Source organism: Centroberyx affinis, unplaced genomic scaffold (genome assembly GCF_046629955.1).
Source record: "Centroberyx affinis isolate AG114_WGS23_722 - 3 ecotype Tasmania unplaced genomic scaffold, CSIRO-AGI_Caff_v1 ptg000400l_1, whole genome shotgun sequence".
NCBI lineage: Eukaryota > Metazoa > Chordata > Actinopteri > Beryciformes > Berycidae > Centroberyx > Centroberyx affinis.
Window position 1 is genome coordinate 307,200 of NW_027279068.1, and position 140,889 is coordinate 448,088.

Consider the following 140,889-nt stretch of genomic DNA (forward strand, 5'->3'; position numbering starts at 1 on the left):
AATAGGATCTTATTGCAATCACTCACTTCCCTGTGTTGAACTGTTTCATTCCCTTTATTCCCTCCCTGTGCCATATAGACTTCAAGGGGCCGCACCACCCCAGCTCCCCTCTGGACCCCCTGATAGCCGGTCTGTTGTCAGTGCTCATCGTCACCACTGCCATCATCTCCGTCATCCTCTTCCTCAAGTTCCGCCAGCGGACCGACCACCCGGAGTTCCATCGACTGCAGGATCTACCTATGGTAAACTAGAGTATATATATGTATTACAATACAATAATGTAGTGGTAAATACAAAGGGAGATAATCACAAGGCAAATAACAACCAATATGATACAAATCAATGAGGCCAATTCTTTGAGGAAAACATTAACTGATTGTTTTTTTCCTTAAGAGATGTATGATGATATGATGTGAATTCACTTTGCCTATAAAATTGCATAAACTCTATTCCACAAATAGATCTCATATTCAGTGTCAGATTCACACGCATTTCAAAAAAGCAACTTATATCAAAAAGAGGAGAGGAACTTGCATACTGTGTTACAACAAATAAGTGAGACCTTTTTCTTGTTGCATTTTCTGTCACGCCTATGTATCACTCTGATTGTTTTAGTTTTGAGCCTTAGTGTTTTTCTAACAGTGTGGTTCCCTGTCCTTTTTTAGATTCAAAATATTCACCTGTAGCTGATTATTGTATGGACTTATTGTTGCTATAGTCATAATAAACAATTAAGCCACACTAAAAGCACAATCCATCTTCTTTCATCACCCCCTCTAGGATGATTTGATGGAGGACACGCCTCTCTCCAGATATTCCTACTGATGGAAGCGTCTCATCGGTCACTTCTACTCCCCAGATCAGAAGCAAAGCAGACACCAAAGGATGACCATGGTGTATCCGAGCAGAGCCTTCGCCCGGATGCAGCTGCGTCCCCCTGATATCCTCCGCTGATCAGTTTCCCCCTCTGACTGTGAAACTCGAGTCAGCGCTAGATGTTTATCAGTGGCTCCATGCGAAGGATTCTCAAAAAGACCATCAAGTCCTTTCAATTTGAGGTTCAACATTATTTTCACATTCCCTTTAAAGTTCTGGAAATCTTTAGTCCACTGAGAACAGTTGTTTTCTCTGACTGACTCTCCTAATGTATGCACAGCACTTTAATGTGGCGTGGACACCCCCTAGGGGAGATCAGAGGTAATGTGGATCAAGGTTGCATAAAGTGTCCGATGAACTTAATGCTGTCAGGTTATGTAATGAGGAATAAGATAACGAGGGACAAAGACGGGATGGGAGAGACAGTAAGTGCTTCGAGCCTTTGGAAAGTCTCCAACATGCCCAAAACAGCGTGAGAGTTATCAAGATGAAATCCCTAAGCTGACCAAATATTAGAGAAGTGCTCTTTCGAACCAAATTGCCTGGTAGCACAGGTTGTCTTAACACTGGCATCATAGGTCTTACATAAAACCTACATGCAAATCACAACGGGAAGGTGATTTTAATATTCAAAAGCCATATTCTTCTAAGAATAGACAGCTCACTCCTCTAGGAAGCCATTTATCGTTCAGTTGTACAAATTTAACACCCAAGTATAATCCAAATTCTAGGTGGGAAATATCAAATGATGCTTCAGAGTATTGTGGCCTTCACTCCAGATCAGTCATAAGTTATACAGGACTTGAACGTGTTGTATAAAATGTCATCCTGGTTTCGATGTTGGTATAAAACTCGGATTTGTTTATGCTCCTTTTGATGATGAATGTTTTATTCACCAGTGGAGACCGAGAAGAGGCCAAACATGTAAATGTGAAGTATAACTACTGTTATTGTTAAATATCATCAGAAATATGTAAGTCATATTTATAAATGATCTATTTAGTGTGTATTTCCGTCAGACGAGGCACTCCTTCAAATGTGTGAATTGGAGACGATGATTAGCAGCATTGGGATATTTTCAAGTTTAGTGCGGTTGAGATTGTTGTTGCTGTATCTATATTAACTAGAGTGTTTTGCAAATGTGCTGGAAGCTATTGGAGTTTTTACCTGGTGTGACTTGTGAGTTATCTTACTGTTAAAGTGCCAACAGTGATGTATGATATGATGCAGTTGCAAAGTGGACTGTAAGAAATGAATGTTATAAGGACTTGCTGTTTGATAATAAAATAGAAACCCCCGTATTCTGAGGCTCCAGTTGCACATGCTGATAGAGTGGGACAGGATCTTGGAGAATTCTGCATCCTTGTAACCCGAGCCATGGGCTGATGCTAAATTTTTTATCATACATGATTATGTTTCATGGGTGTGTTTGAGCCCAACAGTTGCCTATAGTTGTCTAAATGTTGTCGTTGACTGCAGAGTTATGAATCCACTTGTTTAAACAAGCAATGTGGACTTTGAACAATTACCCAGATTAGTAAGGAGTGCCACTCCCTTTACACAAACCTGTAGCGCAATGTTAACCTATACTCACATGGCATCTACACCCAGCTCAACCCCCACTGACAGAAATTACAGCGTGCTTGTTTAGAACCAGTGGATAATATTTAATATCGTGACTGTCTGGTAAAAACATTGTATCTCAGTGCATTTTGAAAGCTTTTCAGAATTTTTATTAACCCATAGAGGAGCATGTAATCCTTTACAGTGAAAATATGAAAATCACAAAGAATGGAATTAGGAGGTTTTCACATGACACCCGCAATATTTTTGCTTAACAGTTTTCCATTATTAATATGTTGACTACATTCATGAGTGTTAAGTGCTTGAGTTTGGCAGCTTAGCAAGAGTAAAAATAAGGTTAGACGCTGTTACAAAGACTATGTCCGTCAATCATGAAAAATACATTTCCCTTTTGTTCATAGAATCTCTATTTGTTTAGGGCACATTTAAGGCTTAAGTGGCCATTTCACACAAAATTTTCACTTCTGGGTGGACTGAAAAAGCTGCCAAGAAAATCACGTGGGAGTGTTGACCTGTGGACATATCGCCTACATTCATTAATCAACCTTCTAGGAGAACCGGTCAGGTCACTTGACAACATGAACGTCACATGACTAAAAATGATAAAACCGGTCAGAGGTTAGCACTCTCTCTGTATGGTAGTTAATCCAGACTGGGCCTGGTTCAAATGCGATTGTGTGAGCCCATCTTTAGGGCCTCGCCATGCTCGGCTGGGGCGGAGCGGGATGCAGCAGAAACCTCAATCGGTGGAGTAGCCAAAGGATCTCATCCGCGGCCTCGTCCAGCCCAGCAGGTGCCGGCCGAAGCTGAGAGTGGTCAGCATCATCCCAAGCAGAGCCACGTTCCCGAACGCCCCCCGCATCCTTTTCTTAGGGTCTGATTGGGTATGAATGAAACAGCAGGGTGAGTACTGGCATCCACAAGAATAAAAGACTTTCTTTTGAGCCATGCTGGACAAAACCTACAGTAAGATTTCAGTGAACATCTCCAAAGAAGCACTAAAAAAAACACTGTCTTACCTCCTGTAGAGTACCCATGTGCATACACCTCCCTGCTTATGATCCATACCGCTCCAAGTCCACTGGTAAGACGCTGTGATAGCCACACACACACACACACACACACACACCCCCACACACACACACACAGCCAGCCACACACACACACAAACAAACTGATAAGACACCATTTCACAATCCAAATGACTACTATTTCCACTTCAGTCTCTGCCAGTAAGAATCAACATTATATAATATATTGAACTCACAGGACAATGCAAGCCACCAACAGCCAGGCAGAAAAGGAAGGCGGGGTAGACCTCCAGACTGGTGAGAGGCGATAACAGCATGTTAACTTTGACCTCATTTAGCCTTACCTAGGTATGGGGAAAGGCTAATGCAACACAGCTGTAAGTGAAAGTGTGCTATTAAACGGTAGGCTAGTCACACTGTGTTTAAGCCTACTTACGTGTTTTGGTGCGCACGCTGGATGCAGTTGAAGATATTTCCAGTTTCTGGGTCCTCGCTGTACATCTGAGGATACTGTCAAATAAATAGAACAACGTCAGCAAGCTGTAGACTTGCTAGTTTGTTTTGAAGGGTGGGTCAAGATGCTGCTCCTTCTATTTCAAGTTCAACTAAAGGGGAAAGCTCCTGACTTATATTATAGGGCCTGAATGAGGAATAGTTGACTACTTCTTTCCTGATATTCATTCTAACCTCAATCACTCTACTCACAGAGACTTTGTACTTCTTGCGGGCTTTGCCAACTTTCATTGCCAAGTGTCCAATCATCACCATGCTGGCAACGCCAGTGAGCGCCACATATCCATACTCCTTAGACAGCACCACCATCCTGACACCTGGAAGAGGAAAGTGAAATACATTCTAGTTATTTTTGGTTACTTAACATCAAGAGGAAGGCATAATGAAACAGTAAAGCATATATTTTATTATTTTATCTTATTTTAAAAAGTATTAATTCTCACTTTTTTATTTTAATAACACACATCTTCCATTCCTATTAATAGTCAATGAAAAAGGAAAAGGGGAAGCTTTTTTAGGCAAGACGACCGTCGGTGGGAAAAAAAAAAAAGAAACGCTAAGATATCTATTCAAGCATATGAACACATAACACATTCTGGCCGTTGTTAAATGTGTCCTCGCAGCTTTTCAAAAATATGATTCTGCACATTTCAACAAAGAGAACATACAGGCAAAGGACCACAGGAGACCAAGGACGAGGTCAGTCGAGGATACTAGTGGAGCATGCATAGGCTTCTGTGGTTAAGATGACAAGTTAAAGAGCAAAAGCGGAAAATCCCATTAAAACAGACGCATTTACCTTAGATTTCAAAGATGAGGTGCGCTGGGTTACGGCAGGCAAGGGAAAGTACAGTAACCGACCCGATTACACTGTAGTTTCTTAATCAAAGCGTAGCTCAAGGTCCGTGTGCGTAGAGCCTGACGTAGATATAAACAGGCGGGGAGGGCGTGGCGCCCGGTAAGATCGTCTATGTTTGACTGAGGAATCACTCGGTGGTTAACTTCCAGTCCTCAAAAGTGGCCGTTAATCATCGGGCATGCCCTCTCCTTCTGCAACTTTGCCCCAGACAGACTGCACAAGCTGTTACCATAGCGACCACTCTGTCACACACCTGAAACAAAGCTGTTTGGTTTCTCTCGAAAACTACCCATCTCAAAAACGTATACTTTAGCCCCACGTTACCAGTTGGCTACTTTCAGCATGTGTAATGTGATATAAGATGTTTTCCATGCAAGATATCTGCAACAGTAGGCAATATCTCGCAACTTTTTCCTTTAATGCCAAATACGACAGCACACTCTGCTCAGCTATGTTTCCCCGCCATGCTTTCAGGTGACGTTTATCGTACCCGGAAATGTTGGCAGAGTGAGAGCTCTTGCTTCTTCCCCTTCTCAGGCTGTAGTTCACACACTTCACAGAGGATTGTTTTTACATTGTTTTGGTTCCTGCTGCTACTGTTAACAGCACATAACCTACATATAACTTGGAATAACCAAGCCCTATAGGAGGTTGTCAGCCAGTTATACCTTAGACTCCCAGTTACAGTACAACATAGCTTATGACTTTGACTAAAAATGGTCTTCCTCTTTATGTATCGCTCTGTTTGCCCAGTACAGAGCCAAGGGAGCACAAAAACAAACTAGTCTGCCTGTGATGCGGTCTGGATAACATTCTTTTTATATTGAACATTTTAGGGATTTGGGTGACACGCTTATCTGACTTACAATTAGTACAACAGTAGAATAAGCTCCAGTTCCTAGATCACCAACATTACAATCAGCCAATAGTAAGGAGTGCAAAGGTCAGGGCAATAGTGTGACAGCATTCCTGTGAGCATTGAATGATCATGTAAGAGATAAGTGCTTGCAAAAAAATAGGAATAAAGGCCAAAGAGTTAGAGGAGGTTTTTTTTTAATTAGAATCTTTTTAGGGTGAGTAGAGAAAGATATGGGAGGGGGTTAAATGGGCAGAAGTGATGTGGGGTAGGCCACTTCTTGAAGAGATTTGCTTTCAGCCCATATCTGTCCATTCATTCTGGATGCAAGACTAAGTATTTCAAATAATCTCCATACATCAGCTCTAGACATTGCCTAGTCATTATAATGGCAATGCTACTGGATGCATTGCAGCCCACCAAGAACCGGTTTTACTGCCTTTATACAGACCAATTCTACACCTACTGGAAAGATTTTTTTTAAGGCTTTACCTATTATTATTTAAGGAAACTTATTAGTTGCTACCAATACCATCAAGAATCATGTGGAAAAAAATGCATAGCCTCTAGCATCTCAGAACAGCCCAGCTGGATAACAAAATGCATGGATAGAATGAATTATATAAGAATAGACAAGTGTTGTTCTACCAAGTACTTGCCACTAGATGTCACCATAAAGTCACTGAACATCTGAATGACATAGAGACAGCTGTGTGGATTAGGACAATCCACAGGATGGCATGTGTGAAATGCATTAGGTTATACATGCCTATAGGCGTATTAGTCTATTTTCTGATACAGGGGCAGAATTACATGAACAGCTAGGCTTCGATTTGCATTGTGTGTGTATGTGTGTGTGGTCATGGAGCAGCGGGTGCTGATGATAGCTGGGGCTTGATTTGACTCTGGGTATAGTCTCTTTCACGGACTGCCAGCAGCACATCTGTCCTCCTCCTCCATCACGCAGAGTCTGATTCAGCACTTCAACACCTACACACAGAACCAGGAATAGACTCAGGACACGTACCAAGACTAGAGGGGAGAGAAATACACATGCTGCCCGAGACCACCCTGTCCCATCCCATCCCATCCCATCCCATCATGTGCTGATTGTAGCGGGGCAGAGTTGCATTAGGGGTGGCCTAAGGCTGGCATGTCAGTCATTGTAGTAAAAGCCCTGTGGTTTGTAGCGTGTGTAGACCTGAGGCAGAGAAGCTTTTTGTAAACATATATGGGAAAGACACCCATCCCTCAGTGCTATTACTGACCCTCTCTCTTGTTTCTAAAGCCTAACATGTGTGATCTGATCACATACTATCATGCGTCCCAGGTGTCAGGTGCCTCTGCGTCTTTGTGTCACACACTACCACCCCCCCACCCCCAACACCTGAGGCATACTGTATGTAATGAAGGCTGATTAGTGTATGCCTATGCAACACACACATTCACACACATATACAGACACAGGCTAATTTGCAGCCTCACATACGCATGCACACACACACAGACTACTGTGCACTACACACACGCGCGCGCACACACCTGAGGCATGAGTGAAGGTTGATTACTGCATGCCTAGCTGCAGCACTCTAAAGTAGGTCATCTTTGACACAACACATAGGTTCCACATTGGTAACCTATGCATGGATTAGTTTACACTTTGCTTGCCTCGATTTTCTTTTTTCTCTTTTTGTTCTTCCTTTACCTCCGCCACACAGAGCTTTCCACACTCACTCCAGCTCACTCCAAAGCGTGAGCTCACTCCACAACGCCCCCCATATACAGCTGAGCGCGCCCCTCTCATTTGGATTCAGTTTCGGAAAGAGAGAGGATGGCAAACACGAAGGGGAACAACCGACCGTGATCAGCGCAACGCAGCACGAGCAGACCTTGTGGCCAGTCACAATTTGTGAATAGTTATGTTGAGATAAAAGAAGAGGAGTCTGATAAATTAATGAAAATTGGAATTGAATGAAGGCTTGTGTTGTGATCGTCAAGTTCAAGATACAGGATGCGCGCTGGAGCCACAACACGGACTCTCGGAATGAACTGAGACATTACGCGCAAGAAGTGGCCACGGGCAAACGTGAGTTTTGACCTCTGTGGACACATTTCTGTGACTAACAACTTGGTAAGGATGCATCAATGAAGAATGCGACTGCATTTGACTCTCTCCAAACGGGGTTGATGAAGCCCTTAGCGGTGTCATGCGTCTTGCCCCGCAGCCAAGTGCGCAATCCTTGCGGCTCATAGCTCTGCTCATCCTCGCTACGGGGGTGACCACATCCCCGGCTCTGTCCTCGGGCTGCCCGGACCGCTGCGTGTGTGATGACCAGCTGGTGGTTCAATGTGCCGGGCAACACCTGACCACCTTCCCCGTCAACTTGCCGCTGGCCACACGGCAGCTCATCATCTCCAACAACCGGATCGTGGAGCTGCCGCCGCTGGCGCTTAACTACCTGTCCGACCTGGTGTACCTGGATTGCAGCAACAATTCCTTGACGGAGATATCCGAGTCCACCTTCGGGAATCTACGGAAGCTCGCCTACCTGGACCTCTCCTTCAACACCTTGACCCGGATCGAGGACAGGACGTTCGGCCCCTTGGCGAGCCTGGTGATGCTGAGGATGACGGACAACCCGGGGCTCTCGGAGATTCACCCGGACGCCTTTGCGGAGAACGCGGCCCTCCAGGTGCTGGACGTGAGCCGGAACAACCTGACGGTGCTCAACATCACCTCGCTGATCGCTCTGCCCACCCTGCGCTCCGTGGGGCTCAGCGGGAACCCCTGGAGCTGCGAGTGCGACAACGAGGACCTCTGCCTGTGGGTCCACCTGGAGGGCTTCAAGTTCCAAGGTGATGAGTCCGGCAAGCATAGGCTATAGTTTTATCACAGCACTTCTATTCTAGGATATGAGCTAACTTTCTATTTCTATTTCTATTTCTATTTCTATTTCTATTCGATTCGATTCGATTCTTCATACCTTGTCATCTGTCATCGTGACATAATGCTGGCATTTCCACAGTCCACATCATCATAAAATAGCCTACTGTCGCTCTTTTCCACTGTATCAAGTGCCTCAGAAAGCCCTTGATCTGATTAGACATCAGGATTGATCCACTGATCCACTCCAGTCATATATTATGGGATAATGACGTAAACCATGGGCCTTTTGCTTGTGGGTCTCCACATGCCAAACAGTTATTTTAAAGTGCCTCTGCTGCACAGAAAGGGAATACATTTTGTATTCTGGAAGGGAAAAAAAGAGAAAAACCTAGCCAAATCAGTGTGTTTGATGATGTACAGGATAATTGGCTCCTGTTAAAATGGCTGAATGAGCATCTGTTCATGTCACTGTTAAGCGCCCCACTCCTCCAGCCCCTTAAGGAATGTTTCCATGTTCACACTCTTTTTAAAGCACATGCAGAGCCCTCACTGGATTCCCTTACAACATGTCACATCTAAACTCCCAGTCACTTCTGCACTTTTGATGGCACAGGACAGGTACCTCATGCCATTATCACCTATGGGACATTATTATTGTGAGAGGTGCAAGAAGTGTTGAAAGTTTACATATTCAACATTAGGATAGTGTATTGTGTATCATGAATATATAATTTAATATATAATATAGTGTGTAATGTATACTGTATACATAACCTCAACTATATCCAGTTTATTTAAGTCTTTGAAGTTCACCCCTTTCTCAGCTTTCAGTGGGCAGAGACGCAGGTGACTGCAGTGGAGCGTAGCAGCTTTCAGAGTATCAAATAACAAAGGGGCTGAAACGAGATAGAGGGCAGGGAGCCATTTGATTTCTCTTGGCATTGGCAGCTGTATTCATTAATTCCCCTGTGCAATTTGCAGTTTGGGAGGAAAAGTAGCGAGTCTCTGCATGGGCCAACTCTTTCAACTCGAAATTACTAATCAATCTCCATTTTATTCAGCTACTGGGACACTGTGCTGCAAGTGCGATCAATGAAGCACATAGGTGCCGAATCAAATATTGATCCCCCCTTTGTTTTATTGCTGTCAAGCTGATAGATGTGTCTGATTTTCCTTTCTTTAACTTATTATGCTTATGCTTTGTGTGGATGTGTCAATATATAAAAAGGGCAGCCGCTATTTATAGTGTATCTTACTGAGCAAGGGGCCAGTCATAATTCTAACGCCATAGCTATAATACACTCGCCACACTTACTAAAAAGGCATCCCCTGCTTTTCTCTCTCTCTCTCTCTGTGTGTCTCTCAGACACACACACATACATACACACACACACACACACGCACATACTCTGCAGTTCACCATGGTCCCCCTGCAGCTTATGCAGAATCAAAAATGAGTCCTGCAAGAGCTGTCCTATTTTCCTGCTGCTCATTGCCTTTTGTCTAGCTTAATTTGGAGTGGAGTCTCTTCCAGCGACAGCTGCCAGAAAGGCACAAGCACACACACACGCATGCGCGCACACACACACACACACACACACACACTCATAGACACATTCGCTATCTCTCTTATGTATACACGTACACACTCTATCCCTCTTTCTCTTTCCCTCTCACATGTAGACAATAGCACAGACAATATCTCATTCTCTCTGCCGTTAGCATTTTCTCTCAGACCACATGCATGTACACACACAGAAACACACACGCACACATGCAAATACATAGGCATGCACCTACACACTCAACTACACAGACACACACACACACACACACACACACACACACATACGCTCACTTTCACAGATCCACACATATAAACACACACACACACACAGCCACAGATAAAGCGTACATATAGGGCTTGGGGGGGAAACAGAAGGACGGCATTTTGGAGACGTCTGTGTTTAGGCAGTGAGCTCCGTCTCCATAAGCCTTGTTATCTCTCGTCGAGTCTCACCTGGTCCACGCAACACGGCTTGCTTGTCTCCTTGGCTTAGGAAACGCATCAATAGAGAGAGAAATAAACCTTCAGGAAGGAACTAACAGATTCTCCTCTGTCTCGCCTTCCTGGCTAGATTAGCACTCTCTCTCTGCTGTTATATAAGGAGAGCGTCTAGAAATAGAGTGGAGCATGGACGGGGATGGAGAGAGGGAAAGCCCTCGCCTTTGATGCCAGTCCCTTTGGGGGTTGAAGCCAGAAGGGTTTCCTTCCTAACTGTGAGGCACACACACACATACACACACACACACACACACACACACACACACACACACACACACACACACACACACACACACACACACACACACACACACACACACACGCACATGCAGACTCTGGCAAGAAACTGTGCAGGGAAAGAAGATGAGAATGTAGCTGCTTGTTGTGTCGAGTCTCGTGGTGGGTGTGTGTGTGTGTGTGCATGCATGTGTATGAGAGCCTGCTAGTGTGTGTCTGCACGTGTGAATGCGTGTGTGCGTGTGTGTTATAATGAGAGTCTGATGGTATATTGTGGGAACACTGCACAGCAGGCACCTTTCAGGGGATCAGAGCAAGCTTCGAATTCTCTGTGGTGGATACGGCTTAGAGAAGCATACTGTCCTCGTGTTCTTCAGCTCCATGCTATTTTTCAGATCTGGGAGCCACTGAATAGCTTCTCTCGGGATAAGAAGAAACAGAGATTTAGATTTAGAGTGTATAAAAATTTCCGAAACTCGCTCTTTCTATGAAATAAACCGGTCAAGTGAATCCAAGTGAAAGCTACAGTGTGATCCCTCCCCCTCCCTGGCAAATCCACTTCACTTATAAAGGGAAGATGTACATGAAGGGGTCAAGACAGATTAAAGAGGGATTATTATGAGTTGAGACAAGTGAGACATGGGTTGTGCAAAAGGGGTACAATATTAGGAAGGTGTTGTTTTGTGCACTGAGGGTGTTTCTCTACAGTGATTGCGTAACTCAATAGGCAGTGAAGCTTTCAATACAATACATGGACTCTACCTTCATTTTACATGTGTCTAGTCTGTGATGGTCTACCATTTTCTACAGTGTCTTGAAGGGTGTGCAGAGAGTCAAAGTGTCTCCATTTTGTCTGAAATATTCACCTTTTCAGTTGGCCTATATGTATGCACAAACCAGATTCTTCATAGCACAATATGCCAGCACAATGATTGTGTGTTAAATGAAGGTTGTTGGAGAAATAGGGGCACAGGACACAGTTCCCTGTGCAGAAACTTCCAAGTCTTTTGATCTCCTCCTATGGGAATTCCCCCAAGCACGAAAAGCTGTGAAACAACAAAAGCCTATTAAAAACATGCGGCCGCAGAGATGGAGATGGCAGCACTCAGGGTATTGCATCCAGTTTCTGCTCACTGTAACAAAACATTCAGGCTTCAGGATTATTTTCCTGCCAAATGCCTTTCTTGTCATCCGCTGCAGAGTTCAACATCCATCAGCACCCATCATGTAGCGTATTTAATTTCCCTACATGCAGAATACATTCTGACTGATAGGCCTTTGAAGTTGTATCCATCTAGTTGTCAGAAAACCAACTCAACATTTTTATTAGGATTTGTGGATTGCAGCAAAGGTCTTAGGCGTAATCACACCTAGTGCCTGCTGACGAGAAACCTGACTATCTACAGTGCCGGGGAGACACAAAAGCCTGATTTACTCTCAAATCTTGTGGGGGAGAAAGGAGTTTGAATAATTCGCCCATGAATTTGTGGTAATTTAATGCTGTATCAACTCGAGACACTAGTGCACATGGAGCTTCTAATTCCTTGTGGTTTTCTGATAAGGACGACAATATTGTTATGGTGCAGTTTTCTACGTTAGTCTTTTATTTGTGTGAACCTGGGAGTCTTATGGATATCTTCTTCAGCTCTGAGTACTGCCATACACCTCTCACAAATGTTATGCAAAATGATATGTAGTAATGTGCTTGAATTATTTACCAGTCCCTTCTGTTTAATGACATGTAATATTGATATCACTTTTCCTTGCAGAGTTACCTATGCATTTTGATGAAGCCCTCACAACTTCAAAGGATTCTTTCAGTCATATGCTAATTATAAGCTAAGGTTGCATTTGTGTGCTGACTAGAATTCCTGTGGATTTAGGGAGTAAAGTTACTTCATTTGCACTGATGATCTGCAGTTAAACACATTTTTAATGTATCACATCTGTCATTGAACTACTCTGCTTTGATATAAAAACAATTTGTAGATTGAGAACTGACAAAATAGCTGCAGTTCTATTGGTTGCTGTTCATGGAAAATGGACCATGTGTACCATGTCACTGTCTTGGACTGATGTCATGAAGCCTGAAGCAATCCACACTCTGCATGTTTACTTCAGAACAAGATGACTGAAGGGTCTGAATGATGTTACTCGAGGACAGCTGACATGTTTTATGCATGTGGCCCATTGTCATAGCAGCAGCCAGGAGTTTTCCTGTGTCAGATAAAGGAAAATCTTGTCTTGCATTGCTGTCTCCTGTGTATCCCAGTGTTACAGATATACTTCCTTATCTAAAACTTTAATGTGTACCATTCTGTGTTCTATGATCAACCCATATCCTTTGTACCTTGTGTGTGTCTATGTTGCAGATGAGGGCCAGACGGTGTGTGGCACACCTGCTGACATGCAGAGCCTTCGTCTGGGCGAGGTGGGCCTCCAGCTACGGACGTTGTGCCACCAGAGCCTGGGCTCCTGGGACTACCTTTTCTTCATCGTCATCGGCTTTGTCATCTTTGCCGCTGGCACCGTGTCTGCCTGGGTGATGGGCGTCATCATGGTACTCTATGAGCGCTACATCAAGAAAAAAGACGAACAGCTCGATCCGGAAGACGAAGGGGAGGCCGGCGGGACGGCTCGTGCCACGGGGGCCGGAAGTAACCATGGCAACGGGAATTTGAAAAACTCACATACTGTTTGATCACTTGGTCCCACCCTGCCCGCAAGCATCCCCTTAGCCATAGTGCCTCTGATGAACTTCCAGAACTGTCTGTGAAGTCTGTAATGAACCTGCAATCAAACTGAGTTTGTCTGAAAGGGAAAAGAGAGGATTTAACAGAGAACTCTGCTTGGTTGTCACTGAGAGTGAGTTGAACCATTCTAGTGGGAATGTCATTCTGCTCATCACAGTTAGGGGGCTTTCAGGTGACGTATCGCACACTCTGGCTGCCATAGTGGAGATCCTCAGCTCTTGGGAAACGTTAGCCGTGAACACTAATGTATGAGTTGGTCGTCTCAACAGAATCCAATAGACATCCAATAGACATGGTTAATTTCTGTGCTGTGACTGGGAACTGATCATCCCTGCTGAAAGCAACAGCCTAGACCAGCCAAGCTGGTTATGCTGGAGGTTAGTTTATGCTGGTCATGGTCTGACCGTAAATGCTGGTTTAGCTGGTGACCAGCTCAGTATATTTTGAGCACATGCTGGTCTACCAGCATCGGTCTCATTTACCACCTTGACCAGCATACCTCTGTCCAGCTAAGACCAGCAAAAGACTAGTAATGTCTATCAGAAACCAGCTCAGACCGTCAACCAGCTTCAGGTCGGCTCGGCTGTTTTTTTCAACAGGGATTTTGCTACTGAAAAAACAGTGTGATTTTGTGTTTCAATAATGTCATCTTGTTGGCAAGAAAATTATAGTTTCTGGTCAGCTAACAATCACTGTCTTGTTGTAAACACATCTGATTTGTACTCTAGCTAACTAGTAGAAACTAGTAATGGCTAGTAGTTGCATGTTAACATCAGTTGCTTTGCTAAATTAGCCTGGCAGCTAGTTAGCTAGCTAACAAAGCCAAAAACCAGTTGTTTGTTAAGGTTCACTGAGCTGACTCTTCTCAAGTTACAACTTATTGTGCTTGGAGTAGAGATAGGACCAAAGTGGAGCTTAAGACACACTCTCCTGTGTCAAGATACTATATTTGCAAAAAAACTCCTTATCAGACAAACACTTTTACTTATAACATTACTGAATGGATCTACACCTACACTACAACTATCTTCTTCTAGCCTGGTTGTTATATATTTAGCATTATTTGCACACAGCCAATTCTCCAGTGGACCTCCATGATGGCGCCAGCCATGGCAGGAGATCTGTGACACAGAGCCTCTATATGAGAGTGAGAGTGGTGTGGTTACTCATCTGTATGAAAGGATAGGATATATTTCTGTAATTGTACGTGCATTTATGCACACATATACATGCACACAAGAGAGTGTGCAGAGTAGCTGTATGTGTGAGTGTGCTCATGCATATTTTTGAGTGTGAGTGAGCAGACGAGTGTGTTAGTCTGTGCGTTGGTGTGTGTTTTTGTATTGGGAGTTTACCTTCCCTCGTCTATTAGCCCAGAAAAACGATCTCCAGTGGAGGTTTTTCTGCTGAGGATATGAGTGTGAGGTTGTGAGCTGGCCCAGCCTGCTGCTGAGGTCTATTTTGGCAGTGGGCTCTGCTGGATGGCAGGTAAACAGGAGAATGTGATAATTAATTTCCTCTCCATCTTCTCTCTGTTGGGTAACTGGTTCGGATGCAGTGTCCTCTCCTCTCTGATTCTGCATGCACTGTTGATGCACCGAAAAGCCTTACTAGGTGTGTATCAGATTTGGGGCCAAATGACAAAATAAATTCATTAAGATCAGAAAGGGGATTTTCTGCAAGATAAAAAAAAGATTAAAAGAAATGCCACAGAGCTCCTAAATGTAATCATTTGAGAGTAATTTGAGAGTAATTCATGCTCCATCATTAGTAAGTTAATTAGAGACTTTTATTTACATTTTGAATTGATTGAATTGAAAAGGATTTTACCCCAACCCAATGAATTTACAGCTGTTGGAAGTTGTACAGCAATAACACAGCTAATGCTCTGAGGAAGCACAGTAGGAAATTCATTTCAGCCAAGACTGACAAATATCACTGAACCCTGATATCAACATCTGCTTTGTCTGAGGACTGATACCCCTCATTTTACAGCCATCACAAAGTTGAATGGAATACAGTATAAATCAACACTGACATATTTTTCGCCTACAGTCTTCTGGCTGCAGCACCCCACTGGCCCTGACAGTGACTGTTATAAACTTAGGTGAGGTGATTCTCCCTTCATCCCTACAACAGCTGCAGTAAGGGAAAAGTCCTTAGATTTTCACCCGAACCAGCTCACAATATCACTGTAATTCAATTTTACTTCTTGAGTTTGCACACAGCTAGTGTAAAATCCAGAGGGACATCTACATTGTGGCTAAAAGTGGCTGCTGGAGGTTCTGGATGCCATCATGACATCTGCTGAAAAGCTCCAATTTGTTTGTGCAAGATTTCTAAAACACAAACGTGGCGCAAGCTTGCGGCACATACAGCATGTGCAATTCACATTTAAACACAAGAGTGATACTCGAATAAATATTCATTACTGCTCATGTTTAACTACCACAGTAGGCTTCATCACACCACTGTTATTCAACTGCATACATCTTAAGGGTGTTTGGGATTGTCACAATTGAGCCACTTTTTGCCATTTCATTGCAGGTTTTACGCTGTGTTCAGATTCAAGATGTAGGCAAGTACAAATTAATAACAGTGACAACTTGACGTTGTACCAGCAAGGTATAATTATGTTGCTTCTAAGTTGCTTTCACTTGATAAACTAGCAATTTATGCACTTGTACTGTGCATATTAGGTTGTGAGGAGTGAGATAGTGGTGGTACTGCCAGAATTTGTGTGCAGTTGGATTTATTAGAGTGGCAGATCCGTTCATCTGTTGTCTATATCTGCAAAATTAACTCAATATCTGCAAAACTGCTGGAAAACATTTCCTCACACATTTACTGGCACTGATGTGCATATTTGTTGGGATTGGTCCAAACTGAACTAAATGCACAATGTTATTGGTGTAACTAATGAACCAACAGTATGAACATGCTGTTTCTGAATAGTTGAGCGGCATTGTCGGGTGCTAAGTTCATTTCCTGCTTGACCTTTATTGTGTAGTTCTTCCTGTTGCAGCTACATGTGGCATTGGATCTAAACAAGAAGACAGGCCTTTGGTATGAGTGTAATACATCTGTATTACACCACTGAAATAAGACACTCAGGAATGAATCGTGTGTGTCTGTGTATGTGTGTCTGTGTGTGCGTCCTCATGTAAGGGGGTGTAAGACAGTGATCTTGTCTCATAGCATTATGCATAACTATGCTTGTAATGACCCAAACATACTTAATGGCATGGCATTACTGTATGCCACAAGTATGAATCAAAGTCAGTGACCCATGTACTGTAACTGTAAGTTGCCTACTAAAGCAGTATGCTCAAATGCCTCAGAACATTTCAGCTATAGGTTGCTGGTTGCTTTCATGGCTGTGGGTGATGTCATATTTGCATGGGTTCCTCCAGTATATCCAAAATGCTTTGCATAATGTGCATGTCTATTGAGGTCTGTGTAATGAACTTGCATCTATATCTACATATAATACATAATACATGCATATCCCGGATAGTCTCAGCTGTAAGGGTACATTACGTTCCACTAAGCATAGCGATGAGGCAACGGGATGCCACAGGCACGAGGTGGGGCAAGAGGGGAAGGGTGCGGCCGAGGAATAGGATAGCTGGGTGCCCCTAACTCATGTCGCCACAGTGACCCAGATGGAATGACGAGGAACGCCCACATATCTCCCAGTCTTGATAAACACATAGGATGCTGTTCCCACCCTCCCGTCTTCCCACCACACAGTCTCAAGGAAAAAACCCTGTTAGTATTCACAATTTTTCCTCTATATGGACCTGGAGGTATAGCAGCTAAATGTGCAGAATTTCAATACTACTAAGTTGAGGTGGTGAATTTCAACATCTTGCACTTCTCACACCCCCATACCGCAAACTCATCCCAGACTTATGTGTGCGTGTGTGTACACATGCACACACACACACACATACACACACAGAAATGTGTCGGTTCTGCCTCCCTTACTGACCAACAAGAATCACCCCTAGGATTGCAGAATGTATAAGAGTTTATAAGAAGCTTGGTCCTGACTTGTATAGCGCTCTCAATATAAATACACTACTTTCACTAAACCTCTTACTCACACTTAACAGAATAGCTGCATTCGACACAGTCAAAGCCCCGAAATCCAGTATTGAACTTGACATATAGTGGTACTGTTGTCAATTTACACATTGTCTAATTTGAATGGAGGTGTGTTTGAGGCACTGCAGCTGTGTGTCTCGTCAGTGGGCAGCCAGGGTCAGGTAGTGGGCAGTATGTGCTTCAGGACTGGGCCGGCCTCATTTAGCCACGGTCATGTCAACAGCACGTCCTGTAAGAGACGCCGGCTGGTCTCTTACAGCTCAGTGAGTCACACAGGCGAGGGTGTTACGGTACATTATAGGCCACGTACACCTATGGGATCCAGAAGGTCCCAGAGCCCCGTTTACTGCCTGTGGTTGTTTAGCTTGTATTTTTTTTGCACCATTTTGTATGGCATGTCAGTTAAATCAAACACCTACTGGGCTGAAGGCAAAAAAAGCCACTGTAAAATGCCTGAAGATGTGAGCTGTGACATCAAGTAAAAGCAACTCTAACCAACCCTATAATTGCCCTCTGACACACATCTACTCCCACATACACACACACACACACAAACAGAATAGGAAGGAAATCCTTTGGTCACAGAGCATTGGAATGAGTTACACCAAAGTTAGAGATGAGAAATATATTTCCAGTGGCTGGCGCTTGGTAACTGGGTGTCCGTGTTTCAATTATTTCAACAATATTTCATCATTAATCACTGCCACATATGCATGGCAGAACCAATTTACTGTCAACCGCACCGCTGAATCAAACCAACCACACTGCTGTGCTAAGCTGGAACTGGACATATAGTATATATACTGCTGCAACTTATATTAAGTTAATTACATTTCTTATGCTTACAATTGTAAACATATAAATAGTATGAGTATATTATGAGTGTTCCTTGTTTTGTACTTTTCCCTCTTTTACTTTGTTTTTTGTCACTTAGCTTATATATTCTGACAGTATGAAGGCACAGGGAGAGGAATAAGTGGTGCAGACCTACTACACAGGTGAATGAGTGATCGATGTGAAGACACTTGGTTTTCATTACAGGACAAAGCGGGCTGCCCAGGGCTTTCTCCATTTTCATTTCTCTCAGTTTCCCCATAGCATCTCTGTCATTGTTGTCACATCCAGCTGGGCTCTATCGTTTCAAATGAATGAAATCAAGCGTGTTCAATCCCACGTTATAAATGTTTTCTATCGGCCCTGGTATCGACAAGCTCGACTTCGGCCTCCTCTGGAAGAGTGGCTATTGATTGACGATGAAGAGGAAGCCAGTTGCCCCAGCTGCCTCCACTTGGCAGAGAGGTTGGTCTCTTACTGCTGTTATATATCTGCACACAGGCTCAGGGGCCTGCCAACTCTGTATCCTTCCCCAGCAATAAAAGGTCATTTGAGAGGAGATGGTGTGTCCTTTTGTGCGTCACAGTTGTGCCTGGAGAAGTGTTTTTTTTTTGTTTTTTTTTTGCTTTGTCTTGTTGTTTGACCTCTCTTCCTGCTCTTTTAATCTACTTTTTTCCCTCTTTTGCTCTGTGGGTATTTAGAAGGTCAGCGGGTGTTTAATTAGCGGCCGAGTCAAAAACCCATATGCTGACCTTATGGTGTACACTGGGGTCTAGTTAGCTCAGAGACACACACCGACGCACAAACACATATATATGTATGCGCTGCAAAAGCCGGCACACACAGGACGCACATATGCAACACGCATACACACACACTGCTGAGCTAGAGATGCGCTGTATTGTACATTAGTGTAATCTGGGGGCCCAGACTGGTTCACAATTATGTTAAGCCGATGGAGCTGGCTGCACAAGTGAGATAACGAGATGCTTACTCACACTAAGCTCCGACCGAAACGCCGCACAATGATATTTCAGACTGAGACAGGGAATCTGCAAATTGGTCTGTGGTATATTTTTTGCGCAAATAATTGTGGAGCGTGAAAAAGGGCCTTTAATTTCCGTCGCCCCACTCTGTTCCCCTTATCTCCGACATGTCTGTCTTTATCACTCCCTTTCTTTATTTGTCTCTCTTTTTAAGATATTTCGGGCCCCAAGCTCTGGTTTTGCACCTGTCACTTTCCCTCTTATGTGCATCTCTATTTCCATCTCTTTTGTCTCTCTCCTACCCCTCCGACTCAGTCTCTGCCCCATCGCCTCCACCATCTGCCCATTCCCTTGCTCACTATCCTTCTTTACCTCCTCATTCTCCCCTCCCTTGTTTCTTCCTCTCCCCAACATCTCTTTCTGATAGCATTTCTGTCTCTGTCTCATGTATCACTTGAATATTGATAGGGTCTTTGCGACACAGAGAGAAACTTAAGACCTGATAAGCACAAGGCACACGACTATTAGCCTTAGTCTTCTCTGTTCACCTTACTTCCTTGCACGCGATCCATCTACATTAAGTTTTCCATGTGCATAACCGACACCGGGAATAAATCACCAGACACGCCACGGAATAACTTATTTCCCTTGGACAGCAGTGGCGTTTTCCCACACTTCTCATGACTTGAACTTCTCACAGTAACAGCACACCAAGTTCACTTGACCCCCGATCCCACGAGACCACCACACCGAGTTTCATGTTCAGGGGTTGGAGTCGCTGTTAAACACTGTCTGTGGGTCAGTTTACTGCAGCTCCTTTTTTTTTAATGTGTACCACTGACAAGGAAATGATAAATCGCTCAGCATCTACAGTCAACATTACCCTACTCAGGACTTACTATGGCTTCTGTCTAACTGAATCACAAGCACCGAAAGTCATATTCCATTTAGCAGATCCTTTTAAAATGCTTCAGGGAATTTGAAAATGTGAATTGAGGGGATTTGACACTTAAAAGTTGAACACGACGGTGCAGCTCAAATATTCATGTGAGCTTGTTAATCCACTTTTCAAAAGGAATTATTAATAGGCCAACTTAGAATAGACTCTGTAGATGCCTACAAGCAGTTCCGTCTCCCCAGCTGTGTTACATAAAGTATAATGAATTCAGCATCTAGGATACGTGAGAGAGAGAGAGAGAGAGAGAGAGAGAGAGAGAGAGAGAGAGAGAGAGATAACTTACTTTGATTTGGAGCATGACTGCTTTATAATTAGACCCTCAGTACAGACAGAAAAACACAGCCAATTCAGGGTGTTTTGTGAACTTGCCACTGGACGTGTATGATCTTGAATCTATACTCTTAATGATTGCATATTATATATATGTACAATATATCTATGTGCTCAACATATCTTGAGGACAGAACAGCCCTGGAGCTGCAGTGCTAAAGCGCCCTCTGGTGACAGTCTCAGGCTCTCTGCATGATTCAGCCACGCAAGCTTTGGTCACCAACTTTTATTTGGAACACTCAAATAAGCTCATGAGTTTTGAAACTAAGCAGTCATTTCTCCACAAGATAGTGCAAATATTAATTAAAACAATTTGGACTTTCAAACAGATTTCATGCTGCATCATCATTTTCTCCAGAATTGAGATGTAGATTATGACAAATAACTTTCTAACCCAGCCAAAGAGTTCAAACTGACTGCACAACCAGTGATCATCAAAAACTCATTTATACTTCATATGACTTCATATATCTATATTAAAGACTTTCATAATACATAATTCATCACAATAAATATTTATTCCAAGATTGATTGACGTGAACTTTTTTTTAACCTATTTATATATCAGTATTACATATCTGCAACCTCATATCTCTAGCAAGTTCTGGGCTTAAAAGACATAACATGAAATCCATTCATCATCCTCTCACTTCCGTCATGAACTCTGGGGTCCCGTCTTGTTGCTGAAGGGCCCCGAGTGACTCTGCCGTTCCTCTACCATACACAGGATGGCCTCTGATAGTTTTCTGATGTCGCTGTGTGTGTCGGGATGTGCGGCCAAGGCCTTCAGAAGATCAATGACACCCTCCTTCTGGAGCATACTGCTGTAATGTGTGGCTAGAGGATAGAAGGAGAGAGAGAGAAAGAGAGATGGGGTTGGAAATAATAAGAACAAGAGAAAGAAAAGAAGCCCAGATGAAAGGCCTTAAAGTGATCGACTCCACTACTACTTCACTTGGTAATGCACCAGACAAGTTTGTATTAATCCACTTAAGGTGTAATATTTTGTGGACAACTAAATTGATTAAAGACAAAATTAGTTAACTTTGAAATTTGGTTTCCCAATCAGCTCCATTTCACATCTAAATGGGTATCACAATACACATACTGCATGTCAAACAGACAACCATCACATAATACAATCTGATTTAAATATAGTGACCCACAGGAGTTCACCCCACATTCTCCAGAGTCACACTTCCAGAGAAAGTAACACCACAGTAATCTGTTTGTGTGTCTTACTGTTCTGACTGCAGACCAGATGTACGGCCCAGGCTGCCCACAGCTGCACTCCTGAGGGCTGGGAAGTCTGGAGCAGAGGGCAAAAAGGACGGAACGACCTGCAGTATGGGTGGAAGAGTGGGTGGGAGAGCACACTGAGATAAGAAGGGTGAAATTGTATTTGCAAGTAATTCTGAGCATTGGTTTAATCCTGCTTGAAGTACCAGACAGGCGGGGGGGTTTTTGCATCATAGTGTCAGGTAAGCTGTCAATCACAGAAAAGCATTCTAAATTGACTTTTTAATACTTTTCTAGGATTGCCTATTTTTCTCTGGCACTAATGGTCTGTGTGGCAAATCCCACATATATGCCACCTAAGCAAAAAGCAAACTAAAAGAAACCATTAAAGGAATTTGCGAATAATATTTGAAGCAGGTCAGATATACATTTTTATATACATTAAATCGATGCAGACAAAGACCTGTTGAGACAGTGTGTAACAGCATTGCAGAGAGACTGCAAGAATGTGTTGACAATGATGGGAAACAATATGAACACTTGCAAGTGAGGACAGAAGTCTTACTAACGTGTTATTTCCTGGTATTAACATTCTAGAAGTATCATTTTTAGCATTAATAAATGTTGTAACAATTGAATGTTGAATTATTTTGTTATTTTGTTAGAATGAATAAATAAGTTAAATGTCATGATGATACACCTTTGTTTTCATTATTATTATTAAAAATTGTATACCCACTTTTGGAACACAGTATGACATCAAATGCTTGGAATGATGGGAAAACAGGCTGTAGTGCTTCTGCATAGACTGCTGTTTAGTTCAGTTAGTTTTTCTCTCACCTGTAAGAGACCATTTCTCTCTCTGGTTGGGTCCATGTCATTATGGAAGAGTGCTGCAAATAGGGAGAGACAGGTTAGATGAGCCAAAGATGCATATACTGTACGTTAGAAGAAAACCAGCATGCAAAACTTTCTCTCTGACACACACACACACACCAGCTGCTCCAGGATGGTATTGCGGAGCTTGTCGTCCAGCGTCCAGGCCTCCGGTCTGGAGGCGAGCTGCGCCAGGATCCCCCCGGCAAAGTAGCGGACCCCCACCTCCACCTGGGAGTCCTGCAGCAGAGTGAGGATGTGCTCCAACAGGTCCTCCTCCATCATGTCGCCCTGCAGCTCCTCCACCTCCGCTATGTTGTTCTGCAGCACAGGTAGTATGGTAGTAGTAGTCTTGATAGTAATAATAACACAGTAACACAGGATGTAGCATTGGCACAGAGGCATTAGGTGGCAGAGAGCACATCCACAGTATTATCGCAGCCTAACTTTCTATTTGCACTGGAAAAACTCACAGGCTTATTTTGCATGCACAACAAACTATTCAATTTCTCATGTTTATTCCTGCTGGACAATTAATTTGAAATGGTTTGGGAAAATATGAAGCTAGTTGACAGGACTGTCAAATTCAGATGCTCCTTGTTGTCACAATAGGCCCTGCGGGTGGGAATGGTTGCAAAACACAAACAAGGAAATGATGTAAACACTGGAGATGGATTTTGAGTGGATCGAGCCCGATGGCAAAATTCATGTTTAAAGTAAGAATAGTTTCCCTTTTAGAACGCATTCTCATGTTGCAGCTACAGCAAAATCATGTCTAAACAAACTAAAATCATTGAAATATGGATTTTGATGTTAGAATACGCAGTATTGTTCCACACATGATAAATATTTAAAACTATAAACAACAACAACAAACATCACATACACACACACTGAACCCACCAGAAGGCCCAGAACTTTCTGCTGAATGGAAGATTCAGTGTAGTAGGACTGCAATGCAAGAGAGGGGCAGCATGAGGGGATGAATGATCTTTGTATACTGCATATCTCTTCAAAATGCAATGGGATGTTTCCATGCCTGCAAATGTATGTGGTAGCTCATGCAGAATTGGTTCTTTCTGTGTGTTTGTCTGAGCAGTATATGAACCATATGCTTTCTCTGTTTGCAGGGAGAGTATGTAAGAATGTATTACTTAGTGTATTTTGCATTCATTTGTGTGGGTAAGGTAGAATGTGTGGTAACGCTTTATTTTACAGCCCGCTAATTACGGTGTAACTAGTTTGTAATTATGGGGTACTAATGAAATAACAATGCTGTAGTTACAGGGTAACAAAACAAGAAGTCAGGGAATTAAAGGGTAACAATTTTGTAATTATGAGAGAATTATAAGCTAGTTATGGTGTAACTGTTTTTGTAATTACTGCATACTTAAAAAATAATAACAGGGTACAAACAGAACAGGGGGGACTAAACAAATGTTATTGGTTCATGCACTGGAAAAAGAGCATTGTAATGCATGGGTTGATGCACAGGTTGTTCTGAAAAAAAAAAAGAAATTCTACACCTGAAAAGGTGAATTGGAGATGAATAACTTTTCTTTTTATTTTCCTAAAGTATCCCCGCAGATATGATAGTAGATAGTAGTAATAGGCAATAGCAACATATAGTAGTAACAAAAGTAGGTAGTAGTAAGATTAGAGTGAGCTAACTTGTGGCTTAAAACAGTGAAAGTGCAATTAGGAATTAGCAATTAAATAGATGTTTTCTCCATAAAAAATACGGTATCTTAATACAAATTCCAAATATTCAGTTATGTGTTTTTTAAGCATGTGTATTTTATAAACCATGTACAAAGTGAGACATCTCTGTCATCAAAGTGACTGGAGCCTGAGCTTCATCTGATGAATCATAATGCAGCTGGACACAATGCAGCAGAGTTCATAGAATTTAGAATGTCAGTGTCATAAAGACAGACTGACCTGAAGACAGACTCAGACTCACAGTTTCATCTCTGATCGGTGTTCACCTGCACATTGAGACAGAAAACTCACGTTGCTTTCATTTGGAGAAACATCAACAATATCTGCCTTTTAGAAAGGAAACCATGGAGAGTGATTTCCATCCTGGTGAGCCACATGTATTTATAATTGTATTATTTACCAGGAAAAGATTAGTACAGAGGATTTTGCTGAACAGACAAACAAGAGACAGACAGTCAGGACAGACTAGTTGTTTGTGTTGAAGGATTTGCATTTGTGTCCAGTTCTTCCTTAGTTTGATTTACATTGTAAATTCACAGTTAGATTTGTTGCTGAAACAAAACTATGATGAAAAGCATAAGAATCTGAGGAAGCAACAAGCGAAATGCGTTGTTCGCTCCTAAAGCCTATTTTTGCAAATGTTATAAGAAAAATAAAGATGTGAGTAAACTGGCAACAAAGTCTAACAGTGTGCGGCTGGATAATTCCTTTATATGGACTATGATGAAGTGTGTTGACCTTGAATGAAGCTACATCAAGTGGCCTCATGGTTATTTGATTATTAAGATGTTGCCATTGCATTTCTTTCAGCATCCATGCAAATGGTCACTCGACTCAACGCCCTTAATGACGATCACCATGAAAACTGCATGTTTGCGAAAGTCCTGAACAAGGAGCAATACCTTTATGCTGAAGCCTTTAGTTTCTCTGGAGTGACTGCTGAGCTCGACTGTGACCTTTCACCTCAGTCTGCTGTTGGTCTCGGCTCCAAACCTGCTTGTGGATTTGTGAGCCTCAATATATGGGAACCAATAGCCAGCACAGCTTCATCAGCATACAAACTTCTCTTGGATATGGATGAAGGACACCTTCCTCCCACAGAGAAAGAGTCTCCTCTCATGACCGAGGACACAGTGTTAGGTAATGCTGGAGCATCCATCCACCCAGCTCAGCATGTTGAGGCTCAATCCAACCTGCTCTGCCTTGTTGAGGCTCCATCCCATGAGGCTCAAACTGATGACTTCAAAATCATTGAGAGATTGAGGCTGCTTCAGCACTCCCCCTTTGGTTTTGACGATGACATCCACCTGGAAAAAGTTGGAAAGAGATACCTCTATGCTCCCCCATGTGACACATCTGGATTTGTGGCTGACTGCTGCTCACCCTGTGGATCCACTCTGGGCTGCCTGGATGAGTGGGAGCCACTGGTCAAATCCCACTTTGACTTGGAGAAGGAGGGATTTGGTGAGGAGCTCCTCTATGCTTCATCACATCTCTCTAGATTTGTAGTTGACTGCTCCCCACAGCATGGGCCGACTCTGGACCAGCTTGACAAATGGGAACCTGTTGTCAGCAGCACTGACTCTCACCTGATGCAGTTCCTCTCAGTCCTCCCGGAGGAGGAGGAACTTCATCAAAAGCACATGAATGCTTCCTCAACAGTGAGTTCTACATGTATGGCTGCCTGTGCTGCACACCATGCCGCTACTCAAGATCATCTTGATGAATGGGAGCCAATCGTCAAAGCTGATTCTAAACTGATGCTGTTCCTCCAGGACTTGGAGAAGGAGGAAGAACAATGTCCTTTTATCATCAAGAGTGAAACGGTCAACCCTTGTGCACAGATTGAGGCCTCTGCTGAAAGCTCTGTCACCGTCCTGCATCAACCTGAATGTTGTGAGGGAACAGAAGTCTCTGTCCTCTCTGCTGGACCTGACAATAACTCCACCTCAGAGGAGGCTCTCCCCGTCTCTCCTGCTGAATACACCCTGATTCACCTGCTTCAGGAAGGATCAACCAACCTGCTTCAGGAGTCCGAGGCTCCAGCCATCCAGGTTGAGGTCAAAGCTCCACCAAGCCTTGTGGTTGAAACTGTAAAGGACACCAAGGATCTGTCCTGTCTGACCCTGGAAAAAACACTTCCACCCATCCAGCTTGTCGAACCTACAGGACCTCAGAGTTCCAGTGCCAAAGACAGCCTGTTGACAAAACCAAAGAAGAAGAAGTGCGGCTTCTTTTCTTGGCTATCCCGCATATTCCGGAGGAAGAACAAGAAATCTGCTGGCAACATGGCTGCAACAGCAGAGACGCCACTCCAACAGACCTGCCAGACAGAAGCAGATGAGCCAAAGCCCTGCTTGACTGCCCTCTCACCTGCAGTCCACTTCTGAACTGTCATCTTCCTTCCACTTTACACTATTGAACAACTGAATCATTTTATTTGAATACATTTATTTGCACACCAGCTGTTACAGTGTCTTTTATGCATTTCTTCAAAACACACCTTTATTCCTGCAGTTATGGGCAACCTGTAGCCTAAAGCAGTGAAAGTGTAATGGAATTAGTAAATACATGTAGGCCATTAACATTTTCAATACCTCTATTACTAACCATACAAGCGCGAATTCGCAATAGCTGCAACGACGTATGCGCATGCACACACGCGTGGGGACATTTTTATGGACCAACCAACCAACCAAATGACCGACCGACAGAGCGAGCTATAGAGCTCCTGGTCGCAGCTAATAATCAATATTTATTCTGAATGTGGCTGTTTTTTCACTGAGAGTTCATTTTGCTTTTAATATACCACTTGTTTTCTGTAAAAAAAAAAACTAAAAAACAAAAACATAAAATTGTTATCATTATGGTAACGCTACAGGGAACAAGCACCGATAACATTTGTTTTGTCCTGTCTAATTACGTTATTGTACCCTGTAATTATTTTACACCATAACTACCTTATAAATCTCTCATAATTACAAAATTGTTACCCCTTAATTTCTTGTTTTGTTAGCCTGTAACTACAGCATTGTTACTTTATTAGTACCCCATAATTACAAACTAGTCACACGTAATTACGGGCTGTAAAATAAAGCGTTACCAAATGTATCTGTATGCATGTCTATATAGCAGTGTGTACTCGTGTTTTAGTGTGTGTATCAGTGTTTTCTGGGATCCTCTACCTCCAAAACCTCTTCGTACAGCTCCAGGCCCTGGCACTGGATGAAGTTGCGGGCTGCGGTGGGCGTCTCGTCCGTCAGGTTCCACAGAGCGCTCAGGGCGAACTTCAGAGTGGTGTCCACCACTCCCACCATGGCCTTCTGCTGCACAATACCCAGCAGCTGCTGTTAAGACGCAGAGACAAGGAGAGAGCATGAGACAGAGGGGATTGATGAGGGGGGGTGAGAAAGATATTTTTGTCCATTTTGTTGCCATTTGCAGGAATATAGGAAACATCCACTGGAAGTTTAGGTGTACAGTCTTGAATACAATGTATTTGGGATGCCAGACATATGATAAATGAAAGGGACTGAAGCAGAGAGAGAGGTGGGCTTGATTACATGGAGAGAGAAAGAGAGGAGAAATAGAGAAGTATTGAGTAACGGAGTAATAGTAAACAGAGAAGGATTGAGTGCATGGAGGAATGGAGTGACAGAGGCTGAATGAGTATAGGTAATGGAAAACACAGCAAGAGAGAAAGACAGACAGAGAGACAGGGAGAGATACAAAGAACTGGAATTACACATATCTAGCACTAAGCCAAGGACGCTGTGTGCGTTTGAAACTAAATACACTGAGCGGGTAAGCGTACCTTCATAATAAAGATATCCGTGCCTAGCTGTGTGGTCTCCTCTGTGGATAACTGTAAATAAAACAGACAGATCAGTGGTTTGAGTCCCAGCCAATCTCCTGAGTGTCCAGCAGAAACCATAAAGCTCGCTGAACACTTAGGTCGTCCCTGGATGGAATTTGAGATGGCGCTTGCTCAAGTTTCAAGGTAACCCTTGTCGGATATTCTCTTAATATATTTTATTACATCCTGTCACTGCTTTTAATGCATAATTTACCAGTCTACAGGAAGGGCTTTCTTAGATTTCACAGGGAAATTAGCCCCATAAATCCTAAACTGGACTAAATGAAAGCTTAAAACTGGTTGCTGAGGCAACGTCATCTTTAAGGCGTGGAGCTCCCAACAGGTGGGAGTAACAAGTGCCACACTATTCTCCTGTGGCAGAGTAATGTGCAGTAAGTGAGCAGCGTCTTGACCTTAGCCACCAGAATGGAGATGACAGCCACGGCCATCCTCTGCAGGGTCGCATCCTCATGGCTGCTCAGCCAGTTCATCACCAGTTTGGCTGCTAAATACCTGAACCATGGACACAGCATGGATATCACACACAAAGACAGAGCACAGTATGAAATTTACCAATAATGCACAAACAAAGCTCCTGCCCAAGTCTCTATTCTTTTTCTGCAGCCTACTGTTACATCTGGCAAAACTATACATTTTTTGACATAGTTACATTTTAAGACAAAGTTGATTGTTTATAGTTTAATCAGAATTTGTTGGTAGAAAAAATATAATGCAACTCTATGAGAACATGGGTATTCTTGGCTACTGTAATAAGCATGGACTGATAGAACAAACTGTAACTGATACAAAGTAAACTAACTTGTCAAAAGGGACGTCCTGAAGGATGTAGTCACTGCAGAGAGCCAGCAGACAGTTCTTTTGCACCTGGAGGGATGGAAATAGTTTAGGCAATGAACAGACATATGGGGGAAAGATCTGCTGTATTAGAATGTATATTTCATTGTATATTGTTGTAGAAAATGATATGTCTTGGTATGTGTGAGAGAGAGAGAGAGAGAGAGAGAGAGAGAGAGAGAGAGAGAGAGAGTGAGAGAGAGAGAACAATTATAATATATAATATACAAAATATAAGGGTGTATGTGGGTGTATGAGTTCTACAGAAACTACAAATATAGTGCAAAGCTGGGAGAGTGGGAGCTATAATCAAATCCAACAATCGGTCAATGTCTGGTAACAACAGACCCATCTGAGCCACATTTTGTTATATTTTGCTGTTCTGTAACTACATGAAGTCAACATGGAGCTGTAATCTGAATCACTGACCGCGTCTCCTTACCTGCTGGTGGCTGGGGAAGTTCTTCATGGCGTACAGCAGCTGGGTGACAGTGGAGCTGAGCAGGTGGACGGGCATGGCCTCCGCCAGGTCCTGAGTGGTCAGGCTGAACACACATGCCGTGGCCACCAGCTGGACGTGCAGGGAGGCGGGGTGGCTCTGCATCCCGCTCAACACCAGCTAAGGGAAAACAGGAGGTCTGAGTCAAAGTCGGATACGCATCAGAATCGGTGTGTTCAATTATAAGGACCCAGATGTCCTGTGTGAGGTGAGGAGAGCAGAACGGACGGGACTGTGGTACCTTGAGGATATCTGGTCGGGGTTTGTTTATGTCCATGGTCAGATTGTAGAGATGGACAAGAGCCTCTCGTATGAAGCACTCCCTCTCACGGTACCTTCTCAGGGCCTCACACACCTGGCTCTCATTAGCCTCTCCAGTCACCTGGACATACACAGCAGAGAGAGAGCCAAGAGACAGGAAATGCATGTTCAATAAATATACAAAATAGTGCAACAAGGACAATATGTGAAGCTTATGCAAGAGTGAAGCTCATGTTTATAACCATAACACTCTCGGATGTCCTCACATCTCTAGAAGCAAATGTCTTATTGTTGGAATGAGATACATATGAGAGAAATGTCTCAACTTTATGCTTGATGCTAGTGCTAGACCCTCAGAAATAATGCCACAGATCCTCAGAAATAAAGAGTTACTGGAATGAAACAGAGCCTTGGTTACTTTTAAGTTTTTCCGCGAAGAGAGGACATCACAGGAGCTAACTCCAGTGGCCACCAGGCCCAAGAAGACCAGCCCTCTCCTGGCCTCCACAAATGCTCTGACTGCCGCCTCTGTGATTCTCTTCCGTCCCGACACATCTAGAGAAACAAGGGCAGGGAGGACCTGGGGACTCCCTTCCAGGAGCTGCCGTACCGTCTCATCCCCCTCCCTCCCTTCGCTGTCATCCGCGGACATCGCTGCAAAGTGGTCGTCTGAAAAGTCCAGATGCCTGAGAGCGTGAAGTTGGCTGAGGACAAAGAGCAGCCTGGCAGGCGACATATCCAGCTGACGCAGCCTGTGGGCGATCAAAGACCTCAGGGTGTTCCTGCACTCCAGGAGCGCCGTGAGCTCCGAGACGGCGCTGCAGGAGATATCCAGGCTCTCCAGCTGAGGGAGAGAGCAGATGTCCTCCAGGACGGCGTCGGTCAGGTCCGTGTCGGCCAGGTTGAGCGTCCTCAGGCCCCGTAGGGAGCTGAAGCCGACGCGGCCCCCTCCGTCCTCCCCGAGAGACTCCCGGTCCAGATGCAGCCCGTTCACAGACAGCCTCTGCAGGCTGGATCGGCACTCCGGGTTGGAGGCCAGGCCCGAGACGATGTCGGCCCCGGTGAGGCCCCCGGGGGCCCAGGAGGCGTCCAGTTCCTGGAGCCGGTGAGGGCAGAGGGCCAGGCGGAAAGCGTCCGCGGACACCGGAGCGCAGCGGATGGAGGCTCGGCGCAGACGGAGCTCTTTGCAGTTTCGGAAAATCCCAATGGTTCTGTCATTCAGTAGACCTTATAGGAAGAAAACAGAGGGATGTTGTAGGAACAAGCAGCTTAACCTCAGTTTAACCACCTTTATATACGTGGAATAGACTTTCCCTACCTTTTCAGCTTGACAAATTCATAGTACACAGCATGCTAGGTAGTAAACTGATCTAAGTGATATCATGATGGGATAAATTAATGCTTTTCTGAGCATATAATTGATTGTTGTTTATGTGGTTGTTTGCCTTAAGATGATCACTGACTGGACTGACTGGTAATAGTTAACCCATCATTTCATTCACCACTACATCACTGGGAACAAGACAGACTGCAAAACGGTTTGACTTTGACTCTGTCCTTTCCTCCAACTTGACACAGAACTACCGTGGCACTACTTGGTAGCCACAGTCGCCCTCAGTCTTTCTGTCCGATGCTGTTGGAGTCTCGTCCGTCCTCCTGGCTTACCCTCAGCTGCCATCTTACGCAGTAGCTGGTCGGCCATCTCCTGCGGGAGGAGCGGGGCCCGGCTGAGGCGCAGGGAGCCGTCTGCTCGCCGGCTGCACAGAGCGCCCAGGCTGCGGCACACCTGAGCCAGGCAGAGGTCACACAGGGCCTGGGGGCCGTCGGCATCCTGCAACACATCAACAGGCAGGCAGAAGTCATGCTACCGGATTATTACGTAAAACAGTGTAGGTGTAAGGATAAGTGCAGTGGACTTAACTAGGCATAAAAACTACTGATGAACTACTTATAAGGCTATGGGTAATAGGGTTATATCTGTCTATATGACCTCTAAGGGTGTCATTCATTAGACTGTGCACTGCAAAAAATATCAGTCTCAGCAAGTCATTTAGTCTATTATTGAGTCCTAAAATCGTAATTTTCTTAAAATAAGTAAAAAAATCTGCCAATGGCGTTAGATAATTTCACTTGTTTCCAATGCAAATCAACTTGTTTCAAGAACTGTGTAGAATTAAGTGTCATTTTATTGATAGCAGTGCAGTGATCTGCGTTATTCTGACTTGTTTAGATAGATAGTGACACTCATTTCTAGAAAATTGTTAAAGTGCATTGGAAACAAGTGGAGTTATCTCACCTCATTGGCAGAATTTTTCTCTTGGTTTAAGAAAATTAAGATTTGAAGGCTATATGAGACTAAATGACTGGTTAAGATGGATGTTTTTTTGCAGTGTGTGCAGCAACGTCCTTAAGATGTAAACAGTTTTTTTTCTTTTCACATTAAAGATGTGAAAAACCCATATATGACCACACAGTTATTTCTCTTTGCGCCATAGGCTTTCCTCCCCAAGGCATAGCAGACCCACAGTGACATAGGATCTGTGAACGCCGCAGGAGTCTAATTTTATCCGCAACAGATGAGACACTGCACACAAGTAAAGCCCGTTTAAATCACCTAATCCAACTGATCTCTGTAGGGCAAAGTGGACAAAAGCAAGGCCCTTCAGCAAAGGTATATACTGTATGAACATTTGTCATTGGCAGACGGGGCGAGAGCACGAAAATAACATAGGCAATTTTTAGAAGGGGAGGGGGGGACGTGTGTGTCACTCACCATGTTTGGAAAGTAAACAATCAAAAGAAGAAGAAAAAAAAACAAGAAGGCTCAAATAGAGATAATTAGACTCTCAGGAACATTTTCAATCAAGCGACAGCATTATTATGGACTATAATTGCCTCGTGAGAGGCCACTTCATTAAGTGATATATATTCATAAAGTTATGAAGTATTATCCAGTTCTGGTTACAGTCGCTGCTGCTGCTGATCGTCGAGCGTGTAACTGTCACAGCCAGGTCGCCTCCTATTGGCCAGTTCCTCTGACGTCATCAACTGGAGGGTTGCGCTTTGACAGTTCGTTGGCTTCTTTATTCAATCGTTCATTCCTCTATTCACTCATTTATTTGTTTATGCACTTATATATCTCTAGCCTATATGTATGTGTATGTATATAGACATATCTATCTATCTATCTATCTATCTACTTATTTATCTACTTATTTATCTACTTATTTATCAAATTTACTACTTATCTACTTATATTTACTTATTTACATATTTACTTATTTCCATGTCACTACTCAAAGTATCCATAGATTTCATTAAAGCCCTCTAAATGTACTCTGCAATAATTTAAGAAAAGGAAAAGGAGGGTAGGTAACTCATTTAGCCACAAGGAGGGGCTCACGGAGAGAGCTGGAGACTGGATCATGGCCTGCAGTGAGTCTTTGAACCCCTTGCAGATTAATAAAACTTGAAAAGTCTGACTGATCGTTTTATTTATGGTGTGAAGTGAATGTTTAATAGTGAACAATTGTCTGTCATTATCCCCATCAGTCTTCTCTTGGTTATCTATTGCCCTTTATACAATATGAAACATGGAGTAAATCCACATGGAACTCGGTCATACAGCTGGATTCATCTGTTGCTTCCATAACGAACTACAAAGAATATTAACAGGGCCGTAAAACAATTTTATTTGTCATAATTCCCTAGCCTCCACTCATTTTCCTTCAAGAACTGGAATACAATAAGACAAGAGAGAGAAACAGAAAATTAATTTCCAAGCATGAATGGAATTAGCATGTAATGTCTTCTCTCCGCTTCTTTCAGGAACCTTCTCCTCCCAACACATGTTCTCCTATATATCATTTATTTAGATAGGACGACCTCTACCATATACAGACGACCACCTTGGAGACACACACACCCACTCACACACACGCACAAACATATGTTCCGGACACACACACACTTAAACACACGCGCGCGCACACACTCACTGGCATACACCCACATCTATGAATGTCCTGCCTCTAAGCGAATCTGTCCTCCCACATGCTAAAGTATTCCCCCGCAGAGAATCCCCATGCATCAAAGCCTGTACTTCCTCCTTAATCCAAAACATTTAGCCGAAAGGCGTTCTCGTTGCCTGCGAAGACCTCTGCATATTGTCCTCATAAGCAAATAAACACAGCTGCCAATAGCTCTTGGACGGCCACAAGAGACACACACGCACACATCCTTGTGGAACAAACACAGGGGAAACGCTCCCCTCCAAAACAGACCTCCTATTATTATGATGAAGCTACTGGATCACTCAGTCATTAGATTAGAGTTGATAGAAAACAGCTTTGTGACGGGGGAATAAGACTGAGAGAAATGGGCCGCCGTGGTTGTATGAATGAGGATGAGTGTGTGTGTGTGTGTGTGTGAGAGAGAGAGAGAGAGAGAGAGAGAGAGAGTTTAAGTGTGTGTCATCAACTTCTCAGATAGATGGAACGCTTTGTATCTACAAGGCTGACAGACAGATTGCGTGCATGGGAGACAAACTAAGCCCATGAACAAGACCTTATGAGATTTAAACCTTGACAGCTAGACTGAAATTGTGTGTCTGTGCCGTGTGTGTGTGTGTGTGTGTGTGTGTGTGTGTGTATGTGTGTGTGTGTGTGTGATCTAAAGCAGTGTCAGTGTCATCACCACTCGCTGACTCCAGGCCAATCACATTTTTTCACCTCATTTCTCAACTACTTTTTTTTCTTCTTTTCTTTTTTTTTTTTTTTTTGCAGTGCAACCTTATATTAGGAGGAGCCCTGCTTTTCTTCCTAAACTGTACATGACATCAGAGGAGGGAGGCAGGCCCAGCTCTCCTCAAACTTCACTGAAAATCACACCATCAGCCTCCCCCAACCCCCCACCCCCACCCCCCTTGTTTGCCCAATCTGTATGGACCACCCTCTACTATTCTCTTAGTGGACTGTGTTTGCTTGTGCCATAGCTGTATGCAGGCCTTCATTCTCAATGAGACCAAAGGCAGAGGGAGACAGAGAGTGAGGCGAGGAGAATGGAGAGCATGAGTCTCCATAGGAAACACAACTGAGAGACCAACCTGGGTCCAACCTGCACCTCCTGGACCAGACTGTACTGACCCCCTGACACAGGTAAGACTTTTTTACACTTCTGTTATGAGGCAGTTTAGTGACTGATATGAAATTAGTATTTTTTTCTTTCTGGGAAAGTATTCCAACTGCTGAAATTTTAAAATCGTCCCGATCATCATTGTAAATAACTAACTGGAATTTATTGAGCTGTCTGGCAAAATAAAGATCAAATGCAAAAATTCAGTTTCTGAAGTTCTAATGATTTACAGTTGTCAATTTAGAATGTCGATTTCCAATTTTTCAGGGAAATTGTAGACTTTCATAATTTCTGTAGAATTGTGGATTGACTGTAAATCACTCTGATTTATTTCAGCAATACAAAAGCTTTTTTAAAGTCATTAATTTCTGTTAACATCTGTCCATTCCTTTTTTTCACTGCATGTGTATTTCTAATCTAAACTGCTTGGTAATCTGCACATGTACAAAGATTTTGGATCATGTCGTCCATTCAGTAGACAGAGCTAATCAGTGGCTCCATCAGAATAGCTTGTGGGCTAATTGGCATTGTTCTAGTCTGCTGCTGGCCCAGAGCAGCAGCCGCCACAAAGTTTGACTGGATATAGGAGACATTCTAGATTCGCATCTGGTTTATATGTTGAAATAAAGTTGTGAAAAGAGTGGGAACACAAACGTTGTTATCCAGCATTTCCCAGGGGAGAGGTCTTTAATTCAAAAAGAAAATCCTTTAATTGAGGAGCTCACCAATAGACAATTAGAGTAGTAGTGCCACTTACAGCTAGTGGGCCGATTGGCAGTGTCCTCATGTTCCTCCCGGCTGGGAAAGCCAGCCACCACAAAGTTTGACCTGTCTGGTTGCTAACGCCTCCATTAATATAAATGAGGTGGCTGGTCTGGTCAGGTCTGGCTCTGAGGAGGGAGAGGGGGAAAATACCCTTTTAATAAGTCCGCAAAAAAAATGTCTGCTGCGGCTGACTTGATGAAGACCAGCAGGGTGTTAACGACAGACCGAGTCCCAGCGGTAATAACTGCGGATGAGATTCGCAGCCCCGGCTGAGACACACACTGAGCCTCTGTGTAAACACTGTCACTCGTGTCAGGCCGGGGGCTGTGAGATTCATATTGTGTGGAAGTGGAGCCACGCAGGCGAGCCAATCGCTGAGGCCGAGTTATGGAGGGTGATGACCTGTGATTAAGGAGAGAAAGGAAAAACTGCTCTCTGGGTAATAATAACTGGCTGACAGTGCCAAGGTGTTTTTGAGCTGTGACACATGGCCCGATTTCTTTAAAATCCCTTTTCCTTGACTGTCAGCAACTCAAATGGTTTATAATCTAAGGCAAAACATGCTGCAGCTTTGCTGTTCCCCAAAATTTTGTTCCATATGTTACGTCTAAAATACTGGCTTTGGATGAGTTTTAAAAATTGTGTGCTGCAGAACTTTTAAGCCAAACGAAGTAGTTAAGGAAAGTTAATCTTGGCTCAGGCACTTTTCTTTCTGTCAATAATTCATTGTGCTTTATGAAAACACAAAAACTTGATATCATCTATTTTCTTTGAGGCAAGCATGTTTTTCTCTTTTGACAATGATAAAAGGGTACAATTATGCTACAGCAGCAGTTTGGGCTTAGGTAATGCTTTGGGATCTGTCCCATTAACTGTGGTCGGGACTCTTCAGTGCAACTAAACATCAAGAAGAGACCGCAGAAATGATTCAAAGCCCCTGCTGTCTCTGTCTTACACTCATTTAGTTCTGCTTCCTTGGCATCTGTTAAAATCCTCAGAGGATTTATTTGATGAGCATTGATGTGAAGTGGGTCATATTGTGCGGCTGTCAAAAGTGTTAGATGAAGGTTATTTAACCTCCTTGGCCATATCCTCCACAGACTGCCTTCTGGTTGGGACTGGCCCGAGTGCCAGAATCAGTCTTTAGTTGGCCCGCCATTAGCTCCACTTCCAGAGCCAAGCCCAGCTATTGAATATGGAAGGAGGGATCTTTCACTTAGCATGCATTTTTGAACGTCACCCACCCCTGCTCCATTCGTTGTGCTGTCAAAACCAATAAGATCAAAACACAAGCTTCCCTTCCAAAAATAGACTCCAGAAAACATTACTCATAAACCAGGGACTCCTGCTCCTCCTGCTGCTTCTCACACACATCAGACTCTTTCATTCCCCAAATTTTTATCTATTTGATCTATCAGATTTATCTATTTGTACCAGCCAGGCAAAAATGGCACAAGTGAAAATGAGTGAGCGAGGCCAAGTGATAACCTGCTGCTGACTTCTGCCATTGTGCTCAAGATTTATATTGTCCTACACCTCATGAATCTGTCAGAGACCGGCAATGGATGTTTATGCCATTAGAGGAACAGATTCAGTTTTGTCCGAGGCCGTGGCCAAATAAATTCCACTTTCTACAAAATATTTTCATTGTCAGTCTCATCTTTTGAGAGACTTGATGGTTTTTGATATCAGTTCTCCACTCAGACCAATGTGGGTATGCTAAAAGACTGCAGGAGAGATTCACGGAAGCTGCAGGGGGATCTACACTAATATGAAAAACAGATCCTGGCACTTGCACACACCCGGACACCTGATACAGATGTGGTATGGGCCATAATAAGAGAGAAGCCATGAGGGAATGTATTGAGAATATGAGTTGTGATAACAGATTTGAGCTGGGCGGCACTGCTCTACGCTGAACCACAAAGGAACCATAAGGCACAGCTTGCCAAGGCCTGCATACTGATGTGTGAGGGTCATGCCTGCTCCGCCTGTCATAGTCTGCTCGTTTTCACATTTTAACATTCATTCGCTTCATAATTAAGCAGGACCCTTGTGTTGAGTCTAGACTGAACGCCAGCTCCTCTGTCATTTCAACACTTGCTCTTTGAGTGTTTAAGCTTTGCAGGTCCCATGATTATATTGGATTCTATTGGATTAAAAGAGAAAAGAAAACATCTGCATTAAAGTGCAGACTACCAGTGATGTGTCCAATAGGAAACTGAACAAAATGTACAGAGTGAGTTATATAGCAAAAAAGAAGAAAAAATATAACCTCATAGTTGGATCAAATAAAGTATAATGGCCCAATTGTCTGTCTTTATTCTAGATCTTTAGCTTTTTTGGTGGTAAAGAGAGGAAGAATGGGATCTGGAGTGTGGAGCCTATTTATCCTGTTTGGTCTGTCCCTCTGGAGCAGCAGCGAGGGCCTCGCCAAGAACCCCATCCTCTCCCGGATACGAAGGGCTCCAGAGAACAATGGAGAGCCTAAGAAGTGCTCCTACACCTTCCTGGTCCCTGAGCAGAAGATCACAGGCCCCATCTGCGCCGCCCGGGGCTACTCCACCGACAAGGACCGGGTGACGCGCCTGGATGTGGCCTCGGTGCGCGACCTGCTGTCGAAGCAGCGTCGGGAGATGGAGACGCTGAAGCTGGTGGTGGACGTGGACGGCAACATGGTGAACGAGATGAAGCTGCTGAGGAAAGAGAGCAGGAACATGAACTCCAGGGTGACGCAGCTCTACATGCAGCTGCTGCACGAGATCATCAGGAAGAGGGACAACTCCCTGGAGCTGGCGCAGCTGGAGACGCGCATCCTCAACGCCACCGCCGAGTCGCTGCGCTTGGCCTCCCGGTACCGGGAGCTGGAGGCCCGATACGCGGTCCTGTCTGCGGTGGTGAACAACCAGTCGGTGCTGATCGGAGCCCTGGAGGAGCGTTGTCTGCAGGTGTACGGCCGCAGACACGAGCAGCCGCCCTTGGGGCCCCCGCTGGTGCAGGTGGTGCCTGAGAACATTCCCGTCAACGTGCCGCGTTTCACCAATGAGATCCAGAGGGACAACACCCGAGCGTTTGCCCGGGAGAGGGGCTCTCGCTCTGGGCCGTCTCCCACAGGCAGCACCCTGGAAGCCCAGAAACCTCCTCCAGGAAACTTCAGTGCTGAAGGTGAGAGAGGGCGGCAGCCAGTGAGTGAGTGAATGAGTGAGTGAATGAGTAAGTGCCTATTAGCTGAGTATGTTGAAGGCTGGGTGAGAAATTTGGACTGGGCTATATTCAATATTATTGTGTATCTTTCAATGGAATCATATCGTGATGATATGGTGATTTTGGGATATACATGACACACAATTCTGCTGTCTAAACTGATGATAACAAGCATATTTTATTTAAAAACTGACAAAATTAGGTATGGTGTGAATATCATTTGAAAATTTCAGTTTTACATCACACCTAACATTACCATTTGGTTCAATGGGATGAAGATTAATTTTATTATTTAATGTGATTTTGTATAAGTGAGCCATATCATGATATCAATATTGAAAAAAAGAATCATTGATAATCAATGATTATCATTTCAACCATATTGCCCAGCCCTAGTTGAAGTTGAATCATTCATTCATTCATTCATTCATTTATTCATTTGCTCATCCATTCATTCATCCATTCCTAATACAAAACAGGTGTGGTAAAATTTAAACCAGTCATGAGTCAGGCTACCAGTTCTAACAAAACAATCCCTGACTTTGAGTGAGGCTGCAGGTGGGCCTATGGCCTCATTTTCAAAGGTTAAAGATTTGCATATTCAGCTGGAACTAGGTGCCCTGCTCACCAGAAACAACACAGACCACGATGGAAATGAAAATGCTGTAATGTCTAAATTAAGGTGGGGGACGTAAAGCAAAGAAAGGTAAAAAAGAAAAAAAGACCTAACCAGTGCGATTTTACTCATCAGCTGAAATTCCTGACACATTTAGATTGTCCCTGCCCAAGAATAATAAAGTGTGTAGGATTTCAGTGCAGCTGTGTATGAAAATGAATCCTTTGCAAGACTTTTCCATTGCATGTGAGACATAGACAAAACCCAGGCTGGCATGATATGTTCCTGCAAACCACAAAGTAGAGCCACTCTCTGGTTTACTTCATAACCGAAAGGTGGGTGGACTACTTCTATACTGTAAGCCGGGTGGGGATTATTCCCCCACTAAATAAACTCACTGCCACACATCTGCTTGTAATTCAAAATCTTTTAATAAGGATTACCTTAAAAGAAGGCACACATACACCATTTAAACAGTGCGTGAACGAGATATCTAATTTGGCTTGTTTGTTTAACCACAAATAGATGCAAATCATTCCTTAATGAATTGACTTAATTATTCCCATGGCTCCTCTGGTGTTTGTTACTGGGAGGACACAGTAAACAAGTGTGTCTTTGTAGACCTGCTGCAGTGTGGTTTTATTACTGTCTGCTTGTTTGATTTTCCTGTCTGCCTCTCTGTTTGTGTGCCATGTTGTTATCTTCAACCCTCTGGCACCAAAATAGGCTGAAACAAAGTATTTACAAAAGTATTTTACCCAGGTCTGATGTATTTATCTTCATATCTGTCTCACTGCCTGTCTCCCTCTCTGACCATTGTTTCCTTCAGGTCCGTACCGAGACTGTCTCCAGGCTCAGGAAGCTGGCCACAGCACCAGCGGCATGTACCTGATCAAGCCAGACGAAGCGGAGAGGCCCGTGCAGGTCTGGTGCGAACAGGGCATGGACAACGGAGGCTGGACCGTCATCCAGAGCAGGCGAGACGGATCAGTTAACTTCTTCAGGAACTGGGACAGCTACAAGGTGATGACAATAACACTTCCACTGCTCGCTCTCGCTCCCCATCAATCTTATTTCTCTCCCTCCTCTCCTAAACGACCCGTAGAACGCGTGGTTCATCCAGACACAACATTGGTGCCGTTATATGACCTTTCCAGAGGAACCATCTGGGGTCCTGGGGAATATTTCCTAGGGCCAGAATCCTTGTGTTTTCACTTACTGTAAAATATAACGTCTTGTCAGCAGCATTATTCGTCCGAGGCCATTTGGTTTGAGATTCCCATTATGAAACATTAGATGGCCCAGTAGGAAGGTATGTTCCACAGCTCAATCTGTAGGCATTTCTCTCCAAAACCGCTACTACTATGCTGCCTTCCTGGATGGATTGCTGGGTAGTTGACTGGTTGGCTTGCTCCAGCATACCATATAGGCCCACTCATCAAGGGGCTTTTTCTGTGAGGACGAGATGGAGTGTATCAGCATTGGCAGCCTTGGTGATTCAGTGTTCCATTCAGCCTGGCCAGGCTTGTGCATGTTTAACGGCAAGTTAAATTGCTCTCTTCAACATTGATTTGCCTCTCCGCTCTCCCACAAAGCCACCACATGTACACACACAGCACCAGAGAGGAGGCCCCTGACTGAAACCCTACATCATTCATCATCTGCTGGCTCAACCAGTTAATCCACAATCACAAACCACAACCTTCCCTACAATGTGAAGTGTTCTGGAGGCACGCGGCCAGACATAGATTGGTCGTGGTTATTCAACACAAGCGCACAGGCCAGTATCGCCATTAGCCATGATCCAAGAGATCTGTAGGGGTTTGAGAGATGAACCAGTGGAGCCTAGCCTGAAGATTGATTCTCATTTTCCAGCATAAAATCTGCAACATGTCTGTCTGAAGAATTTCAAAGACAGAACGGCATTTCCTTGCCACAGTGCTTGCGTCTCTGTTTCAACATCGGCTTTGTAATTTGTCTTAACTACCATGGTCAAAAGTCATCAAAAAGACAATTATCATTTGCACTGATACAATCCCACAGCCCCTTCCAAGCGGAGGTTTTATGTTCCTAAACAACTCTCATGTTTCTAAACTCCACAGAATACCACAGCACAAACAACTCGCATTATTTTCTGTAATCTTCCTGTAACCTTCCTTGTAATCTTTCTGTGACTCAGAGTGGCTTTGGCAACATAGACGGAGAGTACTGGCTTGGTCTGGAAGGTATCTACAACCTGGGGAGGCAGGGCGACTACAAGCTGCTGGTGGAGCTGGAGGACTGGATGGGCAAGAAGGTCTATGCTCAGTACAGCAGCTTCCACCTGGAGCCAGAGAGTGAGGGCTACCGCCTGAGGCTGGGCACCTACCAGGGCAACGCCGGGGACTCGCTCAGCAGCCACAACGGCAAACAGTTCACAACGCTGGACCGCGACAAGGATACCTTCTCAGGTAGATGATGCTGAGGTCCTGTGCAGTGTTTTAGCCTCCTTTAAACTGCACAGTGTGTCTGTTTTCAAGTGTCTCTGTTTTCAAGTGTCTCTGTTTTTTGTTCGAGTCCAGATGCATGTGTTTCCTGAAGACCACAATTATTTGTCTGCGGTTCCGTGAATCATTCCTTGTATGAAAGCCATACTGTAGTAGTACTTGTTGTACTTCACAGAGTTGACCATCACTCTTCCTCTACCCCCAACACAGGCAACTGTGCCCACTTCCACAAAGGAGGCTGGTGGTACAACGCCTGTGGGCAGGCCAATCTGAACGGTGTCTGGTACAACGGAGGGGTCTACCGCAGCAAGTTCCAGGACGGGATCTTCTGGGCCGACTACGGCGGAGGCTTCTACTCCATGAAGTCCGTCCGCATTATGATCAGGCCCATAGACTGAGGAGATGCTGTAAGCCAGGCTGGTGCAGGGGCAGCAATGGAGGAGAGGGCATACCTGGACCTCATGCTAAATTGTAATTGCAGTATATGTCAATAGTAATTGGTTGAATAGAGGGCTCCATGATCCCAGGAAAAAGGTGGACATAAGTCGATGGAGATTACCAACCTAGTGACTGGAACTGCCTCCTGTAGACATGGACTCTGTATGAACATTATGTTCTTTATATCATAATAGATAAAGAGGTAGACAGAGTTAGGAGACATGACTATTTAAAAGCCATATAGCTCCTTTAACCACCATGTGTGAATATCTATGATGGTCAGGGGGAATTAAGAATAACTGCCTGTGCAGTTTACCAAAGGTTTAAGGTGTGTTGCACAGCAAAATAATGTAAGCTATCTGCCTGATTAAGAAACAGCAGTGTTTTCCTCATTACCAGGAACCCAACCCATGTAGAGGAGGTGCCACCTCCTGAAAGAATTCCATTGGTATTGATTTCATTCATAAGCTTTAGTGTCACAGGGTCTAAATGCGGGTCTTTCTACCTCGCCAAGAAAAACATCTGGGGGAAACACTCATACACGGTCTTTAAGCTGTGCTATAGTTGCTGGGAGCTGGAAAAGAGATTTTGCTGGTATGTATGTAGAGTTATACGACTGTATCCATTACCATTCACTAATAAGACCTAAAATTATCAGACCAACCACTTAATGAGTTGGAGAAATGAAGGTGATCTACATGTTTTATGTACAACACTGTTCATTTGATTGTGCAAAAACAGTACCGGTTTTATGTCTTCTCCCTATATTTACAATGACCTATTTTACTGTATTTTGAACTACTTTTTCCTGATGCAGATTGCCAGAAATGTTGGATAATTTATGTGTATAATTAGCTATCATAACAGTTGAAACGGACCAGGCGTCCTGAGGAAACAGTAAATGATCCTATAGAAAAGAGAGAGAGCTCATTTTCTCTGTATTTATGACAATCATTCTCAAAGTGTGCTTGCACGGCTGATAAGGTATGGAAATTGCTGTTATATGTTTTTCTCATTTTGCTGATGATTAAATTTCAATATGAGCCTGGGAAAAACAAGCATTGTCGAGGGGAAAAAAAAAGATGGAATTACGTTTTGTTTTGAGTGGTTTTGGAGCACGAAAAATATGCCGACCAAGCGGGTTGAGAGTTATAGGCATTGGGACAGACAACGAGAAACACATTGCTGAAAGCCAGACAGGATGGAGAAAAAGAGGGAGAGAGAAAGAGAGAGGGGGAGAAACAGAGAGAGAGGGGGGGGGAAAGGAAAGGAAAAGAGCGGAGAGGGGAGGGGACGAACTGGGATGGAACCTGTCCAAATTTCCAAAGTTATTTTTTTCCTCCCTCTTCCTTTTAAATACAGAGAAATTTACATTCTTTCCACACAAAAGTGCTTGAACTGTATTTTTTTTTTTTTTTTTTTAAATATCTTTCATTGAAAAAGTCACGGCTCCCTGCAGTCTGTAATCACCGGTAGGGAGGGAAGGCTCCATCCCAGGGGGGAAACCATCCCAGAGGAGAGAGGAACTGGTAGGTCTGCTCTCGACAACAGCACTGAATCCACAGCACACATGAAAAGCCAAACATCCTTTGGTCTCATAGCTGAAAATAGACTCTCATTGCACTGTTTTTCTTATTGACCGCAATGGCCATCACACCCAAACTTTTACAAAGCAAGAAAACAGAGCAAGGATAGTGGTCAACCCCAGTTGGACACTCTGAACACTTATAAAGAGAACATGTTTATGGACATGTAAAAAACATGAAAACAGTCCCTAATAAAAAGCGACATTACGATGTCAAAATTAAACAGCAATAAAGGCTGAAACAGATGACTCAGAAAACCAGGCGTTCGTATTGCAAAACAGTATTACACAACTGAGCAGTCAATAACTGGAGAAATGTAGGGTCACTTGAGGGGACATTCTTTCACAAGAGCTCCTTTCATCTGGCATGGTGATTTATGCTGTTATCCAAGGCACAATTAGTGCATCGCAGTCATTGTTGAGATTAGATGCACTGCAAATTCAAATCTTTACTCGTGTGTGTGTGAGTCATATACCGAAGCCTTGTTCACTCTCCCATAGCGGATTCAAACAGTTCATGTGAGTCTTTATGAAAGCAAGGGGTGAAAGCGGGTTCTGAGGCACACTCTTCTTACAGTATCTCTCTCATATTTGCATTGGATGGTAAGGTCTATCCCGATTGTATGCGTGGCTGTGTTTGTCAGTGAGTGTTTGAGTGAAGACATCTGGTGGTGAGAGAACACAATGAACACAAGACATCTTACTACAAGTGGTAACACTTTTCTGTGGATGAGTAGACAGGGGCGAGCCAGCAGTACAAATCTGGCTCACAACCTGAGTCACATCTCTCTCTCTCTCTCTCTCTCTCTCTCTCTCTCTCTCTCTTCCACCATCCAATAAAGCAGAAATGATGACAATAACCTTTAACCTGTCACATCATAGTCATCAAACTCCAGCTTTCTGAAGCTTATACCATCATTAATATAGCTTTGTGTGTGTCTACATGCATGTCTGTGTCTGTGATTTAACATTTTTAGTAGTCCAATGATGCAAGTGTACATATATGAGAATGGTTAACCATGCCCCATCAACCCACATAATCCCTTTTATTAGGGCGTGCACAGCTCAAATGGTCAGGTCTCTAGACAGTCCCACCCAACAGGGATCATTTTTTAATTTTAAATTTATTTTTATTTGTCCAGAGAAAGTCAACTGAGCACACTTGCTCTTTTCAGCAACACCTGTTTTGCATTCACTCAGATCCACACATTTCCTCCTGGGATGCGCCCAGTACATCCAGTCCTCTACTGTTGGCAACTGAGCAGCTCCACTGACAGTTGGGGGTTGAGTGTCACCTTCAGTACCCAAATTTTCCCCAGCCGGGCCAGGGCTTCGACCCGCCTACGATCCGGTCACAAGCCTGCTTCTCTAACCTCTAGGCCAACCGTCCCAGCTACTGCCCGCCTGTCTGGGATCGGCCGTCATTCGCACCGCAGGAGCTATAACTGAAGTCTTCCGATAACTCTACCCCTCCACACACTGAACCCTCACACTTTACACAGCCTCCTGGAGGTATGGAAATGCAAGATTACCCCACAGGGCCAAAACCCGAGGTTGGAACAGAGAAGGTGACATCCTTGGCTCGGGTGGAGGGACCACACTCAGGCCGTACCACCTCGGATACCTGGCCAGCCGGCAGAGGATGGCTGAACCCTGCTGCGGTGTGGTCCTTGGGGGACTGTTGGAGGACTCAGAGGTGAAAGCCGTCTTTGTCACAGAGTGAACCATCAGTGTCTGTGCATTTCACCACCAAAATGGCACCGGGCTCGGAAGATTTCTGGAAGACCAGTGAGCTCCGCGGCTCACTGGCGTTTGCTAAAAGGCATCTGCTGTTGGGAACGTCCGTGAGAGTGACTCATTAGCCCACAAAAGCGCAGTTAGTGTCAAGCAGCAAATCAGCGCAAGGGACGTGGAGCTGTTTTCTTTAAAAATAAGCACCATGACTAATTCCTGTCTTCACTGAGACAGTCAAATAACTCCCTGACGCACTCGCACTCCTAACCGCCTCTCAGACTCAGAGCTTAACTGACACTCGTTTGAGATGGATGATGATTTCGGGGGATCTGGGAAGGCTCACTCTGACACTGCTTAAGTTTCCCCTTCTCCCTTATAACTCTAAAAGCGTAGGACGATATTTCATGTAGACCTGAACCACAAAAGCTAGTGCCGAGGATTAATGCAATTTATTTTAATTGCGCAAAGAAGTAAATCTAAGCACAGAACGTGCTCCAGAGATAACAAATAGAGGAAAACTTGAGCCTGGAGAAGTGTGCTACTCTTCCTCCGGCCAAGTCTCAGCTGCCAGTTAACAGATATTTAGTCTGTTAAAAACGTCCATTAGTGCTCATTCGGGGACCGTGGGGATCAGCTTTCAACAGCAGACTTTCATTGTTCATGCGGCTTGGCATGAAATGTTTCTTGATTCTAGAGTCAAACCTTGAAACTTCTGATATGATAAACTGGTATCCTTTCAGTGTGAAACATCACTGTGGATTCAAAGTTAGTCAGCAGACAGGAGACGCTCACTAATGGTCTACAAGACGGTTTACTGTATGTGTGCTGTGTGCAATGGATATATGATTCCAATTACTCTGATGAATGGCATGAGTCACGGAGGTCTGTTTGAGGCCACAGGCCACGTGACTGTCTGTCGTGTCTGTCTCTCTGATTGGGGAGACGGAGCCAGAGGACCTATTGCCCGAACTACTCAGCTGTTTTTGCGCCCTAGATAAAACAGTGAAAAACAAAAGGGCCTCACAGCCTCACCCCGCTGAGGAGAAGCATGAGCCAATGAGCCACGGACGACAGAAAAAGGAACCATAGAAAACTTTGACACTTTTTTTTTAACTTTTTTTTTTCTGTCCCATGAGAGAGAAAAAGGTCTATATTTGTTTCTATAGCGCGAAGACTCGTCTTTTCATTCATCTGTCAGCAACGATGATGGGAATTTTTAATAATTCTAATGAAAAAGGAAGAAAATCATCACTTGTGATGGGGGAAATGGCCTCTTGCATCAGTTTTACAGTTATACACCTCTCAACGATCACTATACCTCCACTTCTAATAGATATAAAACACTATTTGTTTGAACTGATGATATCACTTTCGGACCCACAGTCTGTAGCCTACAGTTTTTATTGCACTTATCCAAGAGCAGAAAATACAAAGCGCTTCATAAGAAGTCATTACAACAAGGAATAGTAGAATATATTTTAGACAGATTTTTTTAGTAGTTTAAGTAATTTTAGTAGATATATTTTAAGAGGAATAGTAAAATATATCAAAGAATAGATAAAAATGGAGAAACATAATCAAAAGAAAGAGTGCTTAAGAACAAAACATCATAGGAAACAACACAAGCTAAATTGCGGGCAATAACAAATCATTATAGCAAGTCCACAAAAATGTATTGAAAGGACTTGATGTTGTGACTTGAGGCAAAAGCACAACCGCTTGATTCTTGACTCACACTGAGGGACAGTCAGGAGGCTCTGACTCACAGGGAACTAACAGGTCTGCAATGCAGCTGAGGGCCACACCTGGCTGAGCTTTACTGCTAACCACTGTAAAGATGCTTAAACTCCGAATACACGCTCTCTTCATTCAGCACCAGTTCAAATTCTAGTTGAGAGTGGCTTTTGACCGAGGCAGGAACAGAGAGTCCTAATGAGACGGGATAAAAGATTGATGGCTTTCTCTAAATCTATTTTAAAAATTATTCATTAGTTTCTGGCCACTGGCTTTGTATTGGAAGCAGAGAACCAAGATCGTTACAACTAAAAAACTTCTGGAGTTAGGAGGGCAAAATTAAACTCTTTCAGATTTGCTTTTATTGAGCTATAAAACACAATTTTCAAGTGTTGGTAGCTAGGGTCACATTCTTGGCACTGATCAGACCTACACACAGCTACACCACACCTATACTGCGCCTACTCTTAAGCTTGAGCCCATAACACCACAACAGGTCATTCTGAAACTAAACATGGTCAGTCTCAACAATAATGGGCAACAGAGCAAGGGATCCTGCTGCTCTGAAAACACATGCCCAGTTTCAGAAACCACATTACACCAACAATAAAAAGCTACTGGCAGAGCTAACTGTGCTGGCTTGGTGCAGCACACAGCAGTTCAGAGACATTAATAGCTGTTTGTTGTGCATTTCCCCCCCTCAGTTAGACATGGAAAAGATTAAAAAGTTAAGAGTTCAGTGTGCAAAATAATGGGTTTCCTTTTTCACTTATCTTTAGGGAATTTAGTGAATCTAGAACTCCTAATGTGGTAGTAGTTAGAGCTGTAGAAGAATCAAACAGGGGCTTATTATGGAAAAGTTATTAATATCAATATCACAAATAAGCATGTCATTAGGATACATAAATTATTCTAAAATGCAATACATTTTCAGGAGAAATGCACCTGAAGGTTGTTGCTGCAATTTGTTTAAATGTGTTGATTTAAATCATGTTGTTAGTGTCGCTGTCATGGTTTTCATATTGTGGATATCTAATTGCAAATGCATTGGGATGATTCTTTTTTCACTTGCATGATAAAGCTCAGCTGTTCCAAGATGTCTACATGGACTGGACTTTGGAGAACTTACTCCATACTCTAATACCATCTAGTGGTGGAATCCTTTCACTACCTTACCATTAACTGTATCTGTGGGCTCCACAGTGTGGAAGATGACAGGGTGGATGAAGTCCTTCATTACGATGAGTATATGGACTATATGAGAAACATGGACTATTATAAAAGTCCATCAATAGACTTTTTTTCCCACACTGGACCACAGAGCCCCATTTGATAAGATTTTGTCCTTTGTTGTTAGATATGATATATGGTACAGAATTAATACAGCTGCTTGTGATAAACATAGTGTCTATGGTGATCAAAACAGTGATCTTTATTCATTTTCTCATTGTGCTAACTTAAAGTGAGTTCAATAACAGTCAAATTAAACTAATTTGTGTACGCTGGGGCCTTCTTGAAACCCACCAAGTACCCCTGGTGGTCCCAGGACCCCATTTTGGGAAGAACTTCATGCGTGATGCAGTACACGGTATACAACAATAGGTGGTGCTGCTGCACGCAGCTTTCTTTAGAAGAAGAAACACGGGGTCGTCGCTGAATGATGACGTCTTGGTAAACCTTTATGAATCGTTATGGCAGCCCATGCTAGCGAGCTTGAGATTGCAAAGAAAAATTTAACTGATGCTATCGGCGATAATGTCAAGCAGTAAGTATACAGCTGTTTGTGTTTATTTTCCATTCATGCCATCGAGTTTGTGACTTAATTTCTTGGTTTGCTGCTGGAGTGGAGCGCTGTTTAACCTAGCAGCTTGCTAGCACTTGCTAACGTCTGCAGCATCTCTCCTCAGTTTTAATGCTGTGTACTCTCTCACACATATCTAATGATAACATGAATTATTTCATCACATGTTGAACATTACCAATTACATCCACCTTGACGTTATTGCAGTGTAACGTTGGCTAGCGTTACATAGCTTTCAACGACATGTAAAAAGAGTGTTAATACGTTTGTTTTTTTTAAGCAAAAATGACTCGAGAGACAACGACATGAGTAGGCTACGGTGTATAACTTCGGTGTGAAATGACAATTGGGAATTCCGTACGTCAGATGAAAACCAGCTATAATTTAACATGCACATATTGCTTCAACTTCAGGTGAAATGTATGTTTTGTATTGATGCTTTCTTTCTGTTGTTGCTCCACGCAGTTACTGGGCAAACCTGAAGCTATGGTTCAAACAAAAGATCAGTAAGGAGGAGTTTGACGTTGAGGCTCGTCGTCTCTTGGCACAGGATAATGGTCAGTAGGCAGGGAAACTGCCTTTTTTGTGAGAAGACTGATGTTATCTGGAAAAAAAAAAGTATTGTTGCTTATTCAGTATTCCCCATTTTCTTCTTTCCCCAGTACATGTTCACAATGATTTCCTCCTGGCCATTCTCACACGCTGTCAGATCATCGTCTCCACGCCAGGTAGGCTGTGTTTTCAAGATCAGATGTTGAATTTTACTCCATTCTCTGAATCTGCAGTTTTCTTGTGGCATTTTATTACAGTTTTCAGTATGCTTCTCTGTTATCTGTTGTGACATGGTCAGCCGTCAACATCCTTCACCAGACAGTTAAAAGTATATCTTACATCTGTCCCAGTGCTTTAATTAAAATATATTTGAGAAATGTAATTTTCAGACACCTGGTAATAAAGCCAAAGTTGTCAAGTTAGTCAGTTACTGAATGGTGCGACAGATGGTATGAATCACTGCTCAGAAACCTGTGTGAGCGTATAAATACTGATGATTAGAAATACTTTACTAAAGAGACCTACTCCTTTTTTACAGCATCTCTTTTTGTTCATCTGTGTCTTCAATGTCTTTTTTTGTCCTCCAGAGGGCGCCGGGTCATTACAGTGGACAGGTGGCTCTGCTTCAAAGCCTGGCAAACCCAAAGGAAAGAAGAAATTCTCTTCCAGACAAAAATTTGATGTAAGTTCTGCCTCTCAGAGTTAACACTGTGAAGGCTGTGTAACCCTAACCTCAAGGGTGGAAGTAACTACTTCCATTTACTTCCATTACTGTATTTAAGCAGCTTTTTTGTGTACTTTTTTCAAGTCAATAATTTAACTTTTACTAAAGTACGTTTTACTGAAATGTTGTATTTAGCTATATTTTAAATCACATCTATTACAGAGTACACATTTTGTAGGCTCTCCATAAACAACAGAAACTGGCCAGTGTAAATTGGCCAATTGTGCAGCCATTCATAGTGAACAGTCAGCAAAGAAGATAAGAGTATTCTGGCTTTTTTTGTGCACTTTATTGTGTAATTTCTAATTTTTCCCATTAGAATTTTTAGAATTGCATGGGAAAGATCACATGTAACAATATTTTCTTTTCTAAAAAGCAGCTGAATAACTTTTACATTTTAAATGAGCTTCTCTTTATTTACTCTGGTAATTTTACTTTTACTTAAGTCAGATTTCAGCAACATTAGCTAGAGTTAGGCTGTTTTAGTACTTCCCCTTCCTAAATTAAAAGCAGCCCTGTCCATGCCCAAGTAAGCTAAATGACCAAAGATAGCCGATAATAACATTACATGTCTGTATTTTCAGTGTTGGTCACCTCTCATCAATCTCAGGTAACTGAACAAATGGCAGCCTCTCTCATTTGGATGTTTATATTTTCTCTTTGCGCCTTCAGCATCGCTTCCAGCCTCAGAACCCCCTGAGCGCTGCCCAGCCTTTCAGCCCGCGGGAGGTGGGGGGCGAGGAGGAGGAGCTGCGTCTCAGTGCCCACACCCTGCTTTTGCCCACACGGGGCCAGCTGGAGGCCCGCATGATGGTGACGGCCTTTGAGCTGGGCCTGGATAATGTCACGGAGGACGCCGTCAACACCATTATCTACGCTGTGGAGGTGTGTAGTGGGGGTGATGGAATATGAGTCTGTGTGTGTGGGAGTGTGAAGAGAGGTGGGCGTGTGTGCTTATGTGCTGTGCAAATGCAGTGTGGCCGTATGTGTGAGTGCACTCTTGCGTATCTGTAGGCGTGTCTAAGCAGATGTGGATGTGTGTTTTCTGTGTGCGTTGGTGTGTGTCTATGCATTGCAAGTTCAGGTCCTTTGCTATTAGCTCAGTTAATCTCTAGCAGAGGTTCACTTACAGGGCACTGTAACATGTTGGCAGACGAAGCATTACAGCGGATTATAGATTTGCATCCCATATGAAAGCAAACACACAGAAGCCTAAATGAGTGTCTGTTTTAGACATTTGTTTATCTTGCTCTGACTACTTATCAAGTATGACTGACAACTGTCAGGGGATTGAGCAAAGCCTTATTTTGTGCTCTGTTTTATTTCAGCACCACTTAAAAGATGTCCTGACCGCCGTCGTCACCCGGAGAAAGGCATACCGATTACGCGATGGTCATTTCCCCTATGCCTTTGGGAGTGATGTCACACCACAGCCTTATCTGAAAAACAGCCTTGCTGCTTACCACAGTGTTACTGACTGGTAGGAACAGCGCTGCAGCGCTCCTCAGCTATTGAGTCTCGTGTGCAAGCGTCATCTAAAAGAGAGAGAAATTACTGTAGAACTAAAGATATGTTTCTCTTGCTACTCTGTGAGGTAGCACTTCGGTATTCTACTTTCTACTTGCTCTCCATACAGTAATACAGTTAATTGGTTTATTTTGGTGTCAGTAAATGCTACTGATGACACTGATCATATGTGTCAGCCTATAGTGATTTCTGTGTCTTCTCTCTTCCAGCCCCCCTCCAAGCGCTTCTCTTCCTGCTGGCCCACCACCTCAAGTGTCACCTGATGAGGCGGAGCAACAAGCCGTTCACTTATTGGCTTGTTCTGCTGACAGTCTCCCCGCACCCCTCCCTCCAATCAGCATGTTTGATCTCCTGGAGGCTTTACAGGTTAGAGAAACAATAGTGGTTGCCAACATTGTTGTTGTTCTTGTTGTTATTAATTCTGGTCTGCCATCATTTATCTATCAGAGGTTCATTTGGGTTAATATCCTTTTGAAACTCGACACCTCATTTGTTCTGATGCAGGTTCACCGTGGTGTGATGCCCTCCCACACTATGTACGCCCTGAACATGGAGCGCATCCTGTCGCGGCTCTGGCACCCCAGCCACGAAGAGCTGGAGCAGGACCATGTGCACCGGCAGCGCCTCGCCGGGAAAGAGGGCGTGCTCGTCAGCTGAGGCACACTGACACGGACAAAGGTGGACTACGGATGTGATCAGGAACAACAAAAGAAAAACTGTCATCTCCAAATTGAGATGGATGGATGGAGAAAAGGGTGTCCGCAAAACTGAAAACCTGAAAATAACCTGTAACATCACATCCTCGGTGCGCAGAAGGATAGAACATGAGTAGAGCAAGATGACCCTAAACAGCTGGACACAGGGTGAGCAGTTAACACTAGCCACCAGCCAGATGCTGGCAAATTATAGCTGTGGCCAATGTGTTTGTCTATTCCACCAGCCACTTTGGCAAGCAACCAACCATCATTTGGAAGTCCTATTCTATGGTGAAAATTGAATTGCCAGGTGACCAGTGAACAAAAAAGTAAGGTTCCTGCCCAGGTTGCACAGTGTTGGTTTTGAGGTGTGTGTGTATAAGACGGTATATGTGCTATTTAAAAGCCTTACTTAACAGACTGAGGCAGAGATGAGTTGCCCACAGCGTGTTGCATCACAGGTGTACCAGACCTGTGCTGTAATACAGAGGCTTAGACTACGATCAAATACTGACCGCTGGCTCATGGTCCTTCATTATATCAGATATGCACCACAGCTGATAATGAGGCCCCTGTGGCGATTAAGAAAGATACTGGACATCTTGTAGAGTCATGTAGCATAGTGTACCTAAGCATGGATAACACCTGAAATCTGAAATGTGAGGTTACAACGTACAGTAAGTAAAAAAAAAAAGATTTAAACCGTGTCTTAAAAACTGCCACACACAGCAGCCTCCTGTGTTATACTCCTCATTAACACACGTATGTTCAAATTGTCTCACAAGTATTGCTAAAAACGTTGAATGGTCTCTGGTTTAAGGCCAGTGAGGTTCCATCATCGATATTGTTGGTCCATAATGGGTGTAGTGAGTTTTTATGTCTCAGTGCACTTGGATAACTGTTTGTGTGTTCATGTAAACCATATAAATGTATATAAGTTAGTAAATTTTTCTACAAGTTTTGTTTGAAATTTATATTAAGGGCAATGGCCAAGAAAATGAAATAAAATGTATTACATCTTGTTTTATCTACTGTTTATACAAATTGTCTTGTGTAATGGCTAACAGATTAAGACTATGAAAATATTCTATGGAACAAAATCTTTATATTTTACCTCAGGTTATTTTCTGACGCGTGTAAACAGAGCTGACTGCTTTATAGGCCGCCTCCAGGAATCACCGGTCGTAGTGGGAGACGGTGATTCAGACGCACGCCCACCCGTCCCAGTGCGCACGGAGCGCCTCTTGCCATATTTGGCTCGCCTGCAGCTCGCTTCCGACACCTTGCTGTCCAATGGGCGGTCGAGCAGAGTCCCCAACCATTACAAGAGCTTCGCTACACTGGAGTGACTCAATATCCTGTCCGTCCCAGTTCCTCCAACAACAAACACCTAATGTACTGTGTAGCCTATACAGGCTGTATTCGGTTCTCTAATTATCATAAACCTGCCTGCCACTAACACGGTATTCAATGAACAAGCACTCAAACATCAAGCATGTGTCCAACATTTTATTTTGTCATATGTACAGTTCTGAAGTGCTCAAAAGACGGCGTAAAAATAGTATTACAAAGTATTATTTCAGGTCTAACAGACGTTACACCTATATCACAAAGTCGTATCAATGTAAAGGTTAAGAAAGTAAGGCAGTTTGTTGTCAGTAAACCCTACACACCTATGAGTCAGTGTCCTTGTAAAGGTGTGAAACAATGCTTTTTTTTTATTATTGTGTTACTCTGTACATATCGTCGCTGGTGAGAAAACTCAGTGCTAGACTCAAGTCTATATGCATAAACTGCTACTGGACATAGTGGGAGACTCGCTGGGCAAGGCCTGCTTCACTTTGTGTTTCTGGCCATGGCAACTTGATCCCACACAGGCTCTGTCGTCATTCTGTCAGGGCGCAGGACCGCATGGGCGTCAGTTGGCCATGGCGAGGTATTGGCACTTGCCACAGCTACCTTAGCTTGACTGAGTCCAATTTAATCTTCTAGTTTTTCCACTATAACGAAGAGCAAAGATCAAGCCAAAATTCCCAGAAAGTTAATTGGAAGCCATATCGGAAAAAGTCACATCAGAGGAGCAAATTAGGACCAATGTTCCCCCTGAGCGTCTGTGCAAGATAGTTTGATGACCTCCGCGTAATAATTTATCACACTGACCAGATAAAAAATATCTTATCAGTCATGTCAGTCATTGCTCCACTTTGTCCGCAGAAATTTAGTGGATATAGCCTAGGCGGGTTTGGATATTTTGGTGGCAAATGATATTGAATGCAGGGACTCCTAGGGTTTAGTGAATTGACGCCCCTGCAAGACTGTATCAGGCCACTTGGAGCTGCATTTGGTCCCCAACACAAAGAAATGTCCCTCGGTCCCTTCCCTTGGCAGTCTAGTAAGCCTGGAGCTGTTGCGTCAGTATGAGCTGGCAGCCACTGTTAACATGGTCCATGACCTTTTGCTTGAGCAGGGCCAGCTCGTCCCGGAGGACGTTGGCAGAGGAAACCAACTCCGTGTGTTGGTTCTTCAGGCTTTTGACCCTATCCTCCAGCCGGGAGATCCTCTCCAGCTTCCTTTTCCGGCATTTGGACGCGGCCACCCTGTTCCTCATGCGCTTCCTCTCCGCTTTGATGCGCTCCTGGGACTCCATGTCGATGGGGGAGAGCGGCGGGGTGTCGCCGGACATCTCGGGCACCGTCTGCGGCTCCTCTTTGAAGGCGTGTAGCCGCGAGTGCTCGATGTGGTTCTGGGACGGGACAGCCGGGTAACTAGATGGGTGCCTCTCGCCAGCAGGTGCAGAAGCGACAGCCCGACTGAAACTGCCCAAATTGGTGTATTCCGGCGGCTCCGCGCGCACCGTGCAGCTGTAGGGAATACCGCTCTCGGACACGGCGGAGCCAGATGCCATGTCGCTGGCGGCGCCGGTCTGTGCGTCAGGGTTGACACCGGGTATCTGCTGCTGGTAGTGGAGCTCGGCCAATGCCCTCACGAAGCCTTCGGCGAACCCCTCCTGCTCGTCGGTGATGTTCTTGGGACAGACGAACTGGGTCGGGGTGGGAGTCGTCAGCCCGGTGCAGGACTGGATGATTAATCTCTCCAGTTCAGGCGAGGCCAGCTTCAGTAACCCGACATCGGGAGACGTCAGGATGTCGATGGCCTTAGAGCGCAGCTGGGGTTTGAAGTTCTTCGGATCGTTTAGGTTGAGGGTCATGGTCTGTTTGAGGGTTTTCGGGTTGAACCCATACACTCCCGTCCCGTCGTGCTGTGAATTGGAGGCATTCACAGATTCGTCGTAGAATGTCGCTTCCATTTTGGCGGACATAAAGTTTTTATTACCTTGAGGGAGGATTTTGTCCGTTCAAAAGTCCAAGCATTAACTGTCCCCAAAAAGATCGAGTAGTTACATATGTCTAATTGCGACTCGGTATCTCTCTCAACTGCCTTGGGACAGAGTCCGCCTATTGTTGAAGTTCAACTCACTTGACAACTTTGTGTCCTGTGAAAACTTTTCTCTTGCGAGCCGTGTGACCATCAACAACAAAAACGTGTTCACCAATCGGCGACAGTGTTTTCACAACCGAGGTATCCTCTTTGATGTAGTCTTTTTCTTCTCATAAAGTAGACACAGTGCCTGAATAGGGATAATACTTTCTATCACTTCCAACGTGGAGACGAACTTTATCCACCTCTAAGCTGCAGCTCTACTGAAAATAACAATGATGTCATTTCTACAGCCTCTGATTGGCTGGAGATGATTTGGAGGGCGGGGTATGTCTAATGACATGCAGGTTGCTCTGACAACTAGCCATATCCCCGCCCCCCGCGATGGCTTATGGGATTAGGTAATGCAGAAAGCGGAGCAATGTACTCTGGGATTACGTAGTGTTTTTGAATATTTAGTTACCCGCTCAATTATTAGTTAGCCATTCTTAACTAGGCTGGTCCAAATGGTGTGTTGAGTTTAGCCTTGATTAAGGTATAATAGCAATTTAATTACTTAATTAGCATAACTTTATCAGAAACAATATGGCCATAACCACATATAAAATGTAAACATTTTAAAGACCAACAAACAAGAGTACATTCAAACTATACTGAGATGATTATTGATCTTAACCAGTATTGGCTTACAGGGTTTTCATGTTTAATAATTCTGACAGATCCAAAACTACTGTCTAGTGTCTTTACTAAATGCTTGACTAGCATAATTCTCCCATGCAGGATCAATTCCCCTCTGGGCAAATTAAATTCCATTCTATAAACCTGCATGTTGTATTGTTCAGCCACATAGGGCCCTTAGTGGTAAATGTGCAGCTGTACTAATGCCACAGTCCAGTCTGTCTGGCCTCCCCCTTTGTATTATTCAACACATTCTCTTCAAGCCAACTATAAATAAGTTAACAGAGCTCAGCCCCAGACAGACTGGGGGAGCGATGGCTGCCTGAGGTCAACACTCTTGAGATGACAAGCTTGTCCTCACAACACGGCAGACTAACACCCATTTGGAAGTATTTGACACCCTGAAGTAGAAATCCAGCTCCGGCAGTGGAATGCTTTGGAAACTTTTGTGTCTTATACCACAGACAGCAGTAATGAAAGTAAGCAACAAAGCACTAACAACAGTGCAGTAATATAACAGCAGCAATTCTTTCTTTGTTTTTGCTTGTTTGCTTTTCTCATTTTAAAATAACGGTTTATTAAATGAACATCAAAAGTCTAGCTTGGTAGCTTGGTAGCTTGTTAGCTAGTTAGCGTGAGAGACTAGCTAGCTAGACTGTCTCATTCTGCACACATACATGTAGGCTACACTTTTTTTTTTACTTGTACATAGCAAAAATGGTATAAAGCGGGGGAAAGATATACAGTATATTGTGCAAATACCACAGTAACGAAAGCAAGCAACAAGGCCTCAACAACAATAGTCCAGCAGCCAACTATACTCTTTCTTTCTTTCTCTTTCTTTCTTTCTTTCTTTCTTGTTAATCTGCTAGTGTGAGAGACTAGCTAGCTAGCATGAGTGTCTCTCACTCTACACAAACACACACACACACACACACACACACAGGCTACAGCTGCCATTCATTGTACCCAACAATCAAATTATTTCAGGCTGTATGTGATTTCTGATAATAAACCCACATTTCTTCACTAATGCATACTGTTTGATCTTTTCTCCTCTTTTCTCTTCACATAGCAGTGAAATAGAAAGGCCTCTCCCACACCACTTTCTATCCGCCACCACTTTCTCTCTCTCTCTCTCTCTCTCTCTCTCTCTCTCTCTCTCTCTCTCTCTCTGCACACCTGTGTTTAGACCCACCAGGAGTATTTTCCCATCACACTACCGCTGCCCTCCCCCTCTCCCTGGCCGTGCTTCCTGTTTCTCTGTCAGCTTTTCCCCTCGGCTGGCCCGACGGGGTCACCTTTAGATAACACCGCTTCCCTCCACCCTGCCCCGGCCAGCTGTTTCCACTGCATGCAGTTTTCTAATCAGGAGTTGGCCCTGCCTGCCCCGCAACAGGCCTGCTTTTGTTGTACAGAGGTGGGACCGGTCCAGGGCCCATGGAAACACACCCTTCCATGAGACCAAAACACACTGAGAGGGCCATATTGCATGTGTTGATCTATCAACAGAGTGAAGTTTAGATTACCTTCAAGGGTGGACCAGCCAGGGAACACACACACACACACACACACACACACACACACACACAGACTACAAGCAGTGAGAGAGACAGATGAGATTTCAAACATTGTCCTCGCAGTGTTTGTTAAGGACCATCTGTTTCTTCCTGTCCCGCTGCTTGGTTTTTCTCCGCACTCCGTCTCCACTGTTCATCCCCGGCCCAAACACCCTCATCACAGCCAGCACTGTTTCCTTTAGACAGCTGTTTATCTCCTCCAAGAAAAGAACACAATGGAGTAGAGTAGAAAGTTGGACAGATTCATTGTTTTTGATGGCAGCTTGGTTTACATCTGACTTTTTATTTTGGCAATAAGGCCTATTCTGTATTGCCCTATACCAGTGCACAAATGTAATGATAGATCTGGGTATTGCCTGTATTAATTCCACTCATAATCTAATAATTATACTAGACACATTCGTTATCAGCAGATCTAAGATCCTGCAAAAGTGGGTGCCATCTCACAAAACCTGACTTAGATGTGTGTCTGGATATGTGTGTGTAACAAAAAAAATGTAATATTCCTGTAATATTCCTATAGGGACTTTTGGTGTGTCTGTGGTACTCAGTAGTGAGGTTATAGAGACCTGATTGCACTTTATTGTTATTTTTATCTCCTATACTATCACTATAATGGTCCTATAAAATATACTGTATTTGTAGTCTATAATTTTGCTGTGATTTTTCCATTGCGTCCTTGCAGTAATACTAACTGCTACTGAGAGAGATTGAGACAGAGATAATCCTTTGCCTCGCATAAGTAATCAAATCAGGAAATCGACGTAGGAACCCATATGGCTGGAATGGGTTCGCCAGAAACATGCGACCAGGCCCTTTTTGGCCGCTTTCGCGTTCCGTTCTCACATACCGAGTCCCGGTTCAAAGTACGCTGGTCAGGCACTCAAAAGTGATGTTTTCTGCGTTAAAATAACATTTTGGCTAGCGGGTAAGTTCACAAGTGTTGTACTGGCTGATGTACAAAGGTTCACAGTGGTTGATTGTTTCTGTTGTGCGTACTCGAGCTGTAATTCTGTCCACATTCCCGGAGAAAATTCCTAATTTTCAGTGCTGCGGCAGCACCGTACCACCCTCAATGCCCAGCGAGAACTTAAGGATACATACAAATGCTATGAATGGTGTGCCAAGATGTAGCAAAATAACACTTTTGAAAGACAAATGGGCGAAATAAATAGGTTGATGTCTCTGTTGACTTGCATCTTCTGCAAAACATCCTGTTATTTGTTGACACTGTAATCTTGTTAATGATCAGCTTACAACCGGTCTCTCCCTCCCTCTCTGCTTCCTCTCCTTTCCTCTCCTTTCCTCACGTCAGGTCTTTCCACATGGCAGAGCCTGCACTGGCAGACTGTTATTATGTTGGGGTGGATGTGGGCACTGCCAGTGTGAGGGCTGCACTGGTGACCCGGGATGGGCGGCTGAAGAGCACCGCAGAGGAGCCCATCAGCATCTGGGAGCCCCAGTCTGACCACTATGTCCAGTCCTCCACTGAGATCTGGGACAAATGCTGCAGTGTTATCCAGGTAGAAGGACTGTTTGTGTCGATGTCGCAGAAATACTGTAATTTGACCCAATCTTTAGTGAGAAGACAAATTAAAGTTTTTTCTAGGTAGGTTACATCAGATGTGAGGGGGCTGCTGCATGCCTAGTGTTGGTTACTTGTGCAGAAAACCATTAAAAAACGAATAATAATTAGTTTAAGCCAGTCACTAAAACCCACATGGCTTACTCTGAATGATACAGTAGTGCTAAAGTAATATATTCTTTCATGCATGACCACTTATAATCACTCCGTAGACATTGTATTGTTGACCTGGAATGACCTAATCTAATTTTCAAAACTATACTGTATTTCTCTTCCAGAGAATTACCCAGAGTGTGAAGAGGAGCCATGTTCGAGGGATCGGCTTTGACGCCACCTGCTCTCTGGTGGTTTTGGACCAGAACTTCCAGCCTGTGCCAGTCAATCAGGACTGTGAGTGACACACTGCTGTACCCTGCCCTGCCCCGGCCTTGACTCCTCACACATCACTCTCAGCACTCAGGTCCTCTCTGTCCCCATTATAAGCCAATGGCATGAAGATCTTTCTGCTCAGAGGAGGCTTTAGGGAAACTGTACAAAGAGTTTCCATCCAAAACTACACCTACTTTGACAAAATGAGTGCTGCAATGAAAGTAAAGCACATTGTCGGTTACTATCAAAGTTATGAATCATCTTATGACGTTTGTAATACTTACAAAATGGTTGTATTTTTGAGGATAGAATTATCTATGCCTGTGAAATGAAAGAAACCAGATACTCGGGATGAAGGACTGTATCGCTACTCAGTATGCCACCATTCTGCCCAAATATTAGCTATCCATTATGCTGAGATATACACTGAATTGTATGTTTGTTGGTTTGCTTTCTCACTTGTCTCCTAGAAGAACAATCTAACCTTGGACTAGGACTTGTGGAATTCAGTCAAACCAGTCCTAGGTGTTTTTTTTTGTTATTTTTGCTTTCTCTAAAACCCAGCCTTTCCTCCAGGTGAGAGACAGAGGAATGTGGTGATGTGGATGGACCATCGTGCCGCGGAACAAGCCGCTCGTATAACCGGCGGCGGCCACAGGGTGCTGCGCAGGGTGGGAGGGGTCATGTCACCAGAGATGCAGCCCCCTAAGCTGCTCTGGCTCAAAGAGGTGAGAGGTGAGAGAGGTCACCACCGCTCACTCACTGTGTTTTATTGTTGCACTCTGTACCGACCGGTCAGCATGTGCACATGCTGTTTATTGCCTGTTGTCGTCTTGGACGTTTTCAGCCTTAACCTCCCAACCTCTTCTTTGGAGGCATCTGATGGACGGATGCTTCTCAACCTTTTAAGCTCGTCCTACACGTCGGCGATGTGTTTTATTGTCGCGCTCTGACCGATCAGCTCATGCGTGTGCTGTTTATTGCTCGGTGCTCAGGAGTTTATTGCCACCCCTCCCTCCCTCTTGTCTCTTCACCAGAACCTGAGGGAAAGCTGCTGGAAGGAAGCCGCTCACTTTTTTGACCTTCCAGACTTCCTGTCTTGGAAGGCAACAGGCTCTTTGACAAGGTGAGATTCAGGGCATCATGATGATGATGATTGTTAAAACCTGAAGCTGTGATGACTGAATTATTCCTGTGTGTAATATGAATGTGTAAATGTTATAATAGATACACAGGCAAAAAGACATAATGACTTACAGTTTGTTATTATTGAGTAAAATGGATGCAGCTATAATAGGTTCTTGTTTGTTAGTGGGCCACTGTATTATCCTGTCAGTACATTATCCTTGTATCAAATGCCTATTGAAAAGAATGTGGTTGCCCTTGATAACAAGGCTATCTCTAAGAAATATTTAATTTATGATGGACAAACTATTTTTGACATTCTGGCCTTCATCAGACCCCATTCTTCATAGGAGACATTTAATAAGGAGCTCACCTCAATGAGTATCTTGTGAGGCATGTCACAGTGCTATTCTGCAATGTCCCACAGGTCTTTATGTACTCTGGTGTGTAAGTGGACCTATTGCCCTCCAGATGGATGGGATGCCAGTTTTTGGACTGCTATTGGACTGGAGGACCTCTTGGAAAATAACTGTTCCAAAATAGGTCAGAGAAATGGTTGAGTTTATTACTCCAAAACATCCTTCTTGTTTTTTATTAAGCATCATAACATAGGGAACTTGTAATTAGTTGTATATTGCATGTAATAAGAATATAAGAAAATATTACAATGATAGATCCCATTTTATTGAATGTTGTTGTTATGATCCTTCCAAATATACTATTTGTACTAGAGTTGTTGTTTTTTGAAGCTGTTGTGTTTGTGTCTATCCAGGCAGTCTGTCCTGTTCTCCCGGGACCCCAATGGGACAGGGCCTCACCCAGCAGGCAGCAGCTGATTTGGGTTTGGACCCGGGAACTGCAGTTGGTTCTTCCCTCATTGACGCTCATGCTGGAGGCCTAGGTATCACCTATAGGACCTGTTTCACAAGCGTAGATAAGCGTTATCTTAGACTAATCCTTGGTGAAATTCTGTTTAACCAACAGAGATCTTTTAACAAAAAACAAACATTTTTGAAGAACCACACTTAATCTAAACTGGTAAATCAAATTCTTCTGTGGTCGAGAGGAAACTGTTCCAAAAATGTGAACCTTGATACCCAGAAATCATTTAACATGATGTCAGTAAACTACACAGCACACTCATGTTTACCAACCTCGCCGGTTTGTGATGCTTTATACCAAAGCAAACCAAAGAGACGAGATAGGAAGAGATCTAACGTTGGTGAGTTTCCAGCTTTCTCTGGATGGAGCGCTGCTCACTGTTCAGGAGACAGTTTGTATTTCACTAAGTTTCAATTCGCCACTTCCTACGAGCAGAGAAGTGTTCATACCTGATAGCAGAATTCCATCTGGGCAAAGTAGGAGAATCTATGGCGTCTCAGTTAGTGGGGATGGGACGCTCTTCTCTACTGCAGCCTCATTTTGTGATTTAGGCTGAGAAGACAGGTGTAGTTTTACATAAAAATCTTGCCTAGAGCAGCTTTAACATTCTTGGTGAAAATGTTTGGAAGGCACCTGATTATTGCTGCTGTTGTATATCAGTGAGCAGCAGCAGACCTTTCCTCTGGTCCAGAAATCAGACCTTGGCCATCTGGTTTTGTTTGGGAGTTAAACTGCTCATGAACTCCGCCCTCCGACCCCTAGCTGTGACCTCTGCCGATCACACATTGTTGTATCAGTCAGAGGTTAAAACACTCTGCACTTTTAGTTGTTGTACATGTCGCGGTGATGTACACCCCCGGCCCGTGCTCCTACATGTACCTCCCACCTTAAACTCAAACCAGCTTGGCAAACATTATTCCAGCAGTTAGTGTCACTGCTGAATTCCATGTGAAGGTCGGGGAACTACTTCAAAGGTCCGTGAGTCAGACTGATTTGTCCCCAATGGAGCTCTTACTGGAGGTTTGTAAACATTGTGTTAGGTCTTCCAAAATTAACAACACAAAAAATTCCCCAAAAAATCCCAACATGCTTTTATTCAGCAGAAAAAGCCTTCAGATATTCAGGACTTGAAAAGAATGTCAACAACATGAGTATTTATTTCAGTAATTTTGCTCCTTCCAGGTGTGATAGGTGCAGATGTGAAAGGCTTCCACCTGCCTTGTGAGGACCAGCCCATCAGCTCACGCATGGCGATGATCTGTGGGACATCTACCTGTCACATGGCAGTGAGTGGTTCAGAGCTGCATGTCTCCTGTTATCAAAAATGTTGTTTCCAAGCAATGAAATTACAACAACAGTAATTTCTATTTTCAGGGTAATTTATGTTAGGAAACCTCATGACATTACGTAATGCTTTTAATAACATGGATATGGTTGTAAGCTCCAGGATACAATTCTGTAAAGGAAAAAAAAATCCCCTGTTTTGTTTCTGATAAGCAGTCTAGAAGTGTTTTGCTCTGATGCTTACACACAATACTCTTCTGAGAAGATGATAATAATAATAATTAATAATTAATAATAATTGTCATTACATTACAAGCCCATCCAATAACTGATCATATACTCAACACATTGTTTATGAAATTAGGCCCTATGTCCTCTTGAATGTGACTTTGCTCCTCTGAGCTGATGCACACTAATCCTGTCACACAGATATGTAATCTGTCAAGATAAATAACATAAGTCTTCTTCCCCATGCATAGTGAGGACCGAGCCATGCTGAATTAATTCATATCTTAGAACTTGCGTGTTATGTGCGGGAGAAAGATGTATTAGATCACACTACTTTCACTGCAATTTTATCTTATATAGACTTTAAGTACAGCCAATCAGCAGTCGCTGCATGAGTAATGAAGCTGAGAAAAACATCATAGTTTCCTGTCCTGAAAAAGGCATTGTTGGCACACAATGTACGGATAGTAGTTACTACGTGTTTTTGTAGAGCAGTGCACATGTGTTTTGTATGTATAATCACTGGTTATATGTCTATGTATTTGTATTAATATGTAATCTTAACAGAAGCATTGTGTGTTTACCTGCTTCAGATCAGCCAGCAGCCTCTGTTTGTCCCGGGGGTGTGGGGACCCTGCCTGTCTGCCATGGTGCCTGACATGTGGCTCAATGAGGGAGGCCAGAGTGCTACAGGGAGGCTGGTCAGTCCACCGGCCTCTGGGCTCTGTAAAGCTTTATGGATGGGTGACATAAATGCATGGTGCTACTGACCCCCTTCAGCCTGGCATTAACAGCAGATTGTATTAGGATAGAGCAAAAATGCATAAAATCTAAGTGTAAATGCACACATTAACAACAAAGTGTCTCCACATATAGACACTATGTAATTAGAAGTAAGCTTTCACATACAGATCCAACGAGGAAATGCACACATATCAAACAGGGGGCAGGCAGCTCAGATATAGGAATGGGCGATATGGTTGAAATCAGTATCATGATAATCATAAGGACTTTGTTCGATATTGGTATATATCATGATATGGCTCACGTATGCAAAATCTTGTTTTAAATAAACAAATTAAAGTTCATCCCATTGAACCGAATGGTAATGTTAAGTGTGATGTCCAACAAAAATGACATTTTCAAATAATATTCCTTAAAATGTTTCATGCCTCATTTTGTCTGAGTATTTAAACAGAATTTTCTTATTATCATCAATTCAGGCATCACCATATCATCACGATATGATTCCATTGAAAAACAATAAATGATAATATTGAATTATCGCCCAGCTCTAGTTACATACTTGTCCAAAATTGATTGTCATGATACTCGCGGATGGGGAATAAACAAAATGAGGCATTTACTGTCAGTTTTAGGGAAATTATGAGAGGAAGTGCCGAGCAGTCTGTTTTGCGAGGGAAAGAGAAATCAGATTACACTGTGTATACTGGAGTCACCGTTTATTTACAGGTTTAAATGTAATCCAGATAAATCATATCGAGACACAATCCAGATACAAGATGCATGTTAATGCCAGATGTAAACAGGGCCATTCTTACACACAATCATTTGGTCAGTGATTTCAGCTTTTTAAATAGTACAGACCTGATTTGGATGGCTCACAAAGTTTGATCTTTTTTTGTTCTGTGCAACTTTCCCTTGATCTCTGTTGGTTGCTCATAGATTTTGCTAGAGAAACCAAGGAAAAGCTATAAGGTAGACTTTTAAGTCATAGAACAGCCATAGAATCACCATTAACAGATGCATCAAGCCTCCATAAGTGATATGCTAAGTTGCACGTAAACTGTGTCATTTCCGATCCTTCCTATGACTTTTCTGTTCTGACTCGGTGTCCCTCCTCCCTCAGATTGACCACCTGGTGAAGGGCCACGCAGCCTACTCCCAGCTCCAGGAACAGACGCAACTGCGGTCAGCTAATGCAGCTAGGGCTGGGCTTCCCAAAAACCTTTTAGCACCACAGTCATCTTGTCCAGCTGACTTTTGATAAAGCTTAGGAAGCTTTAGGAAGCTTAGAAACTTAGTAAGGGTGTGTACCGTGCGTCTCCAAATTCTCGTAGCTGATTATTCTGTTGCTGCTGACGTATTTAGCATGAATATGAGTGTTATTACATCAGCACAACATAAACAAGAGTCTGTGTTCACAAATAACAGTCACATATATGGGCCTTGTTATTGAGGTACCCTGTTCTGACTAGTGTGACTTGATATCTAGTCTCCAGAATGTGTCCCTATATGCTGCTGTCCTTTTAGTACGTGCCTATGCAGCTCTAATTCCTCCTATGTGGATCATAGTAGCCTGGAATTTCTCACACAATTAGTCTGAAATTACTCATGCACTGACCTAACTGAAGACGTGTCATCATTTCCTGTGTGTAACGACTGTAGTAAAGAAGATACACCGTGCTAAAGGAGAAGTGCTGCTTTAAATGACCGTAGGATCCATGAAAGATGAGACATCACACTCTCTCCGTTAAAAAAAGTCATCTTTATTATGATAGTTGCAACTTTTTGGTCGCTAGGACCCTCATCAGTGTGTAATGATGTGATTGGTGATGTGAAAAAGGTATTGCTTGTTGCCGTTTTTCCTACTTTTCTCATTATACATTACCAATCAATAGTTTGGACACACGTGATTGAATATACTATGTTTTTCATTATCTTAAAGCCATTTGGATCTAAAGGCTTATGCTTAAATGCTTGTAATTTGTTTTTTAGACAAATATAGGGGCGGCTACTTTAAAAAATCTAAAATATAAGATAGTTTTGTTTAACTCTTTTTTGGTCACTGCATAATTCCAGTTGTGTTATTTCATAGTTTTGATGTCTTTACTTATTCTAAAATGTGAAAAATAGTAAAAATAAAGAAATGTGCTGTGTCCAAACTTTTGACTGGGAGTGCATCTGCTCCCTGTCTGTTATTAGCAGTATTTCTTAAACAAATCATCAGCATCCAAAATGGGTGTTTTTTCTGAACAGGACTGAATTTCTCATTGTCCATCCATACTCTTGACAATTCATAATGTTGACTACTGTCTGTTGATCCAGATTTCCCTTAACCGGTGAGAACATCTACACCTACCTGAACACCCACCTGTGTACCATGGCTAAGGCCCAGTCTCCTGTTGACCTGCTGGGCTCCGGTCTTCACCTGTGGCCGGACTTCCATGGCAACAGGTCTCCACTGGCCGACCCCACCTTGAAGGGCATGGTGAGGGGACGGGGCTCAGGGCTTGGGACCCGCTGACAATATTATGATGCAGTGCAGGGGTCTTCAACCTTTTTTACCCCATGGAACCCCCTAAATTACTTTTATGTTTGCATGAATCTGAATTCATGGCAGGGCTGAAGATTGAAAACACTGCATGTTGAGTAACTTGTGTTTTGCAGGTGATCGGACTGTCGCTGTCCCAAACCCTAGATGACCTGGCTCTGCTCTATTTGGCCACTGTGCAAGCTCTCGCTGTGAGTTCGCTGTGTTTTCGTGTGTCACATTGCATGTTCCTCTGCGCCTCTGGCTTACATCATATACCTTTAACCACAATGAAAGGTTGTATTCGGTTTCTTGTTGTAATCCTCTTCCACCCCTGTGTCTTCTTCTCTGGTTTCAGCTTGGTACGTGTCATATTCTGGAGGCCATGAAGGAGGCAGGACATGACATCACAACCCTCTTCCTGTGCGGAGGGCTGAGCAAAAATCCCCTCTTTGTACAGATTCATGCCAATGCTACAGGTATGAAATGATAATAAGGGAGGGGGGATTACAGGAGTTTAATATGTGTTTAATATTGTGAATGACAGATAAAGAGACATTTCACCCAAAATACGTACATCAACTTAAATTTATCCCAGCCTTCACGGTTGCTACAAGAATTACTATTATAAGAATTTCTACTATTATAAGAATGCTATCTTGAAAACTAACTTTTTTCCTATTTCAACATTTCACTGGGCTATATTTAACTTCAGTGATTATGATGCAAGGGGAAGTGAGAGAGAGAGATACTAAATATACATTTACATGGAAATTCTTGTGTTTTGTTAACTTTCTGGCTTGTTTTGCATGTTCAGGACTGCCTGTGGTGCTGCCTGACCAGACGGAGGCTGTGTTGATCGGAGCAGCAGTCCTGGGTGCATGTGCGTCGCGGGACTGCAGCAGTATACAGGTGGAGTGTGACACAGACACATGTTAACTGGGGTCAGGAATTAACAGGGGCTTGGGGCAAAAATACCCTTGAAAGTTCATAAAATGTTTGTGAAATTAAAAATGAGGGGCCAAAGAATTCCCCCTGAACTAGATGTAGCCTTTTTTTGCATTTCAGCCCATTCACATTTTTTCATTGAGATTTTATTGTCTCCTGTGGGCCACCGTAGCTGATTCATGTGAGCCTATGACCAGCACTTTTGGTTTTTGATCAGACAATAGAGCATGCAGCCTGAATCGGTAGAAAATATCTCTGATTGTTAGGTGATAGTATATTACGATTCAAATTAAAGCAAATCTTAATGGTACAAATTTAGTGTTTATTTGCCAATATGCAATGCAAATGTATTCAATATAGTTGGCCCCAAAATACCCCTAAAAATGAGACCACACACACACACACACACACACATAACACCGAAACCTTGTATTTGGCACAGCAGCACAGATCGGATAATTATTGACTCTGTGCTTCCATCTGCTGGAAGTAGAAAGGGTAAAGTGCCGTCTCTGCTTGCCTCTGTCTCGGAGGAGAGCCAGACTTGTGCACAGTGGGCGTAAGATATAAAGGAGACAATTAATCTGTGGATAGGTCAAGCTTTCGCCCGGCGGCATCTCTCTAGCAGAGCTCGCGGCACAAGGGAACGCCGAGCCCTTAAGCCAGATATGCTAAAAATAAGACGTTATTGTTTGGACTAGGCTGCACCTGTCAACCCATTTTCAGTCATAACTATCCAGGCAGTTGTTGTTGTCTGATCCGCGGAGCTGGACGCACTGAACCGCCTGGCTTATGGAGGTTTAGACAGGAGAGAGGCCCCACACTGCATAAGTCATAAAGTCACAGCCACAACCGCTAGAGTTGGCTCGTGTTCTTGCTGGAACTGGGTCATGCCTGGCCTAAAAACTGAATGTGCATGAAATGATTTATTGAGTGATGTTTTTCTGTACAATGCATGTTTTAGGAGGCAATGGAGAAAATGGCTAAAGTAGGAAGAGTTGTTCGGCCTGACCAGGAACTCCAGAGGTGAGATAGTTGTGGGTTTCTTTTAAAAAGCATCGGGTGAAAGTTATATACTATAAAGGTTATATTTGTACTTGATTTAACAAGCCACAGGATAACAAATGTATTCATTTATACTAATGAAATGCATCACTCACGAAATATGCCGTTCTACTCAATTAGAATGCCCTAACTTCCACAATTTTGGTGTCATCGGACACTAACATCATGTAATATATTGTACATTAGAGAGAGACATCTTTAAGTGCAAGCTCAAGACCTATATTTTTAGCCTTGTTTCTTCATAGGAACTGCTATATTGTTTTTTATCTTTTATTTTTCCCTCTTATTCTGTCTATTCCGTTTATGTTGTTATACTCCCCTTTTATTTTTATTATTCCGTTTCTGTTTTTATTTTGTCTCCTGTTACCTCTGCCAAGGAGGTAATGTTTTTGTCTGCGTCTGTCCGTCCGTCCGTCTGTTAGCAGGACATCTCAAAAAGTCGGTCACGGATTTGCACAAAACCTATGAAGGTTGGTTATGGGCCAAGGAAGAACTGATTAACTTTTCATGTCGACTGGCCAAAAGGGGGTGTGGTTTTGGGCAAAAGGTGGTTGTCACACATGACGGAGGTCTGTGCTCTACTATGCACATTTTCTAGTTTTTATTGTTACTTTCCTTTTTATTTGTCTTTTTTATGCATTTTATTGTTTTTTTATGCACCTTTTATTTTAGTGTGACGCACATTGCAGTGCATTCAATGGTATGAAATGTGCTATATGAATAGAGATTGATTGACTGAGTTACAGAAACTACTAATTATGTGAGAAATAGGGAGACTGAGCACTATTTGTGAATTAATTTGTCTCAAGGTGTAACCAAAATCTACAATCTAACTAGTAAACATCAAGTCAAAGCCAGGTTAATGAAAGACCTATTGGGTGCAATTGAAGTATGTAAGATGCCTGCATGTTTTGTTACCACGCAAAAACAAAACATATAGTGCTAATTATATAAAATTTGTATAACTATGCTATGTTTGATGCCAGAAATTTTACATTCTGTTTTTTTGCAGCTTCTATGAGAGAAAGTACAAGGTGTTCCTGCGCCTCTTCGCCCACCAGAGGGAGTACCAGGCCCTCATGGACCACCGGTGACACCCTGTAGGTGGGGGGAGGCCTCGCTGGATCTGAGTCTCCGTGACATAACAGTGATGATGAGTCAAGGGAACGGGGACAGAAGACAAGTGGAAAGTGTACACTATGCCGCAATCCTTCATATCAATAACAATCCAGTTTTTTACATTTTCTCAATAATCTGGAGGAAAATATCTCCTAGATTGCCTTGGGTTGGATGTCTGTCGGGGGGGTTAGCAGATTCTGAATGTCTGATTTCATAGCAGATTTCAGACTTCAGACATGCAGCATTCCAGACATTACAGGAACCGAATGGCAGACGACAAGAGAAAAGACCCCTACGAAGGAAGTGGTGACATCCTCTGTCTGTCTTTTAGATCCACCGCTGCTGTGTGGCCTGAAGGCGGTGAGGAACGAATGCAGTGATAGCTCCACAGATTTTATACTGTTTGACTGGCTTGTTCTAAGGCCAAACCATAACTGTGACACAGTGTTATTTAATAGCAGCCGCTGAGGTCCACTGAAAATCAAGTACTGTCATCTTAAAATGTATTTCTAATAAATGATTTAGATTACGGAATTGTGTCACATGCTTTTTACAGTCACCCCAAGATAATGTGTTGTGATGTATAATTTACAGTGCGTTTTAACTCAGTAGTGACACTCATTCTTTTCTAAACACCCTGTCCATTGCTCTGTATCTCTCTTCATTGCACGCTCATTTTATCAGTTTGATCCCCATGTATTTCCCCCCTTTCCTGCTTCCTTTTCCTCTATCTAACACCTCCGCTGTCCTTAAACCCTCCTGTCCGTTGGTCCCAGTGACATGCCTCCTGCCAGCGGTGCCCAGGGTCAAAGATGATAATCTCTTCACCGATGTAGCCGCCCCGGTGAGAGGAACGCCAAATCCCACACAGCTGAGTTAACAGCCGGCATCAAACAGGACTAGCTACCCAGATGAACAGATGAAGGAGAAGGGGGGGGGGGGGGGAAGAGGGAGAGCGCTGCAGGCCAAAGCTAACAAACCCATACAAGTGTCGCTGGCTTATGGTGGCCACACGTCACTCTCTGGTCTAATATAAGTGGGGGAAAAAATGAACAGCCTTAGTGCTGTGCTGAGGTTTTTTATTTGTTCTTTTCGCTTGAACATAAGGCACCGCATTGGGGCAATTCAGACTTCATACACTCAACCATTAGAGTACAGATACAACACAGTCCGTAAGACTTTCATTGAAATGAAGTAGTTTTGGCCATCAGTGAATCACTGGACAAAATATCAGGGACATTTTCCTGATATTGAGTTGCACAATCCACGTCTCAGTTTGTCTCAAGGCTTAAAAATCCTTCTGTAACTCGTCTGCTTCTCTTTATCTGCCTCTCCTGCTTTGTGACTGGCATAGATTTAATAAGGGAAATCAACCTGCAGTGTCCCTGATATTTGGTACATTCAGTGTATTCCCCAACGGCACCCCAAGTGATAAATAATCTGTGTTGAAAACAGGCTACAAAATGAATGTCACACTTTGGTAAGGCAAAGACTGAAAGGGGGATGAATAGTAATTACATACTAGCTAACCTAGTTCAACCCTATAGATCTATAGAAGGAGGTGAGAGCCCAGTCAGGACATGCCTCTATCCCTGAGTCAATAGCATCAGCTTGCTGTAATTCGGTAAAGCTCTGTATGAACAGCACCACAATGGAGAAGGCAACCCCCCTCTTTACCTCTTCCTTTAGTCCTCTAAGAGATGTGTCTGGGAAAATGTATATATTTGAAAATGCTTTCAATGCTATTCTTTATATATTAAAAATATATTATCCCACCCTACCCCTCCCAAAAGGAATTCACCCTCAGAAAAATAGGTAGAACTTTGCACCTTTTGTTACTGGGGCTGTACCATTTTTTCAGCTGTTTTAAGCATTAGTAAATTAGACTACGTTTCTTAAGGTCTCAGCCCATGTGATAAAAGGTGCCTTTTAGTGAGTGTTGAATATCAGCGGTGCCTCTGCCGGTCTCATGGCTGAGGTGTGTAGCGCAGGTACTTCTTCCCAGACGGCAGGTCTTTGGTGTAGACGCCGGCCGGGAACAAAGAGGCTGCCTCCTCCTCTGACATGCTGGGAGGGACCATCACACTGTCTCCAGGCTGTGGGGAGAGAAAAGAGAGAGAAAAAAAAAATGATGAGTTCATTATGGCAGCAAGGCCACTGAAATTCCTATTGTCATCATCTCTCTTTCTCAGACACGCAGAGTCAGCAACAAGAATCTTGATGCGTTTTGCCTCATATACAGAATAAATGATTTAAAAGAAATATAAGAAAATGTAAAAAATATATCAGTGAAGGCTGATGTTAGGATTTTTAACCTTGGCAACACTACACTACCAGTCAAAAGTTTGGACACACATTTTTCTTTATTTTTACTATTTGTTAGCACAAATGGAATTATGCAGTGATCAAAACAGTGTTAAATCAAAACTATTTTAGCTTCTTTAAAGAAGCCGCCCTTTGCCTTGATGGAAAGGCAAAGGCTTTGGAAAGAAATTCATACATAGGATCAACTTCACTATTTATATTTGTCTAAGAAACACATTTCAAGCAATTAAGTATAAGCCTTTAGATCAAAATGGATTTAAGAGAATGAAAAACATAGAACATTCAATCAGGTGTGTCCAAACTTTTGACTGGTAGTGTACGTGTTAAGACATGTACTGTACTGTAATCATCTACAGAAGTAACATGAAAGCTTGGTGCCAGCTGAGCTCAGCTTCAAAGGCGTGTCCTATATACCTGCCAGTCGGCGGGCGTGGCCACCCGCCTCTCTGCTGTGAGCTGGAGAGAATCCACCACCCGCAAAATCTCATCAAAGTTGCGTCCCGTGGTGGCCGGGTAGAGCAGCGACAGCCTCAGCCTCTTGTCCGGGCCGATGATAAACACCTGCACAGAAACACAGATGGAAGGTGAGGGCATGATAGTAAGTAGATATGGGAGTAGGCTAGGCCAGTCTAGGAAAATTAGATTTGTCTGTGGGCCATACATGGTCATCATCAAGCTTGTGTGTGAGAGAGAGAGAGAGAGAGAGAGAGAGAGAGAGAGAGCCTCACACAGCGGGCAGTGAGCGGCAGGCCGTCCTTGTCCCTCTCGTCTGGGTCCAGCATGCCCAGGGCCACTGCCAGCTCCCGTTTACTGTCCGCTATGATGGGGAAGGGCAGTGAGCAGCAGCCAGGCTCCTCGCTGTTGTATGCCAGGATGTCCTAGTTAGTGCAGAGACACACACCAGCTCTCGGTTAGCAATTACAACCAGCCAGTGCTACACAGAGCTGTGCTTTGGTTACGTAAGTGTCTGGCCTTCTGGTAGGGAATTATATTTAGAGAGAAAAAGAGCTCTGCAAAATGAAACATGCATTTGTAGTGCAGCACATATAGTAAAGTGAAATTAGCCATATAAATGTTTTGAAACTGGTTTGGTCATTTGGTGTAGCTCAGATCACAAAAAAGGATGTAATTTTCAACACATCAGCATGTCTAACTTGTCTAATAATGACACATTTGTGACTTTTCAATACAGCACATCATGAGCTTAGAATTAAAAGATTCCATTTGACTTTTTTAAATCAAAAGTTTGGTATACACATATTCCTAATCTGTGAATATTAGTCTATGCTTGTGTGGTGTTAATAACTTTTTTAAAAAAGAGAGATCGCTTATTGTGATATTAACATGATTTTTGTTTACAAAAGACCTGAAATATAGTAGAAGCAATTTTACTGGACTCTTTCAAATATAAAATACTATATCAAAATTGATTTAATTTGATGCATTCTTGTCTTAATTCCATTGGAAACTGAACTAAATCCAGTTTGACCTTCTGTCAGTTTGAATCTCTGTTTTGGCCTTCTTAAAAAAAAAAAAAAAATACTAAAATGTTTATATTTTGCATTCAGATTACCATGGGTGTGCAGGCTTTACAAATAGTTTTGCCACCTGGATTGTCAAAACTTTGAATCTGTATACTGTATCTCAGAACTGCCCTCTACCCAGACAGAAAACTCACACTAACAACCTCATATGCCTTGCCTATATGTGTTGCTAATATATGATGTGTTGCTCCAAACTCGACACACAGATGTGTTGAAAATGCCACATCCTCGGTCCAGCTGTCACACCTTGGTCCAGCCGTGGTGATCGTCCAGGCCGTCGATGGACAGGGCGATCAGCTTGATGCTGCGTTTACTGAACTCGCTGCTCAGCCTGGCTACTCGGCCCAGCTCCGTGGTGCACACAGGGGTGTAGTCTCTGGGATGGGAGAACAGGATTCCCCATCTGGAATGAGACAGAGCGACAGAGAGATTAGTTAAGGCCTAGGAGGGGAATGCCAGTGTCTCTGCTGCCCACCCTCTCACTGTCTCTGTGTGGAACTAATCTGGGGGAGGTGGGCTTAAAGATTGTCTGACATTTCACAAACTGATTTCACACTGACTCAGACTTTCCTTTCATCAAACAGGGCTCATAATGTTGCAGTGCTTTACACAAACACTAAATGTTAATACTGTTGCATAATGGGAGGGAGGCTGAATCTGGCTGTGATACATTTGAGAGCAAGCTGACAGGATGTGAGATGTGGGTCACTCAGAATGATGACGTGAAGGACTTTCTTTTTCATGAAGTCAGCACTGTGATTGTGCAGCATCAACTAGAGGGATTTTAGGTTGCTGCCCTGTTCAGCTTCTTGATGCTTGTCACATACTCAGCTCACAAACTGACCCAGACAAGAAGGCAATAAGTGAATCTCTGGTAATCTGTATGATGAGAAAAGTATCAGAGTAGATCATGCCAAAACCATTTAAACAATACATGTTATTACAGACTATTCAATAGGATCATTATAGGCTCAAATTTGCCATTCATATTCATACAGCAGCCTACAAGGATACAGAAAGCAGAAGTCAGACAGCAGTAACAGGAACTGGACACAATATGCCAGCTTCCTAATAGGTAAAACTCTGATATAAATTAAACTCGCTTGTTATAGGCCTACTTACGAATCTCCGAGAAACTCGTGGAACTTAATGTTTCCAGTGGTGGTCTCTGCCTCGAAATTAGGGAATACATCTCCGAGGAGCAGCCCGGGCATGCTTGCGACGATGGAGGTGTTCCGTTTGTTCAGCGGCTCTGATGACTGATAGCACAATGTTCAGAGGAGGCGGCGCTCTGTCACCGTGCGGGTTACTGTATTTACACAAGTCTCCACACTGCACTGCGTGTCTTAAACTGTAGGGACCACATACTAGACATCAAGTACAGACTCATAAAATGATGCGTTCAAGTGTCACTGGGCCCACTTCATAGCAAAAATGTTCAAAGCCATTTAAAACCTATATCTGCCAGTGGGGTGAGATAACTAGGCTATCCAATGCAGATTGACTTGTTTCAGGAATTCTCTAGAAACAAATGTAAGTATCTAAACAGAATAAGGCAGATCACTTCAGTAAGTAGCCTAAAGTGACCGCTGATTAATGAAAATTATTGAAACAAGATGATTTGCACTGGAAATAAGTGAAATTATGTCAACCCACTGGCAGATTTTTTTTTAAGAAAAAGAAACGTTTCTAAAACTCAATACTAGGTTAAATGGCTTGTTAAGAAGGATGATTTTTGCAGTGTGGATTTTTAGCCACGTGACCAAAGCAGTCAGGCACCGAATTGGCAACATTTTAACCATCGCGCCCGCGGGGTCTACAGTTTGGAGGATGTTGTTGCGCCTGAGCGCCGGAGGATCAAAGTGTTCACTGGCTACAGGTAGTCGATAAATGAAGGAGGACTAGGTTATCGAGGCACTCTGTACACTTTGCACACTTTGCCGAGCGAAAATGTCCTCACCCATGTCCAGAAGGAACAGCTGCCGCGGAGGCATCTGTGGAAACCGGGCATCATCTGAGTGCCATGTCCGCCGCCGGGGCTCCAGCTGCTCTTACTTTTCCTCTGGAGCGCCAAGTGAAGACTTTTCAGTCAGCCTGAGCCAGCCGATATTCACTATAACGCTGAGGTTTTTGTTGGCCATAGACCTGTGGCTGTCCAAGCGGCTCGGGGTGTGCGCCTGTGAAGAGTCTCCCTGGGGCAGCATACGGCCCTTGGTGCGGCTGGTGGAGCTCTCCGGACACGCCATCCCCTGGCTCGTCGGCACTCTGTACACCCTGCTCCGCGGAGAGACCGTCGTGGAGCAGGAGATCATGCTGAACCTGGCCCTGGGTGAGTGAATGAGTGTCTGTGTTGCCTCTTGTTAAGAATTATCCGACATTCAATTATTAGCTCACGATGAGGCCAAACTGTTTTGGAATTGCTGCAATCACAAGTTATACATTCATTCTTGTGCTTTATTTCATGCCCATTGCTTGAAATACTCACGATTTAATAGGCTTTTTATTCACTCAAAGGCTAATTGTGATGACTCATATTACTTTTTTAATTTTAATTTTTCATAGTGAGTCATGCATTTGGCACTCAGTATGAAGGGATGTAGTGGAGCGTGCACTTAAACTCAACTGAACCCACCTATTTGTTTGTGGAACAAAGTTTACCCACCTAAATCTGTATATGAAATAACAAAAAAATCATAATCAAACATCACAATAGATCAAACTAATAGAAGTTATATTGGGATGGGGTCTTGTGAGGGAAAAATGCATTTAAGCTTTTCTGAAAATATAGCCTAACTTTTGTTTTTTTATTGTTGTTTAGGCTGGTGGTTGTTTGCCTTGTGATGAGGTCATAGTTTACGCACATTTATATTTAACGCCACATCACTAGGGGTCGCCTAAACCAATGCGTTATTACGCACGGTACATTGACAATTCAAAATACATTCGCTGTGACCCCGTTGGACCGTCAGCCCCTGTATTGAGCCTCGTTCAAAGCAGAATAATGTTAATGGCCATTGAAACACAGCAGAAGATAACTGGCCAAAGCCGCATTCAATCCACAGAAGTGTCAGATATTGCATTAGTAGGCCTACGGGCCGTTTGTCGGCTCTGCGTCCCCGTGACCACTACACATTTCACGCATACCGAAGAACAGAGGCGGGATGCGGCCATGGAAACTTTTCTCCTTTCAACCCCAGCTGGTGGCATCTGTGGACACTGACGGACACGCGCACGACTCGCACGATGCTTTAGTTGCTTGTATGGATTATATTTGTTGACTGACATCTTTGAGATCACGTCCTATATTCTTGTGATATTGTCCTGTGGTGAAATGCCAGAGCTATTCTTGACCTGGGATATAGGATGTTCTATTTTGGAAACAGTAGGGCTAACAGGGAAACAATTAGACCAATTAAAAATGAAAGAGGTGGCCTTTTCCATGATTTTTCACTTGGGCTACATTTTTTAACAGAATTCAAAGAGATGTAGATGATTTTTGTAAGACAGTTAACTGCGTGTGATATTCTTTAAATTCTTTGTAGATCTTACATTTACATTTTAGGTATTTAGCTGACACTCAACACAAAGATTGCAACCATAGGATATGTCTCAGTTCGAAGTTCACAAACATTACAAGCAACCAATAGTAAGGAGTGCGAAGATCAGGGCCTTAGCCTCCTTACAATATTCCTGTGACCATAGAATGATAATGTAAGAGAGAGGTGCTGGGAAAAGAAACAGAAGAAAAGAGTAGAGAGATAGATTTCATTAAAAAAGCAATTACAGTGAGTGGATATCATTTAGTGGGGAGAGGGTGAGATGAGGTTCTTCTTGAATAGATGAGTTTTCAGCTTACTATGGAAGCTGAGCCACTTCTCTGCCTCTCTCTCTCCTCACAGCTCTGCTGTTGGACCTGCTGCTGGTCCGAGCGGTGAAGACCCTGGTCCGACGCCGGAGGCCCGCCCAGAGCCGCTCCGACATCCTGTCCACCTTCTTTGTGGAGCGCTACTCCTTCCCCTCGGGCCACGCCACGCGGGCGGCCATGTGCGCTCGCTTCCTCCTGGCCCAGCTGGTGGACACGGCCTCCATGCGGCTGCTGGTGCTGGCCTGGGCCGCCCTGGTCAGCCTGTCCCGGCTGCTGCTGGCCAGACACTACGTGACGGATGTGGGCTTCGGCCTGGCTATGGGCTACTGCCAGTACAGCCTGGTGGAAAGGTTGTGGGTGACCTGGGACTGCCTGCAGGACCTGCTGCTCATGCGGCTGGGAGAGAGACTCAACAGGATTTAAGGCGGACTCTGGACATTTGTTTTTATCTAACGTATGTGGGGGAAAACGTGCAGCATGACAGTGTGTCTTTAAAAAAGTGAACTGTATTTTTCATCAGATCTGAGCATATTTAGTTCAGTATGTTTTTGTAGTGTTTAACTGTATCTGTATTTTATCTGTACTTCTTTTGCTGTTTTTTCTCTTTTTTTCAAGCAAGGTCACAGAAATGGGGATATTGAACTGGATGAGATGGATGGTCATTGGGGTTTTGTATCACATTGAGATGCACATGCAACCTGTTTGCACAATGGTATTTATGATGCATGGACTTATGCTCACAGTGCTGAAACCAAAGGAGAATTTAACTAGAACCTTTTTTAATATGCCTATTAAAATGAATTGTATACCAAACACAGAAGTAGGTTTGGGTATCATATCTTATCGAGAGAGAGAGAGAGAGAGAGAGAGAGAGAGAGAGAGAGAGAAAGTGAGAGTGAGAGTGAATGAGAGAGTGAGAGAAAGTGAGTAGTGTGTGAGTTTGTAGTACGAAAGTGACGTAAAAGGTCTAGTTCCTGGCAAATTGAGTATTTCACCTTAGTATGCTGCAGCACAGTGCACACAGAGTGTGTGGTATTGTACTGAGCCGTCACAACCCACAGTGGGGTGCACTGCATTAGTGTGAGAGTGGGTGGGGGGAAGCCAACTCACCACTTACCAAAGTTTCCATCAGCTGCTGCAGAGTCTCCTGACTGTCATTATAATTCATCCCCATCTCCTCTTACAGTGTTGTTAAACAGTGCGGGTGACTCCCAAACGCTAACCACCCTCTCCCGTTTTAACATGCCACGCTAGTTCCATTTCCAACCTAAATTTTAAACCATAAAAATTCTTGGCTTGGGTGGTGAGTTTATGTAGCACTGGTTTAAACCATTAGAGAGGCCAGAGCCCAGACAAGCCCTCCAGTTTTGCCGGTGTCTAATTAAAGCTGTAGGAATAAAGTGTTTGTTAGGTGCTGGAGCTGGGAGGCCTGCATGCACAGTGCAGATGCAGCCAGTTGTCCACAGATGGCAGCACAGGAGAGGAGAAGGCTGCATTTGGGTGTGCTGGTTTGACTGAATTCAGTTCAATTCAGTTGAAGCCATAGGAGTTTATGGCTTGTGGCCTTTTAAACTGATGACCTATCTAATCATAATCATAATCACTTTATTCCCAAAGTATGATAGTATGGTAAATTTGCAGAAATATAATTAGGTGAAACAGGACTTCACATTCAGTGGAAGGGGGCTGTGCAAGACATAAAATATACAGTAGACTATATACTCTAGATCAGTAGACTATATCACTCTTCATGTATACATTAAGCATTTTATCAGTATGTGTATTCAGGCAGTGTGGCATACCCAAATAATGAGATTGTAAATCCTTTGCTGCAGTATCTAAATTGCTAAACCTGTTTATTAATCCGTCCTTAGCAGACTTGTTATTTTGCATGTGCAGATTTTATGAAACATTGTCCATATTAATATTATTAATTTAAAGAATTGAAGGGGATGCACCCTGCAACAGGGTTTCACACACAATTTACACAATTTTGCACACTTTTTGTCAATGACAAATGCAGCTCTGGCATGATCTTTTGAAGAATCAACTGCAACCACAATGGCTTTCTGAATACATTCATGCATGCACACATACTGAATGTTGAGAGTGTACTGTCATATGCAATGCACTGTATTGTCAGTATGTGTTGCCAAACTAAGCCAGTTGCAGCACTGTAGCTATGAAGGAGGGGCTGAACCACATCTAAGCCTTTCGGTTTTCTTTTGCAGCCCACAGTGAAACCATAAAAGCAAACACACTTTTGGCTACTGAAAATAAGGCCTCATATCCTTTCGCAATACTTTACCAACCATAACAACAAAATAATTTAAATAAGCTACAGAACTAAGAACTAAAAAACACCATCTAAGATGATGATGCACCACATCACGATATCTTGTTCACTAAACTCCATAAATATAAGTGATCTCAAATATGTTTTGGAGATACTCCATGTCCCAATGACACCAAAAGGATGTAACATGCAAATTTCAAAAACACTTAACTGTCCTGTGGGGGTAGTGTCCCTTAATACATTTTGCATTTGTGCACTCTCTGTAAAGGAATTGCATATGTGACAGTTTTTATGTTGATACTGAATACCCTTTGTGTGCATTACCCCCTTATGTTCATATCAGGGGCATAGCTGGTAGCATAACGTTTCAGTCCATGGATTTGTGAAGTTGCAAACCAACTTATTGACAAATTATTACACAAACAAGCAAAATTGTATCAAGTCTTTATTGAGAACATAAATGACATGAACATTTAAGAACAGATGACAGATGACATATGACATGAACATTTAAGAACAGATGACAGATGACATATGACATGAACATTTACAACAGATAACATTAAAAACAATATTGCACAACTTTAAATTAAAATTGAAAAAGGTCAAAGAAATATTAACACATTGTTTACTGTCTATGTTTACTGTCTGGATTAATGACTGAGATCATCAGGAGTTCTTATCAAAGCTAGATCCACTTTGGGATCCACTTTCTTTGTTACCAGGATACATCTTATATACAAACATTAAGTAGAAAAAATAGATTCTAGTCAGGCAATAACACACAAACATAGCGGCCTCATAATAATCTTAGTACAAAGACCACTCTAAATGCTAATGTGTTTCATGTCATTCACATCCTCTTGCATCAGCATGGTTCATCACAGTCCAGCAGGCACCAGTCCCTCTGCGCCTCTTCAGCTGCTGCCATGGCTGACCCTGCCCAGCCTGACGTCATAGGTGACCATGTGGAAGTTGTCCCAGGCGTACAGCTTCCTCTGGCCGTGGTTGTAGTCCACCATGCTGTTGTAACGGTACTTGTTCTTGAATGGCACGGCGACGGCCCGCCCCGCGCCGGTGGCCGTGTCAAACACGTGGTTGACGGTGGTGTTGGGCGCGGTGTAGCTGGCCACCGTGTACAGACGGCCGCACACCATGAAAGCGTTGGCCACCGTGTTCTTGCGGATGTTGGTCTCCCAGCTCTGCTTCACCTCCAGGCTCTCGGGGTCCAGCTGGGAGATGACAATGGCGCCCTTAGCCTTGCTCGTGCTGTAGATGGCCCACAGGCCCCGCTCGTCCACCGCCAGGTCGATGTCGGTGTAGCCGCCCCAGGAGTACGGGTGCTGGCCGTGGAAGCCGGCGTGGGGCAGGTCCAGGCGGGCCGCCAGGCTCTCGGAGGCCAGGTCGTAGCGGATCAGGGTGCGGCTGCGGCGGCGCTGGTAGTAGAGGGAGCCGCGGTACACTGTCGCCCCAGTGCTCTCCACGGGCTCCGGCAGCAACAGCACCTTCATGGGGAAGCCGCGGGAGAGCTGCTCCATGTCTTCATAGGCAAAGAGCTGACGGACGTCTTTGCCCACGGTGTCAATGCGCCACACGGTCTTGTTGGTGTAAAGGGGGCCCTTGGGCTCGGGGTCCTGCAGCCACACCCCATACTTCCCTGTGATACCGTCGGCCTTCCTGTGGAGCACAGGCTCTCCCACTGACACCAGCTCTCCACAGCCTGGAGGCAGAGAGAGGGAGAGGGAAAGAGAGAGTTACAAGAATTATCTTAGAGTTGGGACATCAAAACACTGGGTTTGCATTTGTTGCATATTTACAATGTGCACAAAGGTGTTGATTTACATCAGCATTTGGCATTTGAGTCATTTTCAACAGTGGAATGCCAAAAGGCTACTGGAAGCATTAGCATAAAGCAGGACGTTCTATTATAATAGGTCACTACAGTGGTTTGAAGTAGGCTACTTCTGGACAGAAAATATCAATATGTCCCAAACCGTACCTGTGAAGTTGTGACCTGCTTCAGGAATGAGGCGGGATGCTGGAACCTCTGTCACTTCAGCCTTCATCTCCTGATAGGCTGCGTTACCAAACTCATAGGCAGGGTCTGGAGAGACATGACAAAGTAGAAATATGCAGAATGATTTTTTTTTTTGCCAATTGTGCAATTATTAATTTGAAAAAACAAACAATAGCCATACTAATAAGCTACAGATAAACAAGTGTAATTGGTCATTTTGGAAGCTCCAGACTCACAAACAGATAAGTAGTTACAGTGTAACATGAGTCAGTCCTGACACACACTGGCAACATCAAAGTCGAAGTGCCTCGTTTATCTGCCTCACAGCATGGCAGGTTCCCCCATAACCCGGTTATTGCTCTCCCGAAAACGATCACACACTTAAACGGACACACGTGAGTGACAAAGCCATAAAAGAAGAGTCTGTGTTGTAAATTCCAATCCCCTTACCTAACCTGGGACAGCTAACTGCAGCCTGACCTGTTGCCCCTGGAGACTTTTCATAGCCTCCTCAACCACATAGACATTCATCAAAAAACCATCAACAAATTCCTTGAAATGGCACTTCTAGTTGCAGTGACACATGCAAATAAACACTATACATACAGTAAATCTATGTTAATTCTCCTGTTCTGTTTCATCCATCTTGCCTCCTAAAAGCAGAAAATGAGATAAATGTATGTTTTCCTTTGGGCGTACCTGTCCTTTAATAAATGAATTCAGGATTTGTTTTGTGTGTGCCTTCCTTTTAGTCACTGATGTACATACCGCTGGCAGGTCTCTGGCTGATATCATGCTGCCCCCCTCCAGAGCTGTGAGTCTGTTGACAGGGTTTCTGCCTGAGGGTCTCTGCCTCCTGGCCCAGCTCCGCCACCCTCCTCTGAAGCTCCTTGACCTGCCTGCTCAGACGCTCCTTGTCCTGCTGGAGCTGGTTCCTCTCCCCCGTCACCTGGGAGTACGCCTCCTGGAGACTTCCCTCTTCGACCCCGGTCCCGACCTCTCCCTCTTCCCCTCCCGCCACCAGCCGGCTGACCAGAGCCTCCAGCAGGGTGAGCCGGGACAGGACGCCCTCCGTCTCCGGTGCCCCGCCGCCCCCGGTGCAGCTGGACTCCTCTGGACTGGCCACGGTGAAGGTGTACTGGCAGCGTCCGGTGTGGTCGTTGGAGCGGCGCAGGGAGGCTCGGTCGTCCCGCTGGCTCTGGCTAGCCAGTGTCAAGCAGGACAGATACAGGACAAACACCTGGAGCCACATTCTGATGGTTCAGAATGAATAGGTGATCTTCTGCTTTAGGGATGGAGCTGTTTTTCTTCCTTCTCTGTCTGTTCAGTGCCTTTTTGCCCCGTCTTTCCTCCCTTTTTTAGACTCTTAATATTCTCTGTTGTGTTTGTTTAGCCGGTCTCTTCTCTCCTGAGTATCTCTGGTCAGTGCAGGTCAGTGTCTGAATTCCAGTAATGCTGAGAGTAGGATATTTATATGGTGAACTGTCAGAGAGTGGGAGGGGACGAGGAGTGTGTCAGGGAAGGGGATAGCTGAGGGGTGTGGAGTGTGTGTAAAATTCCACGTGTTTTTTTGGGGGGTGGTGGGCAGCTGAATGGGACAAGCAACGTGAATATCACACCGGATCAGTGGAAAAATACACAATTTGATGTTTGTTTTTTCCTGTGGAGAATTGTCTCATTGTGTCCCAGCGGTCGGTATGTTTGCAGGTTGTTTTGACTGGAGAGCATCTCTTTATGTGTCTACCGCCTCAAAATGAGAGCCGTATTTACCTCTGTGACGGATCGTTTTACTATTTAACCACCGTGCGATTAGCTGTTAAGTCCAGTATCAGTGGAGTTTATGACCTGGGTATGGTATTAGATTTGGGCTTGAGGGAGGAGAGGGTCTGTCAGTGGTTTGTCTCTCGGATTCCGAGCAGGTCCAGAAATCTGGCAGAAATTTCAACCTGGCTCACCAACACACCTGAGGGCACACTGGCTCTCTCTTCCCCCCACTGCCAGGCCAGCTGGGCAGGATGTCTGGCACAGGAGGATAGGCTGGCTGTCTGGCTGGGAACGGGGATGTGGTGCGGTTGCTCTTCCTTTCTTCCTACCAAACCTGTACTTTCCACAAACCGCCCTACATGCCATGGAACCATAAATCAATAAGGACCATGAATTCAGGGCTTTTTATAGTGGACACATTATAGTGGAAACGAAACCGTTTTACTGCATACTAGTCATCCCTCCTGGTTCTCTTTACGTGCCGAGGCCTGTGGCCCACCTGTGTCCCGACTCTCCCCAGTCCCTCTGTCTCCATGTGAAATGTGTGTTTGGGGCCCCTGTAGAGAGAACTGTAGGGACTTGGTCTGGTCTGTTGGTGTTGTACACCTCAGAAGGCAGAGAGAATAGAGGGGAAATAGTAAATATATCACCACTGGAGTCAATGGTGCCCAGTGCAAATATGCAAAAAACATTACTCTGGTCACTAAGGAGTAAAGGCCATTAGTATCTGCTATGAGCTGGTAACACTTCTCCTCATGTCTCCTTTCCATTCGTCTTTTCCCTTAATCGACTAGTCTGCCCTACCAAATACTTCACTGAAATACTGACGACTCCAGAAGCAGCTACCGTAGGAGCATGTGTCCATGTGTTTGGTTCCACAAGATCAATCTAGCGCCTGGTTGGCCTGCTGTCCGTTTTACTCCCCATGAAAACTCAGCAATGTCCCACAGTGCTTCCACCGCTGAGGCTTGTTTTTCTTATATAACATTACGACTCGGGCATCCGGTTTTACTTAGTCCCAACTCCTCTGTCGGCCCTAAAGTGGACAGAGGATCACAAAGTACACTCAACCTCTTTCACAGGCAAACTTCTAATATACCCAAGTAGCACTAATGGGAGCCAGGACTTGCTGCACACGCACATCTTGAGCTAAGAATGCACTTTCTAATGATGATGGCTCCTCCAGTTTACTACAGTGGCTTGGTCTCTTGCTACCTCTGACTATTCTTAGGATGGATGTCTGACATATGGTGCTTCCATGTACTGAAACTACGCAAATGTGAGTTTCTTGGCATGTGACTGGAGCCGTTGCACTGTTCCAGATGTTCAGCCATAACATGTTCTGCAGCATTTCATGTTTACTGTGGCTTTAATGGAGCATTTGTTAAAGATGGCAAAAGGGAAACCTGACATAGCCCTCACACATAGCAGCTACATTGTAGAACAGTGTTTGTGGCAGGTGATTTACCTGTATGTAGGTAAATATTAAATTTCTTTGCAAAATAACCCAGTATGAACTGTGAATGAATTCATATTTGAGGTCAAAGAGAATAAATAATAGTGATATAATCAGATGGAGAAAGGGGAGGAAAATAGTAGGCATCATAGGTATTTTGCCAGCTATTTTAAAAACCCCTAAAAGTACGATCCCAGAATTTCTGGCCGCTTAGGATTTCCACTGTTTAATTCTGAAGGGACACTTTAGGGCTACATTTGGTTAAATACGAATTACATAATATTATGCAACAGGAAAAAGAGGAGGGACTGTCAGAGACATTGGCATCGCAGAGGAAAAACAAAACAGATGATGAGAGAAACAGTGTGATTGCCGAATCAGGACAGGAAAGTGGAAAATAAAATGCTTGCCACCAGAGCTGTTTACACAGCATCCAGCGCGATCTGATCAGTTTCCATTGATTTATAAGTCAGGCAAAAGAAATTTAGAGAAAGGGAAAATTAGCTTGGTAGCAAATTAGGCGACGTGCCAGTTCTCTCACTCTCAGTCAGTAGCTATTAAGATAATGGCAACATAATTTTCCAGTGGCAGATGAAGATCAAGAACACCCACACACAGCGATTATTGCTCATTGCCTTGCCAGACATGCATTTACAGGTGTGAAGTGTTGCATAACACACATTTACATGAGCGCCAGACTGGGTTTGTGATATACAAGGTGAGGCAGACATGAAGCAGTCCATCCTCAGGCCGGGACTGAACGCTCAGCGGAGTTTCACACCCTCAGAGCACGACCTCTCACCTGAAAGTAGGTGACAGTTCCCCAGCATGCCTCAGCGCTCACATTGAAACTACAAACAGCCTGAGCTTGAGACCAGGCATTACTAAGTGAGAGACACCGAGAGACACCGAGAGAGTGAGATGGAGTCTGGACACTTTGCACGTGTTGTGATGTAAGCTGTCAAAAAGTAAATGAGTCACTGCTTTTGATTCACACTGCTGGGAAAGGGAGTGAACGAGTGACAGAGTAATGGGAAAATGAGCGTTTACGACATGTAAAGTAGCTCTGGATGAGGAGGAGGGGGTGGGGTGGAGGGGGTTGAGTGTTCACTAAATGGGCCTACAGGGGGTCGGCATGAGATGTTTGCGTGGTAAAGCATTAGAACCTAGCCTGCTGTCTGCTGACTGCGAGGGTGTAATCACAGTGGATCACACACCGCTCCGCCTTACAATGCAGTAGGGGTTGTTTGGTCTCTGACAGCCCGATACAGGTGTTACACCACAGGCTCTCATTAGAGATGCAGACAGACTGGCATGGCACAAGAATGTCCTTTGCGAAAACACAGGCACACGTACGCATCGATGCACACACACACACACACACACACACACACACACACATACACACACACACATATAAACATACAGATCAGATTGACAGAGCCAGATGGGCAGCTAAGTGCTTACTTATCTCACTGTAGACCTTTACTAAAATATCAATGCCATTTTCATGTCTGTTTTGCTACTCTATACTGTTTGATTGACAGGTGATCTCTGGGAAGGTGAAAAAACAACACAGCAATGATTACTTAACAACAAAGATTTCACCAAAATAAAAAAATAATGATCTCGCAGATATCTACTTAAGTAGATTAACAAAGTTGTCGATTCCATATATTTTACATCTTTATCCCCCCAAATTTTGCCTTGTAACCTATCCATCAGTCGGTGCGTGTTTTCTAACATTACATCATCTAAATACACAGTGTAAAAATAATGGAATTCCTGCTCATTGTAATTCCAGTAATGTCTCCTCACAGAGCATCGCCCTTCAGGCACGTTGTTTCATAAGTATAGGTTTATGGGATTCCTCTGGTTGTAACACATACATTTAACAGTTTCAATAAATTCCTCTTTTCCCACCACTGCTTCAAGCACACACTGTCATTCCATCAGTGAGTTGGTGTGTGTGTGTGTGTGTGTGTGTGTAATGTCATGCAGTATTATGTGAGTGGACCGTTTTAAGGTGCATGTTATGTAACAGGGCAACTGTTTTTCCCCATTGATGACAGTTTAACAACAGGGCCCTTTGTCTCCGGTGCAGACCAGGCCAAGATTTTGCAACCTTGCCATCAAAGTAGCTCAAAAGAGGAAAATGGAGAAAAAGGTGAGTCAATCATAACTCTGTTTCCCTTAGGCTTGATGCCCACAGAACAGTTGAACAAGTGGAGCCATGAATGTACTGTAGGTTGCAATCCTTCCTAACGTAAACATTGATCTGTTTTCATTTTTTTGATGACAGGAGCTCATATATTTCTCCTTGGCGCATGTCAGTGGCCTTGTTGTAATCTCATTTGAGAGAGGAAGGAGAGGCAAGGTCAACTGAATTCCCTGTATCTCTGGAAACATGTAAATCTAAGGATGTATCAATTCTAACAACTGTGTCCAGTGTGTGGGACTTTTAGGGCTACGCTGTATCTGTAGTGATCTTACTCGCTTTTGTTCTGGTGATGCTCAAAATGGTTACAGTAAGATCATTTTGTGAGCGCTGACGAGCTCAGCAGATGTCCCTGTCCTCTGTCCAAACGCAGCGCTGCAATGGAGCATGGGTAATGGATGATTCGGAGTGACGACGGATTGGCGCATGGGGACCAACATGTTGATATCTACTCTCCCCGGCCTCGCTTTGACCTCAAGCCAATAACCTCTGGCTGCTCTCCACCAGCACTGAGTCAGTTGTCTCTAATCCAATTTACACATACATACATACACAAATAAACACATACACATTCACATACACATTCACACACACACACACACACACACACACACACACACACACACACACACACACACACACAACTTTCACCATCCATCTGCATGGTAAAACTGCATGGTAAAATCTGTAATACTCTGCTCTAGGATGCATGTAGCCAGTAAGTAATGCCTTTCCAAGAGACCCAAAATAAACATCCCTCTGAGGGACTTAATATCATTCTATTCTGTTCAGACTGAGCAGTGAGGGCCATGGGACGTTTTAATAGGGATGAAGTGGTGTCTGCCATGTTAGTTGAAGAGGTCAAATGTAAATAGAAATCGTTGCAGGGCTGTTTCAAATTTATCAATTCACAAAGTGGATTCCTTTATTTTTTCTTTTTTTTTTTCAAAAATCATCTGTTGTAGAAATATTGTTATACTCAGTGTAGACTCTCATTTTGAATTGAGTGATTTGAAAGTGAATTACTATACTATACTATACTATGCTATACTACACTACACTACACTGCACTGCACTAAACTACATTACACTACACTGCACTGCACTAAACTACGCTACACTACACTACACTACACTACACTACACTATACTACACTACACTACACTACACTACACTATACTATACTATACTATACTAAACTGCACTGCACTGCACTGCACTAAACTACACTAAACTGCACTGCACTGAACTACACTGCACTACACTGCAAAGCTACACTGCACTGCACTACACTAAACTGCACTAGCCTGGTGAGACCATCCTGATCACGTGACCTCACATTCTGTTTCGCTCCACAGATCAGTCTGGACTTCTAGCCGCCCACATCGATTTCAGTGGGCGGGAGTACTTGCCTTGACAGACAAACTCCTTCAGCCAATCAGCGTAACAAAACATGTCTTACAGTAAGAACGGCGAAAACGTCTTTTCCGCCGAGAAACTCCGCTAGTGCATACTCTTGTTCCTTTTTAATTGTTGTTATTGAGTCTATTTCTGCAATAACTGCACTTATGGCTGTGTTTACTCTACTAACGTTAACGTTACCGCTCGCTGCTTGCTGTTTTGCCAGTGGCAGCCTGTATTTCACGTCATCAACTACGACGCAGTCCCTGACTGGCCCGGTTACATTGTAATTTCAGGAAATCGATGTGGGCGGCTAGAAGTCCAGACTGATCCGTGGAGCGAAACAAAATGTGAGGTCACGTGATCAGGATGGTCTTGCCAAAGTTATTCCTCTAGTGGCAAAAAATCATACTCTAAGGATTTATCTAAAATTACAATTGAGTCTGTTGAGATGCCTCAAGTGTCAACTACAAGATTCTTGGGAATTATTGTTGATGAGAGTTTGAGTTGGAGAGAACAAACTGACTGGACTGTACTAAACTGCACTGCACTAAACTACACTGCACTGCACTACACTACACTAAACTACATTACACTGCACTGCACTAAACTGCACTACACTACACTACACTAAACTACACTGCACTGCACTAAACTGCACTGCACTGAACTGCACTGCACTGCACTAAACTGCACTGAACTGTACTGCACTATACTGGACTGTACTAAACTGCACTGCACTAAACTACACTGCACTGCACTAAACTGCACTGCACTACACTACACTAAACTACATTACACTGCACTGCACTAAACTGCACTACACTACACTACACTAAACTACACTGCACTGCACTAAACTGCACTGCACTGCACTGAACTGCACTGCACTAAACTGCACTGAACTGTACTGCACTATACTACACTGCACTGCACTGCACTGCACTGCACTGCACTAAACTGCACTGCACTGAACTGTACTGCACTATACTACACTGCACTGCACTACACTGCACTACACTAAACTGCACTGCACTGAACTGTACTGTACTGCACTAAACTGCACTATACTACACTGCACTACACTGCACTACACTAAGATACAATGCACTGAACTATACTGCACTGCACTAAACTGCACTGCACTACACTACACTGCACTGAACTACACTGCACTGAACTGCACTGCACTAAACTGCACTAAACTGCACTGCACTAAACTACACTGCACTGCACTGAACTGCACTGCACTAAACTACACTGCACTGCACTAAAGTGCACTGCACTGCACTGCACTATACTGCACTGCACTGCACTACACTACACTACACTACACTGCACTGAACTACACTGCACTGAACTAACCCTCTGTGGGGTTCCATTCTTGGACCATTATTATTCCTTATCTATATTAATGATTTGTCTAATGTCTCGAATATTCTTTCTCCAATAATGTTTGCAGATGACACAACTCTAGCTCTCTCTCATTCAAATTTCAATTCACTGATTAAGGATGCCAATGTTGGTTTATCTGCCTACGCTACATGGTTCAGATAAAATAAACTATCTTTGAATATAAAAAAATCAAACTTTATCATTTTTAGTGGCAAAAAATCACTCTAAGGATTTATCTAAAATTACAATTGAGTCTGTTGAGATGCCTCAAGTGTCAACTACAAGATTCTTGGGAATTATTGTTGATGAGAGTTTGAGTTGGAGAGAACTGACTGGACTGTACTAAACTACACTGCACTGCACTAAACTGCACTGCACTACACTACACTAAACTACATTACACTGCACTGCACTAAACTGCACTACACTGCACTATACTACACTGCATTGCACTACACTGCACTGCACTAAACTGCACTGCACTACACTGCACTGCACTAAACTGCAATGCACTGAACTGTACTGCACTAAACTGCACTATACTACATTGCACTACACTGCACTGCACTACACTAAGATACAATGCACTGAACTATACTGCACTGCACTAAACTGCACTGCACTAAACTGCACTGCACTACACTGCACTGAACTACACTGCACTGAACTGCACTGCACTAAACTGCACTAAACTGCACTGCACTAAACTGCACTAAACTGCACTGCACTGCACTAAACTACACTGCACTGCACTGAACTGCACTGCACTGCACTAAACTACACTGCACTGCACTAAACTGCACTAAACTGCACTGCACTGCACTACACTAAGATACAATGCACTGAACTATACTGCACTCAACTGCACTGCACTAAACTGCACTGCACTGCACTGCACTGCACTAAACTACACTGAACTGAACTGCACTAAACTACACTGCACTGCACTAAACTGCACTGCACTGCACTACACTGCACTGCACTAAACTACACTGCACTGCACTAAACTGCACTGCACTAAACTGCACTGCACTAAACTGCACTGCACTACACTGCACTAAACTGCACTGTACTGCACTGCACTGCACTAAACTGCACTGCACTGCACTAAACTGCACTAAACTGCACTGCACTGTACTGCACTAAACTGCACTGCACTACACTACACTGCACTAAACTGCACTAAACTGCACTACACTGCACTGCACTGCACTGCACTAAACTGCACTGCACTACACTGCACTGAACTACACTGCACTGAACTGCACTGCACTAAACTGCACTAAACTGCACTGCACTGCACTAAACTACACTGCACTGCACTGAACTGCACTGCACTGCACTAAACTACACTGCACTGCACTGCACTAAACTGCACTAAACTGCACTGCACTGCACTACACTAAGATACAATGCACTGAACTATACTGCACTCAACTGCACTGCACTAAACTGCACTGCACTGCACTGCACTAAACTACACTGAACTGAACTGCACTAAACTACACTGCACTGCACTAAACTGCACTGCACTGCACTAAACTGCACTGCACTACACTGCACTAAACTGCACTGTACTGCACTAAACTGCACTAAACTGCACTAAACTGCACTGCACTGTACTGCACTAAACTGCACTGCACTACACTAAACTGCACTAAACTGCACTGCACTGTACTGCACTAAACTGCACTGCACTACACTACACTGCACTAAACTACACTGTACTGCACTAAACTGCACTAAACTGCACTGCACTGCACTAAACTACACTGCACTGCACTGAACTGCACTGCACTAAACTACACTGCACTGCACTAAACTGCACTAAACTGCACTGCACTGCACTACACTACACTGCACTGCACTGAACTGCACTGCACTAAACTACACTGCACTGCACTAAACTGCACTAAACTGCACTGCACTGCACTAAACTACACTGCACTGCACTGAACTGCACTGCACTGCACTAAACTACACTGCACTGCACTGCACTAAACTGCACTAAACTGCACTGCACTGCACTACACTAAGATACAATGCACTGAACTATACTGCACTCAACTGCACTGCACTAAACTGCACTGCACTGCACTGCACTAAACTACACTGAACTGAACTGCACTAAACTACACTGCACTGCACTAAACTGCACTGCACTGCACTACACTGCACTGCACTAAACTACACTGCACTGCACTAAACTGCACTGCACTAAACTGCACTGCACTACACTGCACTAAACTGCACTGTACTGCACTAAACTGCACTAAACTGCACTGCACTGCACTAAACTGCACTAAACTGCACTGCACTGTACTGCACTAAACTGCACTGCACTACACTACACTGCACTAAACTACACTGTACTGCACTAAACTGCACTGCACTGCACTAAACTGCACTGCACTGCACTACACTGCACTGCACTAAACTACACTGCACTGCACTAAACTCAGTGCAGAAGCACATTGATATAGTATAGTAGCCTTAGTAAAGTAGTGTAGTGTAGTGTAATGTAGTGTAGTGTAGTTCAGTGCAGTGCAGTTCAGTGTAGTGCAGTGCAGTTTAGTACAGTTCGGTGCAGTTTAGTGCAGTGTAGACTACACTGCACTGCACTAAACTGCACTGCACTAAACTACACTGCACTGCACTGAACTGCACTGCACTAAACTGCACTGCACTGCACTGCACTGAACTGCACTGCACTGAACTACACTACACTACATTACACTACACTACACTACTTTACTAAGGCTACTATACTATATCAATGTGCTTCCGTCTGTGACAACTAGGCTCACAGTTCAGTAGTTATATTTACTTCATATGTGTATCTGATTGCTTGATATTCAAACGTGCTGTGCTCTAACTGTGATGTGCTGTGCACCCAGGAAAAGCTCCATACAGGCCCATACACCCTCAGCCAGGTGACAAGGTGGACAGGTCAGTCTTGAGGTGGCCCTGCCAGGTCCTGATCTAAAAACAGCTCCACCTATATTACTCAGCTTTAAACATTGACCTACAGACGAACTCTGTTGCTGCCCCAGATACCTCAGGAAACAGGATCTTTGTCACAAGATGAGAAGGGTGAAGGAGTGAAGGAAGAGTGAAGGAGAGAGAGAGAGAGAGAGAGAGAGAGAGAGAGAGAGTCACTGGATACCTCTCCTCACACTGGGGCATCCTTTCTCTGGCAGGTAAGGTCACAGGGGTTAAACTTGAGATGCAGCACAGCTATGATCCAGTCAGTCTGTCAATAACTCTTCCTAATATCCGGACAACATATTCAGTCAGCTCCACTCTTTTTCTGAAAACAAAAAAGCTGATGTAATTTAACTTTCTCAGAAGACCAGACAATATAATATTCCTATAGGGACTTATAGTTTTGCTGTGATATCCGTACTAAAATTTAATATGGAATTATAATAAATATAATACAGGATAATTTACTTAGGTTTAGCCTAACCCTAACCCTACTATTGTTCTTTCTGTTAAGGGTGTTTATCAGAGAACCAATAAATCACAGTCTATTAGGCCCAAACAGACCGACCTCAGTGATTAGTCTAGGCCGCTACTGCCACCTACTGACATTCCAACACACTACAGCGTGATGTGTCGGCAGGACCAAGCTGTGGTGGCCTGACCATAATGGGAAGGGCAAATAACGACTAAACCAATAGGATTTTACTTTCATATACGTATTTGTTGAGTAAGGAGGTGGCGCACAGGGCCTTGGCTGTTATGCAGTCCAAGCCTGCCCGGTGTCTTCTCAACCTGTGAGCAATAATCGTCCGAGAGATCCTTCCTCATAGATCCTTCTGTTCAGGATACATGTAAAATTGATGAGAGCCGATGTTCACAGCCAGTGGAGGAGAGATAATGCTCTTTATGTGGCACAGATGTTGGCTACAGTGAGGTTAAGACAGAATGGCAGCGTCCTTTCCGCATGACAGCTTCCACCAGCCTCGGCCTGCAGTGACATTGAGGGACCAAATCACACTTTTTACCCACTTGCTGCAAAATCTTGTAGCCTTCATTTTTCCAATGCCAGTGTAATACAGGATGCAACAGCCTGCGTGTTGTGTTGCTGCATTGTTTTGGTATACAACAAGCAGGGCGACAGAAAATAACGGCATCATATATGAAATGACAGTAGGCCTATAGCCCATGTATGAAATTTACGACAGCTGGTTTCTGTTCTTACTGCAGGGATCTACGAGAGCGCATCCCGTCCTACTGTTGCAGCGATGCGCAGCCGTGCCGCATGACTCACGACGGCAGAAATGGCACGGATGTAAACAGGGGGCGGGCTTCGACAGGCCTAACCTGTAGCCGCTCGGCCAATGAGACGCCGCGCTTGTCTGCCTCGTCTCCGAATCCGCGGCTGCCATTGGTCCTCCGGCGCGTCGATCGGCTGCCGAGGCGAGGCGCAGCTTCGCAATTACCGCGGAAAGGAAAGGGGGAAAAAATTATTAATCTGTCAAAGGCGAATTTGTGTTCGGGATGAGACCGCTCTGACGTCCATCCGACCAGAACGACGCTCACAGGTGAACACAATTAATGCACAGGACGTAGAGATCCAGCTGATGCCCCACCATAGCAGGTGGTGCTTGTATAATCGCGCAGGGTCTTGTCACTTGTCTTTGCTGCCTGATCTGCGCGTCGCTTCAGCACTGGACAGCGACCGGGACCGTCGGACACTGAAAACACCGAGGGAATCTTGAGGCGGGGTAGGCTAATAACAAAATAATATGTAGGCCTAGTGAATGATTCTATTCTTAATATATTTTGAGCCGATACGTGTCTTTTAAACTGTATATTGTCGTGTTGTTTGTAAGCAGCGCATTCAACGTCATGCATTATTATTTTTTATTTATTTAGTCGTTATTCGCGTTTGCTCTGCAGAGCTTTGAGCGCTCGGGTTTGTCAGTGTGATTACGGAGCCCGTGGAGCTCCCCTCTCCAAATGCCCTTGAAAGTATGTGTGGCTGACTGCGCGTGTGTGCGTGTGTGCGTTGCGTGTGTGTGTGTGTGTTTGAGAGAGACACACACTCACAGAGAGAGAGAGAGAGAGAGAGAGAGAGAGAGAGAGAGAGAGAGAGGTTATGGTGGTGGTGGTGGTGGTAAGCAACTGCGCAATTGTCTGTCCCTGTCTGTTCATCTCTCTCTCTCTCTCTCTCTCTCTCTCTCTCTCTCTTTCTCTCTCTCGCTCTCTCTCTCTCTCTGTCTCCCCCGCTTCCCCAGTCGGTCCGACCCTCGCTTGGCTCGGGGCAATGCGCGGCTAGATGACTTCACTACATCAACAAGCACCGCGGTATCCTGGACTAATATAGCAGCGCTACATCTCCCCCCCCTCCCCTCCCCTCTCTCTCTCCATTCGCTGATCCCGAGTCCCTCCGTCTAAAGGCACCATGGGAAACCGTGGCATGGAGGACCTGATCCCGCTGGTCAACAAGCTGCAGGACGCCTTCAGCTCCATCGGGCAGGCCTGCAACCTCGACCTGCCGCAGATCGCGGTGGTCGGCGGCCAGAGCGCAGGGAAAAGCTCCGTGCTGGAGAACTTTGTAGGCAGGTAAAATTGACCAACAGAAATAGGATAATCCCTTGTCCCGTTAACCTTGAGGATGACATAAGAGGCCTACCGGGCCAATCTCTGCGGGCAGAGTTCACGCCATCTCTCCCCAGCCTTCAGTCACTGCTGTGTGGCTGCGGTACAGACCACAGAGTGATGGGCAGAGACCTTCAGTTTGATGGCCCCGTTCTGTTCCTCTCCACCAGAGCCCAGTCATCACCATTTTATTTTTAACACACACTCCTGTCTTATGCTATAGGCGGGGGAGGCAGTATTTGGGTTACAGCAACACCAGTGGGATTTCAGCCCAATCAGCACCAACTCCAGGCAGTCTCTTTCACATGCAGCCCCAGAAATATCCCTTTCTTTACAGCGACCAGCAATCCTTTCACATGGCATCAGTGTGTGCCGTTAATAAGGGATGCTGTTATGTTGTCTATGGTGTAAAACACACAAGGCAGAGTCACGTCGCTGCATGTAGCCTGTTTTTAAACTACATCATCCTACATTCATTTTGCAGTGCCTACTCCCACTGCTAAAAAATGGAATGGCGATGAATATTCATCATCTCGCCCAGGGTTTTGGTCACTCCAAACAAATACATAATGAGCAGTTGCAGAAAAATGCCTGTATTTTCAACATAAGTATTGAGGTCAGAGCCATTCACAAACCTCAACAGATATTGGAATTGATGCTGGCAAATAGGATCAGAGTCAGGTGTGTGATCCTATTGCTAGCATGAATTCCAATGTCTGTTCAAGTTTGGAAATAGGATCAGAATCAGGTCCCACAACCAATTATCCTTAGAGAGCTAACACTATATGTTGTAGTTGTGAAACACAGGGTTTTGAATCTGCTACAAGAATCTCACACTGCTGCAACAATAATGTGGTCTCCAATTGCTCATTTCTGTGATATAATTGGGTGTAACAAATTGAAGCGAGTCATCTCCTTAGATTGAGGACCTTTAATCGAGGGGTTATTATGGTGCCCTGCCATTTCCTTATAATTCTCCATCCTAAATGTAGTAGAAAGTAACGCTAATCACTTCATTTCACAATTGATTGCAAAATTGACTCTCTAATTTGGTTCAATTATTGTGACATTACTTTTGCTGCTGAGTGTGTGTGTGTGCCAGTTGATTAGTGACAAATAAACGCTTGTAAAAAAGACACACTCTTGCCATAAGTTAGATTCTCTGTAGTGTGATGGGTGCATGGGTGCGCTTGACATCCATCTATAGTTCCAGATGGATGCACAGACTTTGTCCTGTTCTAGCCATCCTTGAGAGCCGTGATGCTGAGTAATGGCCCATCTGTCCAGACCTGGGCCCCACAGCGCTGAATGGACAAGATGTAGACTCCTTCTTTTTTTTTTTTGTAACTAAACCTACTTCAGGGAGATCCGAGGGTCGATATGTGTTAATAAGGTTTCTCACAACAGGTCTTTAGCATGGGAGTTAGTTGTGATGGCAATCAGGTGGCACACACACACACACACAGTGGATGTGGACTCTTTAAAAAGTGAAGTCATCGTTTTTAAATGAGAGAGCTCCTCTACCTGCCAGCGATGCAGCTCTTCATTTTGACCTGTTGTTTATCAGGTCAGACTGCCCTGCACATTTATTAAGAGGCACTCTGTTGTTGCAGCAGCAGCCGCTAAAAGCTACAGGAGTTGTTGTGTTTTAAAATAGCTCCAGCTCCTTTCTAGACTGTATTGGCTAGACCTTAGAGCCTTAAACCACACCTATGAATGACATTGGAAGTCCTGCACTATGAAGTACAGTTGGCATGCCATCATATGTAGTGTGATTAATAATTCAAAGCAACTTGCCCTTCAAGAGTTCAAAGAAAGAAGCCTGAAGAAGATGATATCATTATGCCACCTACAGCCACACCCACACTCTTTATTAAGTGTTTAAATTGGCTGTGTTTCTGTACTATGAGTTTTGATTGGCTGTCTTTCCTCAGGGACTTTCTGCCCCGCGGATCTGGTATTGTCACCCGTAGGCCCCTGGTTCTGCAGCTTATCAGTGCCAATGCAGGTGGGCGCACACACACTTACCCACACCCACCCACACACACACACACACACACACACACACACACACAGACACAACCAATCCCCCCCTCTTTCCTTTGCAAATGGCACTGTTTTTTGCTGGCTTTGTTTTTCTTTCATACTGGTGTTATTTTCCTCTGAGACTCTCGCAGCACCCACAATCTCTCTCCCACACACCAGTAATCTCTGTTATATATTCTTCATTTGCATCTTCTCAGAATGGGCTGAATTCCTACACTGCAAAGGGAAGAAGTTCACGGAATTCGACGAGGTTCGCCAGGAGATCGAGTCGGAGACCGACCGCATCACAGGGGCCAACAAAGGCATCTCCCCCGTCCCCATCAACCTGCGGGTGTACTCCCCACACGGTGCGAAGCCCCAACTCAACTTCCTTCCTTTCACTGTCATGCAACAGCATGCAATAACACATTAGAGTCAAAGTAGACCATGACAACCTGTGAGTCATCGCATTCTTGTTCTTTCCATGAATAGCTGGCGGTGCATATTTTTAAAAACTGGGTCATTGTCAAAAAAAGAATATGGTTTTGGAATGAATTTGACCAAATCACGACACATGAATGAATCCCCATGATGAGGAGTGAAGAGGAGGCTAGTCTGTGTGGAAACTAAACAGATACTGTACAGGCTCCATTTTAATGTGACTGAATTTCAGCATTCAGATGTGTTATATTGATGTCCTTGGATAGTTTGCTCTCTAACAGTGAGCATCCTCTGTCGCCAGAGGTTGGAAATGAAATGAACTTGAAATGAGAGAGACTTTGTTCAACCCACCTAATGTGTGACACTGTGCCACTTGTGGTGCTCCATTCAGAATGAATCAGAAACTATGTTGACTCTACAGACTATATTTTCTGGTTCAAAACTGGATAGTAAACGCAAAGTTCACATGAACATTACGTTGTTTTAGCAGTACAGAGCAAACATCTAGGACATCAGAATAACATATTTGAATGCTGAAATAGAGTTACATTAAAATGAAAGCCACTCTCCCATTAATTGCTGGTGGTAAATGTGGTTTTCTCTGCATTAGTATGACATCATGGTGAGAGATGAGAGTCTTGTTTGTCTGGTTTCTGGTTTTGTGAGGGAGTTGATCATGTTGATGACTACTGATGGAGCTGACATATAGGCTAAAAACTATGGTAAATACTATGGAATACATGCTGTATTCCTGTATGTTTTTTTGTAGATGTGTGGATAAATCTTGTAATTTTCTCAGTCCTAGTTTCGCTCCTGGGTCCATTTCCGGATGAGTACCAGTACAGTTTAAAGATTGGCTCTTATTAGGATATTTATATCATGACATATAGACATTTATGCTGTAATTGCAATTCAAATTGTTTTTTGGATGTTAAATTATGTTACATTTTCATTATATTTACACTTTTCCACCTGTAGGGTCGATTTTAAAGCTGCAGGAGGCCTCCACTGCTAGATGCGTGTAAAGGAAATGATGGGCATTCCCCTTTTACTGACTATAGGTCACAGAAATATGGCAATTCTTTTAAATTAATTGTGTTCTTCTGACTGTGCAGTGCTGAACCTGACTCTCATCGATCTGCCGGGGATCACCAAGGTGCCGGTCGGGGACCAGCCGGTGGACATCGAGCAGCAGATCAGGGACATGATCATGCAGTTCATCACCAGGGAGAGCTGCTTGATCCTGGCCGTCACACCGGCCAACACCGACCTGGCCAACTCCGACGCCCTTAAACTGGCAAAGGAAGTCGACCCCCAGGGTGAGGCAGGGAAACGCGGAGGGGGGAAAGGGTTTGAACTAGGTAGAAGGAGGAACTGAAGGAAAGGAAGTGAGGAAAAGGGGTGGAAGGGAGGAAAGGAGGAGCACAACAGAATAGGAGGCAGAAAAGAGACATGGAAGAGAAGGAAAGGACGGGTGGATGAGGAAGAAGATAAGCTGGAAGTGGGAGAATGAGGTAGAATTAGATGGGGGGGAGAAGGATGAAGAGAAGAGGAAAGGGGGGAAGGTGAGAGGTTAGTAGGGGAAGAGAGGGAGAAGAGGATGGAAGGAGAGTGTGGAAATGAGGTGGAAGGGAAGAAGAGGAATTGGGTAAGATTTGTAGAAGAGGAACAGGGGATAGGTTGAGGGAGAGGTAGAAGGAGGGGAAGAAGGGATGAAGAGGATGGCATAGAGGAAGGAGGAAGGTGTGGAGGTTAAGAAATAAGAGGAGTGGGAGCAAGTGGAAGAGCAGGGAAAGGATTTGAATGTTTAATGTATGATGAAATGAGACAGATGTGTCTCTGGGAATGGTTTCTCTAAGTGCAAAGGCGGCATCATTCTGTGCTCTAATACACTGTCACTTGTATTCCAATTGAAAACTTGCAAAAAAAGTTCCTAGATTTCCATCATGCCCCTCCTGACCCTTTGACCTTTTGACCCCTCACCAGGTCTTAGGACTATTGGTGTCATCACCAAGCTGGATTTGATGGACGAAGGCACGGATGCCCGAGATGTCCTGGAGAACAAGCTGCTGCCACTGCGACGAGGTGTGTCTGTGTGTGTGTGTGTGTGTGTGTGTGTGTGTGTGTTATCGTGAACTATGTGAGCCAGATTCACTCTGTCACTTCCTAGTTCTCGATGTCAGTCTCTTTTAACCCCTTGCACCCCGATTTCCCCTTAAATTTCCCATTAAGTACCTTCAAAGTTAGAAAAACAGTTTGGCCATACTGTGCAACAGAAACACATACATGTATCTGCTTGTTCCAATGCTTCATTGAAGCTATAGCATGCTCATATTCAGTGATATATTCAAACAGGGGACAGAAGTTTTTTCATGGCTCCATTACATCAAATGAAAGAAATCTAGATGTCTTGTGCATCATTTTTTACACATTCTCCTGTAATTCAGCCTGACACATTTGGTATCTTTGGAAACCTTGGGATCTTCACTAGAATTTAAAATAAAGCTCTGTGGGTTTGAACAAAGCTTGGCTGAGCAACATGCTTTTATAATGGTGGTGCGAACAGACACATTCACACTCTCTTCCTGTGTTTCTCTAAATCGCAACATGCAATAACTGACTCCACCCATCTTTGATCCTCCATCTGATTTGCACCACTCCACTCCTTTTGTTTCTGTTTATCTTGCTCCCTGCCTTTCAGTCCTCTGTCCCCCAGGGTTATCATCCGTTATTTCTCTCAATTTGACTCTCTGTTCATTCATCCCCAGGTTATATCGGAGTGGTGAATCGCAGTCAAAAGGACATCGACGGGAAGAAAGATATCAAGGCGGCCCTGGATGCCGAGCGGAAGTTCTTCTTGTCCCACCCTTCATACAGGCACATGGCTGAAAAAATGGGCACTCCCCGCCTGCAGAAAATGCTCAACCAGGTGATCCCAGATTTATTCCCAGTGCTTTTCCCAAGCGCACTCTACATAATTAATAAGAGTGTGGCCCATTTCGTTTGCTTCCATTGTGCGGCACGCCCACCTGGGTGATGCAAGTAGATGGAAAACTCATCAGCTCTTTAAAGTTCAACTTAATAATTGAATGTAGCGTATCACTCAGGCATTCCACTTTATTTATTTTTTTTTTTTTAAAGGATCAGTATTGCTTCTTCTTTGATTATGAAATGTTTCAGTCTAGATGAAACGTTTCAGTCTAGATTGGGAAACCTCTATAGAGCCAAAACGCCGATAACATAATCTCCTTAGTGACGACCCATGTGATTATAATTTGTTTAATTGTGGTTGGCCGGCGTCGTGTTTCCATAGCAACTGACCAACCACATCCGGGACACGCTGCCGGCGTTCCGCAGCAAGCTGCAGTCCCAGCTGTTGGCCCTGGACAAGGAGGCCGAGGAATACCGGGGATACCGGCCTGATGACCCATCCCGCAAGACCAAGCAGCTGCTGCAGTCAGTACCACTCGCTGTTTTGTTTTGTTTTTTTCCACAAGTGCATTTACATCGTACTTAGTTCATAGAAAAATATGCGTACTGCAGAATCAATATACTGTGGAGAAATAAATCCTTCCATCCTCAACACCCTTTCTCTGTCTTACATTTTGAATATCAGAAGTTGTTGCCGTGTTTTTTTATTTTATTGTTATTTTTCAGGATGGTGCAGCAGTTCTCCGTGGACTTTGAGAAGAGGATTGAAGGTTCGGGAGACCAGGTGGACACAGTGGAGCTGTCCGGCGGAGCTAAAATCAACCGCATCTTCCACGAGCGTTTCCCCTTCGAGCTCGTCAAGGTGATGCACCTGAACTAACAGGCTGGAAGACCGGCCGCGGTGTCTTCTCTGTCTCTCTCTTACTCCGGTCTCTGTTCTGCGCTCCCCCTCTCTCACCTTTAACCTGTTCCCTGTTTTCATCCTGATTCCCGTTTCTCTCATTTTTTTCTCCCTGTTCTCTTTTTCCTTCATTCTCTCTCTTCTAACTTCTTCTCTCTGCCCCCCTCAGATGGAATGTGATGAGAAGGAGATGCGTCGAGAGATCAGCTATGCCATCAAGAACATCCATGGTATCAGGTGGGAGCTTGTTTACCAAACTATCTGTCTTTTATTTTTCATTCTCTACATTCTCACCAGTGTTTCCCCCAAGAGACACGCAGGCCATCCAGATACTGGAGGCCTACAGCTAACGCAACCAGTCTCTACTTTATGTCTGTTAGCATTATAAAGTTATTAATTCACTCCACTTTACAGTTTGTTGACAGGAGATGTAGCCAAATACATAAAAGTTGACATGGCCAACATCATGACAGGTTAACAAAAATAAAAAACAGATGTTTGGATTTGGTTTGCCAGCAGTCTAAAAATACATGGTTTGGATGGGAATGTATGAGCGAGGGAGGAGTGTGTCGTTTTTTTTTCTCCATCCAGCCTCTGTGTGTTTCTATATTCATTCAGCAGCGGTAGGCCACCGCAACCCAAAAAATTGCCACCCATGCTTGAGAATGTGACATTAAAGAAACATCAAATTTTAGCCTTGATTTCTTCCAAAATCACAAACAGTTGAGCGTCCAAATTTTAGAATTACCATTTTTATCACAATAAAATATTGCAATAAGAACAGCTTTAATGCTACAATTGGCAGTAGAACCAATACTGGGATCAAAAGCAACGTTTGGATTTGGAACCAAAACGACACTGCTACAAAAATATTACTTATGGTATCTAATTATATAATAAAAGAGAAGGACTGTTCCTCACCATTGTGCCTGTCTGTCTCTTTCTCCAGGACTGGGCTGTTCACTCCAGACATGGCATTTGAGGCCATTGTGAAGAAGCAGATTGTAAAGCTGAAGGAGCCCTGCATCAAGTGTGTGGACATGGTCATCCAGGAGCTGATTAACACCGTGCGCCAGTGCTCCAACAAGGTAACTCCTCCCCACCGTTCCTTGCAGTGACACATAAGGAAGGATGAGACTTTTGGTGATAGATGGGTGGATGGAGGATGGGGGGATGGTAGATGGAAGAATGACATAGACCGAAGGATCAGAGGAAGGATGACTGCTGATGTGGTTTTTTTGGGTGTGTGATGTGCTTTCAGCTGGAATGCTTCCCCATGCTGCGTGAAGAAACAGAGAGAATCGTGACCTCCCATATCCGAGACAGAGAGAGTCGGGCCAAAGACCAGGTAACACCTACTGACTCTTCAGATTGGAGCATCACATCCAAATCTATTCTTTTAATTTTGATTTTAATTACAAACCAAATTTCTATGTAATAAATAGACTACTATAAATATAAGAATGGGTTGCACTATGTTTTGTGTATGGTTCCAGGTTCTGCTGCTGATTGATGTGCAGCTCTCCTACATCAACACTAACCACGAAGACTTCATCGGCTTCGCTAAGTAAATGTCTCCAGAGGCCATCCATTAGCTTTACTCCATGATAATGTATTTATGATGGAGCAGTAGCATGGGGTAGTGGAAATAGACTATTCATAAGGGGCTCATTTAGACGTATGACTCACATATATAATTGAAGATATCCACCTACCCCTGTCTTCTTCTGCTGTTGTTTTCCCTCTCCCTCTCTCCCCTATATCTACTATCACTCTCTTATATTTTTCTTTCTCCCTTTCATCCTTTTATTCCTGCCGTCCCTGCGCTGTTCCCCCGCCACAGTGCGCAGCAGAGGAGCAGTCAGACTAATAAGAGCCAGAGTTCGGCAGGAAATCAGGTGAGCGTTTGTCGTGTCTTGCGTATCACACACAAACAGCGGAGCGCAAGGTCAAGGGAGTGTGCTGCACACCCACACAGTGGGAGGCTGGCTACTGCAGAGAAAACACAAAGAGAGAAAGAGACACGAAGTGAAAGGGATATGAGCCAAGATGTTCTCTTTCATTCATGTAAATCCTTTGCACAGCACACATACCGTAGGTACATTTTAGCCTGCACCCTCTGTGTTTTTTTATTATTGTTCATTCCTATTTTAGCCATGCATGCTGTGTTATAGTATATTATGTTTGATTTGGGGCACCATTTGTGTACAGTCATTTGTTTGCTTCTTGGTGTGTGGTGGTATGATTTGATTCTAGCAAAAAAAAAAAGAAAAGAAAAATCAAACCGGGTGCTATAACTTTATACCACCATCATCACTGGTGTTGTTGTTGAGACATCTCCCTTTGTTTGAACCCCTCCTGTGTCATCAAGGTGCCACTTTGCATTTCATCCCCATCCCTTAGTGAGAATCTCAGCTGCCCTCTTATGGGTGTCTGTTGGTGAGTATCACTCATTGTGGGTTATGGTTTGCAATGTCATTTTTGCCTGCAGTAACACTTCTGCCCATTGTGTGGTGCTCTCTAGCACCGCTTTCTAGGAACTTCTCTGTTTTTTTGTCACATCACACGGAGTGGGGCAAGGAGTGCAATCTCGTTTTTCCTAACCGCTAAAGAACTGCTAACTGCTAAAGAATGGCATTTGGCTGTATAGGCTACTGTTTGGCAGAGAAATTTGCTGCCAGAGATGTTGCACCAGAAAAGTTGCCTTGCATTTTCTAGTGCCACCAGGTGTCTGAATCCCCCCCCGTTCCTTCCTGTTGCAGGCCTCCTCTCCTCCCGCCTCAGGCCTGATTGTAAGAGTTTACTCTCTAATAGTTTACTCTCTAACACCCCCCAAGGCCTGCAGACTACAAGGAGTTGCCAGCTAGATTTAGATATAAATTAGATTTAAGTAAAAAAAACAAAACATGCTTTAACCCTGTGTAACCCAGATTTGATAATTTGAAATGAAAATGATCACATCAAGGACTCATAGGGTTAAATATAAGATTCCTGTCACAGTTCCAGCCACAAAACAGCTCTCTCATTTGTGCTTAGGCCCAAAATGCTTTATAATGATTTGGGTAACCTCCTTAGTGAGTCTTAGGCTGTCCAGGACTCACACTAAGCTAACCTTATTATCACTTGGCGCTATGCCCACTGGCTTGTTTATGTGGGGCTTGTAGGGTTAAAACACCTAACACTGTAGATACTTAGCACACACATGCCTTATTGTGTGCTTGAAGCACTTAACACAATGGTCACTTAACAAGCTAACACAGCCCTTTGTTTGTGGCATTGTGAACACAGTGCCTTGAATGAGACTGCACTGAAACACTGTCACAAGTTCGGGTCTGAATGACTCACCAAGACACACACATTTACACACCTAACCTGGCGTTCCCACATTTCATTGCATTGTATGCATTCATGGTTTGCACAGATTGATTTGGGTGAGTTTTACCCACGAGATGTTGTACGGTTTTGTCGTTGTATACTGGAAGTGGATGAATTGTTTCTATGAATTATGGGATGAGGAGTTCCTGTCGTTGCCCTCTTGTTTGGCTATTTTTTTTGTTTTGACACTACAGCCATACCTGACCTTTGACCTTACCCTCCCTGCAGGTCATCCGCAAAGGCTGGCTGACCATCAACAACATCAGCATCATCAAGGGTGGAGCCAAGGAGTACTGGTTTGTGCTGACCGCTGAGAGCCTCTCCTGGTTCAAGGATGATGAGGTGAGTTTAGTCCTGCTACAGCTAAGACTGCTGGGTGGATTCTGATATTTTGATGTTGTGCAGAATGGAACCAGCTTCATACATACCATAGAGGAATAATGTACCATAGTGATTTGATCCTTTGGTTGATGGACTCTTTGGCCCAACATGGCTCTGCTGGTTTTCTTATCCTGGTCTTTTTTTAAGAGGAGAGACAAGTTGTCCATCTTAAAACAGATTTTTATTATTTTGATTATCATCATCAGTTATCATCATCTCAGATATGGCAATGGTGACCCTGCGTCGGTAGGATACAGTATGTGGTCCATCCTGCTGGCTTGGCAGGCTGATGTCTATCTGCCTGTCTGTGCCTGCTGTACAGGTTGGAGGATATTCTGCACAGCAAGTGTAGACAGGCAGACACACTGCAACTCCCTCAGCCGGTCGCTGTTCTTGTCGGTTTGTTTAACAGATCTTGTTTAGTACACAAAATACAGAAGTATAGTACATTTTTTATGAAAAAGACAGATTGATAAAGACAATAGTGTCCTCTCCAGCCTCCAATATAAAACACATTTTTCCCTGTGACAGCTGTGATTGATGATTCCAATTTAAACTGTTGGATGGCAGCCGGTCAGTCGGTAACATTACTCATTGCATATGTGACAGGACAATTTACAGTTTGTGAGCATATAGTCTTTGATTAAGCGTCGATCATCATCGTGATAGAGCAGTTTACTGGATGGAGGACGTAGATGATTCGGGCCTAGTCCTGTCATTCACTCTTTCTTTCTTTCCATTCATCTTTCCCTTTGTCTTGTAGTTTCCCCCTTTTTGTCTGTGTTTCTTCTCTCTCCACCTCTTTCCACTGGGAGTTAAGGCATTTGCTTCTTTTTTGCAAATTTGGAACAGTCCCAATTCCAACCAAATGTTCACTCACAGACACAAAAATAAATGAAAGCATACTCAGCTCAGACAGCACATGGACTGCACCGCGTTGGGTTTACAGATTGTTATTTGATACGTTAGTGTGGTGATGTAGGAAATTATAGACTCCATTGCCTTCGCCTTGTATATTTCTGTTTTACACTCCTTGAACTTTCTATAGTCAAAGGCACACATGCACACACACACACACACACATACATATGTACACACACACATACACACACACACACACACACACACACCCTCCTCCCTCTCTTGGTGTGGTTGGCAGTTACTTTGGAACTGCGCACATTCTTGGCAGGAAAATCACAAGTTTTTAATCCAAACATCAGCCTCCAATGTTTTAGTGGGGAGAAACCCCTCTATTAAATATCAATATCCCCCCCCCCCTTTCTGTTTCTGAACTTTTCAGCTTCATAACCAATTACTACTTCATGACCAACTCCATTCCATCCATTCACTGTTTAATACCTATACTGTCCGTTATATTCCACATACTTCTAAAGAGATAACACCCAAAAAACACTTCTAAGTTAAGACGTTTTACGTCCATTCTCTCACTTTTCATAATTCTTACCAACACAAACAGACTCTTAACGATCTGACCTCTTAAATTGACTCTATAGTCAAAGTAAATCAACTTCAGTCTATATCCCTTGTGCACTGGGGGCTTTAGCTGAGGTATTTATTGCACCATCTGCAAAATACTTTTCTTACCAGCCTTTTGCAGTCATTTGACACCACAGCCATCTAGCATACATCAGTGTCCTTTGTATTAAATCTACCAGGTCTGCTTTGGCCACCCACCTAAATAACTTCACTGGAGGTGTCTGACTGTATTTTCAAACTCCACTTGATTGATTGGCCCCCGTTCTTTTGGCCTGTGTTTGATTCTTTGCAGCCACAGTGGCTCCTCCCACTCCGGTGGACCACATCTTCATCAGAGCACCAGGCTAGCAGCCTGCACACTTACTCATTCAGCTCTTATACAATCAATTTTGTGAGCTTACTATTTTATGAGGCCGTTACACATTTTTTGGCCTCACATTTAAATCTTTCCAGCATTGTGGCTCGAGATTTAGATCTTTACACAGCTTAATTTTCACAGCAATTTGTCAAAATCTACAGTTAGTGTAGAAAATCTGTGATATATGTTTATTCCACAAAAAAAAAGTGAAAAGGAAGTAAGAGGGTGTTAAAATGCACTTAGGACAAAATACAGATGAAGAGCATGGATGCCTATCAGTACACATGGAATCAAATAAAACAAAAAGACACAAATACAAACAACAGAGGCCGAAGAGTAAGGAACAGATGAAAAAAAAAACACATCTTTGAAACCTGAAATACCCACACAGCGGGCCCACAGAGAGACAGACAGACAGAGAGAGAGAGAGAGAGAGAGAGAGAGAGAGAGACAGACTGACAGAAGAGGGTCCGTGCCCAGTCTAACCAATGTGCAGACTACTGTACACCAGTATGACAATGAACAGGTAGTCTGAACACTGGGTGGACGGAGCCGGAGTCAGAGCCAGGCCTTGCGGGTGTCTCTGCCGTCCCAGATGCTCGCAGCTCTGCCGTCTTGTGCCCTCCCTTCGCCCTCTCTCTCCATTTTGGCACCAAAGGAGTCGGGATCCCGTCTACGGAGCCCCCCCCCCCCCCCAAAAAAAAAAAAACGGCGATTCGGGGGCCCCCCTCGGTCCGCGTCGCCACATTCCCCCCTTTTTTTTCGGTGTACGTCGTGCCGGCCCGTTTGTTTGTTTGGGTTGATCTTTTTCGCCTCTCGGTCCCCTCGCGGTCCATTTTGGTCACGCCGGCCATGTAGAGTATCCAGCCTTGACGTGGCACATTCGCTCAGACGACTGGGACAGACTGGCTGCACGTTCAGGGAGGGGATATTACAAAAAAGAGGGAAAGAGAGAGAGAGAGAGAGAGAAGGGGGGGGGAGTGAGTGAGTGAGAGAGAGAGGGAGAGAAAGAGAGGGGAAGAGGGAGGGACCTGTGTGACCATATATGGGCCATAGTGACCCCTTGGGGAATACAACGCAGAAAGGGTCTGCAGCGCTTTTTCTTGGCCCTCTCTTCCTCTTCTTCTCTCCACAGCCCTTTAATTCTTACCTGCCACCCTCTACCGTCTCTGTCCCGGGACGGCGGACCAGACGCGGGCTTTTCTCGCGCAAATCTCATCGGAAATCCACTTCTTGTTCCTTCTCCTCCTGGCCCTCTCCTTCCTTCAGCCCGGGCCGTCCCTCCAACTTCTCCGCTCTCTCTCTCCCTCCTTCCTTGGTTCTCTGTGTGCTGCTAAGCACTACCAGATGTTGAGTTTTAACGCCAGGCTGTCATTTAATCTCTCTCTCTCTCTCCCTTTCTCCCTCTCTCTCTCTCTCTCTTCAAAAAAAAAAAAAAAAAAAAGAAAAAATCAGGCAGGAAGTGGGCCCCTCTGGAATGGAAAGAAAAAATATTGAAGAAATATAGAGGGGGAGGGATAAAAGAAAGAGACGGAGGGAGCGAGGGAAGACGGAGGCTATAGGATGGAGGGTAAAAACGAATAGTGGAGCGCTCCTTCTCCTCTTGAACCCCTTGAACTTACCCTCAGCATCTGTCACAGGCCCCTTCAGGATCTGCCGCGGCCTTCGCTCAGGCTTCCACCGAGGAAGACGAACGTTTCTCTGGCCTCCTCCGGTGCTTCTGTACATCTGTATTCCCCCCCCCCCCCCGCTCTCTCTCTCTCTCTCTCTCTCCTCACCGTAGCCAGAGAGTTTCCTCAGCTCCCTCCCCGGTTTTAAAAAACGCACCGTGAAGAACGACTGCGTCTTGACCCACACTGTAATGACTTCCACATGTGCTCTCTCTCTCTCTCTCTCTCTCTCTCTTTTTCTCTCTCTGTTTCTTTCTTTCCTCCGCTTCCCCCCTTCTCCACCCACTCCCCCCCCCCTCTGGTTTCTCCCCCATTCCTCCTCCCTCCTGTCACCCCCCCCCCACCCCCCTCTCTGTTCCCTTTCTTTCTCTCTACCCCTCTATCTTCTCCCCTCCTCCCCTATCTTACCCCCTTCTCTTCCTCTTTTAAAAAACCCCCTCTCACCTTTCTCTATCGCCGACACTTGTTTTTTTTGCGGCCGGTATCTTGGTGCAAAAAAACACAAAACAACACCAAAGACAGCAGATTGTGTGTGTCAGAGTCGTAAAAAAAAAAAAACGCTCATTATCCATTCCTTCTGTTTTCCTCGTTCACAGGAGAAAGAGAAGAAGTACATGCTCCCCCTGGACAACCTGAAGGTCCGCGACGTCGAGAAGAGCTTCATGTCCAGCAAGCACATATTCTCTATTTTCAATACAGAGTCAAGGTCAGTGGAGAGACCGCACAATGTCCCGTTTTAATTTTCTACTTTCCATTAGAGCACTTAATGGTTTTGCCGCTCATGTAGCTGCCAATAAAACACAGCTCTTGATAGCAATCACACACACGGTAGAGGGAGGCAGAGAGTTCAAGGCCTGTGTGCTGGCGGAGCGCTGGAAATATGTTTTGGGTTATGCATGTATGCATCCAGGCAAGCTTCCACAAAAGGGCAGCATTTCCATACATGTACTGTATGACATTCCTTTTGTGAGAAATTTTCTATAGTGTCTAAGAATCAGAATGCAGTTTGTAACAAGATGCTTGAGGAGAGCACTCAGAATGGTAAAATACCAAAATATGCAGATTTTTTTTTTAGAGCAATTAGCATTTGGAAAACCTAAAAAACTCTTGTAGAGTTACTTGAACATCTTGATGCTGTAATAGTAGGCAGATGAGGATATTCAGTGGGGAAAAGAAGCAACCGATTACCCTGATAGGACTGCATCATAAGGCTGTGGACTTGTGGAAGATGTACAGTATTAGGCTTGAAGTTAGTTGGTACAGGATGTCCTGTTCAAGGGAAATCATCTATTCTCTACTGTACATTCAATTGAGGTATGTACAGTATGTCATAGAATACGATGCTCTGGTCTACAGCCAGGAATGAAAACCTAAAAAATGAGGCTATTAACAACATCCCATAGGAAAGGACTGTCAATAGCTCCAAGTTTCAAAACTTTGCTCTTTTGTCAAACCCCTTCTTTTTTTTTTAAAGCTATGAGCAATATCAGCTGGATTCTGTTAAATCATCAAATCATTATTTATTGAATTAAATGCATGCCTCCTCGCCAGTATCTTGCAGTTTATTATGACACATTTGTTGTATCTGTAATTTGAACCAAGATCAGCTCTTTGGTGATTCCCACCCATGCTTCATTGTGACCTGGAAGCAGTGTAACATCTTCTTCTTCTCCTGTGTTGTGGTGGTCAGGAATGTGTACAAGGACAATCGCACCCTGGAGTTGGCCTGTGACTCTCAGGACGATGTGGACAGCTGGAAGTCCTCTCTCCTGCGTGCTGGGGTCTACCCCGAGAAGACCACCACAGTTAGTCCATTGATCGATTGATTGATTAATTAATTTGTTTGTTCAGTGCATGTGTGACAGTCTCTCAGCCTTGGTTAACCCATAAAGTTGTATTCTATCTCTTCTACTCTGTCTAATCCTAAAATATCATAATTTATTTGTTTATCCTATTTCACTTGTCACGTTATCTCTCAATTACTACATTACTTGTTTTTCAGTTCATCAATCAATTTCATAACTACGGGGAATTCCTCTATATTTTACAAAGCAATGATGGAAAGATAACACATTTTGCCTCAATTTTCTTCTAAAATCTTTACAAGGAAAAAAAAAGAATAAAAAATGCCATTGTGCATCAGATCATCAATCTCATACAATACAATACATACAATATAATCCCATAGACTATCTAAGTCCCTCTTTCTTTTTGACTGTCTTTTCTCTTTTTTCCTGCAGTAATATTCCCCCTTTCTCCCCCTACAGGTGGAGAGTGAGAGCTCCACCACCTCAGAGAACTTCTCCATGGACCCTCAGCTGGAGCGTAAAGTGGAGACCATCCGTAATCTGGTGGACTCCTACATGGCCATCGTCAACAAGTGCATCCGGGACCTCATGCCCAAGACCATCATGCATCTCATGATCAACAATGTAAACAAGGACTCCTTCATTCGCAACCCTTTCAGATGGTTTCCCTGCCTTGTTACTGTATTAAAGATACAACTACTGCTACTACTACCACTACTAATACTGCTGCTACTACTCCTATTACTACTACTACTATTACTACTACTTATACTACTATAATTTTATTTTCTTAGCTCATATAGGTGCTTCACAATCAAGACAAACAAAAGACACAGAATCAAGATTACACAAGTTAAGAAGAGGACAATTGGCAAAAACAAAGAAGCAATAGTGGAAAGAAAAATATCATTACATAAAAAGCACATCTGTAGAAATAAGTCTTGAAGTGATTTAAAAGACAGCACTGATTCTGCTTGTCTGAGATCCTCAGGGACGACACTCCAAAATGAAGAAACTCTCAGAAGAAAAATACATCCTGCCAATTGCCCTATTGTTTTATCATTATGACTGCAACCTCTTCATTCCTGTCATTATGCTTCATCTCCCTGCGCTGCCTCTCCATGCCACTAGGTGAAGGACTTTATCAACGCGGAGCTGCTGGCCCAGCTGTACTCTGCGGGCGACCAGAGCGCCCTGATGGACGAGTCCCAGGAGCAGGCCCAGAGGAGGGACGAGGTGCTGAGGACCCACCATGCCCTGAAGGAGGCGCTGGCCATCATCGGAGACATCTCCACCTCCACCATCTCCACCCCCCTGCCTCCGCCCGTCGACAGCTCCTGGGTGGGCGGGGCCGGTGGCCGCAGGTGAACTGGAATGGAAGCGATCACACACACACACACACACAGTCACACCTGACTTCTGTGAGATAAGCTAGATAAGCTGTGTTCTTTCCTGCCTAAGCGTTTATTCCTTACTTCCTCTCCGCAGGTCTCCCCCACCCAGCCCCACCGCCCCCAGGAGGATGTCCTCGGGCCAGCGCCCGGCTCCCCGAGGGGCCCCCCCACCCCCGAACCGCCCGGGACCCCTGGGGCCCTTTAATAACAGCGCCGACAGCCCCCAGGCTCCCAGCCGCCCTAACAGGGCCCCTCCTAGCATCCCCAGGTGAGTACAACCCTCACACACCCCACCTACTGGGAAGGCAGGGAACACGCTCTTCTTATCTTTTTGTGAGAGTGTTGATGTTAACAAATAGAAGCGGTTTGAGGCTTACTGTGTACAGAACAGATAATTGCAATGATATGCAATGTTATTCCCTTCGTCATCGAAAAGCTGAATTAGCTCATTATCTGGACATTCAAAATGTGAAAGAACGAAAAATCCTTACAAAACTAAGGATTAGTGATCATAATATGAATATTGAAAGAGGGAGATATAAAAAAGAACGGATGCCCAAAGATGTAGAATCAGAATTGTGCTTCTTATCAGAATGTCCAAAGTATGAAAAAAGATAATTGAAATTGTCTAGGATGCACTGCATATGAGTATTGTCCATAGCATTGCATAGAATCATATTTATCATATGAAATTTTTTTAAAATAGAGTCTTTATAATAAGGAATTCCTGTATTTGAATTTAAATTTGTAATTCATATATTGCCTCTAATTCCTATATTCATCTATATTGTGCCTTATTTTATCCTGTACTATTGTAATATGCTTTGGCAACAATCAATACTACTTGATCCTGCCAATAAAGATTTTTGTTATATCAGTGTTGGCTGCTGTGTGAGACATGGGGTTAGTACTGTATCTTTGAAACTTGTTTGAAGACTAATTTTCTTTTCTCTTCTCCTCTCTTCTCTTCTCTTCTCTTCTCTTCTCTTCTCTTCTCTCCTCTCCTCTTCTCTTCCTCCCAGTCGGCGACCCCCACCGTCACCAACAAGACAAGCCCCACCATAATCATCTCACGGGGGGGATTTCCTCACATCTTGTGGGCCTCGGCCTCCATTCGCCTCTCCCTCTCGCTTTCCCCACTCCATCCCCCTCTCTCTCTCTCTCACTCTCTCTCTCTTTAGCCATGGCCCTGCGATCCTGGTCTCTCCCTAGTGCAGACACCCGAGTCTTTGCCCCCCCCCCCCACCCCTACCCCGACCCTTGATTTCCCGCCAGGTGACGATGTCCATATATCTATGTACAGTATGGTACTTTGTCTTGTGGTGTACGTGTACGTGCGCTTGTTGCTCGCCCGTGGTCCAGGTTTGCTTAGCAGATCCACTACCCAAGTTTTCGGTCCTGGAACCTCTTTCCCCCCCAAACCCCCTCACTGCGTCACCCGCCATCCCCCACTTGCTGCTTATACATGAAAATACGCTCAGCAGTGGTACTGCCCTACTCATTCCAAAATGCAGCATGGCACATAAGCTGCTTTTATTGCATGTGAGTGTGTGTATGTAGAGTGTGTGTATGTGTGTGTGTGTGTGTGTGTGTGTGTATGGGGGGAGGGACTAATTTGCCTATATGTAGGCTCAGTTTGTTTTAGTATTGTATTATTTATTGTACAATGCCCCCTAAGTGTTCATTATCGGCTTGATGTTCTCTTAGGAACAGAAGTTGTATCTTAGTATGTGTGTGTGTACATGCGTGTTTGTGTGTGTATGTGCGAGTAATACCGTGTACGTGCGTGTGTGTGTGTGTGTGCGAGGTGTGCGAGGACACGTGTGCATGTGCCGTCTGTCTGCACGTTTGTTGGCGTTTCAGTTGTATTTGTTTTCATGGTCAAAGCTGTTAATAATGAATCATAAACCCTCGGGGGTAATTTAATGTTGGACTTTTGTGAGTTGTTCCTGTGTTGTAGTAGCAGCCATACACACATAGCAAGGCTGAGGAGCACCTTCAGTATTCTCTATATGGAAACAGCCTCAATAATGCGTTCAACCTCGTCATAGGTGTCCACCTGTGCTGTATCAATGGTCAAGTCGTGACCCTTGCAGCCTTAAGCTCCAATTCAGACGCTGACTGGTAAGACGGGTGGGATTGCACCTTGCCGCTTGGAAAAAAAAAATAGATGAATAAACGCTAATTAACGTGGCAAAAAAATTCAAGTCCCTCTGCGAACGAGCAAAGGACAAGCATTGAGACGTTTCCATTTAGCCTTTTCCTCAGGTTCGACACATGCAACTCCATGCACATCACAAAACCAGCACTCTCCCCCTGCTCCGAACCCCTGTTCTCTGCTCCCTCTCCTGCTCTCACAACCAGTTAGGCCAGTCAGTCAGCATCTGTGTCAGAGCTTAAGGTGGTATTGTCAATGTTCAAGTGCTCTCTGTCAGTTTGTTATTGTGTACGTGGGCCTAAACTGTGTTCTGATGTATATAGGTAATGATAAGGAGGTACTGTACCTGTGGACTATAATGACCTCATCAAGGATCCTAGCGCTTTAATTGTTCTCTATGTCTCTATTCACTAAATGCTCTCTTCTCTCTAATTTAGACTGCCTTACTGGCATGAATTACAATTCTGTATTGCCAAAGCTAATTGTAGAAAGAGAAACACACACTTAAAATATCCAGCTGAAGAACAACAACGACATGGTTTCCTGTAGTAGTGAGGCGGCATTGTTTAGCAGAGGGCATAACGTTTAACTGGGGAATTGCATCAGTTGTTATTTTCTGTGTCTCTGTATCGCTCCTCAATAAACTTCTTCCTCATAATGTCTTTCTCTGTCAGTGGAGTCTTTATCGTCTCATCTAATGGGTGTTTGGGCCAGCAAATCTATTCTCTATGCAGACCCTTTACTGGCATGCACCAAGCATAAGATGCTCTTCACAAATAAGATAGTATATAGTAGAGTAGTACATCGTTTTAGCCAGAAGATAGCGCTAATAACTCATTTGTCATTGCTCTTTATTGACGGTATTGTACACGTTATTTGCCATTCAGATGTAGCCTATGTAATAGAATCACAATTGGTTTCCACAAAAAATAAACAAATCAAAGATTAAATCATTTTATCTAATCCATTTATCTTAAGTATAGTTAAACTGATAAAATAAAAATAAAAAATAGAACAATAGAAATAAAGTTTGGAAGATATAACAAATTACTGTGTCATCCTTATGGTCAATAGATTTTAACTGGTAATGATTTAATTGTCTTCCTATTATAAATAATTTAATTAGGGAGTTAACAAAACCTTTCATTCCAAAACAAAAACAAGCGATAAACTCGTGAATATAAAATTTGCTCAAAAGCCAAAGACACAAAACCTTAATTGTGTTATCAATAAGCAGAGACCGTACTGCTAAATAGAATAAGGACCATGTGCTCATTTATGTTCATTAATATAGGCCTAACTTAGGGTTATAAAAGGGTTATGAAGAATCAAAATGTTTCCTTCACTCAAAAGCAGCAGAGCTCTTTAGTGAAGCGGACTCCTTTCAAGCCCACAAAAAGAAGACTCAGGGATTTCTGCTCTAAACTTATAAAACTATATTTGTCTGAGACGTTACTCGACACTTGGACTAGTACGAACATGTTGACTGCAGTTCTTGGCGCACACTGTAGCCTATGTGGTTCACTCGTCGTATTGAACTTTCATACAATCAGTAATCACCAGGTATGGATTGTAAGTCACTCTTTTAATGCTCATAATTTAGCAACTATGAACTTATTTGCTGCATCATGTTGTACATATAAGTTCACTGAATTAATAATTCTTTTGATAATCTATCAAACCACATCTGCGATGCTGCCTGAGGTAGGCTACTCCTTTCCTGAGCACCGGTTCACATGGTTTTGATCAGACATAATAATAACATAGCCGACAGTCGCAGTTCTTTGTGCTATTTTTTCATTTCAGAAATCAAACAACGCTGATATTTTAATTAATTTATTGTCTGAAAGCTGATACATCACTTTTACCATCAGCTGTTGACGGCTTCCATGCTCTCCGCCACCTAAACGTCACATCTATGCGACTCAACGGCTCTGGTATTTACCACATTGCTGGGTCGTTCGTGTGCGTGTAGCTCATAATAACGATGTTTTTTACAGCATTTGAAGGCAGCATTTGTCTTTGGGCTCCAAAACTCAAGTAGCGAAGCTCCACCCATGCGGGCAACCAGAAGCTACAAAACGCGCCCTCTCAACACAAGCTCAGTTTGAACTGCGCAACAGCTTCGCTGTCTTGTCATTGGACAGATCGCTGCTGACACGCACTGACTGACAGTCGGTAGCAGGTTGTGTGTTTGACAGCAAGCGTCACACTTCTTCACCAGTGAAACAGCTAACGTTAGCCAAGCCAACTAGACCACAGCGGGTGAATGAATGTTCTGTGTAGCTAAAAGGATAGCTGCTAGAGAGACAACTAGCTAGAATTGCGATATATTTCTCACACCACGGCGAGGATGTCGGTCCCGGCAGGAGGAGGATGATGATGACACCACTGTTATGGCGAGTTTTGTCAGTGTGGCTATTTGTAGCTTTACTCTGTTGGTAAGTTATCACTAACGTTATATTGGTTTCATTTAATCGACTATTAAAATTCAGTTGACAAACTTTGACTATGCTTCCAAATTATCTGGCTACCTAACGTTAACATCAGCTAGAACACATCAGCTAGTTAGCTAACGTTATTATGCTGTGATGTGGCACCTGGCTCTGCTGTGTGTTGTTAACGTTACCCGTTAGCTTCAGTTGCTATCTCAGGGTGCTAGCTAGCTATAACACAGCAAATAAACAAGCTGTCCCCATTAGAGACTGATACAGCCCATGTCATTCAATTTATAGCCTTTAGTAGACTTAGTTTGATCAGCTGCCCTAAGTTTGTGTCATCTGTCTGAAATGAAACTCATCCAGGGACTACCTGGTAAGATTATGTGTAACTTAGTTTATGAGAGAAACCTAACTAACACATCCATAAAATGACTGTCCCAAACAATCTGGACCGAGTCTGCCTGGTGCTGCTGAATCTAAATACAGTCAGTGGCCGCTGATTTTTCCTGTGACCCATACTGTCATAGAGCTAACGTTAGCCGACGTTACACAGATTTGCTCCTCAGCTCTTGACAGGATTATGCAGGCCTTTCACGCCTATCACGTCAGTCATCTTGAAAGCTGCAGGTTGTTAGGTCTCAGTAAAGCTGATAACGCCTCAGAAAACGGTCCAGCCAGCAGAGAGGGGGGGATTAAGTAGGATGATGATGATGATGATGGGCTTCAGCCATGATGCTTAGAGGATCCCAACCAAGCATAACACGCACTGACTTCTGTAAATTAGAATTAGTAGATGAGAGAGAGGGAGGGAGAGAGAGATGATGTAATATAGTGTTAACATCTATGTACATGATGTTGACCTGGCCTACATTCACCATCATTGTGACTCACTGCATTCATGGCCTGTGAATATCTGACAGCAGAGGACATTGAGGACATGTGAAGATGTCCTGTTGTAATGTAACCATGGGAATTTAACCAAATTATTGGTTGTTTGTTGAATGAACCTAACAAAAACTGTTGCTGTTCTGAAGAAACATGAAAGATATGAAAACAATGGAGTGGGATTGAAGCCTTTTAGTGTGTGGAAGGATACTTTAATCATTGTTTGAGTAAAGGATTTTCTTATATGTAAAGGACTCTAGTAATTAATGATACATCATGTCATATGGCGGTTAAGACTCATTGGACTGCTTGAGCTTTGTAATAAACTTCCTTTTCTCTGCAATTACCCACACATTATGAATAATCTGTCATTCAGAGACGTGTGTCTTAAGGACAGGGAAGTGAATGGACACACACACTTGATCTTTGCACTGGTGGCACACGTGTTTATCTCTTTCGTCCGGTTGCATAGTTGGCAGCCCACTCCTTGATATCCAGCTCACTCTCTAGTCAGGAGGAGGGGCTCTGGCAGGAGTGGCACTCCTACCCCTGGAAGTGGGACTTTCTTGCTTTTGTCAAGGGAACAGTGTGAGGAACCGTGCATGGTAACACTGAAGCTCTGTTGTGCCAGTTAATCCCATGTCATCTATATTTCAGGGACACATTTTTGCAGAGGATATCAGCTGGCAAATCAAATCTGTTCTTAAGTATTTGACAGCAGCTGCAATCTCACAAAGAATCTTATTTCACCAGTCAGTCTCTAACATAGAACAACTGATAATATATAGTAGGCCCACTCAGACACAGAATAGCCATTTCATCGCCAAGGATAAACCTAAATTGTCCAATATTTGTAAAACGAAACACTGTATCCGCTTTTAGCACTTTTTTCTATGCCTAGGTGAAGCATTTCCTACCACTTTGTATGTAAAGTGTACTACTTTAACCCTTTGTTCATAGCTATTTATTCAATTATTCATGCAAGCCATGCCTTAAAACCACTCTTGCTCCTTTGGGAGTTACATTATGGCTGCTGGCTTTCAATTAGTAGACAAACGCCCTGTTGTTAATTTCAGTGTTTATGACCAGTCTAGCTTTTTGAGTCAGATCAACAAAGGAGTTGCGCCAGCCAGCCCAGTGGCCAAGTAAAATACTTGACCTGAAATCCTAAGTAGAATCTAGATAATGGCCTGGATTGTTGACAAAGTGAACGATGATGGTGTTGTTGGATTGTGGCCTTTGAAACTGGAGCACAAGGAGTTTCCCCATAGGAATGTGAGATCATTGCAACTGTTTAAAGCCTTGTTACCACTGATTATTGTTGTTTTCCTGCCAGGAGTGGACATAGTGACTGTGACCATTTTTCTGACACAATGTCACCCAACAGCAGTGTGTTCTTTATGTTTATAAGTAAAGTAGAGGGTATTAATATATACTTTACACAAGTTAGGCAGTAAATATCACATACAAAAGAGGTGAATGTTCATTCATTATTCTACCAGATAGTATTTTGCTGACAGTTATATTTCAAACAATATTACATGAAAATTTAATTACTAGCCAAAACAGTTATGCAAAAAACAATTTCTCTTTCAGAACACATGTAATCACAGCTGTTTCTGTGTTGTTTTTTTCTCTGCACAACATGGCACTGGTTTGGGGTGTGTCTTTTGACTTTGAGAGCATTCCCTGACTCTGCATACAGATAAGATAAACTGTCCACGTCGGTGTCCAGGCCACCTGGTCTTTCTCATTGCGTCACACTGTGACATTGGCCAGCAGCTTCCTCTGTTTATAACTCACCACATTCAAATTCAAATTTGATGTTGAGCTTGCTTGATCTAAGAGCTTATGAATACCCATATCCTTCCAATCTAAGCCTCTATCCCAGATTCCAGGAGGATTTTCCTTGCCTCATTATAAGATGACCCACATTCAGACAAGTCGACGAAATGCTTCTATTTGTGTCTCTGATTGTGCCTCTCTTTGTCCCATAGGCATTCTAGTTGTTATGTCGGCTGCACAGAGCCGCACCAAGAGGCCCAGAGGCTCCTGCCCACACAGGACATCAGTTCGGAGGAAGAGCCAGGGGAAAATACTCACCATCACAAGGTAGCGCTAGCTGTGTGGGCCTACAACCAAACAGTTGCTTCACTATGCAGGCCTTTCACAGGCTCCTGCATGCCCGACTCACTCATCTCATACACTCCATTAAGTTTTTATTAGTGTATTCAGCCATATAGGAGGCCCGCCACCACGCCAGATGCAAATCAAAATATCAGCAGTTAGACAACAACATCTGAATATATGGACCAATGGACGTGGCTGATGCAGTTTGTGGGGAATTTGGATTCTGTGACTACACCGTCCCCTTCATGCTGTTCCTGGTGTGTGTTAATGTTTTCTTTAGGTTGAGGAGAGTTGGGTGTTACATATCCAGTCTCTGTCTGAAGATGAGCAGCTGATAGTGGGAGATGATCGGCCAAAGGAGGAGCTGACAACACAGGGACTGGACAACAAAGAACAAGATGCAGAGGTTTTTATGTTTGTTGAAATTATATTGTTGGAATTTCATCTGTAATATTTTTCATGAACATGCAGATTTGGGACTTTGAGACTATGTGACTCCACTTGTCACCAAGACTATTCCCAAAAACGAATTTTATGCATGATTCTGTGCTGGAACACAGCAACACCTTAGGCATATGAGACTTGCTTTAAGGATAAGGCTGGTGTTTTTTAATGCAACAAATCCTATGAAAATAACAAAATCAACAATGCGTTTGCTCTACTCCCGTTACTTTTTTCTTCCCACGTACTGTTTTTAGCCGTCAACCCAGAAGTAATTGGCTCCAATTGTAAGATAAAAACCTTGAAATACAGCTCACAAAGACATAGTTTCAATTTTAAAAATCGCTAACTGTTACCACGAAAAGTCAGACTGTTGTAGTTATTACCAAATCAAATTCAAATGGGAACAAATTCTTCATTACGCTGGGGACTATTTTCGCTGCTACGGAACTTTCCTGAGATTGCAAAGTGTTTACAGCCGGCTTATTAAGTTGTTTGAGGAAAAAGTCGGCTGGCCCGGTGCATCGTAATGATGAAATATGCTGCCTAGAGCAACAGCATGGCTCTTTGATGTGTTTTTAATCGTTTTTTTAATATAATGGAGTTCTATGGCTGCTGGGACATGGCTTCATTGGGCACCGGCTACATGGATGAGATTTGCTGGCAAAACAAAATCATTGCTGATTTTGTTATTTTCATAGGATTTGTTGACGGTAAGCAATGCATTAAAAAACACCGGCCTTATCCTTTAATACATGTGAGAAATGATGCCAAAGGCCTGTTTGGATTGTGTAATCTCTAGCTCTCTCCTGAGTAGCACAACAGATTCAGACTTGGATATGCAATTATATGCATATTTGTATGCCTGGCCAATCCTGTTCATCGATTGTTCCTGGAACATGCAAAGCTTTAATAGTTTTGCTAGTTCACTCCTACTCTGGCTAATGGGCTAACCGTTTTAACTTTTCTCTGACAGCTCAATATCTTTCTGATTATCTGTCAGGCCTTGGAAGTGGAGGAGCCTGATGCAGAATTGGAGCCTGAGCCAGAGAAGGGCATGCCAGAACCAGAGCCAGAACCTGAGCAAGACTCAGAAAAACAACTTCCAGAAACCTCCATTACTCAAGACCAGGACTCTGCCTCCTCTTCTGAGACCTCACCCCCATCCGCTGGCCCTGTCACTACCCCTGCTGCTGAGCCTGAAGACCATCCCAGCATCCTTACCACCCAGGATGACACCCCTAACAGGCAGGCCATAAGTACAATGAAGCTTGTTAAAAGGCTTATTTAAAATGTTTTTCTTTTTATCTTTAGAGCTGTTTAATTTGCTTAACCTCTCTCAGTTAGCTGTAAAAATGACAACAGGAGAAAAATGCATGGTCTGCTGTCCCTTTATGGTCTGTCAGAGAATGCCATGTTAGTTGCTGCGGTTTACGGTACCTTATGAGTATAAGTTCCTTTTAATTTTTTTTTTTTCTTGAAAGCTTGCTGTTTCAAGGTTTGCTCAACTTTAATCAATTCCCAAACGTAACGACAACAATAAAATAAAACATGGATTACTGTCTTACTTCAGTGTTTCAGACGATGTTGAAGTTGCTGAAGTTCCTCCACTTGAGCTCAATGATGCTGACGTGGCCCCAGCTGACTGTGAAGCAGAAGAGGCCAACCCATATGACGATGCTAGGTGGGTGCTGTTGATCCTGTGGCCTATTTAGTAAGCTAAAGAGAATCCTTAGAAAATAACACCTCTCTTGTGTCGTTACAAAGTTGACATGATGAAGTGCTTTAGAGTCAAATTTAATTGCCATTTAATAATTTTTATTTGGAGCTCTTTTTAATTGTTAGGACAGGACAGCCACTGCATAATAATCTTGTTCTTGCACTATCTTTTATACCTTACCCATTATGAGTTATTCTTGTGGCAATTACACTTGTCTTTTCAATCCAACCTTTATTATCTGATCACATTTTAACTGGCAGATCTGCATGTTCATAACTCAGATTTTGTTCATAATATGAGTCAATAAGCCCAACCACCTTGGGATGTGGTGAGGATAAAAGATGCACTGAAAAGACAAGTGTAACTCTGTCCATCTGTAACAAAGCAGTGATGCTCTTTTGTCCCCACTGCAGTCCTCCAGTGGTGTTGGAGAACACTTCCAATGCTCACACTGCGGGTACCAAAACCCACACTGACCCGCCACTGAGTCCTCAGTCGGGTCACGGCACCCAACGTCTGGAGGCCAACACATCGCACATGCTGAAAGAACAGGTATGACTTGACCATCCTGAACTCTGGTACCATTTGAACTATTCTTCTCTCGTATCTCAGCCGTACCAGAGGAGGTGTTCCCATTCTTGTTATCGTTGACAGGGTTTGAGCTCCACCATCGTCACAGAAAACGATTCCACTGTGAGCAGCAAAGACCCAGAGGACATCCCCACCTTTGATGAGTGGAAGAGGAAGGAGGTGGAGAAAGAGAAGAGTAAGAGTGTATATTGTTCCCGCTCATAAAGCTATGTAAAGCTTGATGAGCAAGATCAAATCAAATTCTGTGTACATGAAAAGTACTAAGCAAATTAAGATGATTCTTATTTTACCTAAACCTACTGGACAATTAGACCAGTTTAAGCTTAATATCTGTCCTGTCAATTTTTAAAACTGCCCTATAATTTTCTCTATTCTGTATTTTTTCTTCTCTGTAGCTCAGGCTACTCATACCTCCACCAACGGGGGCTCTCATCCTGTGAAGAAGGTGCAGAAGAACTTCAACAACTATGCCTCAGTGGAGTGTGGAGCTAAGATCCTTGGCTCTAACCCAGAAGCTAAGGTATATATGATAATATGCTCTCTACATAGCCATCAACACAGGATCCTGTCTATTGTATTGGTAGTTGTCATGATGACAACTGATTTGTTGATTTGTTCCACACAGAGCACCTCAGCCATATTGAAGGAGAATATGGACCTGTACATGCTAAACCCCTGTAGCAATAAAATCTGGTATGTATAATGTGTGTTAATGCATCACTGCATTAAAATGTATTCCTGCTCCTTTTCCAAAAAAGCAACAAGAGATAATTCCTTTTCAGTCCCAACTAAACCTCATTTTCTACATTCTCTTCTCTCTCTTTGTCTTTCTCTCAGGTTTATCATTGAGCTCTGTGAGCCCATCCAGGTGAAGCAATTGGACATTGCTAACTTTGAGCTCTTCTCTTCCACTCCCAAAGACTTTCTGGTCTCCATCAGCGATAGGTTTGTACTGCAGCTACTATATTTGATACTATTTAGGAAAATTTCTGTTGTCATAGGTATAAAAACAATATCATATATATAACTCATATATATATATATATATATATATATATATATATATAACTCAGATCCTGTTTAGAAAATGTTACACAGAAAATTATTCATGCTAAGTGAAAATTGTGCTATGATTCAACAAAGACAGGTATCAAAACAAGCAGAATTTATATAAAATTTGAATTATCAAAACCAGCACCAGTATCAGACTTTCCAATGAGCTCCCTTGCTCTAATCATTAGCTCCCAAATAGTCCCAAATAGACTGAATTTGCTGTGTGGGATGACTCTGCTTCCTCAGATATCCAACAAACAAGTGGCTAAAGCTGGGGACCTTTCATGCCCGGGATGAACGCACAGTCCAGAGCTTCCCATTGGATGAGCATCTTTATGCTAAATATGTCAAGGTGAGCACAACTTCTTTCTGGTCTCACAACCGCTGCATCTGTTCCTTTACTTTATTCCATTTCTTCTTCTTTGGTCAGTGGAATAGAATATTACAAGGGCATTAGGGTCCTGACCTCTGCACAAAATGTTTTTAGTTGCTAATACTGTTATTTTTGTTGGTGGTATAGAAATGGAACTTTATTCTACTGTTGCTCACATTGTAAATCGCTCTGGATAAGAGCATCAGCTAAATGCCTAAAATGTGAATAAGCCAATTTGGACAGAATATATGTAACATTCTAGCTGTGGTCATAGCTGAGTCGGAGAGATAATGGCAGCACAGCAGTTTTGCCTCTAAAGTGTCTCTCATCAAACCCAACATACACTCTTTGGTCCTGTTTGAATGCATGTTTACATCTCTTTAATTGTTTCTCTCTTCTGTTTCTCTTGCTTCAGATGTTCACCAAGTACATAAAGGTTAGCCTGTTTTTCTTGTAGAGGTCTGTGGTTGAGTAAGTTGAGTAGAGAAGGTGGAGGGGAATGTGTTCTGTGTTTTGAGTGGGGTGAACAAGCTTAAACAGAATCAGGACTAGCTTACGCTGGTAGCACAGTATTCCTGCAATAAATAGTCCTTTTAAAATTGAGTTTGTACTGGGCAATCCTATCACACACTAATAAATATTTGATTATACATGAAATGCCTGTTGACTTTAATATAATAAAGCATATTATGTCGGTTAATGTAACTTAACTAACACTGATCCACCCACAGCTTCAAACTGCACTCGCTCAGTAACTCACTGCCAATGCACTCGCTTACAACTCACTATCAACATTTGAATTGAACCCATTGTTTTGATTTTACTACAAAACAAAATCATGACTTTGCAGTTTGCATATAACATGATTGTTGCTGAGAGTGGTGAATGGCCTGGAGCATAATACAGTGCACATCTCCATTACATTATGTGAATCATTTTCAATTATTATTCTTTTTTTTTTTAGGTGGAGCTGGTCTCTCACTTTGGCTCGGAACATTTCTGTCCCCTCAGTCTCATAAGGTGAGTGTAAATAAAATGGCTCAAACTTTGGCAATGTAAAGCTTTCATAATATACTCTAAAGACGGTGTAAAATATGACTTGTTCTCTCTAGAAAAGTACCTGCACAAGTATAAGCTGTTCAAAATGGAAGTGAGAACCTTACTTTGGAACAAATTGAAAAGTGGCCAGTAATAACAACATTTTGCTTGTGCCATGTATATACCATGATTTTTTGATGTGTTTTTTTTTTTTATTGTCATTGGGTTTTATGTAAGATATTATTGATTTGTTTTCCACAATGGAAATATGTGTTTGAAGTAACACTTTCTGGTGTTATCTTCTGGGGTCAAATATACATATTGCCTAAACTAAATTTATGGAAGAGGGTGTCAAATTATATTATACTGTATATTGTAATGATTTAGCTTACGCTTACACCTCACCCCACTATTAAACATTAGGTAGGACTAAGGAGAACTAATGCATATGGAACCAGCTGCGCTGTTGAAGTTGGCACTTCCTCAAATTGTAAAAGTAAAAGTGGCTTGAGGTCGGGCATAGCAGAAGTAGTAGAAATTGTGGAAACCAACACTTTGTACCACAACATATTGTTACTACCAGTGCTTACCATTGGACCTCCAAAATAGTTATTGCTAGGGAGTAGTAAAGTAGTATACTGGGCATCTGATTTGTCTAATTTTAGATAAATTATTAATAACTCAAGATTTGTGCCAAATTTGTGCCAACTGTCTCAAAATTTGTGCCAAAGTTGTGTGTGATTAGTCTAACACCAGTTTGATATTTGTGTTAAAATTCCTTAAGTTGAGGAGGAAAGACCTGCTGTAGTGATGACTTCCCATTTATCATATGTATTGCAGGGCTTTTAGTGTAGCTCTGTCTGCCCCCTAGTGGCCATTGAAGACTCTTTAGAAATAAACCATATTTAGTTTTTATTAGGAATCCTTTTTAGTTGTTGGAGGGTTACATTTCTTATATAATGATCTTATAGTGATATTGATGTGCTTTGTCCTCCAGGGTGTTTGGGACCAGCATGGTAGAAGAGTATGAGGAGATAGCAGATCCCTCAGAGAGACCAGACGATCAGGATGATGACTTAGGTGAGTGTCATATATTTAATAGCTAAAATCCCCACTAGTGTTGTTCTCAGCTTGTGGTCAATTGAAGCAATACAATGTGCTAGTTACAATGTGCTAGTTACAATGTTGCGTAATTTCTCTATTCAGTATAGTCCTATCAATTTATGAGTTTTGTTAATGTGACACACTTGTCTCAATGGTGTTTTCTCATCAATGTGTATACAGACACAAAGTGGATTCAGCCTTTATTCAGCCTTTGCCTTTATTTCCAGTGTAGTAAATCTTGTTGAATCTTGTAAAAGTTGTTTTACAACTGCATTTTGTACAATGACGTTAACATGTATAGGTGTGAGATTGATGTGAATTATTAGATTACTAGAAATGCTTAGATTGCACTGATGAAGGCTCTGCTCCCTCCAGATTATCTTCCTGGGTACGTGCCAGGTGAAGTCAAGTCTTCCAACAATCTGATTGGATCAGCTAAGGGTAAGTCTGGCGAACACGGATACCCAGTGCATCTAGATCGCAACTACGATCCCAAACCTGGATTACCATGTGTTAAGTCTTAATGGTGTTTTTATTGTCTGTTTAGATGTGATTCTGAACATGGTCAATAATATTGCCGTCAACGTTCTTGGGGGAGGCCCGGAGATGCAAGGTATGGCCAACACATCACATGCAGTCATTTGGGCTCCTCTGTCCGCTAGCTCTTAACATGCAGTTTCATCTTTTTGTGAGAGAGATGAAGGCACTGTTTTGTTTTTGTTAAGATAAAAAGAAATATTTGCTGTTGAAATCCTAAGGTTGATGTCCTCTACTGTGAAGGTTGCTGCATTGTTTTGGTAAACTGGTGATCTTGGCTTTTGTAGTTTGTCATATAGTCACCGTCACTTCTGCGGTCAACGTGCAGTGTTTCTTCTTTATATTTTGAAGGCAACATTTCGTCGCAGGAATTGAACATGACCGAGCCAGCATCCCAAATTGAAACCACCACTCAGGGTACCACTACAGACCTCGTCTCAGTGTGAGTACCAGCCAGCAGTCACATGACATCACTCTATTGTAACCATGAACTAGTGTTGTCAAACAGTACATACATGTTTCATTAAACAATATGTAAAATTGTTTAAAACCTGTTGTAGTAAATTATTTTTTTCTTTTTTTAAATTTCCTGTAAAAATGCAAGTGTTTTTGAGGAGGGGGGGGGGGGGACTAAAACTACAAAAACAATTTCACATAGGACATATTTTGCTGGCACACAACATCCCTGCCTGCTCTCACGTGCAAGCAACAAAATGGCATAGTTGTATGCATGGAACGTATGCATACAAGTCATGCTTTTCTGGTAAAATACATGGCAGACTTAATTTGTGTGTAACTGAATAAACTTTTGCAAGGATACGTGTTTGTAGGTTTGAATTTTTTGCAAGTTGCCAATGGTACAATGATGTGAAACACTTTGAAATAAGGTTCCGATCCTAGAAAACCCCAGTACAGAACCATTTCTCAAATCTCAATCTGCTTTTTCATTACCAGCACTCTGTGAAACATTAGGGATAATGCTGCTGGACTAGCTGAGGAGGCTATTCATGCTATTCAGATATTTTGAAGTTGAGCTTTAAGTGATTTTTCTTGGCTATTTTACTGCACCCTGACTTTACTACTCTGACATCTACTGTAATGTCCTTCTTCCTCTCTAGTCCTGACTCTGAAGTGGTACAGACCTTCCTAGACCCTGATATCCCTGCAACTGAAACCCCCTCACCAGAGCCCTCTGTTCCAGAAATACCCACTACTGACACTACCTTACTAGAGCTCCCCCCGGTGGAGGAAAAGATTGTCACTCCTTTACAGGAAGATGAGGAAGAACCTATCAGTTCTACCATCACCCTTCTGGATAAGGAAGAAGAGACAGAGGAAGAGAGGGAGAAAAAGGAGCAGCATGAGCGACAGCAAGAAAGCTTAGACTATTGTGCACTATTCCCTTTATCTTCATCATCCCCACATTCTTCCTCTTGCTCTTGCTCGGCTTCCCTCCTGGAGTATCTCCAGCAGCAGTGCTCAGCCCTGCTGTCCAAAAAGAGGACATGCCAAACCATGGAGAGAGAGCAAACGATTCCTCCCCACATCCAAACACCCACATGGCAGCTCCCCCTCTCTCCCTCTGCCTGCCCCGTACCTCAGCAGGACCACAATGAGATACATCCGCCCCAGGAAAAAGACCATGCCCCTGGGCAGGGTGAGAGGGGTGCCAGCCCATCAGAGGAACCACATCCTCCAGCGGACCTCACAGAAGCCCAGAAAGAGTCCAGTTCTGAGCCTCCGCTGCTGGAGCCCAGTCAGACCTCAAAGCTCCCCAAACCCAGCACCACTGACTCTTCCTCTGCCAAGCCTACCCCTACTGTGGAGCCGCCACAGCTTTCCTCTAAAGAACCACCCAAGGAGCTAAGACCAGAGAAGAGCCAGGATGTGCCGGATGAAGAGAAGCATGAGGAGCCTTCAGCCACGATCAGCGCCTCCACCTCCACAAAATCCAGTGTCAGTGCCACAGCGGACGATATCTCAGTCGCCCCAACAGAGGAGAAGCCTAACATTGATTTTTACCTACCAGAGTTAGACACCTCCATCCAAACCCCAGATGTGATAGATCAATCTCAGGCTCTCCATCCAACCCCCTCTCCCCCTTCAGAGCAGCACCCCGCCCCTACAGCTGTACCAGAAAACGGGAGCGCTCCCGCCGAAGCATCCCACCCTGCTCCGAACACGGTCGCAGAACCCGAACCCTCTAGTGGTCACTCTGTCACCACGGAAACCAAAATGGAGGATCTCGTGGAAGATATCATCTTTACATCATCCAGCGGCAACGGTCAGCTGTCTCGCCCCTCCTCTCCAACTTCCCCTCCTTCCTCCTCCTCGCAACCCCACTCAGACGTCTATGCAGAGCTCCACAACGGCGTGGAGCAGGCGAACGGGAACCAGGTGCACGGCTCCAGCCAGAAGGAGTCCGTGTTCATGAGACTCAACAACCGCATCAAGGCCCTGGAGATGAACATGTCACTCAGCGGACGCTACCTGGAGCAGCTCAGCCAGAGGTGAGGAACAGAGACACACACACTAGTACAACAGACAAATAGAGACAGACTGCTTTCAGTTGAGTAAGTGTGGTAATAACAGTGACTCTTGAAGTTTGAACTTGAGTTGAGGCTGCTACTAGTTGACTCCTTAATGCAATGACACCCTCCATTCTTTTTTCACGGTGTTTTATTTCAAGGTATCGAAAGCAGATGGAGGAGATGCAGAGGGCTTTCAACAAAACCATCATTAAACTTCAAAACACCTCCAGGATAGCAGAAGAGCAGGTGAGCAGTGGAGAGACACAAATGTCGGTCCAGAAATTTGCTGTATATATGTTTTATATCGAAGTTTGGAATAGGTTTCCCGAAAGCATTCTACCATATTTATTCAAACAGGAGGAAATCGAATTGATTGCTTCCAAATGCATCCCAGTTGAATTAACCAAATGCTTGCTAGGATGAATGCAAAATGGCCATAGAAAAACTCTTTCTTTAGAAAGCATTCTACCTTAAAGTAAAGCATTCTACCTTGTTAATTATTGATACTGTCTTAACATACCTTTTCGAATATGTGATTGTTGTGTGTTTGTATGTGTGTGAGTTTTCCCTGTGTGTGGTTGGCCACCTGATTTATTGTCCTGTTCCCCCACAGGACCAGCGTCAGACAGTGTCCATCCAGTTGCTGCAGGGCCAGCTGGAGAACGTGACTCAGCTGGTTCTCAACCTATCTGTCAGGGTCAGCCAGCTGCAGAATGAGGTAGATACAAATCTCCAGGCAGAAAGCCTTCATCAGTAATCAGGGGGTTTTCAGCCCAGGATCCAAACTGAGTAAATTTAGTCTTCTCCCCTCAGGACCAAGGTTCATTAAGATGTACTAGTACTCAGCAGAAGCAGACCTGGGTCCTGACACATAGTTTAAGAAACATCTTTTAGGCTAATATATGCCTTAGTACTTTGCTGATTCCACTTCTGAAAGTCCTAACTTCAACTTCAACAATAAGTGCCACAAATGGTGTGAGACCAAATCTCCTAGTTTAATTAGGGTACAAGAAAGATTCTGAATGAGTGTTACATGCCTCATTGTTCAGGCTATACACCCTTTTTCCCCCTCAGTAATTTCCTTTTGCCACATCATGCATTGCCGGTGTTTTTATAATGAGCTGTTGATAATCGATGGCCTGTCTCGTAGGTGTCAGACAGGCAGAATTACCTGCTGCTGTCTCTGATGTTGTGTCTGTTCCTGGGACTGCTGCTGTGTGCCAACCACTGCCGCATCTCCACTATGCCGCCAAACACAGAACCAGAGCCGCCCATCCCCAAGAGCTACAGCTATTGCTGTCCTGAAAGGTAAAAAGTCAACTCTATAGTGTTACTTTCTACTGAAAAAACAAATGATAGCATGCACAAGTATCATATGCTTAACAAGACTCAGTACAGTAAAAAATGGATCCAAGGGGAAAGATGCATCTTTGAACAGGAGATGGAGAGGGCGGATTTGAATAAGCAATGAATAGCTTTGCCAAATGGGTTGTTACAGCTAACACACACAGGTTACAGTACCATTAACGGCTCCTACTCATTAAGCCAGATTATTGATACAATTATTCATCAAAACATAGCAGATGGAATCTTAAGTGATAACAGAGACATAAATCATGTCTTAACAAATGTTACATGCACTCTTTTCCTCGAACCATTACTGTTTTCTGAACAGGCAGTTCTCTTCCTGTGATGACTCGGGCTTGAAGAGGAGAGCATCCTATCCGCTGCTACACTCAGAGTCATTCCAGTTGGCCACCACCGAAGGCAAGTACATTTGTAACTGTTGTACCACATAAGTTCCATAGGGATAATAATCATTGTAACCTGTGGGCATCTGTGAGTCTTTTTTCCTCCCATATATTGTAAATATCGGCTTATGAGTGCTGATCTTACCCATTGCTTAGCCTGGTATAAATGTGTGTCATTCTCTGGCTCACAGGTCCAGAAACGCTGCACACAGAGGAGACACAGAGGCTTTCTGCAGCTAATAGAAAGGTGCGTAAAGATGGATTTTGTACATTACAGAATATGAGCATTGTCTTAGCGATTTCATACTGGTAATTTATTGAATAACAGCATGAGAGCGTTCACATTAAATGAGCCTTCTGCTTCTCTCTTGTTCTTTCTCACCCACACAGAGGAGACGCAGTAAGATAAAGCCCAGTGAGAAAGTGGAGACTCTGAAACCATCTCTTCACGCTGCTCCAGAGCTGGCTAATGGAGCCGTTGTATGTAACGGTGTGCCTCTCACCACAAACCTGACGTCCCCTACGAGACGGTTACTTCAGCCTACCTTTAGAGACTCGCCCTCAGAGGGCAGCTCCGAGGGCTCCTCCCATTCGGACGACCCCTCCTTCTGTGGTATCGCCACAGCATGCAATCGAATCTGCGACGGCCTCCCCCCACCCAAGACCAGGGCGGAGAAACGGGCATTAAGACGCAGGCGTCCCAAGCCTGGTTACGTGGTGGTGGACTTGGTTCAGGCCCCCTGTAGGGACAAGAGCGAATCATTGCCCATCTCCACCCTGCAGGACGTCATGAGCAGGAAAACGGAGCAGAGCTCAGGGACATTCGGGGTAAATGCCACCCTCTCAGGTCCTGCTTGACGTAGAAAAAACTCTAAAAAAAAATCTCCACTCCCCCTCACTGACCGCCAGACTCTCCTGAAAGGAGGGTGGATGTTATTTCTTGTAGCAGCAGGAAGCTTAAAGCTTTGACATGAGACAATCCCTTCACTCTTGGCTTTAGTTTTGTTTTCAGTTCATGTTCTCTGTTAAATCCTTGTCAGACTTTTATATTTGTTATGCCTCAAACCAATGAAATGTCTTCCCAGCTTACCATTAAAATCTTTTCTTCTGTCTGATGGTAAATATTGACTCACTTGAGTACATTTCCTGAGGGGATTCAGTAACATTTTGAAACTGTTGTCAATATGCTGCAACTTAACCGTTTCCCCAGATCCTCAAACATTTTGTGAACCTACTGCTAGCTTGACACTGAGTAGCCTGAGAGATGACAAAGAGTGGTGGAGGGAGCTGTCTCAAACCTGCAAGGATCAGCAGAAATAGGACTTCTTCCTTTTTTTTGCATTCAAAATAAAAGCACAGAAATTGCTACAGAACATAATATTAAGTTTGGATCTACAGCACAGCAGAAGTGGCAAAAGATATCAGTATTTGGCAACTTCTAAATTGAAAGTGGAATAAAAAATAGAGCTGCAGAAAAAATACAAATGAGACTATATTATAGAGTCAGAAAGAAAAACTAGAACACAAAGGGCTTATACTATCACAGAAAAGTGAGTTTAATCCTATTGCCACTGTACATAGTAACTGGTGCTAGAAGAGGAGCTTTAGTGCAGGGCTCATTCAACCTCAAAGTGGCTACAAAGAATAAAACTACAAAAGCTCCTCCAGACAAGTGGGAAGGATCTTTTGTATTATCAGCAACAAGCGATTTTAAGCACATGGCAGCAGCAATTATGGCTTTTTATTGCTGCTGCCAGCTGCCAAATTGAATGGCAAGCCAGCAGGAATAAAGCTTCCGATTGCTAGATTTAGCGGAGTGACAAAATAAAAAAAACAAACTGAAACATAGACGCGCTATAAACGATTTGGAAAGACTGTAACCATCAGAAAATAGAATGAGTTTAAACTTATTACTGCATAGAAATTATTGTTGTTTTTTTGTTTTTAACCTTTATTTAGGGAAAGATGACTGATTCATGCTCTTTTCCAGCAAGGCCCTGCTTCACATTCACATATAAATTCTGAAGTTTTAATCACAATGTCAGCCATAAGTAACAGTGTGACCCTGAGGAGAAAGACGAAGTGGGGGAGCAGATGGGGAACCAGTGGGAGGCCTAAAGAAGACCCAGAAAGTACCTAATATGAGACTGAAGAGCAGTTGTGTGTGTCGATGTCTTCTGATGCCTGCCATCTATAGTCCCAAGAACACTTCAATGGAAAGGCGAGGTGCTGAAGCTTCAAAAAATCATCACCATGAATAACCACATCTAGTTTCAATCATCTTGTGTTTATGAAGTGGTAGATAGTTAGGAGCCTTCTGTTGAAAGGTGAAAGAAGACAGAGTTACCATGGGGGAAGGGGGGACAGCAGCCCAGAAAGAAGAGCTTTTTTGATTATTATTGATAGCCTGATGTAACGTAGTTATTATAATACATCATTTCAAAAGTGTGGTTGGAGGGGAATTAGTACCCAAAGGAGCGCCCTTGATGTTTGTCTGTTCAAGGGAGTGAGCAATTGAGACCTTGCCTGTATTTTAGAATATCTTTCCTTGTCTGCTTTTTTCTAGACTTTGCCAGCAGAGTGTCTTCGGTCGGGTTTCACTGCAAAGAACAACATTGCCAAAACAATTGAATCATACCTGTAGACAAATAAATGCCTTGTGATTATTTGTCTGCAGCTGAAAATGGTAGCAAGAATTTCACATATTTTGACCATTACACAGGAGCTGGTGTAGGATACTCATCTTTAGTGTCATAAGGTTAGTACTTGTGTTTAAACCTTGTTAGGATGTTCAAAGAGGAGACTTGTTAAATGGGTGGGCACCTCCCATTACTGATATTTTTCTTGGATCAGGTCAACAACCTGATGACAAATTCAATTCTCTATAGCTGCTCTTGGCACTTATCAGACCTATAATCAGCTACCTTTACACAGCTCTATATCAGCACTTGAAATCAACATCAATATCAGCAGCATCACCATTTCAGCTTGAAATGGCCTCCTCAAAAATGACCCAAAAAACACATTTTATTGTTTGATTTTCATTAAATCCTCAAGGCTTTTTTGTTTTTTTTGTTTCATATTTTGCAGTCACATTTAGTTTAGGAATTGCTTTCATTTATGCAATTTGTTCTATAATTGAGTCAAGCTAGATGCTCACTCCAAGGATGCCGCAAATGCCACTGAGGGATGCTTTGACTGAAGCGAGGCATTCAGCAGTTGAGTTCCCGGACGACTTGAGTTCAAGCTCTATTGCGGCAAGCATCCACTTTACTGAAGTGTCCTTGAGCAAGTCTCTGAAACCCTACCAGTTTCAGAGGTGCTGCTCTGTCACTGACCCTGACCTCCCTGAAGGGGGACAGGTGAAAAGACAATTTGCCTGTGGGGATCGGTAAAATGTCACAGTATTTTTACTGAAAGGTAATAGCTCATGAAGTATTAGCCAGATAGTATTTGCTTATAATGCTTTGCGTCTGTGATCAAGTACCAGACAGATGAGGTTCACAGCATCAGGACCAAGTGTCTGAAAAATTGTTGATTACAGAAAAGTATATTAAACTGACATTAAAATACTTTCTTGTGATTTCTTACCTGCTGCAGGACTCTTGGCCACACCCACAAGCATCAACAATAATAATAATAATAATAATAATAATGTCCTTTGGAGCATGTGAATCAAATTTCAAGACAATTGAATGAACTAAAGATCTAAACTAAATGCATGAGAAGGCAGTTTTAAGAATAACAATGGGAAAACAGAAGTTTATTCAGTTACTATAACTGCTACTATAACTATCACTGTAACTGTTACTATACTGTTTGAAGCAGGTCTGGTGGTAACAGAAATCTGAACTACAGTAACCTCTCTTATATAAGTGTTTCTGTGCTATATCCAGCAGGGGGCACTGTAATCTTTGGTTAAAACCTACATTTTATGATTTTTGATTCACCATCCCCTCATTTTCCATCTGATGAGTCATTACTAAGGATGGCTAAGTAAATTGCAGAATAGTTGAAAGGCTAATCCCATCCTCCACCAAGCCAACTCATTTGCTTTTGTCTCAGTGTTTGCCACCATGGAGGCATTGAAACCACTGGGAAATGCTTTTCTACTTATTATCCTGTTTATCTTCTGTTATAACATTAAAATATACTTGTTGGACTCTAATATACAACGTATTTCCCAAAGCAGGGAATATTCTCCCTCTTTGGAGTGTTTCATGGAAAACAGAATGCGGACTGAAAACCTGTTTGAAGACAGGATCTTTTGATGTGCAGCCTCAACCAAAAGCATTTATCATATGGTTACAGCTGTATTTTACTGAATAAAAACTGGATTCATTTTATTACTTTTACACACTGTCTCTCTCTCTCTCTCTCTCTCTCTCTCTCTGGTCAGGCAGGGTGAGAGTGGTGGTGGATGTGAGAAATTAGGTTAAAACCTCTTTATTCATCTGACCCGGTTGGATAGCAGGAGCCTTTCAGAGATAAGCGTGCCTGATGCTCTTTTTTTTTCTCCTTCATTTTGTTAACAGAATTCCTAGGTTTCTCTTGCCCTCCCTCGTCCCAAAGATTATCTGTAAATGCAGGGCTGCAATCCTCTTTTCCCGGGGACTCTGTTTTTTCATCACTAGGTCTTTTATGGACTTCTCTCAGTATGCGGTTATAGCTGTTTTTATGCTGGTATAGTGCGCCTATAAAGTTACTGTCGACTTGTTCACTCTCACTTTCTCACTTCTGCGTGTTTATATGTTAATCAGGGATGTAATGGAGGTTTAAACCCATCTAAACTCATCTTACCCACCTTTTTATTTACAGAATATAGTCTTAGGCTGACATAAATCTTTATAATATGAAATTCAGAGTGAGGATATGGTCTTTTAAAAAAGGCTTTTCTGAAAATATACTTGATTTTTGTTCATATTGGTGCTTCTTTGCCTTATGATGGTCACCGACTGGAGGTCATAGTTCACCCAGCTTTGTATTTGCCACGACGTCACTGATGTCAATGTGTGTGTGTGTGTGTTAGGTATTGCAAGTGTCAGTTCTCATTGGCCCAGAATGCCGCTCTGACCTTTAAGAGGTCAAACACTCCTCTCAGACTCCAGAGGTTCTAACCTTCACTTTCTTTTCCCATCTACCCATTTTCCTCCTTAGTTCACGTCATCCCCTGTGTCTCCCCAGATCTCTTTTTTGATTCACCAACACTTTTAGTTATATTTGTTCTCCCCGACGCTCCTTCACCTCCTCCCTCCTACGCTCGTCTCCATTTCTCTCTCTGTACCTCTCTCTCTTTCTCTTTCTTTCTTTCTTTCTCTCTCTCTCACACACACACATTCTCTCTCCCTCCCTCCCCTCCTCTCTGTCCTGTGGGAGGGAGTGAGGAGTGGAGGATCCCGTCAGCGTGAGCATGTGTGATTGGAGCAGAATAATCCTTTGAGTGCTGGGCTTTCTTAGATTTGTGTGTGTGTGTGTGTGTGTCTGTGTGTGTGTGTGTGTGGAGGGGGGGGGGGTCCTTTGATGTTCTGCGGATACCATTTGAGACCGCGGCATAAAAATGCGGATTTACAATTTCTGTCATAGCTCCCCCCCTCCCCTCCCCTCCCTCGCCACTCTTTATGAGCGTTATTGCTCATTTCCCTCTTTTTCTTTACATCACAGCGGCCATTGTGTTTCTACGATCCCCAATTTCCTGCCTTCCAGTGTCGGACATCACAATAAACACACTTGTAGTGTGATTTAGGAGCAGTTAAATCTTCTTCATGGTTAGGCTACAATGGCATTCTGACAGGGCCGTTTAGCGGGGTGCTTAGCAAGAGGCCGATAAGACGTTGGCAGCCACTTGAAATCAATTCGGCCATGCCTTCCCCTCAGTAAGCCCGCTGTCGCAGCAGTCCCGCTCCCATGCGCCTGTGATTAGGCCCAGTGCGCAGGGCCGGAGTAGCCATTCAAATAGCTGCGGCAGACTGTGCCACATTTGATAAGCCCTGAGCTGGAGATGCATGTATATGAATAACAGTCTCCTCCGGGGGAGCTTCTGCTTAATGTTTCATGGGTTTATTTCCTCTGCGCCTCTCTGTCATCTGAGATTTGCCGCCGTCTCTGATGCAACGCACAGGAACATGAGGTGTTCCCTCTGATCATGGCCTGCTCTGACACACACACACACACACACACACACACACACGCACAGGCCTGAGGTGTGTGAGGAGTAATAATGGATATACCCTCACATACACATACATACACTTATACATCCTGTATTCATGTAACACGAGCACAGATATGGATATACAATATTGAGTCGGCGTTTGCCGGGTCACACGTATTCTCACGCTAAGCCCGCATGGATGAGACACAGATGAGACACACACACACACACACAGATGAGATGTGACATGTTGACTAATCACAGGATCGGGTGCTCACCACCCAGCCTAGAGTGAAGAATGATCATGTATGACATGCACTTTCACAGAAGCATGTAGCCTAACCTTTCTGCTGCTGATGAATGAGTCATAACCCAGATGCCAAAGATGACCTTCTACGGCTCGCGTCTCTAAATACAGCCGTACCCAGTCTTCAGCTGCATGTGTCCAGACATTTTAAGTCATATCGGGGTGTTCTTAATTTTGGCATCAACAAAATATCAGTTTGATGTAAGGGCAGGCTTCATTTCTCCAGCCATGGCTCTCCTTCACCTGTAGCCTACAGCAGTGGTTCTCAAACTTTTTCACGTCAAGGACCCCTAAACTGACACAAATTAGACCACGGACCCCCATTTGATAAGATTTTGTCCCAGTGTCCCCCATCTGATAAGATTTTTGCTTTTAGATGTTTTATTACATAAAGTATATGAAACCCATGACCAAAATAGTCAAACATTCTGTCATTGTGTTACTTATGGATGGAATTATAGTGAAAATAAATTATTCCCATTTTTGCTGGGGACCCCCTGAAACCCCCTCAAGGAGCCCTGGGGGTCCCCGGACCCCAATTTGAGAACCACTGGCCTACAGGACTTTGAAAACACTGCCAGTCAAAAGTTTGGACACGCATTTTTCTTTATTTTTACTATTTTCCACATTTTAGAATAATAGTAAAGACATCAAAACTATGAAATAACACAAATGGAATTATGCAGTGACGAAAAAAGTGTTAAACAAATCTAAACTATCTTATATTTTAGATTCTTTAAAGTAGCCGCCCTTTGCCTTGATGGAAAGGCAAAGGCTTTGGAAAGAAATTCATACATAGGCATCAACATCAACTATTTATATTTGTCTAAGAAACAAATTTCAAGCATTTAAGCATAAACCTTTAGATCAAAATGGCTTAGATAATTGAAAAACAGTACATTCAATCAGGTGTGTCCAAACTTTTGACTGGTAGTGTGTGCAGTCCCTGTAAGCAGTTCTTTAGAGGAGAGTGGGCAGTCTGCCCTCATTTAGAATTTTATTTGAGTAGAAGACGAATCAGGGAGGAAAACAGGAAAAGCAGTGACAGTGTGGCACACAGATCAGGGCAGAAACCCCCTGCTTACTATGCAAGTGCATTTGGCAACTCAAAAACCACCAAGGTACCTCAAGATGCATTTCTGGCGTGTTCTTTTAGGTCTGGGTGTGCTGACAGAATGGCAAGTAGGTCTGAATGGACTGTCTGTGATCTCAGATGTTCTACCCAAGCCTCTGATAAATAAAATATATATTGTGTGAGCATCACCAGTGTCCTGCAAAAACCGTTGCATCTCCGGAAACCTTGAGAAGAACTGGTTGTTTTTCCTGTTGGCATTCTCGCTTTACCTTGGCAGTCTACAATGCAAAATTAATTGTTTGGCTTGGTCCCAGAGTGATGAATCATTACAAACACGTGGGAGATAATATCAGATGTTAGTCATAGTGGAAAAAAAATGACACCCAACAATACACTACCAGTCAAAGGTTTGGACACACACATACAATTTTCCACATTTTAGAATAATAGTAAAGACATCAAAACTATGAAATAACACAAATGGAATTATGCAGTGACCAAAAAAGTGTTAAACAAATCAAAACTATCTTATATTTTAGATTCTTTAAAGTAGCCGCCCTTTGCCTTGATGGAAAGGCAAAGGCTTTGGAAAGAAATTCATACACAGGCATCAACTTCACTATTTATATCTGTCTAAAAAACACATTTCAAGCATTTAAGCATAAGCCTTTAGATCAAAACGGCTTTAAGAAAATGAAAAACAGTACATTCAATCAGGTGTGTCCAAACTTTTGACTGGTATGCTCAGTGTTAGCCAAGGGGGACACTAATGCTTATGACTGATTAAATCCCTATTACAAATTAATTATCCTTACACAGTGGTGTAAAAGCAGAGACACAGTTTAAAGGCCAAAGCACTGACCCTGACATTGCACTGGCCTCGAGAGTGAGTGCCCCCCCCTCTCTTTCTGATTGTCCCCATGGTTACACACCATGGCGGAGGGGGGGGGGGGGGGGGGGCCTGCAGATGAAGATGTGATGATGATGGTGATGATGGTGCCGGTTGTGATGGTCTGCCCCCGGGGGCCTCTGCTCTCGCACCAGCCCCGGCATCCTGCGCCCATGACCTCTGTCACCTTCCCCAGGGAGACACTCGCCAGGTGAGAAAAGCACGCAGCGGGGGATGAGGGGGGCCGGCTCGACTGGATGCGCTCCCCCCCGAGCAAGGTTGTGT

At 43.6% G+C, this 140,889-nt stretch overlaps 12 protein-coding genes across 18 annotated transcripts; 7 read left to right on the plus strand and 5 right to left on the minus strand.

Annotated features, from left to right (window-relative positions):
• Positions 1-2,576: 2,576 nt before the first annotated feature.
• On the minus strand, positions 2,577-4,953 carry mgst3a (microsomal glutathione S-transferase 3a). The gene is made up of 6 exons (XM_071516384.1): positions 4,804-4,953; positions 4,197-4,321; positions 3,928-4,001; positions 3,728-3,785; positions 3,480-3,552; positions 2,577-3,336 (listed from the first exon to the last, which is right to left on the minus strand). The coding sequence occupies exons 2-6, from the start codon at positions 4,311-4,313 to the stop codon at positions 3,200-3,202; spliced, it is 459 nt and encodes a 152-aa protein (XP_071372485.1). The 5' UTR covers positions 4,314-4,321; positions 4,804-4,953; the 3' UTR covers positions 2,577-3,199.
• Positions 4,954-7,926: 2,973 nt separating this feature from the next.
• On the plus strand, positions 7,927-13,609 carry LOC139641787 (leucine-rich repeat-containing protein 52-like). Its single transcript, XM_071516383.1, has 2 exons — positions 7,927-8,575; positions 13,281-13,609. The coding sequence occupies exons 1-2, from the start codon at positions 7,927-7,929 to the stop codon at positions 13,607-13,609; spliced, it is 978 nt and encodes a 325-aa protein (XP_071372484.1).
• A 7,925-nt stretch (positions 13,610-21,534) lies between these two features.
• LOC139641794 (protein zyg-11 homolog) lies at positions 21,535-32,995 on the minus strand. Its single transcript, XM_071516391.1, has 14 exons — positions 32,961-32,995; positions 31,853-32,018; positions 30,606-31,414; positions 30,168-30,308; positions 29,870-30,046; positions 29,393-29,457; positions 28,986-29,085; positions 28,531-28,581; positions 27,902-28,063; positions 23,898-23,945; positions 23,115-23,315; positions 22,959-23,011; positions 22,122-22,219; positions 21,535-21,716 (listed from the first exon to the last, which is right to left on the minus strand). The coding sequence occupies exons 1-14, from the start codon at positions 32,961-32,963 to the stop codon at positions 21,535-21,537; spliced, it is 2,256 nt and encodes a 751-aa protein (XP_071372492.1). The 5' UTR covers positions 32,964-32,995.
• A 2,207-nt stretch (positions 32,996-35,202) lies between these two features.
• On the plus strand, positions 35,203-44,040 carry LOC139641784 (angiopoietin-related protein 1-like). The gene is made up of 5 exons (XM_071516380.1): positions 35,203-35,343; positions 38,415-39,250; positions 40,735-40,928; positions 42,085-42,355; positions 42,602-44,040. The coding sequence occupies exons 2-5, from the start codon at positions 38,449-38,451 to the stop codon at positions 42,787-42,789; spliced, it is 1,455 nt and encodes a 484-aa protein (XP_071372481.1). The 5' UTR covers positions 35,203-35,343; positions 38,415-38,448; the 3' UTR covers positions 42,790-44,040.
• Positions 44,041-49,554: 5,514 nt separating this feature from the next.
• tada1 (transcriptional adaptor 1) lies at positions 49,555-54,265 on the plus strand. Its single transcript, XM_071516393.1, has 8 exons — positions 49,555-49,647; positions 50,149-50,240; positions 50,346-50,411; positions 50,823-50,917; positions 51,632-51,844; positions 52,288-52,439; positions 52,696-52,852; positions 52,991-54,265. The coding sequence occupies exons 1-8, from the start codon at positions 49,574-49,576 to the stop codon at positions 53,141-53,143; spliced, it is 1,002 nt and encodes a 333-aa protein (XP_071372494.1). The 5' UTR covers positions 49,555-49,573; the 3' UTR covers positions 53,144-54,265.
• A 419-nt stretch (positions 54,266-54,684) lies between these two features.
• LOC139641783 (transcription factor Jun-like) lies at positions 54,685-56,852 on the minus strand. The gene has a single exon (XM_071516379.1). It carries the CDS (start codon positions 56,498-56,500, stop codon positions 55,571-55,573), a length of 930 nt encoding a protein of 309 aa, XP_071372480.1. The 5' UTR covers positions 56,501-56,852; the 3' UTR covers positions 54,685-55,570.
• Positions 56,853-60,740: 3,888 nt separating this feature from the next.
• Positions 60,741-71,239, plus strand: fggy (FGGY carbohydrate kinase domain containing). 2 transcript variants are annotated; one of them, XM_071516378.1, is made up of 14 exons: positions 60,741-60,852; positions 61,408-61,559; positions 61,869-61,957; positions 62,384-62,499; positions 62,729-62,857; positions 64,021-64,124; positions 64,944-65,051; positions 66,221-66,284; positions 67,434-67,582; positions 67,762-67,836; positions 67,983-68,103; positions 68,442-68,536; positions 69,537-69,598; positions 70,650-71,239. In XM_071516378.1, exons 2-14 carry the CDS (start codon positions 61,431-61,433, stop codon positions 70,729-70,731), a joined length of 1,323 nt encoding a protein of 440 aa, XP_071372479.1. In that variant the 5' UTR covers positions 60,741-60,852; positions 61,408-61,430; the 3' UTR covers positions 70,732-71,239. The 2 variants fall into 2 exon arrangements, with proteins under 2 accessions (XP_071372479.1, XP_071372478.1); XM_071516377.1 differs by having other exon boundaries at positions 66,221-66,282; positions 67,420-67,582.
• Positions 71,240-71,818: 579 nt separating this feature from the next.
• LOC139641790 (peroxiredoxin-6-like) lies at positions 71,819-75,900 on the minus strand. Its single transcript, XM_071516386.1, has 5 exons — positions 75,748-75,900; positions 74,872-75,028; positions 73,810-73,959; positions 73,496-73,642; positions 71,819-72,852 (listed from the first exon to the last, which is right to left on the minus strand). Exons 1-5 carry the CDS (start codon positions 75,837-75,839, stop codon positions 72,724-72,726), a joined length of 675 nt encoding a protein of 224 aa, XP_071372487.1. The 5' UTR covers positions 75,840-75,900; the 3' UTR covers positions 71,819-72,723.
• Positions 75,901-76,489: 589 nt separating this feature from the next.
• Positions 76,490-79,258, plus strand: LOC139641801 (polyisoprenoid diphosphate/phosphate phosphohydrolase PLPP6-like). The gene is made up of 2 exons (XM_071516399.1): positions 76,490-76,954; positions 78,525-79,258. Exons 1-2 carry the CDS (start codon positions 76,576-76,578, stop codon positions 78,911-78,913), a joined length of 768 nt encoding a protein of 255 aa, XP_071372500.1. The 5' UTR covers positions 76,490-76,575; the 3' UTR covers positions 78,914-79,258.
• Positions 79,259-81,703: 2,445 nt separating this feature from the next.
• On the minus strand, positions 81,704-84,055 carry LOC139641795 (myocilin-like). The gene is made up of 3 exons (XM_071516392.1): positions 83,572-84,055; positions 82,786-82,890; positions 81,704-82,506 (listed from the first exon to the last, which is right to left on the minus strand). The coding sequence occupies exons 1-3, from the start codon at positions 84,053-84,055 to the stop codon at positions 81,704-81,706; spliced, it is 1,392 nt and encodes a 463-aa protein (XP_071372493.1).
• A 12,396-nt stretch (positions 84,056-96,451) lies between these two features.
• On the plus strand, positions 96,452-114,555 carry LOC139641797 (dynamin-3-like). Of its 3 annotated transcripts, XM_071516395.1 has the most exons (21): positions 96,452-96,612; positions 98,583-98,656; positions 98,892-99,041; positions 100,230-100,433; positions 101,101-101,199; positions 101,883-102,043; positions 102,428-102,570; positions 102,772-102,907; positions 103,116-103,183; positions 103,896-104,034; positions 104,208-104,294; positions 104,443-104,513; positions 104,790-104,844; positions 105,709-105,738; positions 106,550-106,663; positions 110,824-110,933; positions 111,918-112,032; positions 112,495-112,659; positions 113,167-113,399; positions 113,524-113,697; positions 114,452-114,555. In XM_071516395.1, the coding sequence occupies exons 1-21, from the start codon at positions 96,452-96,454 to the stop codon at positions 114,492-114,494; spliced, it is 2,532 nt and encodes an 843-aa protein (XP_071372496.1). In that variant the 3' UTR covers positions 114,495-114,555. The 3 variants fall into 3 exon arrangements, with proteins under 3 accessions (XP_071372496.1, XP_071372495.1, XP_071372497.1); XM_071516394.1 differs by lacking the exon at positions 105,709-105,738 and having other exon boundaries at positions 104,790-104,859; XM_071516396.1 differs by lacking the exon at positions 105,709-105,738.
• A 3,223-nt stretch (positions 114,556-117,778) lies between these two features.
• LOC139641780 (SUN domain-containing ossification factor-like) lies at positions 117,779-133,269 on the plus strand. 4 transcript variants are annotated; one of them, XM_071516373.1, is made up of 24 exons: positions 117,779-118,028; positions 120,911-121,025; positions 121,324-121,449; positions 122,461-122,732; positions 123,058-123,168; positions 123,618-123,756; positions 123,859-123,970; positions 124,191-124,315; positions 124,421-124,488; positions 124,633-124,740; positions 125,095-125,200; positions 125,637-125,657; positions 126,186-126,241; positions 127,257-127,339; positions 127,739-127,804; positions 127,911-127,976; positions 128,252-128,342; positions 129,019-130,410; positions 130,590-130,677; positions 131,045-131,149; positions 131,582-131,739; positions 132,107-132,198; positions 132,374-132,429; positions 132,573-133,269. In XM_071516373.1, the coding sequence occupies exons 1-24, from the start codon at positions 117,964-117,966 to the stop codon at positions 133,038-133,040; spliced, it is 4,089 nt and encodes a 1,362-aa protein (XP_071372474.1). In that variant the 5' UTR covers positions 117,779-117,963; the 3' UTR covers positions 133,041-133,269. The 4 variants fall into 4 exon arrangements, with proteins under 4 accessions (XP_071372474.1, XP_071372476.1, XP_071372477.1 ...); XM_071516375.1 differs by having other exon boundaries at positions 122,488-122,732; XM_071516376.1 differs by having other exon boundaries at positions 121,330-121,449; positions 122,488-122,732; positions 123,859-123,976.
• The last annotated feature ends 7,620 nt before the right edge of the window (positions 133,270-140,889 follow it).

Bases quoted from the DNA above. Each gene is read 5' to 3' on its own strand.
- mgst3a (XM_071516384.1), bottom strand. From the start codon at position 4,313: ATGGTGGTGCTGTCTAAGGAGTATGGATATGTGGCGCTCACTGGCGTT. The intron at 3,786-3,927 runs GTAAGTAGGCTT...GCCTCTCACCAG, and splicing joins CAGCGTGCGCACCAAAACAC to TCTGGAGGTCTACCCCGCCT. The intron at 3,337-3,479 runs GTAAGACAGTGT...ATACCCAATCAG, and splicing joins ACATGGGTACTCTACAGGAG to ACCCTAAGAAAAGGATGCGG.
- LOC139641787 (XM_071516383.1), top strand. From the start codon at position 7,927: ATGCGTCTTGCCCCGCAGCCAAGTGCGCAATCCTTGCGGCTCATAGCT. The intron at 8,576-13,280 runs GTGATGAGTCCG...TCTATGTTGCAG, and splicing joins GGAGGGCTTCAAGTTCCAAG to ATGAGGGCCAGACGGTGTGT.
- LOC139641794 (XM_071516391.1), bottom strand. The intron at 23,946-27,901 runs GTAGAGGATCCC...CTTGCATTGCAG, and splicing joins TGTACGAAGAGGTTTTGGAG to TCCTACTACACTGAATCTTC. The intron at 21,717-22,121 runs GTAAGACACACA...TCTATCCTCTAG, and splicing joins TCTGGTCTGCAGTCAGAACA to CCACACATTACAGCAGTATG.
- LOC139641784 (XM_071516380.1), top strand. From the start codon at position 38,449: ATGGGATCTGGAGTGTGGAGCCTATTTATCCTGTTTGGTCTGTCCCTC. The intron at 39,251-40,734 runs GTGAGAGAGGGC...TGTTTCCTTCAG, and splicing joins AGGAAACTTCAGTGCTGAAG to GTCCGTACCGAGACTGTCTC. The intron at 42,356-42,601 runs GTAGATGATGCT...CCCCCAACACAG, and splicing joins CGACAAGGATACCTTCTCAG to GCAACTGTGCCCACTTCCAC.
- tada1 (XM_071516393.1), top strand. From the start codon at position 49,574: ATGGCAGCCCATGCTAGCGAGCTTGAGATTGCAAAGAAAAATTTAACT. The intron at 50,241-50,345 runs GTCAGTAGGCAG...TTCTTTCCCCAG, and splicing joins TCTCTTGGCACAGGATAATG to TACATGTTCACAATGATTTC. The intron at 52,440-52,695 runs GTAGGAACAGCG...TCTCTCTTCCAG, and splicing joins TACCACAGTGTTACTGACTG to CCCCCCTCCAAGCGCTTCTC.
- LOC139641783 (XM_071516379.1), bottom strand. From the start codon at position 56,500: ATGTCCGCCAAAATGGAAGCGACATTCTACGACGAATCTGTGAATGCC.
- fggy (XM_071516377.1), top strand. From the start codon at position 61,431: ATGTGGATGGACCATCGTGCCGCGGAACAAGCCGCTCGTATAACCGGC. The intron at 61,958-62,383 runs GTGAGATTCAGG...AATGTCCCACAG, and splicing joins GCAACAGGCTCTTTGACAAG to GTCTTTATGTACTCTGGTGT. The intron at 68,537-69,536 runs GTGGAGTGTGAC...TGCATGTTTTAG, and splicing joins GGGACTGCAGCAGTATACAG to GAGGCAATGGAGAAAATGGC.
- LOC139641790 (XM_071516386.1), bottom strand. From the start codon at position 75,839: ATGCCCGGGCTGCTCCTCGGAGATGTATTCCCTAATTTCGAGGCAGAG. The intron at 73,960-74,871 runs GTGTGACAGCTG...TGCACTAACTAG, and splicing joins ATCACCACGGCTGGACCAAG to GACATCCTGGCATACAACAG. The intron at 73,643-73,809 runs GTGAGGCTCTCT...GTTTCTGTGCAG, and splicing joins TGCCGCTCACTGCCCGCTGT to GTGTTTATCATCGGCCCGGA.
- LOC139641801 (XM_071516399.1), top strand. From the start codon at position 76,576: ATGTCCTCACCCATGTCCAGAAGGAACAGCTGCCGCGGAGGCATCTGT. The intron at 76,955-78,524 runs GTGAGTGAATGA...CTCTCCTCACAG, and splicing joins CATGCTGAACCTGGCCCTGG to CTCTGCTGTTGGACCTGCTG.
- LOC139641795 (XM_071516392.1), bottom strand. From the start codon at position 84,055: ATGTGGCTCCAGGTGTTTGTCCTGTATCTGTCCTGCTTGACACTGGCT. The intron at 82,891-83,571 runs GTATGTACATCA...ATGTCTCTCCAG, and splicing joins CAGCCAGAGACCTGCCAGCG to ACCCTGCCTATGAGTTTGGT. The intron at 82,507-82,785 runs GTACGGTTTGGG...CTCTGCCTCCAG, and splicing joins AGCAGGTCACAACTTCACAG to GCTGTGGAGAGCTGGTGTCA.
- LOC139641797 (XM_071516395.1), top strand. From the start codon at position 96,452: ATGGGAAACCGTGGCATGGAGGACCTGATCCCGCTGGTCAACAAGCTG. The intron at 104,035-104,207 runs GTAACTCCTCCC...ATGTGCTTTCAG, and splicing joins TGCGCCAGTGCTCCAACAAG to CTGGAATGCTTCCCCATGCT. The intron at 113,400-113,523 runs GTGAACTGGAAT...TCCTCTCCGCAG, and splicing joins GGCGGGGCCGGTGGCCGCAG to GTCTCCCCCACCCAGCCCCA.
- LOC139641780 (XM_071516373.1), top strand. From the start codon at position 117,964: ATGATGATGACACCACTGTTATGGCGAGTTTTGTCAGTGTGGCTATTT. The intron at 122,733-123,057 runs GCAGGCCATAAG...GTCTTACTTCAG, and splicing joins CAGGATGACACCCCTAACAG to TGTTTCAGACGATGTTGAAG. The intron at 132,430-132,572 runs GTGCGTAAAGAT...TCACCCACACAG, and splicing joins TTTCTGCAGCTAATAGAAAG to AGGAGACGCAGTAAGATAAA.